We start from the raw sequence: 103,987 nt of genomic DNA, 5'->3' as shown, positions 1-103,987 counted from the left end.
ACAGATTTTAATGAAGAGAAAGGATTTTTTTCTTAAAAAAAAATGATGTCAGAAAGAACATTGAGAGATGAAATTTAATGTACTAACTTCAGACCCAAATAATGCTGACTGACCTCACTTCAAAAATACAATAGTTTTTAAGAAGTATTAGACCCACAGAAATTCTATTCCGTTATCAAAATTAGTGCTGATCTCACCACTATTGAATAAAGGGGCTTCACCTCCATCATTCCTTCCATTGTTTCCTTTGTCTCCAGGCTTGGGGAAAGAGGGAAGCATTCTTCATGCTGTCCCCCATTTTAATCCTCCTGCAGCCTCACTCCTATAAATATTAAACATAAAAAGACTGGAAAATATAAGATGAGGACCAATGCCTGGGGTTTCTTAGCTTTCCTGTCTAAATCAAGTTCTGTAGATACTATTTCTACTATAGAAATATAGACTATTGCTTCTGTAGAAATCTAGTCTGTAATCTGGGGGCGCCTGGGTGGCTCAGTGGGTTAAGCATCTGCCTCTGGCTCAGGTCATGATCCTGGGGTCCTGGGATCGAGCCCCATGTGGGGATCCCTGCTCAGTGGCGAATCTGCTTCTCCCTCTTCCTCTCCCCCTCTCCCTGACTTGTTCTCTCTCTCTCTTGCTCTCAAATAAATAAGTAAAAATCTTTAAAAAAAAATCTAGTCTGTAATTTAGTCTCATTTACAGTTGACCTTTGAACAATGTATGGGTTGGGGCAGACCCCCACACCGTCAAAGATCTGGGTCTTTGACTCCCCAAAAACTTAACTATGAATAGCTTACTGTGCTTACTGTTGGCTCGAAGCCTTACCAACACATAAATAGCTGATTACATACATTTTGCATATGTATTATATACTGTACCCTTACAAGGAAGTAAGCTAGAGAAAAGAAAATGTTATTAAGAAAAACATAAGGAAGGGAAAATAGATTCACAGTACTGTGCTGTATTTATTTTTTAAATCCACCTATAAGGGGACCCATGCATTTCCCACCCGTGTTATGCAAGGGTCAACTGTATATTTTAGCTCAAACGTACATTCTGTGCCTGCGGTAGCTTACTGCTTCCCTGGCTTCAGCTCGGGTCCCACCTCCACCCCCGTAGAGGAAGTTAATTCTGTCTCTGTGATCCCCTTTCCTAGTTGTTGAATGAATGGATTCATTCCTCACACCAATCCTAGGAGAATCCAGACAGCTTATCCCCATTTCACAGATGTGGAAATCGGCTCAAAGATGCTAAGGAAGCTGCCCAAGGTCAGCTAGCTACAAAGTAGTAGGAATTGACCCCAAACTTTGAGACCCCCCCACCTCTCCCATCCATCTCTAACTGAGCCCATCACAGTACTGCTCTTATATGACTGGTCCACATACCACCCAAGAAGAGAGAGCATGGTTCCCCCCTCTAACTGCCCCAATTGGGGATAGGTGCACGTTTGTGAGATGTGTTCATTTAACACTGATCGCACGTTCACTAGCTCATCCACTCTTCATGAGGACCCTGTCAGGAAGCCATTACTATGTTTGTTTTATGGATAAGGAAACAGGCTCAGACTTCCAACCTCCTCCAACCCACAGCTAAGCTACTGAAAGGCAGAGCTCGGTCTCGAACAGAAGACCCCTGGCTCGTGACTTCTCTTTCCCTGAAAATTCATCTTTCCCGTCTCCAAACACACAGGAAAACGGGTGCGGGGATCCACAGAGCAGGCCCAGGACCTGCAGAGACATGTGGCGGAGGGGAGAGGCCGGAACAGGTGGAAAGAATCTCCTCTAAGCAGCAAACAGGAAAACATTTGTATAAATGGAGTCTGGCCTCCAGCCACAAATGTTTGGCTGCCTTCAGATCTCTAGCTCTTTCTTTTTAAATAGGGAAGGCCCAAGGAGGGACACCTGGAGAGACTTCTGATAAAATGCCTCCCTCTTTGCCCAGCTCACCCCTCTCCCAGGGCAGCCCTGTCACCCTGAAAGAATTCTTCCTCAGTAGGTTTGCTCAACTGGCATTAGCACCATAACGTGGAGGTTTGTTTGCTGGTTCCCAACAACATAAAGACAAGCCACCCCCCCTCGATCCCCACTGGGGCCCAGAACAGATGCAGACAACCCCTCGGGAAGCGGAGAGAGCTGCACGCTCATTGAGAAAAGATCACCCCAGCCACTTTGCCAACTTCTTGCCGTGCAGTATTCAGAGGTCTGAAGGTAGAAACCCAAAGCAGAAAGGTTTTGATTTCTGAATCCACTGTGGTGCGTTCTCTCAAGACAAACCAAACTTTCTTCTGCATGCATTCCTGTCATGTTGCCAAGTCACAACTTGTCACACCAAAAGTGTGTGATGTGTGGAACTGACATCACTCCATTAATGAGAAAATCCATCTTTATTCATAAACCCTTCCCCCCCCAAGAAATAAGTTTTGCATTAATCTCATATTGGAAATCGGTTAATAGTCCAGATGATGCTGGGGTGTGTTCCTTGTTTATAAATGAGGTGCATGAACAGTCTCGTACCGCCAGAGTATCATTTAGTGAATGGTGGCTCCGCTCTGCAGATGCGAGAGGCCAAATTGTCGTGGATGTAGATAAAAAATGATCATTTTGGCTAAAACTGCAGCGGGGAAGCAGATGTGATCCACAGAGGAAGTAGATTTCATTCAGTCTCCTTCCTTTATTAAAATGAAGTCTGCTAATTCGTCTTATTTTTAAAAGCCCTCTGAATACAAACTCCCGTGTTCCTCCAAAGGCAAAGGGAAAAGCCAGCATCCTTCCTGCCTTCAAGAAGTTGCCAGTCCCGACGAGTGGTGTTGGATCCACCCGATTTTCTTGTTGCCAATTTTTCTCTGTTAATTGTTGAAAAATTTCCATCCTCTCATCAAAATTAGAGTTGCCCTGGGGAAAGATGGAAAGGAAGAAGTAGTGAGACGAGGCAGAGGAACAGTGGAACAGTGAAAAGCGCAGGAAAGCAAGGGCGGAAGGAGGGGCACAGCACTGAGGCGACAAGAAACGACGGCAGAAAATCACTGTGGCGGTCCCACCAACAAGCAGGCACTGAGTGCTTGCGGTATGACCGCCATGACTGTAGCACAGGACAACCTTGCTTGCCTTGCGCTTCCCTGAGACAGGACTGCAGGGTCGTCTGTGTGTTTGGGAGGAGACCCTAGGAAACGCAGCAGGGAAGTAAGAGAAGTGAGAACTGGAACTGGAGGGGGCATGGTGGGTGTTACTGTGGGCAACTGGAACTCAGGACTGCTTGGGAACCCCTTGGAGCAGCGGAGACTGCACCTGTCGTTGTCACCCATTCACGGGCGAGGGGGGCGGGGCCTGGGTATTGACCCTCCAGCTCTGCAGCTAAAGGCTGCTCCCCGCTGTTGCTAACTCCCCAGCCTATACGACACACAGCAGGCACCGACAAAGTGGGGTCTGGCAGCGGCACAGAGTCCACAGGCAGAGGGATGCCCGAGGTGAGGATCTGGGGCCACGTCCGTGGAAATGGTTAAAGGCTGTGGGGATATGGGTGGGGCACCAAGAGCATCTGCTCCCCAAACATTAACTCATTTCATTTTACAAAAACCTTGTGAAGTGGGAACTATTACATTTCCACTTTTCCCCCAGAGAACACAGCCTAGGAGAGTTAGAAGTGGCATCTGTTGTTTTTACCCTGTTACCATCAGCTCCCTCTTCCAGGAACAGCCCCCTGTTTTCCTTGGAGAAACATTCCCTCCCCCATCTCTGACCTAACTGCCTCATCCAGATACGTGGTTGGGACCCAAGCTGTCCTGTTTAGAACTCTCCCTCAGATTGTCACAGGAGCTGTAGGGCAAGAGATGTGCGCTTTCTGCTGGGAGGGTGAAGCCAGGAAGCTGTAAGCCTGGAGCTCTTCCAGGCCATGTTCCTCCCACGAGAATGAACCCAACTGCTTGAGAACGAAGCCAGCCCCGAGGAAAGCCAGCTTGAAGATCCAGCCCTGACAGGAAGCACCACAGGTTCGCGATGTACATCTTCTGAGCAACTGGATCCAGCCCAACCTGAAGCTAGACACCTCCCCGGACTTTCCAGGTTCATAAGCCAATAAACTCCTCTTGAATTATAAGCCAGTTTGAGCTGAATTCATAGAAGTTAAGCAACCTGGCCAAGGTCACACATCTAATGAGTGTGGAAGTAACACTCAAACCCAGGTAACCCTAATTGTACATGGCGCTATCGCACACGTTCTGAACCATCATGCTCTACAGAGGCAATTAGCACCCACCACAGAGCAGAGCTCGGAGCCACATCCTTCTCATGGCTTGGCCCTCCCTTGGAGCCTCTTTCCTTCCAGACGCAGCTGCCAATTTATTTAAGACGATAAGAGATCAGGGTGCATTTCAGTTTTATTTGCATTGTTTGTCCCATCAAATCATGGAAAGTGCAGCCATGTCATAACGATGGTCACTTGAAGAAAGTCTGGAGTCAAAGTGAAAGAAAGTTTTAAAAGAAAAAGAAACAGGGAATCAAGGCCTTCAGGTTTTTGTTGGTGGTGGGTTTTGTTTCGTTTTGGTTTTTTGCTTTTTTGTTTTGAAAAGCCAATCAGGAGATATTTATGGACAACTGTTTTAGTCAAGACTTAAGCTTGCAAGTGACAAAAACCCCAGTTCCCTGGCTAACGCGGAAGAGAAAGAAAGAGAGAGAGAGAGAGAGAGAGAGAGGAAGTGTGTGTGCTTTGTTGGCTTACCTAACTGAAGAGACCAAGGGTAGGGCTGTCTTCAGGCAATGCCGGATCCATGCAAGTCTCCAACAAATCAGCGGTTTCTTGCTTTCGCTTGTCTTGGCTGACCGCCTTCTCAGTCTCACGCAGCGCCTCCAGCAGCACCTGGCTCACCCTTTCCTCCTTACCAGTAGTTCTAACAGAAAGAGAGTAGACGGAAGCCCCTCTCTCTCAACAGTCCCAGCCAAAACCCTGAGACTGCAGATCACTGGCTCTGACCGGGTCCTGTGCCGTCTTTACACGAGCCACGTGCACCAGTCCGATCGACCAGACTTGAGTCACATGCCCATCCTTGGCTCTTGCTGGAATCACCACTACAAAAGCATGTAGACTGAGACTAGAGAAGATGTGGTTCTTCAGAGGAAAATTGGGGCACAATCTGGTAATCTCCTATTTCTGGAAGAAGAATGATTGGCCGTCAAGCAGGCAAAAAGGGCTGTAATCCACCTTGATGTACATTACAGAGGACCCCTGACCTTTCCCTTGTCTTTAAAGAGTTCACACTCCGTGCAGAGAAAAGTAACACTACACAAACAACAAAGAAGATGTATCAGAATGAACGAAGTTAAGTGCAGGCAACAGAATTCACTTCAATACTTGAAGCAGATAAGTCTGAGGTAACTTACATAATTACTGGCATGGGCCAGAAAATTGGGTTTGGATGCTACAAATAGGAACAAAGCAGCCAGAAAAAGCAGCTGCATGACAGTAGGGAGTGGACACGGGTAACTCCACCACCCACTGCCCTGGAAAAACAAGACTTTGCCACCTTGTTGGCCAGAATATCTGATCTCCTGCTTAGCGGCCACCATACCTTGCTCACTTCTGCCTGTCAGTCCTGAGCAGCTGTGTTTGCTTGGGGGCACCTCAGTCACATCCATGACCTGACCTGCAAAGACAGCTGGGAAATGTAGTTCTCAGCTTCCTGGCCTCGAAGTGCCGAAGGGTTAAGTAGGGAGGTGTCACGGATAGTGAGAGAGTTAATTTACAGGATCGACCATACAGCAGATTACAGGAGTTCAGTGGGAGAGAAGACACTAAAGACTGGACTCAAGATCGGGTCACCCGTCACACTGGTTTATCTGACTTGGTTCTGACATTTACTGAAAGCTTAGAGGCTCTAGATGCCAGAGGGTAAGATGTCCCCAGAAGCCTGGACACAGCCCACCTGGGGCCCCCAGACCTGTAGGGCCATTTGAAGGCTGGATGGCCCATTGTGTTTGTCTGTGGGAGCCAAACAGGAGGAAGTTTGGACCCTGTTTCGGGAAGAATAACCTTGACACCTCCCTCCCCTTCAACACCTACATGCAATGTTTCTTTGAGTTAAACACTTCTCTCCACTTTGACTCTGTCACCCTAGACCAGGCCACTTTCCTCCCTGGTCAGGACTTTAGAGTAGACTCCTGACAGGTCTGTTTGCATCCATTCTCGCCTCCTACCAGCCATCCTTCACCCTGCAAGTGGGATAATCTTTCCAAAGCACAAATCTAATCATGGCTTCCCTTCTGTAGCTTCCATTGCTCCTTGGCTCAAAGCCCAAATCCGTAAAAACAGCCCTCTAAATTCCTCCAAATTTGGCCACCCACACCTGACCCAAGTCTGGCACAGTTTTCTATGATCCTGCGTGGCCTAAAAAGCCACGAGACCCCTCATGACCAACTCCTAACACACACGCCTCCTCTGTATCACAAGTAACTTTCTCCTCTGCCCCTTCTCCCGGGTCTCTCAGCCCACACGCTGACATCCACACGCACCACATTCTTCCATACAAGTATCACTTTGCCCCTATCGTTCCATGTGCCTGGAGTGCCTTTTCTATCCTTACTGCCTGGCAAAGACCTTCTCAAAATCTAGCTTGGGGGTCAGCTTCTTTGGAGAAAGCCCTTTGCCACAGCCCCAGAGGAAACTCCCCGAGTCTCTCTCCTCCCTGTATCTACCATTCCTGCGGTCCATTTCCTACAAGCCGGTCTTATTCACTTTAATTTTCCCCACCTAGCACAGGACCTACTCGATAAAAGTTGACTGAACAAGACAGAATAAACTTTAAAAAAAAAAGCAATCCCCTACACAGAAAGCAGTAATAAAGAAAATGTGTTCTACCACCACCTTGAGACCTCAATTAATGTGCTTTTCTCCTTGCGAATCCTTGCTTCCAAGCAAACAGAACCTGACAGCCTGAATTAAATCATTTATCTTTCTAGTTCCCTGCCTTGGCTCTCACACGCGTGGAAAAGCCCTGATATTTCATAAGAAACTGGCAAAAACAAAAGCTACAGCCCAGCACCTTGACTTTATCGGGTTGTGCAACCCACATATGCACGCAGGAGAAACGTTCATCTCCGATCTTTCTTTTACCTAGGCAGAATTAAACGCCAGATGACTATCTCTGATCATTTTGTTTTCTCACAGAAACCCTAAAGAGGCTGAGTCTCAGTGTCTGTGTGTGCATGTGTCTGTGTGTGCATGTGCGTGTCTGGGCGTGTGTGCGCGTTCACGCACGGCAGCCACGTTCTTCAACTCCATACATGAATTACACAGTACAAACAGCCTTATCAGAGAAGAACACAGCCAGAAATGCACAAGCCTTCTGCGAAATGTTATGTTCCAGTTCCTTCTGATCCACTGTGATGCGTTCTGATTTAGAGTGACCTATGGGTTTTTAACCATGGGCTGGTGAGGAAACAAAAGACTATTTCTGCTCTGCCCTGTATAATTAAATACCTAGATGAAGTTTTCTCCGGTTCTGCTTTCGGAGCCAAACAATGCTTGTTTGCATTCCATCATCATATATAAACACCCACAGGCCAGGATAATTTACCTTTGCTGTTCAGTCGTTAGACCTTTCACTCAGGGCCTTCTGAATGGCATTTAAGCATGTTAGAAAGGCCTCTGGTTAGCAAGCCTACAGTATTTATTTTTCTCTAAATAACAAAAATATCCTAGTTACAGTCCACTGTCTGCAAAGCGGTAACGTGGCTGTAGACATCACCCTACATCAGTTCTACGGATTCTAATCTCTTGTTCTCTTCAAACCTTCATCTCAGAGCTGCTGAGCAATCACTAAGACCGTGGTCTGGATGTGGCTTCTACTGGTTTCCTCCGCTGAGCTCTGGACAGTGAGCTCGAAGCAAGCAGAGAGAAGGCATGCCGGCGAGGCGCAAGATATGCGGGCGGTGGGGACAGCCCCGGGGACACCACACATCACAGCAGTTCGACCAGGATCTCCCCCAAGTGTGACCACGCACACAGACCACCTGGGGATCTCGTCACCATGCAAGCTCTGGGCTGGCTAAGGTGGGGTGGGGCCCGAGAGTCTGCATTTCCTAGCAAGCTCCTGGGTGATGCCGATGTTCTGGGCCCGGGGCCCACAATGCGAGTGATGAGGCTTTGGTCTCAGGCTCCCAGTTAGGTAGGCCCGGCTGAGGGACTGCCTCTTGGGAAGCTGGGCACTCTTGGACAAATTACTTGGCCTCTCTGGGCGCTGGATTCCTTATCTGTGTGAGTGACTGACAACACCTATCAGGCAGGTCTGCTGAGAGGATGAAATTGTGTGATTCGTGAGAGGGGCAGAGTGTAATGCCTGGCGACTTATAAAAGCATCTGGTAAGCGTTACTTATCGTCACCAGGTCCAGAGGCCTCCTGTAGGATGGTGACAGAATTGAAACCAGAGCCCACCTCCCCCACTCCCTGGAAAGGGTACCTTGCCCCTTTTATTATTTCACTATTTTTTGGGTAATAAACGACTTTTCTTGGTGTTATTGTGTTATTACACAAAGTAATACATGTTTGCTTAAAGAAAGGGAGAGAGAGGAAGGGAGGAAGGAAAGAACAAAATAAAATAAGAAAAAGCATTATGTGCCAGAGAGATCACGTGGCATTTTGGTCTATATACCTCCAGTCATGGATACACATTCATCAGAAACAACGGAATGATACTGTACATATTTTCTTATCCTTTATTTTCACTTGACACATCACAGTAACAAGGGGAACAATACAGAAATAAACAAAGATAGTAGCTCTTCTTCATGAAGAGCTGCGGGCCAAGCACCCGGCTCACCCAGTACTTGCCCTGGCTCATTCATTTCCACAGCCTTTGACACCGACTCTCAACTTCTTTTACAGACGAGGACACTGAGGCACAGAGCGTGTAATTTGCCCAAGGTCACAGCCAGTCATGGGGAACTCAAGTTGGAAACCAGGCGGCCCGGAAGCACAGCCTGGGCCTGCACGTTTCACGGGTTCATCCTGACACGCTCTCTGATCGCCTGATGTTTTTCCCACTTACCACATCGTGAACGCCTGTCCGTGCCGGTCCACACTTTTGCACGTCATTTTTGGTGGCTACACAGAATTCCAGTGTCTATTACTACGTCCATTTTACAGATGAGAAAGGCGAGGCTTGGGTGCGCAGTAGACTGGCAGCCAGTAAGGGGAGCAAGCGCACCTGCCTGGGAGCCTGGGTGCAGTCCCCCCGACCGCACTCCCTCAGAAGCCGACACAGAGCACCTGCCACGTGCACGTACGTGCTGGTCCTGGTGGAGAACAGAAGGCCAGCACGATTCTTACTGCAGTCTGGGGCCTGCTGCCTGGCGGGTTGAGCCGTGCAGTAAAATAGGTAAGCAGATGGGTGAACACGATGAGTTGAGATTTCGGTAAGTGCCAGAAAACTAGTCCCAACCTCTGATCTGAAGAATGGAAGCGGCAGTGAGAACTTAGAAGGACTGTTTGAGGAGGTGAGATTGGAGACGATACCACATGCAAGGAGGAGGTGGTCCCACGCTACCCTAGTCGGATTTATCTAAATCTCTTCCCACAGAACAAAACCAAGCCCTAGGGAATGGGACTCAGAAGTATGTCTACAAAGTTCTCCTGCAGAACATGTGAGAGAGGGCACAGGGGTGGGGGGGAAGGTCCAGAGCCAGAGGCTGGAGGGGGCGATCCTGGCTCTGAGACAGAGCTCAGTCACTTGGTCTGCTTGTGACCGACAAAATGGGCTTGTGACACTCCCCTTGGGGCAGGGCCTCTGGGAACAGGAATGGAATAACCGAGCAAGGGACCTGCCCATGGAGACACTCAGCCCCGCAGCTATTGTGGACATGGACACTCAAGTGTCCAGTGGGCCTGGCTGTTGCAAGCTCAAATCCATATATTCCAACATCTATTTTAATCCATGGAGGAATAAGGAGATTCCGGAGACCTCACAAACCACATGGACTCGTGAGCCCATGGGGCACTGCCTCCATTATCAGGATTAAGACCCAGATAATACTCTATACGTCATTTGCTAAGTCTCACCTCCAGGGCAGCCGAGAAAGTTCTGAGTAGTGACTTTCAGCTTCTCATTTACTCTGTTTCCTCTGGTAAACTGAGGGAGAGGCCATCTGGGCCACCCCAACCACCCCTGACTTCTCTCCACTCTCACATGGTGTCACAGTTGAGGGAGAGGCCTTGAGGGGCGGGGCGACAACAAAGAAGCCATCTTTGTTCGTGACCATAAATCCTACTGACAACAGCTCCCACCACGTGGGGGTTACCGGGCTAAATGCTTTATACTCACCACCTAACTTCATCCTCCTACCCTGTTCTCCCCATTTTACAGATGAGAAGATTGAGGACCTAAAAGGTAAGGAGCTTGGCCAAGGCCACACAGCAGTTAGGCAGCTAGACTGCGCCAGGCCCTTTTTCCATCCCCAAGCTCCATCCTTTCCCGCCTCAGGGACCACTCCGCCTTCTGCTTCATCCTGGTTAGCTGCTCCATAGTCTCCAGATCGCAGCGATGTCACTTGCTCAGTGAGATGCCCCCAAATGGGCTCGCCAAGCTCTGTCTTCTCCGTCCTGCCGCCTGTTCCTGCTCCAACAGCACAGTTGTCCATGCGATCACTGGCTTTCTGTCTAAAGTAGGGGTTAAGTGCACAACTCAGGCATGGGGTCCGTGGAGCAAACGCCACCTCTTTTGGGCTGAGTGACTTCAGGCAAGTTCCCCAGCCTCTCTCCACCTGTTTCCTTGTCTGCCACTGGAGGGACATGCTGATGGTGGCGACAATGAAAGAGACCCGCGTTGCTAACATGCTTGGGCCAATGCTCGGCGGGGTGCCCAGGACACCTGCGGGGAGCGGCCCTCACACCGAGCCCCGCACCAGGCCAGGACTGTGCCCAGCACGGCGGCTGGCAGGGCAGGCGCGCCCCAAGCACCCGGAGAGCTGGGCGCGGGTGCTGCTGTGCTCGGCACCCCACCTACCTCACGGTCTGGGGCAGAGCAGCTTGCTCAAGGTCACCCGGCTGGTGCAGAGGCCGAGCTCAGACTGCCCGAATCCTGTGCTCATTACTCCCACGCTTGCCCATTCCTCTGGCCGTGGGGGCCTTCCTTCACATCTGTGGGGCGAACCCCCATGGGCTGGGTGGGAGAGGCGGCACAGGGGTCGCAGAAGCTTAGGAGGAAACATTCGATGGGGGGGGGCGGGGGGCGCATCTTCACACCCTCCCCTCCCCCCACGGGTGGCATGGGGCCTGCGGTCACCTGGCCCCACCATCCTGAGCAGCCAGAAACAAAGCCGGCAGCAGAGGGGCTGAAGGGCGCTCCCGGGAGGGGGCGAGAGGGGCCTGGGTGACCAGACCCCCCTGCTCCGGGCAGCGGGATGTCCCGCGAGGCCGCAGGCTCCCGGGCATGGAATGACGACGGGGTGAGCTCCCATCTCTCAAATGCCCTGGTGTTTTTAACTCGTTCCCTTATTTCCCCCCGGGGACGTGCCTGTGGCCTGGGCCTAATGATTTCCTGTGAAAGCTCAGCCCGGGGTGTTTTCCTGTGTCTTCGGAGGAAGGACTCTTCCAGCCAGACCGGCTCCATTCCCCTCCCTTCACCCTCTCGGACCAGACCGACCCAGCACTTTTTTTCGCTTGAATTTAAGAGCCTTGCAGACACAAAGATCCTTTTAGCTTTTAACATATTTAATAATTTATTATTTATCTGATATTTTTGTAAATGTGTCCCTCAGATCGGGCCTTTGCATCTCCAGTTTCCAATGTGCACCTACCTGACATGGTTTCTGTACCGCCCAGTGAGGCTCGTGAGGCCGGGCTTCCTCTTTTAACACTTCTTTACAGTCCTAATGAACTTCCATGCTTCATTTACTCAAGAAGACAGCTCTCTCCCCCTTCTACATTTTCCTGCTCACAGGCATACAAATCATATGTGTCACTAATACAGTGTTGGTTTTCCCGGCGTTGGTGCTTTTTTAAACATGTTTGCCCTTCAGCTCGCTATTAACCAGTTTCTCCCTACTTTGAAAAACTCGCTCTTTTAAATTTCATCATTCAGTTTTTTCCTCGGGGATTTTACCCTTTATTAAGAAGTCAAAACCAATTTTGGAGCAATCATAGATACCAAATAGCCTCATGCATCTTTTGTATCCTTCACAGCTCCTGGCACAGGCGTGGGCACACAGCAGGGACACACCAAATACGTGTGGCAGCCAAGGTGGCTGAGGAGCAGTCGGGAGCCAGGGAGGCGCACTGGTGAGGCGCTCGGGTGTGAACTCAGACGGAGCGGGCTGGAGTCCGGCTTCTAACCCACAGTAGCTGCGTGGCCTCAAGCATGTTCCTCAAATGCTCTGGGCCTCCATTTCCTAAGCTCTCAAATGGGAAGGAGAGTCGTTCTAGCATCTTCCAAGGCTTCTTGCAAGGAAGAAATAAGTAAAGCGCTTAAGACGGTTCCTGACAGACCAAGCTCCCAGTGAACAGTAACTTTTGTTATCTCCGACTGCCTACTATTTGCAAGACTTTGAATATTAGAGATTCTCTTCGATCAAAGAAACGGGCAAATTCTGCCCCTCCCCTCCCCTCCAAATTCCAAATTCAGAGCCAACACAGGATAAAGGTAGTAGGAAGATCTTGTCCTTGGTTGTCTACACAAGCATATAGCTGTGTGGAAAGGACCCATCCATGTGTCCCAGTGTCACCCTGTCACTTCTGGATGACCCCAAGGACAGCATCTGTAAAATGGGGATGGTACTTGGTTGTTTACTGAGAAAAGAACCCACGATCTCTGTTCTAAAACCTATCATCTTCATTTAAGTAATTTCTTGACTCATTAGTCTAAAACGAATTGCCCACACACCAGTTCAGAACAGTTGCTAACAAGCCAACAGAAGCCATCCGGTCCTCTGTAAGGATGGTGGACTCAGGTGGCAGAGGCAGAAATGCCCACTAGGGGGCGAGTGCGTTCATTCATTGTTCCCTCTGGTGCATCCTTCCCAGAACTGGGGAAGGTGAAAACTAGCGTTCGCGGGGCACCTGTTCTAGCCCCATCTCCCTGCACGCTACTGCTCGTAATCTTTCCACTGCCCCAACTCAAAAAATTGTATTAATTCCGTATTCGACCTGAGACATCTGAGCCTAGCCTGCCCAGAACCACAGAGCTAAGAGGAGAATCTGAAGGAACCCAGTTTTCTCTTACTCTACCAGGCTGGCCCCAGGATCCCAGGAGAGGGCAGCACTAAACTTTGCCTGGAGGAAGGGAAGGTGTGCAGACACCTGAAACGTAGACACTAACAAAATGGTGGCTCAGGTGCACCTTCCCCCAAAAAGGAGCGTAGGTTTGGGCCTACCTTTCCTAAAGTATGTCCCAGGGGAACATAGGTCCTGGGAAATGCCCTCTAAAAAGAGTCTAGAGTCACATAAGACCATGAAATGTGGCGTTCATCTCTCTCTCTAAAATACAAAGTACACATTAATTAAAGGTTCTGAGAAGTCCTGCAGTAAAGAAACGTGCTTGAGTTTATTTAAACCAGTCAGCATCTCCCGAACCTATTTGACATCAGGGTTTTTATATGTTCCCTTTGAGAAACACTGGTTTTGGTAAATCTAGTACATAATGCAAGTGAAAAAATAACACCTTACACACTTGAATAAGGAACTGCCACAGGGGTCTCAGGACAGAGGAAAATGCATCCAAGCAAGATACTTACGGAAAGTCTGAGTTATGAAATGACAGAACCAGAACTACCAAGAAACCCAAAGTCTTTCAGCATTCAGGGTGACCCCCAAATATAATCCAGAAGACAAGATCAAACGGCAACCAAGTTGTTTCACACCACGCGGTACAAAATCCCCATTTTAGGAGTTGGTGCTCAGAGCTAAGATCTTAAGCATGGGATGGAAGTTTATTCAAGAAGTTGCTCTGCTCACCAACACGATCAGAGGTTTTGCTGTGGCTCGACATTTGAATGACTTGCAAAAGTACAGTCCATGCAGTATCATCCACCAGCCAAGGCCTGGGAACATCCTAAGTGTCCATGAACAGACGAAGGGATAAAGAAAAATGTGGTAGACACACACACGCAATGGAATACAATTCAGCACCCCCCCCCCCAAAGAAGGAACTCCTGCCATTTGTGACAACACGGATGGACCCTGAAGGCCTTATGGTGAGCGAAACAGGTCAGTGAGAAAGACCAATAGTGTATGATCTTACTTACATGCGCAATCTAAAAACCAACACCACTCACAGAAAAAGAGATCAGATTTGTGGCCAGCAGAGGTAGGGGGTGAGTGGGTGGCATGGATGAAGGTGCTCACAGAGTATAAACTCCCAGTTCTAAGGGGACACCTGGGTGGCTCAGTCAGCTAAGTGTCTGCCTTTGGCTCAGCTCATGATACCAGGGTCCTGGGATAGAGCCTGCATCGGGCTCCTTGCTCAAGTGGGGAGCCTGCTTCTCTCCCTCTCCTTCTGCATTCTGCTCCCCCTGCTTGTGCTTGTGCTCTCTCTCTCTGTCAAATAAATAAATAAAATCTTAAAAAAAAAAAAAAAAGACAAAACTCCCAGTTATAAGATAAGTAAGGACTGGCGACGTCACGTACTATGTAAGTCGTCCCCGCTACTGTACGGTATGTTTGAAAATTGCTGAGAGAGTAGACCCTAAAAGTTCTCATCACAAGGAAAATAAAAACATCTGTTGTAAGGACATGAGGTGGTGGAGCCAAGTCACAATATACGTGCGTCAAGTCATTATGCTGCACACCTTAAATTTACACAGTGCTGGATGTCAACTGCATCTCAACAAAACTGAAGAACTTAAACAGTACTTAAAGAATTACTCAGTAAAATAAATTCAAGAGAGGAGAGAGCAAGGAAGGCAGACAGACTAACGACACACACGGAGGGGAAAGCATCCAGTCCACAGGGACAGATGGTTAGCGCCACGGCGTCTCTGAATCTGCCTTCTCCAGTTCAGGGAGAGGCCGGCGGAGACAAGGAAGGCAGCAGCTGCGACCCCACTGCGGGAGCAGCTGTGACCCCACCGCGGAGCAGCTGCAGGGCTGCCCCTGCGGAGACCCTTGGTTAGCACAGGAGCCCAGCAGCTTCCGCGGACCTCAGGCCTCTGGATGACACCGAGTGTCAAACAACAGTGACCACTCCTGGCGAGCTGCAGGCCAGGCGCAAATCCTGGGATTCGCCTTTTCATAGGTGTGGCCTGCTTTCCCTCCCCTTGAACCCAAGCTCGCCCTCGTGACGCGCTGGCTCAGCAAAATGCAGCAGTGAGGTCCTGGGGCTTTTGGGGCCGATCACAAGGAAGCGTCACGGCGCGTGTCCCAGTCTCTCGAACACACTCCAGCAGCCCCGCCGCTCCCGTGAGTCCACGCGGCGCTCGGGCTGAGCTCCAGCCAGCAGCCAGCACCACCCTGGCGGCCGCGGGAGCAAGCGTCTGGGACGCGGACCTGCCAGCCCCAGTCGAGCCATCTCAGCCACAGAGGACCAACACGCCGCCCAGCCCAGCCCGCCCTGAAAACCGCACCCTGTGTTCACGGAATGTGGGAAGAGGGTTGTTTTAAGCCACTGCACTTGCGGTCATTTGCTCAAGAGCAGGAGAGAGCCGGCACCTGGCTTTATCGAGCTCCTTTGTGATGGGCACCAAGGCTGGGCTACAGCTCCCTCCCATCGCCTCACGGGGGCCTGCACAAGGTACGTCTTCAATCGCACGAACATGAGAACGAAGGCTTTGGCCTTGGCAAAATTAAGCAGCTCACCCAAAGTGAGAGGAGAAGTCTGTTTCATGTCTCTGATACCTTTAAGGACTAGGAAACCTTTAAGGGGAAGAATCCACCCAATGAGCTAGGGATAAAATAGGCGGGAGAAAAGTCGAGTGGCGAGCTTATGTGGGTGCAAGAGAATGCCCCTCAGGTTCTGCCTAAAATAGAAGACAAGTTGTCAGCTCTGGAGAATTTTCATAAAAATGTGCTCTCCCTCTGGCTGCAGTTACGGCACTGCCATGGGCCTGAACAGGAAAAGAAGGGAGGGGGGCGCCTGCGGGGCTCAGTGGGTTAAGCGGCCAACCCTGGATTTCAGCTCAGGTCATGATCTCAAGGGTCATGGGATCGAGCCCCATGTGGGGCTCTGCGCTCAGCACGGAGTCCACTTGTCCCTCTCCCTCTGCTCCTCCCCCCGCCCCCCACTCACACTCTCCAGCTCTAAAATAGATGCATAAATAAAATCTTCAAAACAAAAAAAGAAAAGGGAGGGAATATTTTCACAATGTTAAGCCTTTTTTTTCCCTTTAAATTAGCAAAGCTGGCACACCGACTGTGCCCTTGACGTTTATCACTGAAGAACACTACCACTCTGGACTTGGCCCCTACGTGTCAGGCCCCGCTTCAAGTGCCCCACCTGACAGGTAAGCACGGGCACGTTGCCTTGTATTTGTAAGTGCTTCCGAGTTTACCAGCTACATCTGCCCACGTGCTCATTTCATCATGACAGCAGGTGCTTTTCCTGGGGAGCAAACGGAGCCAAATTAATCAGTGAATAATTAATATTTATCAGGCAGTACCTATGTGATGGAGAAATATGGCCCTTCCTTGCCGTCTCTTCCCTGCCGGTCTGCTTTTCCCCCTCTGCTCTCTTACTGCACAGTCTGTCCTGGAACGGTCTGTATACATTCCCGGCACGGGCCTGTAGGCTTCTCTCGCACGCCAGCAGCCTCCGTGCAGAGCTCGGGGCAGAAGAGGCTAGTGGCCCTGGTGGGAAGGACAGGTGGACAGATGGACGGATGGATGGACGGACAGACTGTATTTACAGTTAATCACACAGTCCCTGTGACACTCCTGACTACGTGACTGTTGGCCAGGCACTTAACCTTTCCGAAGGGAGATTCTATTACTTCCATAGTTCCTGGGGATTAAATGCGTGTACGCATATTTCTCGTGGTGGCGGACACGTTGTTGACTCTCCAAAGCAGGAGCGACGAAGAGAAGAGGGGGTTTCTGCGAGGATGGAGAGCTAGATGAGGGTGGAGAAGACGGCACAGCCTAAGCACTAAGGAAGACAAAGGGACGCGTTTAAAATATGATCCGGTCCGCCAGGTGCCGAAAGCCTATCTAGGGAGGAACGAGAAAAGACACCACGTCCACCGGGCCTTTCACATCAAGTGTGGGTGTGGGTGCGGACCACGGAAGCAGGCAGAGCAGTAAGGGGAGGTTTCAAGATGGATGGAGACAGGCAGGAGGGGGAGCCGGCGTGGGCAGGATGGGGGCTGGCGGTGGTGCAGGGGGAGGCGGGAGCCCCGTACTCTACAAGGACGGACACGCGCCGAGCAGGAGCTTTGGGGCCGCGTGCTTGGGGAATCCAGCCCTGCGGAGCGCTCCCGGAGGGTTGGGAGACGAGACAGGGAAGGAGAAGTCCTCCTGCCCGCTCTCCACCGGCTGCCCGTGAAGAGCCAAGGGCTGTGCTAAGTCGCTGCATGCGTGATGTCATCCAACGTCCACACCAAACTCACGTGGTGCCAACCACACCATTATCCCCAGTTTACAGATGAGAAAACAGAACCGAGACATCGGGTCACCCAGGATAACACAGCTCGTAAGACCTGAAGTCTGGCCTGGATTTCCGATTTGCCCGACTCCAGAACAGGAGGCTGTCCCACGGCACCGAGCCCATCTTTTGTGCTCTTCTATGAGCGGAGGGTAGAAGTTTCAGAGACACGGGTCTGGGCTCAGCAGAAACCGTTCCCTCAGCCTGACTGCCCACCGCCCACCCCGCCAGATGCAGCCCTCCTCCCCTGGAGCTCTCGGGACAGAGGTGACTGAGGACAGTGCAGGAGGGACCACCTGTCATGTTCCAGGCTGCCCAGCCTCTTTTGAACTTACCCTCGACACAGTTTCATAGAGTTTTGGTGTCATTGGTTTTGTGGTTCTTGCTTATTTTATTATCTCTGAGGAAAAGTCAAGAAAATGGGGTTTGGCCTGAAGAAGGGAGATGAAGCTTGGCAGGTTTATGTAGGGAATAGGCCTAAAGATCCTTAGGCGGTTAATCAAGAAGAAACAGGTTTAAAGGGGAGGATACTCTGATGGGGAAGAACTTGAAAACTCCACCAAGATACTAAAACATGGGGCTGCGTGTGGAGGGCCCCCCTACGGGGAGAGGCAGGAAGGAAACTGCCAGCACGGACTCCCCTGGGAGGCCAGACCCAGTGACCTCCACCACTGTGTGGATAATGTTGGCGCAACGGATAGTATTCCACCGCAGTCTCCTACTCTTCCAGAAAGTTCTACAAGGTTAATTTTGGCTTCAGCCTGACCCAGTGACTTCTACCACTTTTTGGAACATGACAGTGCAATAGGTGGTACTTCACGGTCTCCACTCTTCTAGAAGGCACTACACAGTTTATATTGGCTACAGATAGAATCAACTGTTTGGTCAATGGCTGCAATCCCTGTGGGCTTGACTGCATGCCTCTGTTTCCAAGCACGTCTACTGCCAAAGCGCTAGGCAACCTCCTCCCCACGACGTCTATACTGGGTGGTCTAGAAGCTGTCCTTACTCATGGAGTGGATCAATTATTTCCCAAACGCCACTGCAGAAGTAGCACTGGGGAAGCACATGAAAAGAATCCTGCTGTAATTTATTTGGGGAAACTATTGCTATCATTTTTAAACACTGTTTTTTAATTTTCCCTGTTTTCTTTGAGTTTTATGGTTCAGGACTTACATTTAAGTCTTTGATCCATTTCAATTTTTGTGAGTGGTGTAAGAGAAGGGTCCAGTTTCATTCTTTCTCATGTGGATATCCAGTTTACCCAATGCCATTTACCGAAGAGACTGTCCTTTCCCCATTGTGTGTTCTTGGCACCCTTGTCAAAAATTAGTTGACTGTATTTGTGTGGGTTTATGTCTGGACTCTATTCTGAATACAGAATACAGAAACCACATATTTGATAAGGGGTTGATAAATAAAATACATAAAGAATACATACAACTCAGTAGCCAAAAAAAGCAAATAATCCAATTAAAAAATGGACAAAGGACCTGAATAGACATTTTTCCAAAGAAGACATACTAAAGGCCAATAGGTACAAAAAAGGTGCTTCGTATCACTAAATCATCAGGGAAACGCAAATCAAAGCCACAATAAGAAATCACCTCACACCTGTTAGGATGGCTACTATCTAAAAGACAAGAGATAACAAATGTTGGCAAGGATGTGGAGAAATGGGGACCCTGATACACTGCTGGTGGGAATGTAAAATGGTACAGCCATTATGGAAAACAGAATGGTGGTTCCTCAAAAAATTAAAAATTGAACTGCCATATGACCCAGCAATCCCACTCACAGGTATTATCCGAAGGAAATGAAATCAGAATTTCAAAGCGGCATCGGCACCCCCCTGTGCACCGCAGCTTTGTACACAACAGCCAAGACATGGAAACCACCATGCCCTCCCATGCATGAACGTATAAAGAAGACGTGGTATCGAGACAGATGTACACACACGCACAAATATACACAAAGGAATACTATTCAGCCATAAAAAGGGAAATCCTGCCGTTTGTGACAATATGGATGAATCTGGGGGGCATTATGCTAAGTAAAATAAGGCAGAAAAAGACAAAGTAAGTAGTGTATCGTATCACTTATATGTGGAATCTAAAAAAAAAAATCCTGTTTTATAGAAATACAGAATAAAACGGTGGTTGCCAGGGACTAGTGGGAGGTGGAAATGGGGTGATACAGGTCAAAGGGCACAGATTTTCAGTTCTAAGAAGTAGTTCTCTGGATCTAATGTACATCTTGGTGACTCCAGGTGGCCCAGGGATGTAACGTTTTTCAAGTCCCCCTTTTATTACCCAACCAGTCGGTTCCAATCTTACTGGGAAGGAGTGCTTCTACGTATCAAAAATATTCACTCGGCTTGCTCTACCAGTAGCCAGCATCTACTGAGTGCTCTCCCTGGATCGGGCAGTGTTTTCAGTGCACTAAGTGTTTACTCCATTAATCCTCACAACACAGCTCCCTGCTAGATACCATTCCCACTTGAAAGACAAGGAAAGAGGCACCGTGAGCTCAGTGGCCTGAAGTCTAGATCAGGGTATGAGAGGGCAGGCACCCCTTCTTCTCCACTCTCAGAGGCCACAGGAGGGACATGGGGTGCCACCACCCCTGTCTGGACAGTCAGCAAAGGGCACCTCCCTGGCCACAGGGATTGGCTCAGGGGTGGGTACAGGCCCCAGCGGATGCAGCCCGACACAAGAGCTCCTGGGCAGAACGACTATCTTTACAACTGAGGCAGCAGACATTGAAGTTGGTAATCGCTGGGTCCCCGAGGAGGATGCGAACAAAGCCAACACAGAGGCAAGCAGAGGGGAGGGGCCGAGTCCCAACGCCATTGTCTGAGCCCCTGTACTGAGCCCTCTCTGAAGGCTCTTCCCTAGACTCCTCCACTGCATGAGCCAGTAACTGCCAGTTTCACTGAACGGTAGGAGTTGGGTTTTTTGCCATCGACAACCAAAATGTCTGTCACTGAATTTCTAACCACAATCCTTTTTTTCTGGATACTTTAGTCATTGAACTAGTCTTTGTTGAGAACCTAGTAGGTATCTGGGTCCAAAACTATAGTTTCTGAAGGAGAATAACAAGTCTAAGGCAGTCCCTACCCTCCAGGGAACTTGCGGTCGCATGGGCGTGAGACGCCCACTACGCACCCTGACTCCACCGGGAGGCGACTGTCCGAGCTGTCGCAAGGCAGGGACTATGTGCCAAGTGCGAAGAGGGATATTAGCCGCTGCGGGACGCACGGGCTGGAGTGCTGTGAGGAGGTTAGGACAGGACGAGGTGGGGAACGGCAGGAGCGGCTGCGCAGAAGCCGACACAGTAACCCAGGGAGTGGACCGTTGGTGAGGGTGGAGCTGAGGGTTGACTTCCAGTTGGGGTTTCCCCAAAAGCAGACCCTGAGACAATTCAGTGCGTGTACCGTATTTGGGATGTGAGCCCTGAAAATACCGATAGGAAAATGGGGCGGGGAAGGGAAGGAAGCCAGCGAGAGGGCCATTGTCAAGCTCAATACCACCAGGGCAACTGGAGCTCTGTCCTGGGAGCACCTGGGAGACAGTGTGGAAGAGGACTGAGAGTCATCCCAATGAAGGGGAGAAGAACAGCATTCACCTACAAACCTCCCCACCCAGCGTGACTCAAAGCTGCTTCTGGGGCCACTACCTCTTCGAGCCTGCCCGCAGCTGGGGAGCCAGGCACAAGGGCTGTTCCCACAGGTCTGCGACAGTCACCAGTGCGACCGCCTGCCTTTGCATCAAGCCAGGACAGCCAGGATTTCTCTGTCCCCAATGGTATCATAAAACCTGTCAAGTGGCTCGCTGAAGGCTGGGAAGCTTGGGGCCAGATGGGAACGGGAGAAGGAATGTTCTGAAAAGGGGAACTATTTTCTTCAACTCCAGAGCCCAGGGACTGTTTCAACAGTCACAGGGCAGAGGGAGTGAGTCCAGATGACCTCCCCAGCTCCCTCCCAGCTCTGCCAATCTCCCAAGAGTGATGAAACCAACCTGCTCCCCCTGGGAAGCCCGGGTGAGCCACCGGTCTCACCTTCTGCCCTCCGCCCAGCACAGTGGCCTAAATCCCCACAATTATGGTTTTAAAAAGCTGCTGGTCTTGGACCAGGTGCTTTTGTTTTTCTCATTTGCAATGTAGAATTAATGCCAATTTCTTGCTGGCAACCTGCTGTGAAGCATTCCGTCGTTTAAGCAGAGTGCCCACGTTTTATTGAAAGATTTGAGGAAGAAATCTACAAACTACACTAAGAATATAGGAGAAGCAGGAGTGTCATTTAGGAAGCCTTTAAGTGAGAGCGGTCCTATCACGAACAAGATCTTTCCTTCCTTCACGCAATCAACAAATATTTCATGGAGCCCCTACTTTGTGCCAGGCAAAATGGGTGAAGTCTGGACTCTGCTCTTCTGTGTGTGTGTGTGTATAAATGTACATTTATGGTCAGGTTGTGATCAGTGCTATGGAAAAAAAAAGAGTAAACAGGCGAAAGAGTGATAGGAGAGCGTGTTATCTGAAATAGGTCCCTCTGAGCAGGTGGCATATGAGTAGAGAGAGGCCTAAGAAGGTAAAAGAGGGGAGGAAGGAAGCCATGTGGGTATCTGAGGGAGGACATTTTAGAAAAAGGGAAACAGGGGCACCTGGTGGCTCAATTATTTAAGTGTCTGCCTTCAGCTCAGGTCATGATCCCAGGGTCCCGGGAGGCAGCCCCGTGTCAGGAGTCTGCTTCTCCCTCTCCCTCCGCCACCCCTCCCCCCACTTGTGCTCTCTCTTGCTCTCCTTCCCTCTCAAATAAAGAAAGAAAATATTTAAAAAGCGGCGGGGGCGGGGGGACAGTAGGCATCACCATGTTGGTTTACAGCTTCGGCACGAAACGTGCGACAGGCTGTATTAGTTCCCACTGCTGGTAGAACAAATTACCACAAAGTCAGCGGCACAAAACAAAAAACAAAACACATTTACTCTCTTACCCTTCTTGAGGTCAGAGGTTCAAGATGGGTCTTACAGGCTAAAATCATGGTGCTAACAGACCTGCATTCCTTCTGTAGGCTCTAGAGAACCTGTTTCCTTGCCTCCTCCAGCTTCTAGAAGCCGCCTGCTGCACCAAATGGTGTGCAGTCACACAGCTGTGCAAGTGGCACGAGCCGGGGCCTTGAGAATGACTCCAAATGTCCCACCCTTTCACCCCTGCATCCTAATGTCCCCCCTCCCCCCCAGACTGAAGGGCCCAGATAACTATTTATTTGAAAAGTGCCTTCACTTCCCCAAAGCCCTGAGCCATGAGGCCCAATGGAATTTTTTAAGAAGGGAGAAGCAGACTGGGTACAGCTGGAGGCCTAGTTATGGAGAAACACCTGGGCTGGGGGTGCTTAGGTAGCCTAGCGTTTTCATTCCCCAAGTGCTCACCTTATCCTCATAAAGGCCCCCAACTCATTCCCACTGGCTCATTTAAGAAGTGCCGCCCGGCATAACTAAGCTGAAATGTACAGGCGAGTCAGCACGCGATGACAGGAAAATTAGATCTGAAGGAGGGAACAGGATCGTAGGCCTAGACGTGAGAACTTGGGCTAGGTGCTTCTCAAACCTGGTCAAGTTGGCTTTGCTTCACTGCAAATGGAGACCTTTCCTGCTCCGCCCGATACATATTTCCTAGTCATTTACAAATAAACCACAGTAATAATCTTCTGGGGACCTGATCAGTGGCTAGGGACCATGTTCTTTTAAACACATTACATACTTTCATACTTAATACGTATGTATGAAGTAGATCCTAATAATATCCCCATTTTAGATGGCAAAACGAAAAGGGTAAGTAATTTCCTCAGTGGACCCAGGCTTGAATGCAAGTCTGTCTGACCAACAAGAGCCCGTGATGTTAGGTTAGTGGAAACGGCATGACTGAAACATATCCTTGAAGGATCTTGGATCTATCTTTTTCTTTTTTTTTTTTTTTTTTTTTTTAAAGATTTTTTTTATTTATTTGACAGAGATAGAGACAGCCAGCGAGAGAGGGAACACAAGCAGGGGGAGTGGGAGAGGAAGAAGCAGGCTCATAGCAGAAGAGCCTGATGTGGGGCTCGATCCCAGATCGCCGGGATCACGCCCTGAGCCGAAGGCAGATGCTTAACCGCTGTGCCACCCAGGCGCCCCTGGATCTATCTTTTTCTACTACAAGTTCAAAAGATTTCATTTTATGCTTTAAAAAAAATTTTTTTTAAGTAGGCTTCATGCCTAATGTGGGGCTCAAACTCCCGACTCTGAGATCAAGAGTCACATGCTCTACCAACTGAGCCAGCCAGGCGCCCCTAAAGGATTTCATTTTAAATACAACTCACAACTGCGCCTTTACCATAGCCTTGATTGGTCTCTAGGTCAGACAGCACAACACCAATTAAGACCCCTGTGTGTCTGCGCACCTCAGTCAGGAAGGCTAAGTTACACTGTAAAAACAAACAGTCCCCAAACCTCAGAGACCTCTACAACATACGCTAATTTCTTGTTCATCTCCAGCTGAGGTCACCTGGGAACTTTGCTTTGTGTCACCTTGCTCTGGAAAGTTGCTATGGCCAGGGGAGCGGGAGCACGGGACATGCACGCTATGAACTTAACAGCCTCCACTCCGCTATGCCTCTGGCACTTCTGCTCCATCTCACCAGCTGAAACAAGTCACATGGCCATACCTGACTTCAAGGGTGAAAATCGGCCACAGGCCTGGAACCAAAAATATTTGGAGAACTGCATTTATGACCACCACAGGGATCTTACAGTTTACAAAGCATTTGTCACAATGACTACCCAACGTAATTTTCACAATATCCAAGATAGCAATTAATTAGTTAAATATGGTCATTCAATTATAAGGCACCAACAAAACACTAAAAACAAGACAAAACCAGAGGAATTGCAATATAAACAGTTTGGACAACTCTGCCCACTGTTCTGAGTGGGAGTGCCTTGAGTCTACGGAACGGGAAGCGTCAATCTGCCATTTGCTTATCTCAAGAGTTGCCTGTCTCTTGAAGTGTGTCTTCTATAATGAGTGGGATTCTCTTTTGATTTTTTTTTTTTTGGTAAACGGTCTCTGGATGAAGGCCAATTTTATCAATTCTCAGCTTAAAAACTGTGATCTTCCAATAACAAGGAAAATGGCCATCCCCCGCCCCTGACCTTGAAATAGCCCAGCACGCACCTCGAACATCTCCCCTTCTCGGGGAGATTTAACTTGAACTATGTAACGATTTTAGCTTTACAGACTATCTTTAGAGCCTGACCCCCAGGGAAAGACGAGACTCCACTTTATCCATCTCTGAAAGATGAGGGAATAAACAGAGGTCTGGCCATCAAGTAAGAAGGGCAATGAGGGGCGCCTGGGTGGCTCAGTTGTTAAGCGTCTGCCTTCGGCTCAGGGCGTGATCCTGGCATTATGGGATCGAGCCCCACATCAGGCTCCTCCACTGGAAGCCTGCTTCTTCCTCTCCCACTCCCCCTGCTGTGTTCCCCCTCTCTCCGGCGGTCTCTGTCAAATAAATAAATAAATAAATAAATAAAATAAAATAAAATAAAATAAAATAAAATAAAATCTTAAAAAAAAAAAAAGGACAATGAGCGAAGAAGCAGTGGCTCAGGACCCCCAGCTCCTCAAGGCAAGTCCCTGCAAAGGGACAGCTTAGATGAATCTCAAGAATGGCGTGGCTCTCCTGGTCTGGCCCCTGGGTCAGAATTTCAGCTACCACCTCCACCGTGGAGATAAAAGTATGAGGGGGTAGGCTAAGAATAGTCTCTTATTTTTCTTAGTTAACCCCGCAAAGAAGTGTTTTGATTTCAAAGCCTGACCGCCGGGTGTCAGGCTTCAGGGGGAAAGGAAATAAATAAGAGATGGTTTATCAACCCCACTTAATTATGCCAATATAACTCAAGTGAGATTTGCTCAAGGACAGAAAATCAGCTGGTCCAAGTATGTTAATATGTCAGACAGAGTTTACTAAACTTTCACTCATCTGATTACATCAATTAATATTTATCTTTTCTACATCTGTACAAATAATTCATGAGGCAGCACAATGATGGGACCTCAATCCCTTCTCTTGATTAAAGATTGAGAAGTGGTCAACTCCCATATCTAACAAATTCTAGAGACAGATAACCTGAAAGCTTCCTACAACAACAAAACACCTGGAAATGCAATATATATATATATAAAACAAGGTAATTTTATTTTACTTATTTAAGTAGGCTCCACACCCAGCATGGAGCCCAAAATGGGACTTGAACTCAAGACCTTAGCTGAGCTCAGGAGCTGGACCTGAGATCAAGCGGTGGATGCTCTAATAAGCCCCCCAGGCGCCCCTACCAAGATATTTTAAAATGCACAGGTGGGCATATCAGGAAATAGGGGAAATCCCTGGGGTGGGGATGGGAGGAAGGGACTGAAAATTCAAATGATGGTGTGCCTGGGTATACTCTGACATTTGCCAAACTTGGCAAGATAGGGACAGGAGGGATGGGAGGAAAAGTGGAGTAAAACCAATTTCTACACAAAGCCTGGGCTTTCAAGAGACCATGGCCGAAGTGGCCCAGAGAGATGATGATGATGAAGGTCCGCTTCGCACTGGCTTGGAGTGAGGTGAGGTGGGTTATGGGGAGAACATGGCTGAAAAGGTAAGTTAATGGAGCTTTGGGGTCTGCTCTTCCCCCCCTCCACCTCCATTACGAAAGTTTAAAACCCAGCTCTCACTAGTCCTAGACCTTGGGCAGGTTACATAACCTCACAGGGCTTCATTTTCCTTGGCTGGGCTGTTGTGAAAAATGGATTTAAATTCAATGCACGTTAAGTGCTTAATTAGCACAAGACCTGTACATGAAAGTAGTGTTCAAAACATGGCAGGGCAAATCAAAATGTGTTTGAAATGTGTTTTTCCAGAGATCAACAGATTTTTCCTTAAGAAAGTCAAGAAATGGTATGCATTACCCCAAAATTTAATGAAAAATAAACAAACTTGATCTTTAGTTATAAAGGGTCAAGATTTTACAGCCATTATCAGATCCTAATCACATGATCAGAAAAAAAAAACCGTGAAATTAGCAAAGGTTTAAAACTTACTCCAAAGTTAAATCACTAAAATAATGCACACACACAAGTTTTGATAACTATTATCCACATTCTCTTAATGCCACTGGCACAATTCAATAGCCATTTTTGTTTATTTGGGGAAAGCAGGAAATCAGGTGCAATTAATTAAAAGCCACCCTGTCTGTAAATGCATTTGGGGAGGGGGGGAAGCCGTGACTTGGAATGAACAGACAGAATAACAAATGGAATGACCTTGAAGAGAATTTGGTTATCTCAGGGCCTTGGTTTTCTTTGGAAATGAGGGATTAAAATCAAGGACTTCTGAGGTCCCTTCCAGCACTTTCTTCGATTTTGTGACAGCTACTGCAATTGCAACAGAAACTTACTATCCATTTGGCCCTCCCATACCATAGAAACAAAACACACAGTATCATTTTAAGAGTCAAAGAGTCAAATTCTTGTTTTGAATTTTAAAGTGCTACATGACTGCTAAGGTTAAAACTCCTCTCTTTCAAAAATCGAAAAGGTTGAATCATCAGAGGATAAAACCCATCACCAATGCAAACCAAAGTGGATTTTCAACCTAGTAGAAAATTTGAATTGACAAAGCATGCAAAAATTAGCTCAAATAGCTGCAGCCTTCCTCTATGAGTATCCAGGCAAATGCTTACTGGTTTAAGTGTTTATTGTTTATGCTGCAGGAAGCAATGAGGCTGGAAGCGTGAATGTGATATGCCCAGAAGCTAGAATCTTCATTCAACAGGGAAGGAGTCTTCTTCAAGGAAAAATAACACAACTAAAAATTACAAATTCTTAATCAGAATTGTTTAATTGTTTCCATAGGATTGGGGGGGGGCAGGGAAGGGGTGAAGCATGGGGGTAGGGTAAATCACCAACTGTCAATCATGTGTTTGCAAATTTCCAATTTCTTACAGTCACTGGATTTACATACATTTGTTGGTGATGTTTCTTCAGGTACACAGTGAAAGACATTGTCCAAAATAAATTTTGATATAAAGTGGAACTTAAGAAAGAAAAATCACTTAAGAAGTCAAATCTTATATAATGGAAATACTTTAAACCACAGCATTCATACATTTGACTGTGGATCCCAAATGCTTATCTAAACAGAGGCGACGCAATTAAACTGCCTTCACTCAAAATGGTGTCAGAAGGCAACTACCCTATTTACTAGCCACTGATAAGTTATGACAACACTATTTCATAGCCTGTCACTGCATTGCTTTTAACCCCCCCGGCTCTAGGATTCAGGATTTCCTCAACACTAAGGACTTATCTCAAATATTTTAGTGCCGAACAGTAAAAAAAAAAAAAAAAAAAAAGTCAAGGTGGCGATGCCATATTCAAAAACTAGATAATGACTTGGAAATAAAAGAGGGATAGGGCCCTGGGAAGTGATAAACTGCCACTTATCTGTTTCCCTAAGCTTTCTATTTTTTTAATAAGGAGCGAAACTTTGAACAATAACTTAAAAAGATAAATCTAGCAGGCCTAGAAATTCTGTGGAAAATCCCATGGCCTTCGAAAACTTCTAGCTATTAGTCTTTGTATTGTTCAGATATAACTTAATAATAATAATATGAACATATGATCGATGGTGTTTATATTTGCTAGTGAGTTCAGCAGAAACACCTAATATTCCCTTTCATAAAGTAAATGAATTTTGAAAAAGTAATTCTCTACAACTACCTACATAAAAGCTATCAGTATTAAAAGCTATCAGTATTTTTGGTATTAAGTATATAACAAACTAATTTCCTTACTTATGCCATTTAAGTTTTATTTTTTCCCTTCTTCATGAGACTGAAAAAAATGCTACACAAGAAAATAAATGTTTATGCCCAATTCTTTAAGTCTGAACACCAGCTCTCCTGTCTGCCTAGTGGTGCCCAAACCCTTGTCATCAGACTACAAAAGAAGGCCCAAACGAGGAAGACCTTCCCCCTAGAAACTTAAACTAGATGCTTAGAGAGTGCATGATGCCAAGTTCACCTTGTAGACCAATACTTCGATCATTTATTTGTAATGAAATAATGACTTCAAGAGATTAAAACTCAGTATCTATAAGTACTGTCAGAGATGCTACGCTCTGTCAATACATAAATACAATGTGGATTATCCATAAAAAGCTTGTGATTCCTTTCAATACATTCTTTCTGGATACTTCCCTACCAGCCTCCCCTAAGCATGTAATCAAGGAGGGAAAACATTCAGGTTATCAGATCTGCTTGTCTTGGTCACAGCAGTATCAATGTTTATACAGGGCAATCTCTTTCCAAGTGACCTTAAAAATTCTAGGAGTCAGGGAGTAAGCAAGAAAGATCTCTGAAGGAGGTCACAATAATTATTTCAAGTTCTATGTAAAAGAATGAAGCTTTACTAAGGTCTCACAAAATACCTATTTAAAATCGTATTTTTGACAGCGAGACAGGAAAAGCTGTCAATTATGGGCATCCACTGGACCAGATGTTATATTTTATTTCATTTAGTGAACCTACCCTTTGGGCAAAGTATTATAATCAAGCCACCCCTTACAAATGAGGAAGCAGGTGAGGTAAGTCACAAATCCACAATCTCACTGCCTGAAAAGGGCAGAGATGGGTTTTCAAACCTGACTAGAAAATGAAAAAAAAATAATAATAAAATAAAATCTGATCGTTCTGTTTACAAAAGTTCATTACATCACATTCTTGCCCCATTTCACTGCATACCCTTGGAGCAATCTGGTTTTTAGCCTAATGGGTAAAAAACAGTAGGGAGTTTTAAGTTCTACCACTACCAGTAAGAAGGGAACAATGATATAAAAAACCCAACATACGAAAGCCACAGCAACTAGTTGTATTTTTAAAATACCTGCTGAAAAGTTACTGCATCCGAGGCCCAGGGTTAGTAGGTATGAGAGACACAGAGACATGCGACATAGCCCCAGCTCTTCAGGAACTCACTGCCCAGCAGAGTAAGAACCACCTCAAATACTCAGACTGAAAGTACGGAAGTGGGAAAGATGATCTATCCTCACAATGGCTCCAAGTCATGGGAAAAGCAATTTAGTGTGAATAAAAGGAGGAAATAAACGGAATTCACTTCGGTTTGGAAATATTTCTAATCCCCAAACCAAACAAGTGACTTCTGGATTATGTTGACTTCAGACTTCAGATTATGTTCGCTGAGCCATTCTAAAAACACAACCAAGAAAGGGCTGCACTGCAAATCCACAGTGTGATGAACAAGTAGGTGAAAACAGGTGTCCTCCTCAGACCCTTACAGCACCACCCAAGGAAGGGGAGGAGCAGGGATACAGTAAAGTTCCCTTTCCATTTTCTTACGAACATTCAACCAAAATGGAAAACTAAACCCACCTTGGTCACAAATGTGCCCACTACATATTGTGGAAAATGTTCTAAACTTATTGGTAAGCACCACAATCCCAAGACCATGCAGCCAATCAAGGACTCCAACCAAGCTTTACATATCCCAGCTCCCTGCTGACAGCTCAGGGAAAACACATTTAGTACAGGGGCCCTCAGGTAAAATGAGGAATAGCTAGTTCTGCTGGTATGTGACCACATGACCTTGGAACTCAGTTCTCCTTTAAAAAAAAATTAATTAAAAAAATGGAAATAACACAACATACCACAGAGTTATACAGTTCAGTTCTGATAAAGGACTCTAAAGAGTTCCTATAAACTATTTTAAAAGTTGCTATTGACTGCTTCCTCTTTTCCTCCACATGACTGATCATTTCTACTGCCTTCAGTCTACCTTATTGTTTCCTGGTGAAAACATGACCACAACTATCCAAGAGCCATCAATTCGTGTCAAAGTCCTCTACATTAAAAGATACCCAATATTACATTTCTCCATACTAATAAAACAAAAATGGGGAAATGTGTTCTTACCCATCAAACAAAATACATTGAACCAAAACTGACATGAGGAGGTCCTGATCCTAACACTACTTAAAGAGGACAACTCTAAAGCAGTCGCTATTACTTTTTGTACAAAGTGCTATGTTTCTCTAAGGTAATTAAATGTTCCAGAATTAAGTGCAGACATTTAAAGCTTAAAAAATACCTTCAACATTATCAGTCCAGCCCCCTCTTAAATGTAAAAATGTAAATAATAAAACAAACTATATTAAATTACAAAAAAATTCATTAATATAATTAATTTGGGGAAGTAATGATTACACAAAACAGCCAAATATAAAGCTTTAACAATTTTTAAGTTCTTTTACAAAATAGTCTGTATGTTTTTGTATCAAGGAGAACTGAGACTGTACAACTAAGAGCAAATATACTAAAGCGATGTCATACATACATTATCACAACCCAGAGGTGACATTCCAATCATTTGTTACAATTTACTGCATGGGTTTATCATTCCTTAAAAATTAAAATGTTTCCCTTTTAAAGAATGTTAGCACTGGTAGGTAAAGCCTCCCTGTGAATCAAAGACTAGGTTCTCTGATAAGGCACTAAATAGAGCTAGTGCCATAAAGCTGAAATATTCCCCACCACCTAACCTCAGTGATTCCACTTCTTTATATAATCTAAAATAAAACAACACATACCTCTGTGAGCATTAAAATAAATTCTTATTAAGGATTTTAAAATAAGTCACTCCCTCAAATTGAGAGCATGCCACATTTCACTCTGATCATTTCTCAAATTTGGGTAGACAAAATTTCAATTGCCTAACAATTATATGAAAAACAAATATATAAGCTGAAGCAAAGATACTTCTCAGCAAAGACATCACAACTAGTACTGTGTATACAATGCTCACCAATGCTACTAACCAAACATCACAGAAGCACAAGGCATGAAGAAAATTCACGGATACTAGATGAGTTTATAGGGACAGCTATCAACGACTCTTTTAGTTTTTTTTAAATAAAGATTTATTTGACAGAGAGAAAGAGCACACGCAGCACACACAAACGTAAGGGATAGAGAGAGAAAGAATCCCAAGCAGATGTGGTGCTCAGCGTGAAGCCCGACACAGGGCTCAATCTCACGACCCTGAGATCATGACCTGAGTCGAAACCTAAGAATTGGACGCTTAACCAACTGAGCCACCCAGGCGCCCCTCAATGATTCTTTTAATGACAAGATCTCAGAGACTTGGGGCACCTGGGTGACTCAGCTGTTGGGCATCTGCCTTCAGCTCAGGTCATGATCCCGGGGATCTGGGGTCCTGGGATCAAGCCCCGCATCAGGCTCCCTGCTCAGCGGGAAGCCTGCCTCTCCCTCCCTCTCCCACTCCCCCTGTCAAATAAATAAAATCCTAAAAAAAAAAAAAAAAGATCTTAAAGACGCCACCACTCTTCTCCATGCCTTCGTTAGCCATACTCAAGATGGACAGCCTTCTCCCTGTGTATCACTTCCGGGCTGGAGCCCCCAGGAGAGGAGCCTGAGGAGAAGGAATCCACTGTCAAATTCACACAACACTCCTCTCCCGCATGCCTGAACTGGATCCCTTGGCACCCTCCATAAGAGGCCATTTGAACTGAGGTCCCTTAACTGTCCTAATCTAAGGAAATTTTCTCATTCCCAAGGCTAACACCACCAAGCTTGGCCTCAACTCCAGTCTCTCCCAAGACGTTAGTTGAAATTTTGCCTAAAAACGTGAAGGTAGTTCCTTTCTTTTAAAAATGTCTCCTCTTTCTTGATCTCCATCCTAACGGTGCAACTTCTTGTAAAAAGCAGGCTTCACAAGTTTTTTCCACGTCCAAACCCTTTCACTCAACAACAAAAAACCAAGTTATTTAAATGTGGTTTTCCCAAGTTTATGACTTGGGAGTTCTCCATCGGGTTCCATTTACTACGACCTATTGTAATTACAAATGAAGACTCTAAAAGAAATTGCATCTTTTAAAACAAGAGTAAAAGAAGCCCACATATTAACAACAACAAAAAATCTGAGAAACTTGCCAAATCTAATCGACTCCCAGGGTTACACGCAGCAACACAACTGCTGACAGAGGTGGCTACAGAGAACTGCTTTTGCTAGGTGAGGCTCAGACACCCTCGAAATGAGCGAGTTCCAAGTCCGAGCTAAGGAATTCGGTTAAGCGAAACAGGAAAGCTCCCAACATCTAGCCAGTGTATACCAACAGAAGGAATCAGAAGTCACCGCAGCAACAAGGTCTCGATACACAGGTTTGCGCTGGCAATGCACAGTACCGCCCGACTGCCTACGCAACAGTTTATCTACGGGGCCATTTTGGCCACAGGTCCAGTACCAGCTAGCTACCACCAAAACTGCCCGGGAACACAATTCCTCCCCTACTTTCTCTAACATAAAAAGAAATTATAAAATTCAAATCACTGTTTATTATGTACATACCAAATCTGTCAACTTTACTTTTAAATTCAGTATTGATAAAAACTGCATTTGAAACAATGCGTAGGTTGGTTTCACACTACAAGAATTCTAGAACTATTAGAAAACATGTGCTTGAGATAGTCCTATCCCAATTCTTTAGGAAGCAATTGTTCTTATTTCTGTAATCTTTTCAATGTTATTTAATGAGCGATACAGAGATGCATTTAAGAGCGTGGAGCGAGGTCTCTGAAGATGAACACTGTCCACGGTCTGTGAGGGTCTTTTCCCAGCCCTCAGTCACATCCAAAACTATCACATAATAATTGGACGCCTTAAATTTACGCTAAGATTAACAGGAGCCAAAAGTGCGCTGTGGATGTTTGAAAGGTTCATGTAATCATAAGCGGCGTTAACAGAAGTGGTGTCACGTCTGGTCCCCTGAGAAATACAAGTTCCGCCACACTCTGCCCAGTTGAGAGCACACTACTGACTACAACCCAGAGAATAGCTAGCAGACGTTAATCAGGATGTTCAGGATATCTAGAAACCGTACTGAAGAGAAGGGTCATGGGAAAACAGGCTATTCAGCCTAAATCAGAGGAAAGGAAGAGGACAGTTAAATATCTAAGTAGCATCGTGCAGTAAAACAAACATCCTTATTTAACTAACTTTGCTCTAGAAGCAAGAATTAGAAACAGTCACAGAGAAAGAAATTTTAGCTCAGCATTTCTAGCAGAACTATTAAGATGTCTTTGAAAGTAATGGTTTTCTTTAAAGTATCTGAGCAGAGGGGATGGCCATTAAAATTATTCAGAAGAGAATCTCAAGGTGTTTGTGTTCCCTTATAAACCTGAAATTCTAGGACTAAGTCATATGTTTTTTGCTTTGTGGAATTAGCGGGTTGACTGTAGGGTATATTTTATCCTGTCCTACTCCTCCAAGTTGTGTTCATTTCCTCAACTTGTAGTCAAAAGACCTTCCTTTCTAATGCTACATTCACAACAAAAAGCAGCTCTACTATTCTGAGAGGCGAGACCTCTTCAGAAAAATCTTCAAATAAGATTTTCTGAATATTATGGAAAAAATTTTAAATTTAATTTTCTTATTCGACAGTACCACTGAGGATTGATTTGATAGTTTTAACCACCCATGCAAACAAGGGAAATTGTAACCACTTTTGTATTCTGCTGCCAAACCTATAATGAAGGGGTTAGAGGACACAAATTTTACAAGCCATACCTTTGCCGATAACATCAATGCTTAAGACTCAAAGCTTTGGTCAGATGTGGCGAGCCTTACAAAACTCAACGGTGGGGTGGGTGTGATGACAGGGAAGGAAAGAGCTCAGCTCGCCCTACTGTTTCCATGGCCACTCCCAGTGCACACTCATCACTTACAAGATGGAAAGAATACTTGCTGTTCCTAGAAACTATGCCAAATGCCAAACATCCTTCTTTCCATCAGAGTTCTACAAGTCAAGTCTTTCAGAAAACCTAATGGTCCAATTTTAAAAAGCACGAGGTTAAACAACACATACGGTACACTGAGATCTATTTAAAACTAGATAGATGGTCAGATTATAAAAATATGCAACTGGAAAAAAATGCAACATAATACTTTGGCAAAAGCTGCCTGTTTAGGGGAAACAATCTGACCAAGTGCCTAGACTTTAACATAATCTAAAAAAATTCTAGCAGATAATTTGCCGATACTTAAAGTAGAAAAAATTTTTACTCAATTTAAATGCAACCTAAAATATTATTTCACCATGTAAATCATCCCATGGGAATAACATTAGTCACTTAGAGAAGTGTATTAACTCTTAAGCCACCAGCATCATTAAATAACAGCTACCTGTATACTAAAAAGTATACCTGAAAAATTCTAATTTGCCCAACTCCCTTAAACCACATAAGATATATGCTACAAAACATATTTAAATTCCAACTAAACACACCTATAAATTTTTTAACATTTAAATATTTGTAAGGGGGGCGGAGAAAAAGGGAGTCCAGAAATTAAGAAGTACAGTATTTATTTTTCAAGTGAAAGGAACTGATTTATTACAAGCCCGCTGAAGGGTCACACCAAACACCTCATTTGCTGTTAAAAAAGGGTTTTTAACTTGTCTACTACCTGCTAAAGGAAACAGAAAGTCAAGTTCACATTTTAACAGACTTGGCTAATCACTCTGTACACTACATAAAATACCCAACTCTGAGACTTCGGTAAAACTGACTAAAGATCTACAATATAACATCATTCCCTACCATTTATTTAATATAAACAAAGATTTGTTTCAGAGGGTAAGGTATTTAAGAAGGTTTCTCTAAGTAAAATAAAAAGATCTGCTAAAAATGTGGTAACAAATCAGCCCTATGAAATAAACTAAGATGGAGAGAGAAAGCTATTCTTTCATTATTCTGTCCTTCAAGATCCAATTTTGAATGAAAACTATGTATTTTTATCCCATTAGATCACACCCAGATTAACCTAACAAAGTGCATGCTATCTTCCTAAAAATATTGTTTTAATGACTATTTTATCTAAGGAGTAGTAGCCTTTGTGGAAGATGCTAAATATGTAATCATAGTATACTTACAATTAAAAAAGAAGAAAAGCCCCACATTTGAGAAGAGAAGAAGCCATACTTAGAGAGACTAGAACAAAGATATCAAAGTGCTTTGGCTGAAATTAGTATAAATAGACTTTATTGAAGTCAGTGCCTCTGTACTGAGACAGAAGATTGTGTCTACATAAGCACAAGTTGTAACATTTCACAACTTCTAAAAGGAATGTCAACAATTACAACGATCATGCATACCATGGTCGATAATCACATTTTAGAAGCATTTTCAACCATTTCTAAAGAAATGCTTATAACATTGTTATATATAGAACTACTTTCAATAAACTGCAAAACATTGATCGACTTTTCCAGTATGAGCTACAGTGTCAACACAAAAGGGAGGCATAAATGTTTAATTTATGAAATCAGAATGGAATATTTACTGTAAAGAAAAATTAAAAAGCTTTCAAATAAAGGCCATTATTGAACCAACGTGAAGAGCACAACTTGAACTTTTGAGTTCATTCATCTTTTAAAGCTGTCCTCTGAATAACTTCAGTTCTAAGCACTGAATTCAGTACTGTGAATATTCCTTGGATTGAAGTTTGGCAATGATGCGGTCCAACTGTCTCTTTGCTTCACACTGTGGGAAATTGCTCATGTCATAATATTGAGGGGCAATTTTCACCAACCTGTCCAGAAGGGGGGGAAAAATTACCAAATTAACATTTAATTAAAGACTGGAATTGCTAATAGGATAGGAATTACTCATTAATAATACTGATGAACAAAGGCAAATCTAATGCAAGTCAACATTACAACTGCAAACGCCTAATCCATACAAACACTAGTTTTAGAAGTGCACTACTTTCGTAAGCTATAAATTTTCTGATGTTGGACTTTGCATAACTTAAAAAAACCTCACAAAACCTCAAGACAAATCCTTTTAAAAACCTTTTTTTACATTACTATAAAGATATTAAAATAAGGCTATTGGGGCGCCTGGGTGGCACAGCGGTTAAGCGTCTGCCTTCGGCTCAGGGCGTGATCCCAGCGTTGTGGGATCGAGCCCCACATCAGGCTCCTCCACTATGAGCCTGCTTCTTCCTCTCCCACTCCCCCTGCTGTGTTCCCTCTCTCTATCTCTGTCAAATAAATAAATAAAATCTTCAAAAAAAATAAATAAAATAAATAAAATAAAATAAGGCTATTAATTCTTCAGCCTAGGACACTGTTTTGACCGAGCTCTCCAAGGTGATAGCGACACAGGTTCTAGATGAGAAACATCTCTGTATTCAAATGATTGGATCTTCTCATTTTCGAAGTTTAATAACCATAAATATAGATCTATACCCCAAAGCATTCACTTGACTGAATCTTTTTTAATGTTTAGCCGTACAATTTTTTCTCAACAATTTTTTCTCTATTTATCTTAAATAGATAAAATGGTAATGTCCTACACAAGTGTCAGAAGTCATAAACCTGTGTAGGAACGAAGCCTCACAATATCTAGCAAGTGACATCAACTAAAAAAAGTGCTTTCAGCCCCACCATTCTTGGCTTACGTCTCCTTTCAGAAGTCACAGAATGGATTCTGGCAAACCAACCAACCAACCAACACAAAAAACCAGACACACAAAAGAGGAGGGGTCGTAATTTTGCTTAAAATAGCACAGTCCGTTCCAATAACAATGTGTAAATCAAATGTGCTTAGATACGAGATGTGTAGTTTTTATGTTTGCTTAACTCTTTCTAAAGCATCATATAAACAGCTCAGAGCTGAAGACTGTTTCTAGTACAGTACTATGAAACTTGAGTTGATCAGAACAACAAGAGAATAATAGCTCCAAAGACACTTCTGATGCTCGAAAACTGTAATTTTATGTTTGGCTTCAAATCCTGCCCATGCCCATACCAACAACCCCACTGTCCTCTTAGCAAAGCAAAGATTCTAAGAGATCAACCATACCATCAGGTCGAAGCCCCATACCCAAACACTGGAGCAGATATCCTGAGCTGATGAGAAAGAACATTAAGTTCCAGGATAGGACTAGTGCAACAAAGCCAAATTCCATTCTGAGCAAAAATGCTAAAAAAAACTATTAGAACAAAGGGTGGTGCTTACCATTCTGGCTTGATATCTGTACACGTCCGGATGTAATTCTTTGTCGTAAGAACAAACTCATTATAAAGCACCCATTCAGGCTTGTGGTCAAGGACAGTAGAGGGATGCAACTGAACCACCTGGTTATCTTTCACAGTTAAGTAATGCCCTGTTCGTTCTAAATGTGCCACCTGAAACCAAAATCCAGTAAATTAAAACAATGCCTTTGAAGTGCTAGTTATAAAGCAAAAGTAGTGTAAAGCTACCTATATAATGAGAACAGGCAGGCCTCATCTTCTGCTTTTTATTTGATGGCTACACTTATTTATCACTGCCTGATAAAAGCAGGGATCAGCAAACTCACTGCCTGAATTTGTTAAGGCCTGTCAGCCAAAAATGGTTCATACATCTTTAAAGAATGGGGGGTGGGGGGGAACAAAAGAAGAATACTTGGTGACGAGTGAAAATCACATAATTCAAATTTCAGGGTCCATAAGTAAAGTTCCACTGGAACACAGGGATGCCCATTTGCCCACGGCCACATCTGTACCGCGAAGGCAGACAGATCTAAGCAGTTTCAACAGTGACCTAATGGGCCCACAGAGCCTTATATATACACTATCTGGTCCTTCCTGCCTTCAACTATCTGGAGTAGGTTCTCTACTGCCAGGTGGCAACTGTGTATTAGATGAACTACTAGAACATTCACGATTAAGATGGAAAAACAAAGCAAAAGGTAGTCTACAAAGAAAAGACTATAAGAAAAAGAATGGAGTGGACAAAGGTGCACGTGCTTTTTGCCCCCATTTCTTCTATCTATAATCAAACACATCAAATGGTGGAACTTATCTAATACTGGATTAGCAAACACTGAAACAGATGATGATATGCCTTTTCCAATTCTAGCACTACAGTAATATGAAGAATGTGTGTGAATGAGGGAAATGAGTAATTATTAATAAATAACAGAAAATGAACTCAATTTCCTTCAACAAATAATTACTAAGCACCTACTAGGAGCCAGGTACTACACTGCATGCCCTGTTTCTAACAAAGTTTAATCTTCAGAGAAGTAGAAATCCATAATGTTTGAATATGGCTTTGTCAATCTTTTTTGAACTATGCAAAATTAAGAATATGTCAAAAAGAAGCCACCGTGTACTGGTACACACTAAACAGATATTAAGAATAAAGTGTCTAAAGAATGAATTTTCATACCTAGCTCTATTATTTTCCTAATTCTAATGTGCATGGGATCTTACGTAAGATGCCACAATAAAAATTCTTACTGTTACTATGATTTCAACTACAGACTATGCACCAATCAATTCTTATTTTGATTCTGTGCATTTGGGTCCATTCTATTTATTCAGCTCACCTGGCCTTAAAGGCAGGCCACATCTTGCTTAACAGACACAGCCAAAACAGAGAATGAAAAAACAAGCAGGAGACAGAAGGGATAATTAAAATCAATCTGATTCCAAGTAATGGATTGATCTGTTTTCAATTTTACCACCAGAGAATGAGTGTTTAAACATAATTTGTTTAAAATCCCTTAAAACAAATGTTCACTATGTTTACCTGACAAGCTGTACTTCAGTTAGTACAGTCCCCACCATAACACACTTTAAACGAAACATTTTAAATTATTTTTCATCGTTATCACTTAAAAGACATTTTTGGCTTTTGCAGCCTCCAAGTGTCTCAGTTATAAATATCAATGATCACTCTACAGTTGTCCGAATATTTGATTTTCGGAGCCTTTAGTTTCTACATAAGGAGGAAACTGAACTGTACTTTTGGACCCACTCAGACAACTGCCCTGTTTCGGCAGAGTTTATAATCCTGCATCTCCAGTTATGCAGATTCACACTTTTCGATACATTTATCAAAAGCCAAGAATTGAAATTTACATTGAAGAAATAGCTGTTAATCCTACCCGAAAATGGCCAACACATCATTTGGTATACAAAAGACTCTTTTAATTAAAAAGTAATTCCAAATTGATTTCTACATAACTGGATTACTAACTTCATCATTTAACGAGTTCATCTATTACTCATTAGACACATAAAATTTCTTGAGAATCTGGACGTAACATTTAAAATCAATATTCAGAGGCATTCTTTAACTTGTTTAGGTAGATTCAAAGGGTTGTTACAGGAAAGCAAACAATATGATGTAAACATTTAATTACGCATGCATGTATTATCCACATACCTGCATAAAATACCCAGTAACCAAAGCTTTTCTTATATTAATATAATAGTCCCTGCTTGTAAAGTCAGTACTTCGACGAGGCAAATTAAATCTGTCCATAATCCGTGATAGCTGCTGGCGTACATTATCAGCTGACATCAGGGACCTGTAGTTAATGAAGTTGTCATAACACCACTGAACCGATTCATGATCTACAAAGTTGGAGGGAGGGGAAAAAGAAGGGATATGAATCATCCATAAAGGTATATTATCTAATTAAAAAGGAAAATCATTATTAAGAATAAACTAAGTAATCCAGAAAGGAGAATTACCCACATCAGTGTTACAGAAGAATCACAATGTTATCAACTGTCCTAAAAATCTGTAGTGAAGCTCAAAATCAGAAAGAGCACTAAGGTTTCTGGCTACTGGATTTTCAATAAACTATTTTTAATGAACTGAAGTCAGATTACCCATAAACACCCACCTGGCTGTTTCTAATATAGTCTAACAGACAGGGATGGGTTGAGGGGATTCGATAAAATGCCACGTCTTCCTCATTTTCAAAGAAAGGACAGACTTAGATTAAGATTACCAAATACAATTTATAAGTTGTAAAACTAAACTCAAATGACTACTGCAGTTTTTATTTAACTACTCCTGGGCTAGAGCACCAAACCTAGAGCTAAAAGTTTAAAAGTTTCACTGCAACCCATGTGCCTATTAATGGGGGACAAACGATTTAAAATACAAGTGGTTAAATGCACTCCTTAATCCCCACCACCTTTTTTTTTTTTTAACTCCTCCCTCAACCACCTCCCCTCTGGTAACCATCAGTTTGTCTCTATAGTTAAGAGTCTGTTTCTTGAATTTGTCCCTGTCTTATTTTTTCCCTTTGCATGTTTTGTTTCTTAAATTCCACATGAGTGAAATCATATGGTATTTGTCTTTCTCCAACTTATTTCACTTAGCATTGTACTCTCTAGCTCCGTCCTTCTTGTAGCAAATAGCAAGATTTCATTCTTTTCTATGGCTGAGTAATATTCTGTTATACACACACACACACACACACACACACACACACACACCCTCTTCTTTATCCATTTATCAAGCAATGGACAGCACTTCGGCTGCTTTCATATGTTGGCTATTGTACAATACTACTGCTATAAACACAGGGATGCATGTATCCCTTTGAATAGGGATGAGCACAGGGTGATGTATGAAGTGTTACATTATTATACTGAACATCTGAAACTAATATAACACTTTATGTCAACTGGAATTAAAATAACTGGAATAAAAAATAAAGATCTAGACTATAAACGTAAAAAATAAAATAAAAAAATAAAATACAAGTGATGTAGTTTATATAAGGATGTCTGGAATCCCCACTCATGTTTAATAAACAAGTCTTACTATTATTAATAAACAAAGCTAAACACTTCAAATAATTTCAATGCATGTATTTATTATCAAAGGGTATTTCTCCACTGATGAATCCTTGACAAGCTTCCAACCAATCTACTGTTTGCTCATTTAAGCAAAGAGCTCAAACTGCAGCATAATATAAAATATTATACAGTGACATTTTTATGCCCCGGAAAGTCACAATGGAAAACTTCTTCATTTACTTCACAAGCCTTTTGATAAATAAACCTAAGAGGGTTATCATGAAATGGGGGGGGATCTTAAAATCAGAACTATGTTAATCCTCCCGCAGTTTCTGTAATACACATTCATCTTTGGCACACTTTTTTCTCCTCAGTTCTAGGATTCTACCCATTATAACATACAACATTTTCTTAATTGCTTTTCAAAGGAACAACAAATATATTAACAAATATTTGCCCATTATAAAATGCAGCCACAATTCAGAAAGGGTGGGTGGGTAGGTGAGGTAGTAAAATGGATCTTTAAATTAAAGAATTGATGTGTTCAAGTCCATTAACTAACCCATCTAGAATGAGAAGAAGTATCCATCTGAACTTACTGACATTAAAACAAAGCACCAAATATCTTCCGGAGAGAACACAAAGAGAAGAAAAGTATGCTTTAGAGGCATCCTCGCTTATGCTGGTGCAATGTACGGAGCTGAAAGGCAATGGAAATGTCCACACTGAGACAGTAAGAAAGGGGCCCTTTGAAAAGAGCAGCTGATTTGCAGACTCTGATCTGAAGTATAGGTTTTCTGAGGTTCTAAATTTCAGAATTCATACCCTAAAGAGTAACAAAATGGCAATTTTAAGTTGTCAAGATAAACACTATCTGATAGTATTACTGTATTTTCTAAATTTGTGAGAAATAATTTGATAAATGGGAGAAATAAAATCTAAAAATGGAAATCATTTTCTTAAAATAATGTTAGCCACAAATTTCTTAACCAATACAGTAAAACTACTTTTAAGATCTAAAGTCAAACCATTTCAGAGTGAAATCAGACATACACACAGAGAAATCAATGTGCCGCAAAATAACTTAAATCTAGTTGTTTCTCAAAAGTGTTATTTCAGGGATGCCTGGGTGGCTCAGTCAGTTAAACATCAGATTCTCGATTTTCAGCTCAGGACTTGATCTCAGGGTCCTGCGATGGAGCCCCACGATGGGCTCCAAGCTCACCGGGAAGTATGCTTAAGACTCTCCCTCTCCCTCTGCCTCTACCCCTTCCGCCCTCTGCTCATATGTGTGCACTCTCTCAAATTAACAAATCTTTTTTAAAAAATATTATTTCAACATACGGTAGTATCAAGATGAATTTTAGCTTTTCTATGTAATCAACCATTGACCATTGTCTCTAATGAAATAGTTCCTCTTGACCAGTATCCGAAACATGGTTGCTATTTTGTAAACATACTTAATGTTTCAACTAATAACATAACATAGCATCATTTAAAAATCATTAGTGAAAACATTCCAAATTCAATAAAGAGATTTGAAAAGTCCAAATATTATGTAGAGATCTAGAAGTCTGGTATTATTTTTAAAATAGCTCCCTTTATTTGAAAAGATGACAGGCAGTAATTAATTAAAGGCTAAATCCTTTGACTAATGGGGACACTTCTATCAAATGTTCAGTCATTTTGTTTCCTCTGACCTTATTTATTACAATTATATAGAGTAAAAGGTCTAAAACCACCCAACAGCTTACCATCCCTATGGCAGTAAGAGGCATGCAGGAGACAAGGATCAAGCATCTAGAGAATGGATGCTATCACTCTAACTCATGACACTTCCTCTGCTAGCCCTATTAAGAAGCGGTAGGATAAAGCTTTTATAGATACCTACTGTTCAATATTTTCATAGGAAGCTCCCAACCACCAATATGTATGTAAAGAATAAGCATTACTTAGTAATTTTATCACATGAAATAATAAACTCCTCAAATTTCAAAGACTGAACTTGAATTGTTACATTCATATTTAAAATCCAAATACATAGTTCTGCTATCAAACCTAAACTTTATTCTTCTAAGCAACTTATGAAATCCAAATACACTTGACTGCTGTGCCAGTTATCAGAACTTAAACAAAAGAATACAATCTCCTAATTTAAAAGAACATTAAAATGTCTTGTGAGACCTACATGGTAAAAATCCATGCTGTTCCTTTAGAAATCTTTTAATTTCCACTTAAAACAGTATTTTAGGGGCGCCTGGGTGGCACAGCGGTTAAGCATCTGCCTTCGGCTCAGGGCGTGATCCGGCGTTCCGGGATCGAGCCCCGCATCAGGCTCCTCTGCTATGAGCCTGCTTCTTCCTCTCCCACTCCCCCTTGCTTGTGTTCCCTCTCTCGCTGGCTGTCTCTCTCTCTGTCGAATAAATAAATAAAATCTTTAAAAAAACAACAACAGTATTTTAATGATATCAAAGGATTTTGAGAGTAAGATGGACATGAGTCTGCTCCTTCTCAAGACCTTCCCCTCTGCAGGCAATCTCACAGTCAGTTAACAGGTTATGTGTCTGGCGGTCACACAGCTCCACCACCACGATACAGTTTAGCACACACAGGAATATACTGTATTTCTTGGACTGACCTAACCTATCAGTAATAGTCTTTAACATGATGCATTATCAATACACTGGACACAAGAGGGTAAAATAAACGTTCTGAAGTAAACTGTGCACTGGCCTCATTTTTTATTTTAACCTGGTATTTATCAATTCTTTTCAACCCACGGCAAAGTTCATGTGTAAGACACAGACGTGCAGCACTTTGGCAGCTATGCTCTTTGCTCCACTTACTGGCTCTGCAGCACTTTTGGACTCTGAGATACATAAATTCACCCCCACCCCAAAAGAGATGTGCCAAAATGGACAGACTATTTTAGGAGTGTAAAGAGATTTTTAGGAGATAAACAAAAATGAGTTACAAATAAGACGTGAAAAATTTGAATTTGGGCCCCTGCATTTCCTTGTTCTCAAACAAATGGAAAATGTTTTTCATGTCATTAAATATTCTCTGAAAATATGATTTAAAGCTAGAACAGGGCGCCTGAGTGGCTCAGTTGGTTAAGCGTCTGCCTTTGGCTCAGGTCATGATCCCAGGGGTCCTGGGATCCCTGCGTTGAGCTCCCTGCTTAGCAGGGAGTCCGCTTCTCCCTCTGCCCACCTGCCCCCCCAACTTGTGCTCTATTGCTTTCTCCCAAATAAAATAAAATAAAATAAAATAAAATAAAATAAAATAAAATAAAATAAAATAAAATAAAATAAAACTAGAACAGCATTTCATCATGTGGCTATAGCATAAATCACTGAACCATCTTTACTGGTGGGCATTAAGGTAGTTCCCCCCCACCCTTTCTTTACTATCATATATAATTCTGAAATGAAATTTTTAATTATATCTGTGTCCACAGGATACTGAAAGATAATTTCACAGATTATTTCTGGGTCAAAGGGTATGAACTTCTTAAGGTCTTGGTGATATAAAATCTGCTTTTCATAAAGACCACATCAATTTCTATTTCCACCTCTGGTGTAGGATTGTTTCACTAAACCCACTCCTACAGAGCTAAATACTATTTTTTTTATAACCTTTGCCAGTTTTGTATGTGAGAAAATGGTACCTCTCAATAATAATACTCTTGAACAACAAGTAGAGTTGACTTTCCTCATGTTTATGGACCACTTGTAGCCTGAGAATGGTCATTCACATCTGCAGCCCATTTTTCTATTTTGTTAAGTTGTATATTTATTTAAAGAGCTATTTATTAGTAAAACTATTAAGCAGTGAAGATTCTATAAATGATACGAAAGTATTCACATAAAATGAAAATAAACAGGAAAAGAAAGTATATAAAAATCTGTAGGTTACTGGTAAGTATTATACTAGTATTTTGTTTTTATTGCTCTGTATTTTCCAGCTTTCTATAATTGGTATTTTCTCCCTGATTAAGCGTAAACAACTTTGGAAAGGACAGACAATTTCTATTTTAAATGCTAGTCAGGAGTTTTTTCTAAAGTACCTCTGGGTTTCTAATGTAAAGTTGTCACAGATAATAAATGAAAGTGAGATGAAGAAACATCTTATATGCTGCAAGTGACATTTAGACAAAAGAGTGCCTTCAATCTAATTTACACTTACTTTGTTTAAAAGCGTGGTAGACATTCAGCAGTGTCAGATGATCTCCATCTATGTGGGCAAATCTCATCTTGGCTTCATCTGCGGCTTTCTTGGCCTCCGTGGGGCGAACAAAACACTGTGGGACTAAACAAGGTTGGTATGGGCCCAACACAAACGCCCATATCGATGAGTCACGCATTCACAGATAGAGGAACAAGGCCTAGCTAGGTCAGTTCACAGAGCATAGGGCAGGGCAGGATGGCCTCCAACTGCATCTTGGACTGTTTACTACCTTGATTTGGTACATCAACACCTAACCACATCTGTAAGACAAGAGGGTTTCAAAGCTACAGAGTACCTGATTATTTCAACTAGATCTAAAAGTAGGCATCAAACAGCTATTCTGAAGGCCATCAAGATACTAGAAGTAGAAAGCTCAACTTATTTCAAAAACCAGTGCCGATAGCTCTACCAATAACCAGAATTATGGTGTCAATAGCCTTTAAGCTAAACGGAATTTTTCACAAGGCCATCCACTGAATCTGCTGAATGGCTATGGAAGTTATGAAGCTGTATTTGCCCACTGCAGGGCTAAAAACAACTTTCTAACCAGTCTATTGCCACATTTCTACAGTAATTTTTTCCCTAGTGCTATGGCTATTACCAACTGGTGGGTATCACTATTAGCACCGGTGAGCAGAAGCATACGTAAACATAAAAAATATCATGAAATCTTGGGTTTTGATGATAGCAGTAGTGGTGGAAGGTTAAACCGCCTTTGAATTAAGAAAATTCAAAAAGGCTGGGGATATTCAGCCTAGTTTTCCAGCATTTTAGTAAAAAGAGTAGAAAATGAAGTCCCAAGTTTAAAAAAAAAAAAAACCTGTTATTTGAATCAAAACCTCAATATAAAAAGCAAAATCCAATATTTAAAAAGTTGACAATTAGTCTGAAACAGTCATTATTTCAAGGGTCACCAAAATATGTATTTGTTTAGAGCCTCAAGGTTAATTCACATAAAACTTTAAGTTGTTACAAAGCGTGCACTACATTTTTAAAATACAACTTTCCTTAATTCACTTTAGCAATTCCATAGTCATAAAAGCAGTATGAAAGTAAAAATACTTAACAGCTTGGGACTTTGTCAACACATTTTTAAAGCTCTTAAAACCTTGTCAATATAAAAAAGTATAAATGATCAGTCCAGATAGAAGATAATGGGAATAATCAACAACAAAATCAAATACAGTATCAAATTACTTTCCCACACAGTTTCCCCTTTAAAAAGATACCAAAGAAGCCAAATAGAGACAATGACACATGATCACAATAAATATTAAATGTCTTGCTTAACGTAACTGAAGCAAGGTAATTCATAGAAGTACAGAACCTCTCAAAGATGTGAAAGTCAATGTGAACTAACTCCCAGAATTAACAGTGGGAATAAGAAGCACTCTAGAAGGCCCTTGATTTGCACTATTTATATCAGGACCTGAAAACTTCAAAAACTATTTAAATGAAAAACAAAGCAGTATAAGCTCGGCAAACTTTTTTTGTTCCATGACTTCTTCCTTACCCTTTAGCATTTCCCCCCACAAGTACCATGCTTAATAACCGCTACACATAAATGTCCATTCTCTTGATGTGCTAATAAACCCCTGTGTTGTGCAGAGCTCCTTATTACAAATAAGAGATATAGTTGGAAGATTTCAACTGCGTCACAATGACCAGTTTTTCAAAGAGCTAGTAATCTAGACTCAAACGATGGTAATTATATAGTATGCCTGATAAGAGAAACAGGAAGAATAAAAACTGAGCAGATAACAAATGAATACACAAACAATCTGTTAATTCTTGCCCCACACTTTCTCTGCAAACTAAAATCTTGGGTAAATACCAACTGGGAGCATCTAACAAAAACATGTAAGAAAGGCAGACAACAACCTACCACCACCTCCGCAAGTGAGACTACAATTTTATTAAAATGATTCGATACTGCCCTGCCCATCTGCTCTGAGTCTGATCAGTCATAACTCTGCAAAAAAACATTTTTAGCTAGTTCTTAAACAAAAAATTCACACCATTAAAACATACCATACATCTAAACTAAGCCAAAACTTTATATTTAGAAAATTTTTCAATTTATCCTTTAATTCCAAATAAGATTTTGAATTATTTGAGGCATTAAGTTATAATTAAGACTAATAAACCACTCTGAAACTGAAATCGTTCTCCCCAGTACTGGAACTAGTAGTATGAAGTACTTTGATCATCAGTAAAAACATGAAATGTCTTCTAATTTTAACTGTAAGACTCAATGTACAATTGTTAATCATATTTCTTCTTCTTGGAAAATCTAATTTCCAAGTTATAATCCATTTGTGGATTACACTTTATTGCTACTAAAAACAGTATGATCTGTTCAGCTTAACGCTCCAATTTCCAAAATTAGTAATACTATCTATTTGGTATATTTCTTTTATCAAGTGTTTCCTGCCATTGTAAAAGAACTATCTGATTAGATTTTAAGCCTAAAATTACACATTACTACTTCTATTTATTTGATACTAAGTTTGAAATTCATGTTTAGTTGACTGCCACTAGAATATGTATTTATACATGTAGGAAAAACTCAATTTAAATGATAGTTTGGGTTTGTCCCAGGCTCACTTAATAGTGCCAAGTACTAGAACAAAGTTCTTCTTGTACTTTCAGTAATAAACCGCAAAACGGATGAACCTACCAAAGAACTCAGTTACAATTGTGTTCAGACCTGTTCTTTTCTTATTGCAATTTTTATTCGCACTCAAGAGAGCCAATGTTTTTACTATATTTTGTGCACAATTACTTTACTTTTGTAAATATTATGTCTTTATAAATCTATTTACAAGATATTTAGGAAACAAAATGAGTTCCTCAAAACCATCTATAAAATCGACTATCATACTAAATATTAAAAAACAAAACCAAATGTGAAGTCCACCCAAACTGTGAAGAGCTGGGCTTTTTTTAGTTCCTTTCCCTCTATTACCTGACAACATAGCAGTAATAGATAGGACCTCATTAGAACAGTTGTAGTCACAACTTGCAATAACCATTTTAGCGAGCTGTGGATCTAGAGGAAACTCTGCCATCATGGATCCCAATTCAGTCAGATCTCCGTCATCATTTAAAGCAGCCAGGTAATTCAAAAGTTCTAAGGCTCTCATCAGAGTTTCAGGAGCTGGGGGAAAAGGCAATCTATTAGACAAACTGCTTTAAAAAGCAAAAATGTAATAAAGTACAAACTATCAGAAGCAATCTCATTTTTCATTCTACAGTGGACCAAACTCAAAACTCAAACTGTCATCACATTCAGTTACAGAGATCTAGCAAACAATGAATCACATAAACTTGCAAAATTTTCTTGCACAGTTGTTAAAACTGTCATTTTCCCACATAAATTAAGTAATTGTTAACAACAACAAAAAAATTCGGAAATTTCTCATTCTCCTGCCCAGTCAGTAATTCCCAGAATAATTTAGTTATTCCAAGGAAAGAACAAATTAAAAAGAACTTTCTCAGGTAGTCGTCACTCTTTTAGCATTAATGCTAACATATGAGACTTTTCTTGATGCAGACTAGATGGGAAAAAAAATAAGGGGTGTGTGTGTAATGAATAAGATGCAGAGACAATGAATTTTGTTAAAAAGGTTTGCTAAAATATGCTTTGAGAATTCATACCTGGTGGATCCATAAAGTCAAAATGCACCAAATCATCAATACCAAGTTTCTTCAACTGTAACACAACTGATCCTAAATTAGAACGCAAAATCTCAGGATAGGTGTTATCCTAACAAAAAAACAAAAATGTTTATTCTGTTAAACATGCCTTAATCCTCTTGCTCCAGGAAACAAAACATATCTGTTCTCTGCCTCTTTAGCTATTTACTTTGGCATTACTTCTAAACCACGGATCCACATGAGAAAAATACTGGTGGAATATACCAGAAAGGAAGCAGACACTTTCTGTGAACTATCTTTATAGGGTTCAAAGTGTTACTGCCACTGTTCACTTCAACGTCGAACTGTAACAGAGCGCTGTACTGGTAGATTACACCATAAATCTCACTCAAGGAAAAAAGTAAGGAGCTTATGGTGCCAAAAGGCAAGATGAAGTAAATAAAGCAATTTTCTTCTGGTAACAAATTCAACTTAACCTTCCGAACACAAAGGAAGGATACAGCAAAACCCCTTACCTGCATTTCTGTTTTATAAGCTTTCTCTGTATAAAGTCTGAAGCATTTCCCAGGTCTGGTACGCCCAGCTCGACCAGCCCTCTGTTGAGCTGAAGCTTTACTAATGGCTGTCACCAAAAGAGACTCAACTCTGATTCGAGGATTGTACACCTAATGGAATGAAAATAATGTAAGAATTTTTCCTTCAGTTAACCACAAAACTATAATCTAACAGAAGTACACAAACTCCACAGCTAATCTCAAAATAAACAAAGTAGTACTGAGTAAGGCTGTAAATCACAGAGACAGAAACTGAGAATTGGTCTTCCCGGTGCCTTAACTTTCTTTCAGATATTCTGACTCCATCGTTCTGAAGAATCAAGCTAACATGGACAGGTTCTTATTCTTATCTATTATACACAAAGCTTCTAACACCTTTACTCTTCCTAATTGAAAATAATTTCAGTTCTACCAGTTTTACCTTAATTTCATAGAGTGGACACAGTTTTGAAGGCTTTTGCCTGAAAAGAGCCTGTCAATTTCAATACCCGATGTTCAGAGTGAACATCAAGAAAAATATTCTGAACTTAGTCCAGAAGAAGTCAGTTACACATTGCCAGTTTAAAGAGAAAAAATTTCCATCAGAAACATGAATACTACATGCAACAAATTCTTCCAGTTACAACTACAAAAATGTAACCAAATGTAATCAAAGATGTGTGAATTATACAACATCCCCAGGATTTCTTGGGTAGTTACTTCCTCTGACCAAATTGCTTGGTATTCAGCACTGTTCAACTAGAGGTTAACATTAACACCTTTTCAGATACTCTGCCTGGCACATAACAGAAACTCCAATTTCGTTGGGTAAGTGACCAATCTACAGGAATGACAATCCTATCCCTCTTAATACCACCCCCATACTCCTTAAACGAACACAGAAACCAAAACACTCGCCACTGCTACAGAGAGACAAACAAACAAAAACCAACAACAAAAGAAACACAACCAAATTAACCTTAAAAAAAAAAAAGCCTAGGATTAAACATTATGCATGGGCTTAATATATGAGAGCTAGCTAAAAACAAAAAGGGTTCATATCACCAAAGTCTGAAAACAAAGCACAAGACAACAGAAAAATAATTCTAAAAAGTAAATTGCAGTCATTAAATGAGCAGGCAGTAAGTACTCTTAAGCTAACACCAATTTAATAAAGTATACAACTAAAGTACTAAAGTATGTACCTTTTGTTTTGCAAATCCAGGATCAATCACAAATACCACACCATCTATTGTCAAAGATGTCTCTGCAATGTTAGTTGACACAACTACCTATTAAGAAATAAACAGTATATAAATTATATTATAAATCAAGTAAAATTGAAGTAACAGTAAAAGTAGCCATGAACTTTCACTAATGAATTTCAATTCAGTAAGTAAACTAAAAATAAGGTTTCATCCTCAATGGCCAATGCAACATAAAGAAACTTACATTTAAGATCTTAAGTCAAAATTTCATTTAGTCCATCACAACAAAGTCCTTTTTCAAAGAAAGCTATTACTTCAGGTTTTCACTCAATCACATTATATGTTTTGACTACTTAAATATAAAGATAGCATCAAAAGAAAAATATTGATGAGACAGTATAAGCTTAACTTATAGAATGTCTCCCTGACTGAACACTACTTTGGTTATTATCCAAAGTCCACACAACATGTATATCTTTCAATAATTTCTGGCAATATTTACAAAGGAAACTTTGTATCACCAAAACGCAACATTTTAAACAAAACAGCACAGGAGGGCATGGGGGGAGAAAAATCTTAAATTATAATCCAAGAAGAACTGGCAGATCATCAGAATCGAATGCAGCTGTTTTAGAAAGTGTACAGTCTCAAAGAAGATGTCACAGCATACAAAGCAACTGTTAATCATCTGAACCTTTTACTGCCAGGGAAAAATGTTTACAGCATTTACGTACTAATATGATCGCTGGTTTACGTTAAGTGTACAATGTATCTTAGATCTATTTTAGGAAACTGGCTGGGGTTTGAGAACATGTCACATAATTTTTCTTATTAAACAATAAGAAAATGGGATTCTCATTAGTATTTTTCCCCCAAACATTTGATTTTCAGGAACAGAAAACTGCCATTACATTAAGTGAAAATGCCTGTAATATGCAAGCAGATGACACGGAAGATGAATCAGATACACGGCCTACTCTTACAGCCTATAAAGGAAGATCAGACATGGACAGTGTAAATGACACCAAAGACGCACTCTGAGACTTAGAAAGGGTTTACTTCCACAGCAAAGACCAAGGAAACGTACTGAGAAAACGGCACTTAAGCGAGTTGGCAAGGGTAAGGTGGGATCTCCCACGAGAGAGAAGGGAAGAACACTAGGAGCACAAGGTTCCGCTTAAACTAGGGCATGTAAGCAAAAATGCCCATAGGCACATCTAAGAAATGAAAAGGACTCATACTGCCAAAACTTACTAGACAGCCACTGACAGGGTAATAATTGTAGAGTCCTTCACATGTCTGAAGCCAAAATCCTTCCCTTTTGTACTGGGCAGGTGCAAAGATTGCTGACTAGCAAATGGATAATAAACACAGGTCGTTTGATGTTACTGAAATACATTTTTCAGTACATTTAGACGACACGCACACGGTTCAATAATTAGAACCAGCAAACATAAACAAGGCATATACGGTTGACAGGTGAATTTGAATAAATATCCTGAGTTTAATATTCTTCTACAAAGTCAAGTGTGTTGTGCTGGAAGGAGCAATGCATTTAGGAGGAGGTGGCAGAGTCAGGAAGCAAAGCTAAGTAGCTAAGTTATAGTGGAAAGGTTTTAATACTCCCAAGCTTCAATTTCCTTTTATAATTCCTGAATATTAATCTAGCTAAGACAAAGTTAACAAATAAAATTAGATAATAAATGTAGAAAGTCCTCATAAACCTATTACAGAACCAGCTACAAGCTTGTGATTATGTAAGAGGTCTTATGGTTTTCTGGAACTCTGGGGTGAAACTGTTATAGTTCTGGATATATATTTAGAGCAGTGGAGGAAACAAAAAAATACATTTCACATGTATCTTCTAGAACAGAATACAATTAGTGTGATAAAAATTTCCTGATGTGATCAATTCTTTAGAGTTATTTAAAAACCATTTTTCTTTACAAAATAATTTCACTTGGTGTGCATGTGTCTTTGGGTGTGTGACAAATTATATAATACTTGTAAGGAAGTGTGGATTTGTGATTCCACAAGTGTTTAACAATCACAGGATTATGCCAACCTGCATTACCAAACTCTAAAGCAGAAGTGTTAAAAATGACCTTCGAGAAGTATGACTTTCAAAGCTTTTTTTCCAAAGGCTAAAAGTAAACTGGGAAAAACTGCTTTAAGGTAATAAAAATTTTTCTGAGTACGACTTATTTACCATACTGATTTAACAATTATTGAAGTATCTATGAGAAAAAGGGCAGAGTTCTGAAACCATGGGAGGTAGATTTGGGGACAAAGAAAGGGAAAAACTCACATAACAAATGTCGGACTTTCAGGGTGCTTCTTCTAATGACTCTATTACTAGAGCTGGAGAAGTAATACTAGCTGAGACCAAACAAAACACAAACATATAATGCACAAGAACAAATAAATGAGATGATAAAAGTTATCTAGCTCCTTTGAAACCTTAGTAGTGGACTAATGCAACCCGTAAGCATGTTCTAGATGTTAAATGGCACATGATCTAATTAGGATCTGGTCAGAACACAAAGTGATCCTGAATTTGTCAAGGGACCTAAAGATGACCAATGGGAATATATATATAAGTGGTACAAGCTTTCTAGACTATAACATGGCAGTAAGTGTTCAAAGAGCCTTAAGAAGCGTTCAAACCTCATTGACCAAGCAATTATTTCAGGTAAATAACCCCTAAATATAGAATAAACCCTGTGGAAAAAAGTTTGACATCACTGCCAATTTTACGTGTTTATGTTAAGTGTGTTAAGATTAAACTTTCATCTAGATTTATCCCCTTTCCCCTCAGTGACATGCCTTGCAATGAAATCTACTTTGATTTATTTCAATAATTCCACTTCAAAGTAGCAGAACTGAGAGTACTTGAGTTGCTCTACTTGAATTCTATTTGGACACAATAATGCATTTAGGTCCAACTAGTTTGGACTTTTTAGTCCCCAGGGAACTCTATGGGGGTCGCCAATTCAGTAAGGACATTAACTTCTTTATCTGTCTACGTCCCAGCAGTACCACACTAAGTTATTTTCAGATAGTGGATCATTAAGCCTCTCTTTAAAACTATAGGACCATCTCCACAAGCGCCATTTCTGTTTTATTGAGCAGTGTATGCTTTGAGCCATGTTAATTAGTAAACTGTAAGATAAGCTACAGAAAAATCAGCTATTTGTATGGAGAAAATTAATGAAAACTAAATAAAATCAAAGAACAGTTGCTGGATTTTAATAATACCAAATCTATAAAACAGCAATTATAAGACTTACTCAAAAGATGCACGCAAGTAATTTATTGATGAGTAAACTTTAACGCTTATACAAAAATTTAGCTGCAACTTAAACTCAACTATCTGAATGTCAACATAATCAAAACAAGTAAAATTATCTACCCCTGCAAAAGTACACACATTCTCAACCTTTCTTGATCATTAAAAATTTGTAACAGTTCACCAGTAGTGCTGTGTTAGGAGCCCACATAAAAGGAACTCAGTAACTATTTGTAAAAGGAATGCTAGTTAAGTCCCCAGTGCCCATAAAACTTTACCTTTAATATAGCCTACATTTTAAAACTTTAATACTAAAAGGCTGTTGTTAGTTTTACCACAATCATATTATAAACTCTATTTTGCACAAATTATACAATGAGTAAGATAACAAGGCACTACCTCACAAAAGGTGAGAAATACGGAATCACACTTATTTTGGCAGAATTTTAAAAACTCTTACTAAATATTCTCTTTGTTCCAAACATTTTAACTTTTTTTTTTAAGATTTTATTTATTTATTTATTCGACAGAGAGAGAGACAGCCAGCGAAAGAGGGAACACAAGCAGGGGGAGTGGGAGAGGAAGAAGCAGACTCCCAGCAGAGGAGCCTGATGTGGGGCTCGATCCCAGAATGCCGGGATCACGCCCTGAGCCGAAGGCAGACGCTTAACCGCTGTGCCACCCAGGCACCCCCCAAACATTTTAACTTCTTACACTCTACTCTATGCTACCTAAACTTTAACAAGAAACTGAATCAAATCGTATTTGGTTTTACAGAACTGGAAGCAGACCATAAATCCCTCAACACTCCTTCGTACTTTTAAATCAATTGTGAATATCAAGCAGTGACAGTTGAACACTGATGAATGAAAGCGCCATTCTACTAACTGGCAGAATAATGAATTCATGACAGAAGCAGCAAGCCTTGGCCTCTAGTCCTGTATTTTATAATATAAACAGGATATTATCAAAGCTGTGGCATTTTTTTTTTTAAGACAGTAGGAAAACAGCAATCAACTTCCGGTTCTTCCTGTTCCACTATGTAGCTAGCCTCTTTCCCTCACATAACCTGTGTGCATCTTAATTCCTCCCCTTCCTCCTTCCCTACAGTCCCACCAATCCTTCAGACAGCTCTGTCTAACGCAGCAAGAGCCATGGGTCTGCCAGTCACCCGTTCCTCTTCAGTGCCAGTCGGCACCTGGCCAGAACACGTTTCTGCTCACTCCAGTCCTCAGCTGACACTCCTACCTTCTTCCAGGCAGCTTCCCTGTCTGGCACCAAAACCATGACTGGATGAGTGAACCCTCCTCTGTGAACTAGGCTTCTATAAAAATGATCATTTCTCCTTAAACATGCCAGGCTTCAAAGCTGGTTTTTTTTTTTCCTTTTCACATAATTAGATTGACACCCCAACTCCCTCCCCCTCCTGGGATCATGGGTACGTGGGGAGGTGGGGGGGAGGTGGATGGGGGTGTGTGCACGTCTGTGTGTGTGACAGTGTTCTCAGCCTCTAAGATGAAGGTGACTCATGCCAAGAAAGAACATGATTTCCCAGCAAAAGGTCCTGTAGTTTTAGCTCAATGAAATACCATCAGTGGGTGAAGTAACACTGTGGCCCTTGGTCTGACTCTGAATTGAAAGCCCAGGATGGGATACCAAGGTGAGCCCATGCCCTGTGGACTCCAGTGGTCCCCTCATCATTTGTAGCCATCACCACACATACATCCAACTACTGCTGAGTCACTCTTTTCAGCGAGACAAAATTCTCAACGTCCTTAGGATTTACAAGAACACAAAAAGCAATACAGTTAAATTCTACTTCATGGGCTTAAGCTGTAGTTCCTACAAAATGTATCATGTACTGGACTGGCACCGGACTGAACTTAGATTTCCAGTAAACTAACAATTAACAGAGCAAAGAACTCAGATGTGAAATACATTTCAATAAGTTCGGGTCCATACTTCTCAAAGTAACCTAAAAATGGAATGAAAAGAACTATATGAAAAGATACACAAATATGGCAAATCTTGCTTAACACCAATTTTACTCAGTGGTTAAAAAAAAAAAAATCTTAAAATTAAAACAAATGCAGATATACAAAGCGTACATCATTTTAAGAAAAATTATCTGTCTGCTCCTCTTAATTTTAGAGATGTTTAAGAAAACAGCTACTTTATTTACATACATCCACTGATACAGAATTAAGCCAAGAACTCCACAGAGAAGTACTTTTCAGTCAACAAATCAACTTCAAAATTATATACTAAAGCTATCACTTAAAACTTCAGGTTTTCCCCAAAGTTGAGAATGCACATGAAATAACAGGGAAGAATGTTTTAACATGTTCTACAGATAGCTAGCACTATGACAAAAATAATTGGAAAGTTCAATTTAATGAAGCTATGATCAGACTGTTTTTTTAAAAGTCATATTCACTACTCTAGCTGACCTATGAAAAACTCAGAAGCTGATTTTTCCCCCCTATCAATCTCTTGTTAATTTACATTCCTAGACTGGTGTTCTATATCCTTTCGCTAAGTTCCTTCAATTTGAAAAATGTATTTGGTTCATTTAACTTTTATACAGCCATGTAAAGAAACAATTAGCCCTGATACCTTTAAGTATCTTTGTAATGTGTAATTTTTCAATTATCATGATAAACATTAGCAAAAAGACTGAAATGAAAAGTTGTGAGAATCTGTTAGTCCTGAATATAGAAATAAGAAAGCAGTGAATTCCAAATCTGACTGACAAATCATACCTAAGTACTATTTCAAGTAAGAGCTTTTCCTACATAAATATACTCAAGGAATTTATAGCAGTTACCATGAGGGACTAGTTTATTCTAGATATATTAGTACCCTGTATACACAAAGCTTAATCTTTGATGATAATCTCCCAGAGTGATGACATAAATAATACCCACTGTAAAAAAAATGAAAACTTTAAAACCAGAGATTAACAATCTTTTACAATATTCATACTCAGCTACTATTTAACCTAATAAATGACTAACTCCACTATACTAATGTTTTTCAAACCTTTTCAAATGTAATTTTATTTTCGAAAAACCTACTAGAACCCCCATCTCTCAAAAAAATAAAAGCATAGCTGTTCTGCTCCAAACTGCAACTCAGATTCCCTCCCCATCCCAACAAAGAGCCCAGAAACAGGTTTAGAAAACTCTTGCCCCTTCCTATGCCAGGCAGACATCTATACTAAGAGAATCTACATTCCTGCCCCAAAGAAACCCACGTATTTATGCAAAGAGGCGTGATGAGTGCTGTTATCAGAAATCCCTGCAGTCAATATTTCATACCTATAGACATGACATTTGGTTAGGTCTTTAAGAAAATTCTAGGCAGAAGCCAAGGCACTGAAGGAAAAAGTGCTTCACTTTTGCCAAATGACTTAATGGAGAGAAAGACAACACTAGATCATCTCCTGCATTTCTTGACCCACCCTAACCAACCACCCATTTACTAAGGAGGGGCTCCCTGTGGGGATAGAAAACAGCACGTGCTCTTACTCTAAGGTCAAAAGATAAGCAAAATACAAAATACACTTTTTTCGATTTACTTTTGAAATACAGATTATTTTGTAGTGCACAACGCAGATTACCACCACCCATAATTTAGTCCTTAATGAAGTTTCATATCTCACAGACAGTTCTGTGTTAATGAAACATTACAGAGAATATTTCCATGCTAACCTTTCTTCCAATCGCTCCATTCTGCTTTTTTGGAGGCGGAGGCTCAAAAATGCGTTGTTGCTGCTGAGGAGGAAGTGTAGAGTATAATGGAATGATTTTAATGTCACCAACTTCAGGGCCCAAATCATCAACCTCACGCTTTATTCTCTTACAGGCTTCATCAATTTCCTACAAAATAAAAGGCTGAGCGTAAAAACAAAACAAACACACACTGAAACATTTCAGTATTTATCATAATCCTAGTTCTACGCAGCTTACTTTGAATGTTGTAAATCAAAACTAAGTGAACTTCATTGGGATTTCCAAAACTATCGAAGAAATTTTGATTTCTGTACTCAAATAAATAGACATCTATTGGCATTCCACACTTTTTCTTCCAGTCAAACGTCCTAATTCATTCTCAAAAAATTGTACTAGAATAAAACTTCTCACCCACGAATATTTAACTGCACTCATAACCTTTTAAATTTTCACAATCTAAAAGAAATTGATGTGCTAGATATTTTAAATAAGCCAATTATGCTTTAACATCATGTATCACTAATGTAATTATATGGAAGATTTGCTTCATTGTGCCTAATGAGGACCAACACCTTTACAGTATCAACATAGATATTTAAGAAGTAGGCTAACCCAAATAACTTACAGCACCTTCAAAAATTTCCCGACCACAGAAAATAATTCCAACACATCTGCATTCATCTCCAGGTTTTAAAGAGGACTCACAATAAATACTCAAGAGTGTGGGAGACAGAGAAAGAGAGGTAGGTGGAGGCTCTATGGGAGTAGCAAAGGGACTTAAAAGGGGGGGGGGGCAACAAATTTAAGTTTTACTGAAGCATTAATTCAGTTAAGTTCAGAAGTATGTTAAATGATTTGGCAGCCTGTCCAAGGCACAACCCAATCAGAAGCTATGCTTATCAACAAATTATCTCTTACTCAAAAATCAGAATGATTAATGAAAAACTTATTTGAAAATCAGAACGATTAAAGAAAAAGGGGAAAAAATCTATCAGGTAAATGTAGTCTGTATTTTTATTATATTAAACTAAAATTATTTTCCTTGAAATGATTTTAAATCAAAGTATAATTTTGTTTCCATGTTAAAAAATACTGTCTTTGGATACTTAAAAATTTTTTTCACCCTTTCACAGTTAGTTCTCTTAAAAAACGAATAAGGGTCTTGAAAATTATCATGTAGAAATTACTATTAAGGATTCCATGTTCATAGTTCCCTTTGAGATCTGAAGCTTCTAAAAGAAAATGAAAGAATGCTATTGATGGAAAGGAAAAAAAATAACAAAACATATATTTTTAGGGGAAAAAAAGCTTTTAAATGCTGTATCTAGATTAGAATGCCCCCTGCTGGTATGCAAATACAAAATTAGATCTCTTCCAAATCAAAAAGATTTCAATATAAACTTAGATTTTACTAAAATAAAAAAATAAACACAGAAAAACTGATGCCAATATTCAGAATATTTTTAATTTAGCTAACTTAACCATATATTTGACCAGAAAACAAAAAGTCCAAAGTCACCAAACATCCAGATTTCGTATCGCAGAAAACGAAGTGCCCCAAATGGTACATGTGCAGAATCTAGAATTTTAGCAAGACAGTTCCAACTTTATACTTGGGACTAGCCTTTCCAATCTGTCAAATATGTATACGGCTAAAACAAATTCACTACTGCATGGGATATAAGACATCTCTAAAGATGGGAGGGGAAAAAATCCCACACCACTTGTTTTTTACACAAGCAAGGTTCTAAACACGTAGTTTTAAAACTGCAACAATTTTTTCCCTAAGGTTTACCAAATTTCCAGAGTCAACACTGGAAGTTCAGAAGAGCACGAAGCTCACTGACGTTCAGCAGCATAAAGCAACCTTGTGCTTAGCGCTGCTTGGTTACGAGCAATAGTGACAACTGAGACGGAAGCTCAGGAGTTTTTACGACGTGCAGCTCCAAAAGTATTAATGTATGCGAGTAAATAAATTTGAACTACTAATTTGAGGAAGCTGAACTCACTGCATATGGAAAAGACATTTTACTCAGCAAAATTAAAAATAAAAGAATGTGCCGCTTAAAGAATGGTTTTAACATCTTCATGTGTAACCTCTAACAAACAACTGATACTTCAATTATAATCATTCTTATCTAATTCAGAAGTGTAGCTCCCCTAAGGACTTCTATTAGGCAAAACGTAATTTTTAATCACAAGTCCAGATTTCATGCATTAACATAAAATAACACAAAATATATTCTAGAATTCAAATCTTTCCCAACCTTTCACCAATTAAGACTGATCTCCTACTCCGAAATTAACTCAGATTACTACAGATGCATTATTGTTTATGTAGTCAAAATGGTAAAATGCTCTTAAAAATCATTTTAAAATTTCATGAAAAATTTATGAAAACAAGAATACTGAATTCTGAGAATCTACCATTTAACTGACCATGTATACACAGGTTCACAGACATGAAAAACAGTTAATTTTTAATATTTTATATATCTTTAAGTCAGCTCTACTAAACACAATCAGTGAAACAAAATACATTAATTAGGTACTCTGCTCCTTTCTCCCTAAAAATCTTCAAATTCAAGACTAGTCACCCAAAGGTGATTTAAAAATATAACAGGACACATGCAAACCTAGTTCACAATTACAGTTCATAACTTTACTCGAAAACAGACACTCCAGCACAAATTATAAAAACCATGGGGCTTGCTCCCTTCCTTTCCCCAACTATGGGATTGCTGCAAAAATACCAAGTATAAGAAGTTAAATCATAGAAAAGCCCTTCAGGTCCTCACCATGAGACCATCTGATATTTCTGATAAAATTCTAATATGCTTAGTTATCTGAATATAACGGCTCTTTTTAAACGTCGTTTAAGAAAATATATTATGCAGCACTCTAGATGAAGCAAAAAAAACTAGAGACCAGGCACAAAAGGACAAAATGAATACCTCAACTGCCTAAGACTGCATGAGTGCATAAATACCGTTTATACGCCATCAAAAGAGCATTTGGTACTCTTGCTTACAAAATACATAAAAATTCTTCCATTCAACATGCATAAAAAGGAAGACTAGTATCAACATAGGTTTATCTGTAAAACTGAATTTGCAACACATTTTATCTCCCAAAAGAACAAGTGTGATTCTGTATTGGGGATGATTTTCCACCCAGGGGACATGTGGCAATGTCTGCAGATATTTTCAGTTGTTACAACGTGGGGGAGAGAATGTTATGCATCTAATGGGTAAAGACCAACAATGCCCCAATTCACGGGTTACCCCACAACACAAAAACTGATCAGCCTACCATGTAAATAGTGCTGAGGTTGAAAAACCCTGTTCAACAGCATAGGCACTATACCCAATGGGGGTATGAATCACAGATCACATAAATACTGAAGAAACATAAGGATACAAGAATTACTCAACATTTATAGCTCTTAAAAACAATAGTATTTGCTGGAATATTATATGTTATCAAGCATTCCTGTAGAAATCGAATACACACAAAATAATTCACATTCCAATGGAGGCAGGCAGTCACACAGAAGACCTCTGATTCTGTTATCTGGGAGAACTAGGACAATTCCCCACAACAGTGTTTACAGTTATGTCATTAATGTCCTACAGAATTATACTGGTTTAAACATTCCTCTGGGACAGTGATCTTTACACCTAGGGAAATATAAAAATGGCCCGTAGACCTCACTGAAGATGCAGATTCCTATATTTCACCTCAGATTTCACCTATTTCAGCGAGTCTGGAACAGGGACAAGAACTTGCTTTAACAAACTCTCCTCCCCTCAGCAGAAAGTCCACTGGTCACACTTGAGAAAAAAATGTTCCTGGGGCAGGGGTCAGAGCTTTTACTGTCAAGGGCCAAAACAATTTAGGCTTTGCATCCATGTATCATCTCGGTTGCACATTCTTTCTTCTTACTTACAACTGTTTAAAAATGTAAAAACAATTCTTAACACATGAGCCATACAAAAACTGAAACAGGAGGGTTGGCACATGTCGCTATTTAAATTTAAATTAATTAAAATGTTGTAAAATTAAAACTTAATCCCTCCTCCCACCAGCCACATTTCAAAATACTCAAAAGCTGTAACATTCCTGGTGACTACCATATTGAACAGAACAGACACAGAGCTCGTCCAGCACTGAAGAGAGGTCTAACAGGACAGCACTGCTCTAGAACTCACCCCTCAACCCTGGAAAGCTTCAGCATTACTTAGAAGCTTGTTAGGAATACAGAATCTCCGGTTCCACCAGACCTGCTGAATCAGAATCTGCAAATTTTCTAAGTGATCTGCATGTATGTTAGTTTGAGAAGCACATTCTACAAAATTCATAAAACCTACTGAAACAAAGGACAAGCCAGTAAAAGGCTCTCTGAAACGGTTTTAACCAGACATTTTCCTGAACTTTAGCTTGAGAATTTCACAGCACACCTATAAACCTACTGTGGGAAACAAGTTTAAAAAAGCAGCACCAGCGAATAAAATGTCTATCTTAAAATGAGGTAAATTCTAACTAAGAAACTTCAGTGATTCTTTCGAATCCTCAGTGAACACACGAAAACAGAACGAAAACACAAACATTTGTTTTGATGTTGAATGGGCACCCAAGTCACTCAAGTTCACTCACAAGCTAACTGACTAGGACAATCTGATTTCACAGCAGCTGTGTGGTTCAAATTCTTGCTTCAGCAAAACTGCAAATTACCATACCATTACTTACCACCCAGGTCTCTCCAAAGCTGAGATTGCAATTGCTAAATCTTGAAATTCTAAAAGCACTTAACATTCTTAGGGTAATTAGCAAACACCAACAGTATAAGAGGGTATTCATAGAGTAGAGACAAAGGGGTTGTATATTTTACACATAAATACAATCAAGTTGAATAAAAACCTTAAACTTGGGATAAGAACTACATGGTTAATATATGCCAAGGTCTTAGGTTTAAAAAGCTGCTGTGTAATTTAATATGCTAAAGGTTAATAATGAAGCAAATAATGACTATACCTCTTGACCAGTTAAGAAAAGTAGAAGATCTCCCTCCTCCTCTTCGCACATATGAATTTGAATTACTGTTCGAATGGCTGCTTCAAGATAATCTCTCTCTGGTTCAGGAGTATAAAAGATCTCAACAGGATGTGTACGCCCAGGAATAGTTAAGAGAGGACAGTTATCAAAGTAAATCTGGAATTTCCCTGCATCTAGAGTAGCACTCATAACTATAACCTGGAAAAAAAAAAAAACAGTAAATTATTTGAAGCTGTCTTCAAGGATTCCTACATGGTCTTAAGGAAAAAAGACACGTAATGTTTGCTGTCTATATGTATCAACTATTAAAAAACCTACAAAAATATTTATACAAATAAACTGATTTAAAAAATCAAATGCAGGGGCACCTGGGCAGCACAGTCGGTTAAGCATGACTCTTGATTTCAGCTCAGGTCATCATCTAAGGATTCTGAGATCATGCCCACCCCTCAACTCAGCAAGGAGTCTGCTTGAGGATCTCTCTCTCCCTCTGCCCCTCCCCTTGCTCATATTCCCGCTTTCTCTAAAATAATAAATAAATCTTAAAAAAAATTGAATATAGAAATACTGAGCTACAGTAAAAGGGTTACTGACATTTTAAAAAATTAGAAATAAACCCAATATCCAATAAACAAACTACAATATATCTTCATGAAAATACCTTAAAACCCAAAGTTCATACAATGTTCGTAACAGATTTACATAAACTTTACATAATGTGTCATGGGGCTGATAAGAAACAACACTAATAAACAGCATAATTACTATTATGTTTATTAAGACAGAACATGACAACCTTGCACAAAGGAAAAAACAGGAAATGCGAAAAAGAAAAAAGACAAAAAAAATCAGTGGCACAGATAAATTTTCTCCCTTCTTCCAAATCACTTTTAATAAGCATGACTTCTTTAGAAAAATTCCTGAACAGGGATTTTCTACACTGCGGTAAAAAGCCACAGCCACAAAATGTTGTTCAGGGGCAGGGCTACAAGACAATACAGTCACCCTCTCTCCACGTAAATCACACATTTTAGCACCCATTAAACATTTACTTAAAAAGAAGGCACCCCATAAAACATTCTACTACAGAGTAATTTCTACTTTGACTTTCTTTCCTAAAAGCTTTAACAGCCCACACCTGATTTCATTTAGATGTGAAATTTAAAAACAAAAACCAGAAACAGGCCATAAATACAACGAACAAACTGGTGGTTGCCAGAAGAGGGGGATGGAAGGGTGACCAAAATGAGTGAAGCAGAGTAAGAGTTTCAAACTTCCAGCTATGGAATAAGTAAGTCACGGGAATGACAGGTACAGCATAGGAAATATAGCCAATGGTACTATAATAGTGTTGTATGGTCACAGACGGTTAACTATACTCAAGGTGAGCACAGCATAACGTACAGAGTTGTCTTTACCAATCACTATGCTGTACATCAGAAACTAACATAATGTTGTGTGTCAACCATACTTCAATTAAAATAAGACAAAAACTTCTACAGCTCGTAAGGTTTAATCAATGATGACAGTACTCATTCCTCAAATACATTCTTTTTTTTTTTTTTTTTAAGATTTTATTTATTTATTTGACAGAGAGAGAGCCAGCGAGAGAGGGAACACAAGCAGGAATGGGAGAGGAAGAAGCAGGCTCCCATGGGAAGAGCCTGACATGGGGCTCAATCCCAGAACTCCAGGATCACGCCCTGAGCCGAAGGTAGACGCTTAACGACTGAGCCACCCAGGCGCCCCTCAAATACATTCTTTAAAAGCATAAATTTAATTTATAAGCAAAAACATACTAAGGTAACAATTTTTTAAGACCCGGAATCTTTCTGCCCACTGTACAATCCCTAGAACACATATGCTAACAAGTGAATAATGAGTCTAAGCTCCAATAAATGTGCACACATACACACGGCAAAAAGAGGCACCTGATAAACTCTGGAAGGCAAAAAGTTCAGAAAATTCAGTCCATTTTAGGCCCTTATCAACACAGTAACACTGACAAGGGAAGTAGCAGTATAACAGACAGAAAAAACAAGCAAACTAGGTTAAGTGTACATATTTCTGAGGAGTAGCTTGCTTGTTCTGGGTACAGCTGTTCCTACTACCCAACATGACGAGTTATAATCGGTGCGTTTGTGTTGGGGGAGGACAAAGATTTGAGGTTTCTATATTTGATAAAGGGTAGGGTGAGCAGCAGGATTATAAAACCACCAAAAACACAGGTGGGTGAGAAATGGAAAAGATTTGGCTTAAAAATACATTACTGAAGAGTGAAAATATACCAAAACACACATGAAGACACAGCTACGTACATTAGAAACAAAGAAAAATAACAATGTAGGTACTTACTGGTTCCTTATTTTACAATTGATATTTTATAGCTGATGAGAGTGATTGGCATGTATTCCCTGTTTTTTACTTATACCTTTTTTTTAAATGAAATAAATGAGTAAAAAAAATACTTCACCTTTAAGTCTGATCTCTGTCTTACAACTTCCTTCAGAACACCCATGAGGATATCTGTAGCCAAAGTCCTTTCATGAGCCTCATCAAGAATTATTACACCATAACGCTCTAGGAGGGGATCATTCATTGCTTCACGAAGTAACATCCCATCAGTCATATACCTATATTCACAAAAAACAAGTTGGTCAAGGTTCATTTAGAGCATTTTAAAACTAAACTTCATGACATGCAAAGACATCGGGTAAATCAGAATTAAATATTTCCCAAGACAAAAGTGCTACTGCTTCATAATCAATTACAAAATTAAACATGAAGAAAAATTTCTAAGAGTATCAAACAAGTTATACACTATCAAATCTTGTCAAGTAAGACTGTAATACTGAAATGCATTAAGAAAACAAGATTAAATCTGCTTATGGAATGTAAGGATCACATGGTTTCATACAAAGCCAAAGCAAAATGCATCACTTAACTGAGTTTCTTAAAAACAAAATTTAAAACATAAATGTTCAACCTACAAAACTAAAAAGCCACTTGAAGTTGTTTTATAACATCACTAAAATATTACCACATGCAAATGTACATTTCTTTAAAGTCTTAGTAATTCCCCACTTAAGCTAACAACAGGCTTCCTCGGTTCAAAAGGGCTGAAACACCACAAAGTCTATCATCTCTGTTTCCCCCAGTCCCATCCAATCCAATGACATGATGGCAAAGAAGGACAAAAAGGAATACATTCATGGAATAAGGGGTGGCATTAGCACTACAGAAATACTGATAAATATATATGAAAGAGAAAAGGCAAAGGACATCCACTAAATCAATGAACCAGAGAGGGAAACAAGGTTTAGAGATGGCTCAAGACAGAAGAGCTAACCCAGCACTCAGACGAAGGGTGGTCTGCAAATGGTGTTATGGGCCAGCCATCTCCTATCCATTCTATTCTGGCTGCTACTGTCACTAACACAAAACAACTATCCCTAGTTTGGCACACGGACAAAACAAAGCCCGCCAGCATAGGCTAAAGTCACAGTTCATTCAATTCATGGTTCTATTCACAAATTTAAAAGCAGTATAGAAGTGTGAAGGCATCATTTCTAACTTCACTATTTTGGGTCTTTATTTTTCATAAGTTAGTCTAACCTAATCTTTCATGGACCAACTTGGTATTTTTAGCCAATGCGATTTGCTAGAGCAGTTAAAGTTGACCAAACTGACAATGTACAGCAGAAGTGAATCCTCCTTATTTCACTTGAACTTAATTCTAAATTTAGTGCGACTTTTGGCAAACAAACCCATCCTTACTCTATATATTTTAGGCTTATTTCTTCTTTGGCCGTATTTTTTAAAGTAAACTACATTTCTGCAGTTGACACAGAATTACCTGAAGATTATTTTATATTAAGACCATGAAAGAAGAAACAGTGCCAATTAAACTATGACTCAATGGCTTAACGACAGTGCAGCACAGCGCATGAATCAGCTACACTATAGCCTCTATCTGCTTTGAAATATCTCTGATCTATCTGAGGACATTTAGTTCTTTCTCCCGACTTCAGCTGTTAATTACTGACATGAGATAGGCAAACCTTTTGCACAATATCTCAGTAGCAAAAATAATAAAGTTTCATCTACTTGAGAGTAACTTCCTCAGATTCCACAAAGCTCGTCTATTCTTTCATAGGGAGAAAAAATATATATAAACTGGTCACTCTCCAAACAATAAGTATTTGCTTAAATACTATCTAATTTACACCATGTTGCTCAGTATCCAAGCTTACTCATTTAACACGGAATCCCAGTGTAATCTTTTTGAAGACATTTTAATTAGCAAATAAACCCAGAACACATAAGTTCCAACAATAGCACATCACTTATTTGAAGAGAATATGTACAGCCAGATCAAGTTCAAGCGTTCACAGGCAATAACCACCACCAAACTGCTATCAGTTTATAAGACCCTCAGATTGTAAAAATGGACCTCAATCTCACATATTAAAAATGTGAAAAAGTCACAGAACTGATAAAAGTATCAGGCTTTGAGAACTCCCTGAAACTCGTTTAAAAAAAAGTCACCTTCTTTATTTTGATCTTTTTCCTCCTTATACTCCTCAAGCTTCACACAACCACCAATAGTGTAGAGGCATTTAAAAGCACACCTAGGGGCGCCTGGGTGGCACGTGATCCCGGCATTCTGGGATCGAGCCCCACATCAGGCTCCTCCACTATGAGCCTGCTTCTTCCTCTCCCACTCCCCCTGCCTGTGTTCCCTCTCTTACTGGCTGTCTCTATCTCTGTCGAATAAATAAATTAAATCTTTTAAAAAAATAAAATAAAAAAAATAAAAGCACAGCTAACCCAAATACTTATTCTTTTATATTTTTCTGAGGGGGAAATGTTGCAAATGGCAGAACACTGATATTGTAGGTTAATGAACTAGTATTTGCCTTGTTTTATTAGAAAGCATGTATAATGTATGTACTAAGTTAAATGGTCAACTAAACCCTCTAACTTCCAGAATCCAGAGATAGACTCCTAACAGCTGTTTCAATATTTGATCATCATACAATAATCCAATTCTGTGAGTTGCTACTGTTAACCTGTCCTGCATCACAGGAATGTAGGAAGCTGGCTGTTTGTACAATAGAGAGCTTCGGGAAAAATTACATTTGTAGGGGTGCCTGAGTGGCTCAGTCAGTTAAGCGTCCGACTCTTGGTTTCAGCTCGGGTGGTGATCTCAGGGTCGTGAGATGGAGCCCCGAGTTGAGTTGGGCTCTGCACTCAGCAGGGAGTCTGCTTAAGACTCTCTTCCCTGCTCCCCCCACCCCCAACAGGCTTGCATGCATGCACTCTCTCTCTAAAATAAATATTTTGATTAAAGTTGAAAGGTCTCTTAAAAGTACAATCAAAATTGCTGCTTTTCCAGTGTAGAAAATTTACTATCAGTAGGTAACTTTCCCAGGGTCTCAAAACCAGTTAAATAGCTTAAGTATCAGTGTTGTGATCCCCAATCCTGGGGATCCCCTTGTATACTAACACAATCTTCTTAAAGTCTGAGAAAAATGTCCATATAAATACAATAGTAAAAAGTTGCCTGGTGTGGCGGTGCGGGTTGGAAACATACAGAAGACGACTAGTTTGTACGCTCATTTGTGATCTACTGAGAAGAGGTAATACTGAAACAAATAAAAGTACTACTCTTCTTTCTTTGTCCTCTGAAATGACTGCAGGGGATGCTCTTAGCCCAACTTTTTTTGCCCTGATTTAACTGACCCCCAGCCCCTAGGTGGCCTTTTATTTTTAAAGATTTATTTATTTATTTGAGACAGAGAGAGAGAGATCACACGCACACACGCAAATCGGAGGGACAGAGGGAGAGAGAATCTCAAGCAGACTCCACACTAAACGTGGAGCCGGAGCGGGGCTTGATCTCACAACCCTGAGATCATTACCTGAGCCAAAACCAAGAGTTGGAGGCTCAACCGACTGAGTCAACCAGGGGCCCCAGGTGGCCTTTTAAATCAGGAAACAGAGCTAGACCTCCCAAGTACATCTAGATCTTCTACATAAAGAGAGATTTTTTAAAAACTCAACCACCCAGTACCAGATGCAAGTCACATTAAGTGTCCCCCCAAAGCAGAAATGTCCTTTTCCTCCTCCCTGTCTTACTTTAACACTTGAGTAATGCTCATCTTTAAGTGTGTACCAAAACTGAACAGATTTCTGCCATCCAACATCTTTCTCATTGAGTCACCTCAAAATTCTAATTTTGTCTCTACTGGTATATCTTAACATCTGAAAAACATAAGTTTTTTTATTGGAAAACTACAGTTTGTTAGGCCTTGAGAGTTTCGGGACAATTCTTTGCTGTGTGTCACCACAATCACGGACTCTTTATGGCATGCTTTCATTACTAGACTTCAGGGAGTCTGCTGTTGTTTTATTTATACACAATAAATTTTTCTATGTGTGCTGTATGTCTGAAGTTTTTAAGTTCTAAATAAAAAGTGTGCCAGTATGAACACAGGCTGTTGATTTTAGAAACACTGGACTTTCCTTAAAAAGTACACTAAGAGGCTCGAAGTATAGACATATTCACTGGCAAAAAAAATAGGGCATGAGGCTCTAATTAAGACCCAAGTTCAACAGGTCAGATGTCAAAATAATGAAGACCAATCAACTGACCTGGCCTATTTCAAGAACAGAGGGGAGGTTGGGAGCAAGACCATACACCTATCCTCCCCAGGTTTCCCTCCCTCTCTGGGTCTGTCCTTCCACCTAGACTTCTCCTCCAGCCTGTTGTCACTGATGTTTACCTATGCTATAGAGAGGAAAACAGAAGAGGGTCCTACACGTTGCCTAATTAAGCCACTACCAGATTTACTGGCAACTTTGGCATAGTATTTGAGGTCATTTTCTTTCCTTATATTTAGAGTGACTTGATTCTGATTCTGTTCTTTTATATGGAACAGCACTTTATCTGTGTTTTAACAGAACTGTTCCCCTGTATCCTTTACGGTTTTTCCTTATTTTTGTTTCTTTTTAAATTATGGAGTTTTTTGTGTGTGAAATTAAGGTCTTTATTAACCCTGAGGGGGAAAAAAAGCCACCTGATGACTTGCTATACTGCTAGATATATGAAGCCCTCTGTTTTTTTTTTTTTTTTTTTTTTTAAAGGGTAATCAAACAGAGCACAGAAAAAGGCAGAACCAGGTACTGGTGATCCTATAAGAGCCATAGCCATTTTCCTTTTAAGTTTTACTACCTTCTACATACTAATGGAATATTTAACCAGACTAAGGCATCAGTCACAAAAATAGGGTATCACAATAATAAATCTGTGATCGCCTAATTTTGAAGTTTCAACAATAGACTAATAATCGAAAACTGCACAGGAGAGTCAAACTCTACATTTGACTGAACTTCTTATTATCCAGTGTTCCATTCTGAAACAAAGACTTGCTTAAAAAGTCATCTGTATTACCCATGAACTGGTTAGAAATACAAAATTTGGGTCTTACCCCTGACCTACTTAATCAGAAATTTCAAAGATGAGGCATAGTGATCTGTTCTAACAAGCTTTCATGTGATTCTGATGCTTTCTGAAGTATGAGAAACACTAGTCTAAAGTTAAACAAGAGGCAGATTAAACAGATGCCTAAAGCAGCAAAAGATCCCTGAACAGTAAGTCAGAAACAGTTCGTATTTTCAACCATGACTATTTAATTAATAAAATAAAATAAAATAAAATTCAGTATGCTGAGTAGTATGAACTTAGCTTGGGTATTTTTTTGCAATGGGCACATGCAAATGGCATAGTATAACTACAAGCCAACTGCCAACCCTGATTCTAGCCAATATCACCAATTCCAATGTGAACAAAGTATGAGAAAACATTACAGACTGCAAAGGTATTGTTTAGTTTTGTGTATACATATATTTATAATTTTTTGAAAAATTTCTTAAGTTGTCTGGTTCAAAGAAAAAATCATAAGGAAAAAAGATGCACAAAAAGGTGAAAGTTTCCCAAAATGTACACCAGAAATTTTTTTTTCTTTTAAGATTTTATTTATTTATTCGACAGAGATAGAGACAGACAGCGAGAGAGGGAACACAAGCAGGGGGAGTGGGAGAGGAAGAAGCAGGCTCATAGCAGAAGAGCCTGATGTGGGACTCGATCCCGGATTGCCGGGATCACGCCCTGAGCCGAAGGCAGACACTTAACCGCTGTGCCACCCAGGCGCCCCACACCAGAAATTTTTAATAAACTCTGTTATCAGATTATTCATAACTTTAATGAATGTCAGTAAGTAATGCTCAAGTTTTCAGTAACGAAAAACTATGTTTATGTGGGGAAAAAATCCCCAATTACTTAGTGTTATGTTCTCCAGTGTAGGAATGTGTTAAGAGAGAGACAGAGCATGAACCTTCCTAAATCCCTACCTCAAACCTTGTAACTCTCTAAAAAAAAAAATTCCAGATTGATCGAAGATGTGGAAAACAAAAACAAAACACTAGAACACGTGGATTCAAATAATTGTTCAATACACTAAATACATCTTCTTCAATTAATTCATTAACTAAAAACACCTGTATAAAATTCAAGTTTCTACAAGGCATGAAGTGTGATAAAGCAAAGACATGGCAAAGTGAGCAAAAATTGGAACTTAAATCCAGAATGCTAATTCTGTTAAAAGCTCCTACAATCAATACAAAAAAGGCCAACTAACTATAGAAAGACGAACAAACACCAAGTTTCATTAATCCTATAACACTGCACATTTTTTCAAATTTACCTTCTCTGTGATTGGGATGCATTTTAAAATAGTACCTTACAAATGACTGTCAAGCAGGTAGCAATACTTCTGGAAAGATGAGAAAAGCACTAGTCTGAGACCCAAAAAGAAACAAAACTGGCTCATAAATACATGTAAAGATGCTCGATTTCATACAAAAGAAATGCAAATTAAAACCATAATAATATTCCATTTTTCACTTATGAAACTGACAAAAAAAAAAAATAGTTCCACAATACAGTGTTAGCAAGGATACAGAAACAGACAGTCATTTGCTCTTTCCTTACTGGTCAGAGTAGGTAAATCTCTCTGAAAGGCAATCTGGCAATCTAATAAAATTCAAACATACTCTGTAACCCAACCAATTTCATTTGTAGGGAATTTATTTCAGATATATATATGCGTGCATGTGTGAAAAAATGTGTGTACAAGGTTTTGTTAGGAGGGTACTAAGGGCAGCCAGTGTTGTTTTTTTTTTTAAAGATTTTATTTATTTATGTATTTGATAGAGAGACAGCCAGCGAGAGAGGGAACACAAGCAGGGGGAGTGGGAGAGGAAGAAGCAGGCTCATAGCGGAGGAGCCTGACGTGGGGCTCGATCCCAGGGACCTGGGATCACGCCCTGAGCCGAAGGCAGACGCTTAACAACTGCGCCACCCAGGCGCCCCAGCAGCCAGTGTTTTTAACAGAAAAAAAACTGCAAATCTGAGTGCCCCCCAATAGAATAAAACAAACTATACAGTCATTAAAAAGAATAAGGCAACTTTATATTTACTGTTCTAGAATATAAGTGGAATCAGCAACCATCTCTTTTTTTTTTTTTTTTAAGATTTTACTTATTTATTTGACAGAGAAACAGCGAGAGAGGGAACACAAGCAGGGGCAGAGGGAGAGAGAGAAGCAGGCTTCCTGCTGAGCAGGGAGCAGGATGCGGGGTTCAATCCCAGGCCCTTGGGATCGTGACCTGAGCCGAAGGCAGACATTTAACGACTGAGCCACCCAGGCGCCCCAGCAACCATGTCTTCAGCCAACCCTGCTATAACAGTAAAGAAGTTAATCTGCTCTGAAAATCCTAGTTATGCAGTGCTCTTGCAATACTGTTAGGACTTGGTTACCTTTCAAAGTATGGGCTTTATTCTGGCGTAACTGCACATGCAGCTAAATCAAAACTGCATTTCTAACGAATCCAAAACTTGACTCAGCATGACCCAAAGAAATTCTTGGTAACTGCTTCGAAGTTATCTATTATAAATGACTGGCATTGTATAATCTGAGTAATTAGATTTATTGCTTCCCAAATGACCTAGGAACACTTTACAAATACTTACACATAAAAGAAGTACATGGAGATGAGGAGTAACACCACATACAGTGGTTAAGAATATGTCTGTTGCAAGACAAACCTAGGTTCAAGCCCCTGCCTCCTCCTTCGCATCTGATCTTGAACAAGATCGACTTCTCTAATACACCATTTGTAAAATGAGAATATGGTGGCTTTTGTTTAAACAAAAGAATGTATTTAGAGCACCTAGTATACCAATTGTTGGGCACTTGTCAAATACTCAATATAGAACTCAACACTATGCTCTTAACTAACCTTTACCTAATAAGTCCTTGGGATAACCTTGCCCTCTGTAAAACATACTGTGGTAGAGCCACATTTCTGTCCCTACCAGTTGTGTCAACATAATTATATTTGACATGAAATAAGCTCTTAGCATAGAAAAAAGAATTGTATATATATTTCCTACTACATGCTTTAGAAAAGCTCGAGAAAGATAAGTCACACACATACTATCAAATGTGTGACTTAACTATAAAAAAGTGAAAGGGGTCTGGAATTCCAGAATTTCGAAAAATTAGATTCTCTTGAATTCCAGGAAAGTAACACATGTGTATTCTGCAAACGTGTGAAGTTTAAATACCACATAAGATCTAGACATTTTAGCTGCCTAATTGAACTCCAAAGGGCCCATATTCGAAGACATGGTGTTGATCCCACATTTAAAAACTGATGAATGAATGTACAGGTTTTAAATTACAATTTAAAAAAAGTTTAAGGTTTGTATAAATTTTTACTATTTACCACTAAAACTGTTAGATTAACCCACTACAATCCAATCAAGTCATATGAGTGCCTCTATTAAAGAAAAACTACACATATTAAAATGCCCGCACAAACAGTATTTAGTATTCTTTAAGTTACAGCAGATCAAGACTTCTAAAATAGACCATAACCAAAAAATATATGTTTATTCACCCCCCCACCACCATATAACCTATTTTTGTTTAAAGCCCCTATCAGTAGATGGGGCGCCTGGCTGGCTCAGTAGGTAGAGCATGCAACTCTTGATCTCAGGATTGTAAGTTTGAGCCCCATGTTGGGGCTTACTTAAAAATAAAATTAAAAAAAATAATAAAAGCAGCCCCTATTGGAATACTTTTTGAACGACAATAGTAAAAAAAAACAGAAGAATGACAAAGCTAAAACAGCTTGCACTTACCAGGAACTGTATTAGGAGAAAAGAACTATATATAGTATAGTGACTTTATAAAATACAGCTCTTTTCACTACTATTATAGATACAGTGAAACCTGAACACCCACATCCTACCCATCTTGCACAATGCCAACATTATGAAATGGTCAATTACCAACTTTTAAACATGCTGACAGGGAATGCTATTATACTTATTCAGTAGCTACCGACAGTCATCAAATTACCTTCCTCCAACAATTTCTTCCAGTATTAGCTATTTCTATATGCCATAGGTACAAAAATAAAGAACTGATCATCTAAGTACACATAAGTCAGTTTAAAATGGAGTTATTTACCTCTTTTAGGTGATCTGGCTATTTTGGGAATCATTACTAACTTAGTCTTCAGGGTCCACAATGCTAGCACTCTATTTCTCAGTTTATATAGTTCTACGAAGTAATGTCAAAAAAAACTTCACAAACCTGATCCATGTGAACACAGCAGTTAAAAAAAACAAGATTTGGTTGTTCAATACTAAGATCTCCTGAAGGACAGCTTATGTATAATCCCCTAGCACAGTCCAAGTTTAGATTACTGCAGAACTTCAACATCTATTTATATACCCAGTCAAGAGAAGAGTAAACTACTTCCTTCTTTGGGTATGAACAGGTCACTTCACTTGCTGCAGTAAATTGATTCAATTTGTTAAATGATACCCTATTTCCCGAGAATAATAATTATGTTCTTGCCTTATGATTCAAAACAATTTATATTATCATTTTCCATACTCAACATGTAACACCACAGAACTACAAGCAGAGGTACTTCATTATGCATATTCCTTTCAAAGATATTTATCTTTGCAAGGCTCAACTTTTGATAGCCACTCTAATAAAAAGCAAATATAAGGCAAATATTAGTGTAGAACAGTAAATAAAGGTGGCAGTGTCCAATCCAACTCCAAAGTTTAAGAAATGACATCACACTAGTAGATAATGGTGGTTTAAAAATGAAATAAAATTTTTCTTCCAACGTATGTGTGGTATTTGTTTAAAGGGCTACAAAGGGGGCACCTGGGTGGCTCAGTCATTAAGTGTCTGCCTTCGGCTCAGGTCACGATCCCAGGACCCTGGGATCGACCACTGCATTGGGCTCCCTGCTCAGCAGGAAGCCTGCTTCCCTCTCCCACTCCCCCTGCTTGTGTTCTCTCTTTCGCTGTTCTCCGTCAGATAAATAATAAAAAATCTTTAAAAATAATAATAAAGTGCTACTAAGCTGTTAGGACATAAATACTAAGTTTTTAGGATCGAACCAATAAATAAATGGAATTCTGAGTCATTTCTTCAGGCCTAGGATTCCATGAAAAATTACTGAGACATTAAGCATGACATTGTGAACCAAGGTAGCCTAGGAACTTCTATTCTACTTAAAACCTAGCTCACTGAGTTAATCTATCTAAGTCCCTCCACCCTCTCAGCTCAGATGAAATACCTTCTCCTCTGTGAAATCATCTATGTAATTCATGTGATTGAATCAAAATATGTTCTTAATTGCTTCACAGCTTAAGTCCCCAAACAAGCCAGAGAAGAACTAGTAACACTAACAGCTACTTTGTGTACTTAATGTTCCCTTCATTTGTAAAGGGGTAAGCAAACATTTATATAGGGTCAAGTTCAACTTGATATATTCAAACAACACTAATCTTACTACAATCACAACCACCTATCCATAGTATTGGTTACAAAGAACTACTAGATGTGAATAGTCACATGGAAAGGTACCACACAGTACTTTGAGTAATTTGGAATCTACAATGTTTCAATGCATTTCTAATACCAAAAAATGGACAAAAAGAAAGCAAACAGAAAACAGTAAACCCTACTTATAACCTGTATAGACAGCCTCATAGTTCTGAGATCAGCGAAGTATACAGCTTTATTTGGGCAAACAGCTAAAATACATGTGGTATGTTTCAGTTAGCTATATAATCAAGCAAAAGAAATGCCTACAAAATTAACAGAAGGCAACTAAATTACTTTTTCAAAATACACTGCCCATTCCTCAAGTTTTCACAAGTTTTGAAGGAAATGCCTGTCATCCTCACAACAGAATTTACGGAAAGCTAGTATGAACGCATAGGTTTAATATTTTTAAGACGTTAAGCAAAATAAACAAAGAGCCTTCTATAACTAAACCCTTGCAAGTCCTTAAGCATAAACACAAGGATCTAACGTAATAATATATACATACCTTTAGGAAATCAAGTTAGCTTTTATGAATGAACAAAAACCAAAGAATTCTAACTCTAAGGCGACGAACATTTTTCAGTCTGACAGGAAATGCTTCAGTGGTACAAAACCACATTTATTCTTTATTACCACCCCTTTCTAAAGATTAAGTAAAACTACCTTTATCTAACCCCAGTGCTATACCTGAATTAGAATAAAGCCTACTATACAACAGATGTTCAATAAATTAGTTTATAATTAATGTCTATATAATTAATGGTCTTTAAAGTACCAGGCCTATTTCCACAGCTTACCTCTAGCCCGAAAAGAATATTTGGATTCGTTCATTCATTTCACAGTGACAAGTAATGTCCAAGTTTTAATTCAAGTTAAAACCCCCAAATTGTAATTCAAGTGCTGCATTAAAAGGAACTTTATTAAGTTGTTTTTATGTCTCTTTTTAATTAACTGGGTTAACTGGTTAATAAAATCCAATAATTTCTCAAACTGGATATCTACCACCACTATCAGCAGCCGCAAAAGTAGAAATGTTGACTTAGCACTTGCTGGGCCATAGGAATTACTCCAAGGGCTGTACACAAATTAACATATTTTATCTCAGAACAACCATATGAGGTAGTTATTATCAGCTCTATCTTCTGAAAAAGCAATAAGCACAGGGAGGTTAATTAACATTGCCAAGATCACAGCTAATAAGTGCCAAAGCTGGGACACAACTCCGGGCCCTGTAATCTTAGTCTGTAGTCAATGTACTTCCTTTTGATTCTCTTCTCAACTCATCTTTTTAACAAGGTTGCCTTCTTGGAAACCCACTGCGGAATCTCTAAGTAGTCCTCATGCAGTTGGTGCTTCTAACTCAGGCCCCAAAGTATCTGCTACAGGAACCTGCTACAGCAATGCCTGCTAAACCCTCCCCAGTGTCAACCTTAAAGGTCCTATACCAGCAGGGTTTGTACTGGAATCTCACATTTATTAAATATTTTTAGATTTTCTTTCATCTTTTTGTCAAGATTGCTTTTTAAAGATTAAAAAATGTAGAAAGTTTCTGATTCAGGTTATGTAGAACAGCACTTCTTTGGCTGGTTAGTTCAAAACTTTTCTCCCTCAAGCTTTACAAGGGATTTATCACACCCTGAGACCCCAAGTTCTGTTCATTTCTCCTTATCACTTGATTATAGATTTAAACTATGTCCTGTCCTTAGCTTTTCTTGATTTTTCCAGCAGCCTGTCCTAAAGCTATATATACGATAAACAACTCAGGATGGTGCAGGTCTTACAAAACAAACAATGGTCCTTGAAGAAAGGAGCTACAATCCCTTCTGCTTCATAAACATTACCCCAGATTAATTCCTTAGCCTGTAACAGTTCCCAAAATTGAAATAAATCTGACACCCAAAAGCAGAACATTCAGAATAGAAGGCAAATTATAAATTATATACACCAAATCACCCTATCATCATACCCTCTCCACCAAGAAATCAGGGAAAATGTCTTTTCATAAAAAGCTACCGGTTTTTCACATTTATGTTGAAGATTCACCCACAGTCTACAGTATAGTGACAAATTTCACACTCCTCTGTTGCCTTTTCCATCTCCGGGTTTTGGTTTTTTTTTTTTTGAAGTTCCATGCAGAAGGCAAATACACAGATATAGACACAAACCGTTTCCCAAAGAGTTTACACTCCAACTAGGCAAGAGAAAGAAACCAATCTTTAATTATCCATACTGTCCATAACCAGTCCTGTATCATCTCAAGTGATCAGCCATGGAAATGCTGACTTACACAAATCATTTGGATACTTTATTTTTATTATTATTATTTTTAAAGATTTTTTTATTATTTATTTGACAGAGACAGCGAGAGAGGGAACACAAGCAGGGGGAGTGGGAGAGAGAGAAGCAGGCTTCCTGCTGAGCAGGGAGCCCGATGCGGGGCTCGATCCCAGGACCCTGGATCATGACCTGAGCTGAAGGCAGAGGCTTAACGACTGAGCCACTCAGGCGCCCCAATCATTTGGATACTTTAAATACACAAACTGCACTGTCTTCTAAAAAGTACTTTTCCTCCCCCTTCAGAAAAAAAGTTTTTAAAAATGCTGTTCCATGGGCGCCTGGGTGGCTCAGTCAGTTAAGTGTCCGCTTTCAGCTCAGGTCACGATCCCAGGGTCCTGGACTCCAGCCCTGCCATCCGGCTCCCTGCTCAGCGGAGAGTCTGCTTCTCCCTCTCCCCGCTCATGTGACCGCGCTCTCTCTCTCTCAAATAAATAAATAAAATCTTTAAGAAGAAAAAAAAATGCTGTTCCATCTGCCAAGAAAGCTCTGCTCCCCGTACCCCAATCCCTACCCTGGAGAACCATTCCTTTCAACTCAGGCCTTTATTCCATCTTCTCTTTTCCAGCCTAAACTGAATTTTCAAATCATGCCTTCATTCAAACACCAGTATTCTCCTTCAGAAGCCTAATCACAATGTGAAATTTTATTTATTTTATGGGGACAAGAACCAGATCTACTTTTTAGTACTTCAGCTAGCTAGCACTGTCCAACACACAGAAGGCACTCAATTAACTATACGACTAACTAAACATTACTTATGTAAATTACTGGGTTCCCTCAATATCCAAATATCTCAGAATTTGCAGATTGGGGGACAGGGTACAAAAAGGAAATAACTAAATTAGGTACAAAATTACCAACTTCAGATATTATGTCTGCCTGAAGGTTCAAGACTATCAAACTGTTTTATTCCATAAAAAAATTATCAGCTCCCTCAAAATAAATGAACAGATTTCTTAAAATTTGTCACAACTCCAAAGTGCTTCTTAAAATCCACTGCAACAGTGTATCACCTCTTCTTCCTTAAAGTGAATTAAGATATTTTTCACTAACTAGTCACAAAGTTGGCAACATCTTCCACTCACTGGTGTGCTCTTCTTTAGCTATTGCACTTGTTTTTTGATGTGTTTTTTTTTTTTTCGTAATTTCCAAGCCAAAACAGCAAAAGGAACATTAAGCATACTGCAAAAGGAATACTTCAAAAAAGTGGTGGGAGCGGGCAAAAATCACAACAAATGAAATATAAAAACGATTTACAGCTGTGGCGGCTTGGAAACTAAGTTGTCTACTGGGACTAGACAGGTTTTCTGGGTTTTTTTTTTTTTCAAAGATTTTGTTTATTTTACTTATTTGACAGAGAGGCAGTGAGAGAGGGAACACAAGCAGGGGGAGTGGGAGAGGGAGAAGCAGGCTTCCCACTGAGCAGGGAACCCCAATGCGGGGCTCGATCCGAGAATGCTGGGATCATGACCTGAGCCGAAGGCAGACGCTTAATCACTAAGCCACCCAGGAGCCCCTGGACAGGTTTTTAAAGGTAGACTAACAGAGTGCACTAACTTATACTAGATCCAATTCTCTGAAAATAGCACAATATTAGATCTAGAATCTAGACTTTATGGATATGTGTTCCAAACACCAGAAAAAGTATCTTTGGATTCTAAATGTAAATAGAGATGATTTAAGGATACACTAATTTAAAGTACCCTCAAACAAATTTAATTAGTAAAAAAGTATTTGTTTACTGTCAACAATGAAATCAGGAAGAGTATGGTTGAATTCTGAGTCCCTCAGGCAGAATCTCCAGAAGTCAGTCCTCTTTACCATTCTTTATGATAAAAATTAGAAGCCTTTTTTTCTGGCTAAATAATGGATTCTTACGCATTTTTATATCCACACCTGACCCTTGAACACCACAGATATGACTGCACAGATCCACTTATTCAGAGATTTTTTTCACTAAATACAGTACAGGACTATAAAATATTTTCTTATGATTTTTCCCTTGCCTTACCTTAAGAATATGGTAGATAATACATACATGACATACAAAATATGTGTTAACTGTTACTGGTGAACTGAATAGCAGGCTATTAGTAGGTAACCTGTGGGGAAGTCAAAAGTTAGACACAGATTTGTCGGGGGGAGGGGAGGTTTGCTCCTACCCCCTATGTGGCTCAAAGGTCAACTATGTATGAGAATAATAAAGGAGGAGACTGATAGCTGTCTTAGGTATTCACTCTTCTACAAATAACTATGTAACTGATCCTCCTTAAGCTAAGGTTCTAGCTGATTTTAACATCTGGGGTTCTCAAGAAATGAGCTGATAGATGACTATACAAAATACATCTAGGGATTCATACAACACTCCATCTGGTGCAGCATTCCTACTATCAAAACTATCACTCTGGGGCGCCTGGGTGGCACAGCAGTTAAGCGTCTGCCTTCGGCTCAGGGCGTGATGCCGGTGTTATGGGATCGAGCCCCACATCAGGCTCCTCCACTATGAGCCTGCTTCTTCCTCTCCCACTCCCCCTGCTTGTGTTCCCTCTCTCCCTGGCTGTCTCTATCTCTGTCAAATAAATAAATAAAATCTTTAAAAAAAAAAAAAAAACTATCACTCGTTCCACATTATTAAATAGGATTTAGTATCACTTAAAGACAGTATTAGGTTAGCTTCTAGTTCTTCAGATTCTAGAAGATATTCCAGTAAGCTTGCCCTGTCCAGAATTAAGTGGGCTTTTTTGTTTAAAGTTTAGTTATAGCCTCTGGGAACCATTTCATAAGAAAACATCACAATGCAAAAAACACGTTCATTTTGATCTATCAAATCTATTTATATGTTACTTGTCATTCCCTATTAACTACACCAAATCTTTCACAAGCATACATCTTTTGAAAGCCTACCACTTCCTAACACACGGACACACACACACATACACACACACACACTCTGACCCAGTATTACGTAACTTTCCTCTCCCAATTTCCAAATTCCGTTTTTCCTGTTCAACTGTAGCTTGCCAAGAAACATTTAATACTTAGTGAATCAAATGTCAAAATAACTATTTCTTCTAAAGATGAGTAAAATCTGCCCTTTATTGTCCTCAAGTCCTTGACATCATCTGCATTTTAAATTAATACGAAATCTTAAGTTATGATTTTATGTAATTCTTTCATCATGATTATCACTAAACTAAAAAGACGTACTCAATGAAACTTAAGATATAAGCCAAAAACATGCCTTAAAGTCAAAGACAAGCTGACTTAAATAATTGTCCAGCTGCTATTAAAGATACTGAATTCTTTAACCTGAAGTTCTAATACTTATCAAAGAAACTAGAAAAAATTGACATGAAACTTGAAGAATGATTGGATGTTTTATTGAGGTTTTTAAACTTATGAACATCACAGCTATATAAAAAACTGTATCTTTTACCTATGTACACTGAAATATTTAAAGATCAAAGTATATAATGTCTAACATTTGTTTCAAATTATATGGGACAGGGAAAGGTTTGGATATGGATGAAACAAGATGGGCCATGGTTGAAGATGCATGATAAACACATGGGAGTTCATTATACTACTGTACTTCTGCATACGTTTGAAAATTCCTATATTATTTTTCCCATAAGACTGTATATATATTTCTGCCATTAATGACTCATTTCATTGCCCATGTAACATTTTGTTCCAAAATTGTCTTTTAAAAATCTCAGGGAGATTACATCATGACAAAGAAATCATTTTTTAAAAATGATTTAAATGTCACATATATACAGAATAAACAGAAGCAACAAAAGGGGAAGATCTTCAAAAGAATTACCATCAGGCAATATGTCTCACAACTTACGCAGAATATAAGTGTAAGATGAAAAACAATTAGGACAGATAAAATATTAGGAAGAAGCTCAACACGGTAGTCAATTGTGCACCACAGTTATAAATGAAACAGTAAAGGACTTTGAGGAGACTCCAAGAGTGTACTACACAACAGAAGAGTCCTCCTTTTAGCTCCTAACATATGTACAATAATAACTATAATTAACATTAAAAGCCCTATCTCCCAAATAATTCCTATCCCATCCCACACATCATTCTTTCTAAAAATAACTATCTTTTACTAAGATGTATCACTTTTCTATCACATTTAAATGATATAACATTTCACCTACGATACAGCACCAAATAACTAAAACCTGACCTTTGAAGCTCATTGTTTACTGAAACAGCTATATATATTACTACCAAGAAAGAGAATCCATCTTAAAAAGTCAGTGAATAAGTCTAAGAAGGTCTTCTCTGGACTACTCTAAATTTGGATGATTTGCGACTCCCCTAGCAAAGCCCTCTATCTAGTGGCAGAAAACTAAAAATAGAGAAACAAAGTATGCATTTTTAAAGATAGTACTTACTTAAGAATGGTTTTTGCACTACTGCAGTCTTCAAATCGAATGGAGTAACCAACTTCCTGGCCCAACATTACATCCATTTCATCAGCAACCCTCTGAGCCACACTCATTGCAGCCACTCTCCTGGGCTGGGTACAGGCAACTCCTCTCTTGGGTCCTGGTAATGATCGCATGTACTCCACACACCACTGTGGAATCTATCAAATAATTTCACATTTAAATTAATTCTACTCTGCCTGCATATCAGGTATATTTAACATGTAGTATTTTATTGCATTCCAATAATTTAAAACAAAAATCAATTAGGCACACCAAAGTATTAAGACTAAACACTCACAGCCTGAGCTCTCCAACCCAAGGAGGGGTCACACACTCACATGACGTACTGTGTACTCCTCAGCAATCTAGGGCCACTGAGCTGTGCTGAACATTCTCTACAGTGTCAGCTGTTCATCATTAAACATTTCTCTATACACTGGAAAAAACCCAACTTACGAAAAATTCTACTTTATAACAAATGTGAGTTTCCACAAATTTTCTCAGAAATTATTAAATTCTTATACAATTTGAATTACAAAATGCAGGTGAAAATAGAAATCACAACCCCTTGTGGTTATAGAGCTATGCCTTTTAAGTCAATTCAAATTTGGTTGGTAAGCTAGCAGAATCTAACCCATATTCCTTGGCCTTCAGGAGAGGTATGCACAAAAGAACACCTTAGGTGCCATCTTAAAAGTCGATTTCAGTAATTGTCAATCTCAAATTCAATGGCACCTAGAGAAGCAAGAAAAAACACCAACAAGCACAAGTTGGTTGGCTGCCATGACGACAGCGCATTGCCTCCTTGTTCCATTACCAATAGAAGCTAACAGAACCTCTAATTTCATGACTCTTCACTCACTTACCTGGATAACAACCATGGGAAAAATCTAAGTAATCACTACATTAAATGGGAATCCACTCACTACATTAAAGTCATGATGGCTCTCCATCAAAGCATCCGAAAGCCTGTCAAACTCAAACGCTAGAGAAAATGCCGGGGCGGGGAGTTCCAGTACAGAATTTGTACAAAGGCACTTGAAGAATACTGGTCGCAGTATCATTACTACATTTTAGTTAGGTTACTTCTGCAATTTGGGGATAACTGTTTTCACGTACGAATATCTAAAAGGGGAGGGGGTGACTATGTCCCTTCTCTAAGAACGTAACAATGCTTATCTTTAAAGGATTTAAAAGGAACAGAAATAAATACCACCCTAAAAGAGAAGGGTCTCTCTAGGTCTGTAAACCCCCAAACCAAAGTTTAAGTGGTTTTCCAGCCAAGTTTTATATATTTATCTTCATTTCAGCAAGCCTCTTACAAAGGTAAAATGTACTTTATAAGACCAAACAAAATGAAATTCAAAGAAACATTTACCATTCAGTTAAAACTATTTAAAACTATTTTGGAATTCTCAAGGCAAGAATGTTCAAAGTTTTTAAACTCACTCCAGAGAAATGGATAACTTACTCCCACTTTAAAAGCAAGATATAAATATTTTTGGCTAATTCAGCAGTTTCTGAACTTTTGATCTCAGGACTTCTTTATGCTCTTAAAATAACCAAGGATGCCAAATAACTAATAGACTTACTATATGAAGAAATTAAAACTAAAAACCTTTTAGAATATTAGTTCCTAACAATAAAAACCCATTCTATGCTAACACAAATATTTTCTACGAAAAATAATTACATCTTCCAAACAAAAAGAAAAAAAGAAAAATTAGCAGGAAGAGTACACTGTTTTGCATTTCTGCGTATCTCTAATGTCTAATCTGTTGGATTCTCTTGTCGTCTTCAATTTTGAATGTGTTGCACTATTTTTGTCTTGTTGGACGTATACAAAGAAAATCCCAGGACCTCTGAAAAAGTTTCAGGAACGTTCAATGGTTTCCAGACAGTATCTGGAAAACGGCGCAGTCAATGCATCTATCCACATTTCTAAGAACAGCATTAAGAAGGGAAGCAGGAACTGAAATATGCAGTGTACTGGCCTGTTCAAGCCAAGGATCATTCCTTCCTTTCAGCTTCTTCTCTTCCTCCATTTGAGGCTACGTCCCAAAAAACTGATCCTCAGCCCTCTAATCTTATTTTACACATTATCCTGACTGGTCTCATTTATTCTCCTGACTTCTACTAATTTTACCTATGATACATTGACAATCCTAACTATGTTTCCCATTCTAACCTGGTGGTCATTTCCACTTGAGGTATGAATATTTTATTGATATTCCAAACTCAACAAGTTCAAAACCAAAACCACTTCACACCTTCCTCCAATACGTATTAATCCTCCCATGTCTCACCAGTAGTATTAACATCCTAACTCCAGTCTACTGTTTATTCTCCATTCTACTACTTTATATGGAGTCAAATTTTTGTTATAACTTCCTACATAGTCTGTCGTCAACGTTCTCATTAGACAGAGAACATTTCTGTAACAATCCCTATCAAAAAGCTCTGGTGGCTCCCCAATCTACAGCATAATACGAGGCTCAGCCTACTGTTCCAGTCTCACCTGCCCCATCTCCCTCTTCATACACACCCCATATGCTGCCCAGGGCATACAAAGCTTTCTCTTCTCTGAACTTGTGCCTCCGTTCACCCTGAACTGGATTTAGTTTCTTATATATGGATATAGTATGAACATACCAAGTTGCAATGTAAAATAATGACTTTTACTGTGAGTCTCAGTCAAAAGTTAGAGTCAATACTTTAGATTTTGTTTGGAGGGTCTCATTTTCTGACAGGCACAAAAAGATAACCAAAAATGGCTTACTCTTAATCGTTTTCAGTCAAAAATTTTAACAGGAGCATGCCAAAAAAACATTTGGGTGAAATTCACTACTTAAGCTGCTCCGTTTCCTTTTGAACTCCCCAAATGCCCTGCAATCCTAAGTACACAAAAACAAACAAAAAAACCACAATATTCATCCAAATAATCACAAACCTCTCGTTTTGAACTGACCTGACCTTCTACATTAACTGCTGCTAAAGAAACTCATCTCTGAAATAAGGTTAGCCATGTAAGACCACAGAAGAGCAGAATGAAATAAATATAACTTTGGCTATAAAACAAAGAGACAAAGCTTTAAATACTGAGCTCACCTAAATCTACTACCTAACCACAGACAACCCACTAAACCTTTAAGATTCTTAGGAATCTAAGGCTCATTTTGATCATCTGTAAAATGGTGATTAACAACTTCTTGTAGTGTTCTTGAAACAAATACATACAAAGGACATAGTGCTTAGCTTTATCCAACTGCTAATCAGATAGATAAATACTATGCAAAGCAGATAAGCCAGTTGAAACAATTCTTTAAAATACTAAATCTTTAAAATAAGTTTAAAGCTACATCTTTTCACACATTATTTAAATTTCCGTAAGGTGATAAAAATAAACCTATCAGTTTCAGTTCCTAACATCAACACTAAGTTTTCTTTCACTTATAAAGAAAAACCATATTCACTGAGTCTTTAAGTTTTCAAGTTTTCTATTCTGGTTGCCATTATAGCCTTCAAAATGTCTCCATGATATACCCAAATTGATAGGTTTGTGGCATATGTAACTTACAAAAAAAAAGTAACTTGCATATGCAGTATGCTCAATTATAAACATGTATCACAGGTACTAAACATGCAAAACAAGCCAGGAAGAAATACAATACAATAATAATGATTTCTACATGTAAGAGGAGTTATTAAATTCATTTAGACACTTCTTGGACTTTCCAGATTTTCTGGAAAATCTATGGCTAGGGACTACTACTTTTGTAATCTCTTAGAAATTCTGAACTGGTAGTCAGGCTCAAGGATACGAAAATATGGTAACACCTCACTCATAGCAGGAAATGCAAATTAAAAATTACACTGAAACACCATTTTTCACATATCAGATTTGTAAAAATTCAAATTCTGTAGTATACTCTATTGGATCTACTTGCTCATGAAAAACAACCATCAGAAGCAGCCTAGAGGTCTATAACATGGGCCCAGTAAACAATGCCTCATCCATTCTTGAAAAATATCCTAGATATATTACAAGACACTAGTACTTACTGCTATGTGTCTGGGGGGGGTGTGTAACTAAATGGATGTGGAGGTCATGGGTAAAGAGACTTTATTCAGCTCTTCCATTTAAAAAAAAAAAAAGGATAATATTCACATGGTTCAAAACAATTACAAAACAAACACACAAGAGTAACAAAAACAAAACTGCCCCAATGGTTCAAATCTCTACACTCAAGCAATGGAAAACAAAACTTGTACCTCCAAATTTATACCATCCCAGAGTCAAAGTGGTCAGAAAGCATCATTCTGCCATACTTAACGTTAACAAAACAGACTAGGAAAAGAGGCACTCCCTACAAGGTTCCCACTCTGTGTGTCACTAAAAAGTGCTAAACATCAAAGTAGCTATTCTTCAGGATGTTCTACCAGATAGAAAATGTGAAGGACTACCAGGATCAAATAAGCAACATTTAGTAAACATGAACATTAATACAGTATGTACCACGGTATACAATAATAACTCACCTGTGTTGTTTTACCAGACCCAGTCTCACCAACCAGTACAAAGGACTGATGTCTAACCAGAATATCTGTAAACCTATCCTTGTATTCCCAAACAGGGAGCTGAAGTCGTTTCTTTAGAATATCATAGTATCGAGGAGTATGGGGTAGGTTGGTAAATGGATTAATGCACTGTGGAAGTGATGTGTGTCCTGCATGTCCGGTGTGTGTTGAATGAGCAGAATGTGTCGAATGTGTTGAATGTGCAGAGTGGGTTGAGTGAGCTGAATGGGAAGCTTTTAAAGGTGGTAATCCAGCACTGATAAGCATAGCATTAGTCGAAGCTCGCAATTCCTTCTCCTTTTCTTTCTCCCTCTCCCGCTCTCTATCTCCTCTATCACGTTCTCGGTCTCGATCTTTAGACCGATCTTCACGATCCCGGTCACGATCTCGATCCTTCCTAAAAATAAAAATTTAGAATTCAGATTCTGAATTTTATGCAAAATGTTCTTGGCAGTGTTATAGTCACAAAGAACAGAAATGTCCAACAACCAAATGAATAAACCAATGTAAAACTCAACAACGAAAAAGACCTTATTATGAAGAATTCTCCATGCCTCACCCATAAACATCTTTCCCTCTTTGATGAGACCTCAAATTCTGTTAAGGGACAGTCTCTTTCCACACCTTTAATCACCAGCCGAGGTAACACAAGTCTGAGAACTCGGACTTGATTAAGTAAAATCCCTTCCTACTTATCAGAAGTTAAAGACTGAGGGCAAGGTGGGGAAAAGGTAGGAGTAAATAAAGCAAAAAAAGGATGGCATCACAATTTTCCCCAGATTCTCCTTCAAGTTACTGGAAGAGGTATGTTCAAAATTCAAAACTGCTTCTGGACACAAAGACAATTCTATTTCACTAACAGTAGTACAAATATGAGTTAAAAGACTGTAGGTGAGTTTGCTTTCAAATTACACTTTACAGCACTTCCCCAATTTTAACAAGCATATATTTGTCCTATAGAAAAACTAAATTAAAACACTTTCATTCTTCTGTTTTCATATGCATAATATCCTTAAGAGCAACTGCAAAACTTTGTAAACCTATATATACTTTGGACATCCATCAAGTGAAATGTAATCATTAAAAACAAGCTCCACTGAACAACCGTAAGTTGTTTTAAAATGTTAAAATCATGCAATGGCCACTATATTAAATCTAGGTCAACCTGAAGTATTCAATTCTAGTATCTACTTCCAGTTACCAGACATGATTTCTAATACATTAATAATTTTTAAATAATCTCTGCTTATTTATTCTACTAATCCAATTTACTTCAGGTCACATCCCACAGCAAACCTGCCACAAGGTATTTGGACCCAGACTTGAAATAGTAAGGCAACATACAGCTGTAAGACAAACCACTAAACACGTCATTATTCCTTATCCATAAGACACAAAAGACATACAAATTTCCCAGGCACCAATTATCAGTAGCTGAGTAGGAACGACCATTCATTCTCTATAATAGCACATCAGCAGGACAACACAAAACCCTTGACAGAATACAGCTACAACTCTAGAGCCAACAGGAGTTAGGATGGTTCCCCAATCACAGGAATGGTAAGCAGACCAACTGTATTTTATTCTGTCCTTCCTAAAATATAATTGTATTCCATAGGAATTTCAAGAAAAGCTTTATTATGTATATAAACACACACACACCTTTCATATACATCCTTTCTTATAGTCGTACCTACATACTTTTCATTTAAATATAAAATACATATATGAAAAGTGATCCTCCTTTCTCCCAGCCCATGGTTCACCTTCTACAGAATCACAGGACATACAAGCTAGGATTGAAGCCTTTCATCCCACGTGCACAAAGAGAAAGGAAGTCAAAGGGAAAAAAAACCCCAAAGGATAACCTAATAAACATACAAAATCAAGTCTGAGAACTCACAGCTTTCTGACTTATCTCTGAAATATGCCGTCAACCATCCTTTCTTTGCTTATCTCATTCTGTCTCTGGTCTAAGGTGCTCATTAATTATTTATATTGCCCAAACGTGAATGAAAAAGTTTCTAACAGGGTACACAGAAGTGTGCCCAGCAAAGTGAAAAGCACTGTAGCCATGAATGGTTCAAAGACCAGGTATCTTTAAAGGTCACCAGACATAAAAGAACGCTTAAAGAACACCTGGTCTAAATGCAAAGGATTCATGTTTCTAGTACTCTAGGAGTGAGGGGGGACAGACGACCATTACATGACCATCAAGAGACAATAGGACAAAAACAGAAGTTTAATGAACTTCTACACTCCTAGCACCAGGCACTTAACATATGAACCTAACCTTTCCAGAGTTATAAAATACGGAGGATGGAGAGTGATCATCAAAGTAAATCTAACACTTTGCTTTGTAGTATCTATACAAGGATGTTTTTCAAGGGCCTACTTCACCAGAAACTTCATTACCAAAAATAACTACAGCACAGGGAGCATAAAATACATTCTAGGGACAGAAAGATTTAACTGCTGACTGAGAAACGGGGATAAAGAGAGTAAAAAAGGAGCACCGAGATCATAGCTGTATAACCACTGGCAAGATGTAAGCCTCAATTTACTACCTGCAAGGACAAAGGTATTAATAAAATAGGCTGAGATTAAAATAAAGCAACAGGAAGGATGCAGAAAGCAAATCCCAACATCCTTAAATATTGCCTATGATTCAAACTATCTACTTTCAATGGCAGAGGGAGGATTAAAAAAAACAACTAAGGTGGGCACTCTCAAACCCATTACTTCATAAGTAACATGTATACTACTGTGTATATTTTTTTCTTTTTCTTTTTTAGGTTATTTATTTATTTAAGAGAAACAGACAGACAGACAGACAGGGACAAGCAGACTCTGGCTGTGCACAGAGCCCAACTCGTGACTGGATCCCACAACCCCAATGTCATCACCTGAGCCAAAATCAAGAGTTGGGGGCTTAACCCACTGAACCACCCGGGCACCCCGCCTGTTTTCTTTTTTTAAACAGGTACTTTCATTATACAGGAGTTTTATTATTAAAAAGATTTACTCATTGAGATATGATGCTTAAAAACTGAGTAAAAAGCAGTGCTTTATTGATCACACAGCCACAATTCTGTCAGGTAGACACAATTATGACACAGTTGTTAAGCACGTTTCTTAACTGTCTCAGCTCAATCCTGGCTCAGCACTTAAGCTAACTCTATGACCACAGTTACTTCTTTCCTCGTCTATAAAATGTGGCTATTCATAGGTCTTGTGCAGTATTTCAAGAATTAAATGAGTTAATATATATAATGTGCTTAAAGTTGTGCCTGGAACAGTGTAAATGCCTGATAAATACTGCTTATCACTGAAGATTTTTTTTTCTTTAATTTACAATACCATGATAAAATTCTACATGGAATAACAGGCACTACAGTACTGCTAATGAAGATGTAAAAACTGGTTATCAGAATCAGAATATTTTAAATATGCATTGCCTTTTATCTAGCAATATCACTTCAGGAACTTCTCCTAACAATATAAGTGTGCAAATATGTACACATAAGGATGTTCTCCATCCCTTTCACTTGTAAAACAATAAAGATTGGGAAACTACCTAAACACCAAAGAACAGAAAACTGGGTAGGTTAAGTTATGATACCTGTTAATGAGTGGAATATTATACAGCCAATGAAAAGGATAATGCATATCTATTCTAGCTTATGACACATTTCTTAGTAAATAAAAATCAAAGCACAAAACAACCCATACTGAAACGTCTCATTGATATTAAATATTATAGTTTGTATTTGTGAATAAACATGCAAAGACTTTTCAAAAACAATGTTCATCAAATGCTTAAAGATGAGGATGAAGATTTCAGGGAAATTTTTGCTTTTATTTCTTTATGTATGGATATTTCTTGTATTTCCTGGGGCAAGTGACTTATCTCACCTGTATCACAGGACTGTAGTGAAAATGTGGTTATACACACATAACACCCAGAATAGTTTTGGGAGCACAGTATGTACTCTACATATGCTGTATTTGTTTCACTTTTCCACAATTAAGGAGAAAAGCTCTTACTCGGAAGTACTCTCCAAAACAAACATCAAAAATGGAAAGTGTCCCTATGTTCGCAGTTTTTTCCATACTTCAGTTGTCCTTTTGTTAAAATAATTTTATAAAGCAAATTTTGTGGGATGATGAAAAAATAAGGTCAGTATGTGACAGAAACCTTTTAACTGCTCTACCTGACCTCCAAATAAAAATACAGCAAGAATAAGTAACGCCATACACAGTTTGGGAACCTGAATCTCAATGAAATCTCCCACCAAATTACCTTCTTTCTCAGTACTGGGGAATGGGCCAGCCATACTCAGCAATGGAGTTCACAGGACTGACAAGCTTCTCTCCCTTAGATAAAACCACTTGTTAATAACTATCAGGGTTTTAAAAAACAAAACAAAACAAAAAACACACCAACTTCAAGATTGCATAGCAGTCAACAAAAGTGACTTTCAAAATTATCAAATGGGGGGGGGTGGACCCCAAGCACTATTAACAATTGTAACCCACTGCTAAAGAATTAGTTGTATGAGAAGTGATACAGGAATGTGTATACAAACTTCTCTCCAGAATTATCTCAGAATTTGGGCTTTATTCCAAACATGAACTTTCCTTTACCAACAGGTAGATATCATATAATATCCAGGAGACTCATAATGTCACCATCATAGACCTAAAAAAAAATCCACATTTTTACTAGGGCTATCTGTTTTGCAAGAGAAAGGGAGCAACCCCATACATATACCATGGGGCCACTAACCCCGAAGCATTTAATGGTGCACATACATACAAACATGAATAAATGAATTCTTTGCATCCTAGTGTCATTTGTTCAATTTGAACTCTTGTGAGAGACCTCAGTTTTATCTTAGCCAGATGACACGCCAATTTATTTTCACCTCACAGGAACCAAGAACCAAATGCTCCCTACTTCACCAACCCATTACAAACGTCACTAAAATAGGCTGCACTGACTTAACTACAGCCATATTCTGTGCTGTAATAGAAAAAAGCAAGAGGCTAAGAGTGAGAATGAAAAGATCGAGGTTCTAGATCCAGCCGTAAACTGTGTAAGGTTGCACAAGCCACCTTAACAACTCTGCATCTCCATTTGTCATGCCTTGAGTGGAGCTGATTATACTCTTCAAAGTAACTTCCAGCTCTAAGGAGTCTTTAACCAAAAGTGCTAAAGTTTTGCTGGGGGGAGGGGAGTAAGGAAGATCCTAAAGAGAGAAAACTAATATCCTAAAAAGATAGAAAACTAATGCCTAACATTGTAAACTAAAAATTTTACAAGATTTAAATTTTACATATTCTGCTTTCCACATTCAATATATGGGAAGGTATCAAAAAGTACACCCTACCCGGGCTTATACTCCACAGACACAGACACTTAACAGATACCTGGAAACCAACAGAAATGAACTTTGGGCCAACAAAAATTCACAGAACTTATATAGATAACTTGACACAGCGATTCCATACATTCTTTATACACACACACAATAATAAAATTATGAATAGTATTTGGATATGCATACTTCTGCTTTCTAGCCTGAATTACCCAAATCAATCTCTGAGCTTCAGGAATGAAAACACACAGTGGACAAGAAATTATTTTGATGAAATTGCTAAAGCCAACTGTTAAATTCCTCTCTGTAGCTTTCAGGAAATGCTTAGAGAAAGCAATCTGAAACACCACGAGTCAACTCCCAAACAACCTCCCCACCGGCTACATTTTGCCATAAATATTAAAAATATTTTTGAAAAGTGTCTGCGTGTTTCCAAAGCTACTAATGAAGGAGGGGGGATATAAAACAAGAACTTCTGGGGGATGGGGGGATGCCTTCTGATTCCTATTCCAGGACTGCCCAATAACCACTGTTTTAGCCAAAGCAGGAAATAAAGGAGATGGCGGGAGCGTAGGCAGAGAGCGGAAGTTTGCTTAGTATCTACTTTGAAGTGTTTGAATGGACTGAGGCACAAGCTCTCCCGCCAAACTACAAATGCAGCGGCTCCAAACTACCAGCCCTCCAACCCATCAGGTATACTCCACGTTTTCTTTTCTCCCGGCAGGCCCTCTACTCTCCCTTCCCCCGAGAACTCGTCTGCACGCCTCACTCAACTCCCGCCACCCCCATTCCAACCTACACAAGAATCCACGCGCTTTCCTCACTTTCTGCCCTCCGCCTTTCTCCTTGCGGGGCACCCAGGCGACCCCCAAGGCCCTCTCCGCGGTCGCTCTGCCTAAGAAGTACCTGGTGCCCTTGGAAGCGGATACTCCCGCCGCGCCCTCCCCCACTTTCTCCCCCGGCTCCAGACCTCACCCGGGAACCCAGGCCACGAGGTCCGCAGCTCCCTCCCGCCTGCTCCCCTCGAAGTGACTCCGGCTTGGCTCGGCTCGGGGAGGAGGCGCCCTCGTGGCCACGCAGGCCTCTCCACCCTCCCGACTGGGCCGGGCGGCGGCCGCGCCACACATCTCCCCGCGCCCTTGCCCAGCCGAACGCCGGGAGTGGCGCCGCTTTCCCCGACCCACCGCTAGTGAGCAAAGCCCAGAGGAAAACAAAGGGTCGGGCTCCAGGGCCGATGTGGCTAGGCCGATCCTGGCCCACTCTCCTCCGGGACCCCAACAAAGCCCGAGCCGCTGCCTCGCGCCCCCGGCCTGGCTTACCCATCGGTCCCCGCACGCTTCTTGCCGGAGGGGTAATCCTCCCCCAAGTCCAACCGGTGCCGCTTGGACATCTTCGGACACTGCGAGCGGGCGGTTATGAAAGAAGAAGAAAAAAAGAAGCTGGCGGCTGTATCGGTACAGTCGAGGGCAGCTACTTAACTCTGGAGGACCCCCACCCCTCCCGCTACAACAGCCTACACCGTGCGGCCGGAACCAGGAGCTAAAATGGCGGCGGCGACGAGGGCTGGGCCTGCGCGCGCGCTTCCGCAACGTGCTGTGCGTGCCGTGCGGGCATGCGTGCGTCGTGCGCGCGCACGCATCGGAGGCGGGAACTCCAGCCCCGCCTGCCCGCCACCTCGTTGGCCCGCCCCCCTTCCGCCTCGCGGCCCTCTTCCGTCTTCCGTGTTCTCTGTGCCTGCTGTGTGGCTGCCCAGAGGGGTAAACCCCCTTTGGCCTTCCTGCCCCTCTGATTTAGGAAATTGAGAGAGAAGAAAGTCTAGTCCCGGCTAAGAAAGTCTATCCGTCTCTATTATCCTGGCTTTAGGGGAATCTGACACCATGAGAGGTTGAGAAACTAAGATCATACAACTAGCTAATAAGGGGCGGAGTCAGAATTGGAACCCAATATTTTGTGACTCCAAATCTTGAACTTGCAGCCACGGACCAGACCCTTTCAATTATGTTAAGGAAACTGAGATGAGACGATATCAAGACTTGCCATTATCCATTTTGCCCCTTTTTTTTACCTATCAGGGATAATATGCATTCAACCTGTAGATGTTTTTTTTACTGGAACAAGAGAAAATTGTCAGTACGGGCATAATTTGCTTTTTTTTTTTCCTTCTGTGTGCCTGTTATATGATTCCATGGTATTAACCCTACTTCTGTCCTCAGTTTTACAGTAACACTGCAAGGCAGGTGTTATTCTACAAATGTGGACCCTAAGGCTGAGGAAGGTAGTCATGATAGCTGTCCCTAAAGCCATAGCGAATTGTCGGGGTGAAATGACTCTTAGGACTTTTGTGGATCTCTGCCCCCAGGGCATATCAGTTTCCCAGCTTGAGGGCTACTATTAAGTACTTTAAGATTTTGGAGAAATAATGAGGGAAAAGGTTAGAATTGTACCTTCGGAAGCACCTCACCCAGGGACGCCTGGGTGGCTCAGTCGGTTAATTGTCTGCCTTCAGCTCAGGTCATGATCTCAGGGTCCTGGGATCAAGCCCCACATTGGGCTCCCTGCTCAGTGAGGAGTCGGCTTCTTCCTCTCCCTCTCCCCCTCCCCCTGCTCATGCTCTCTCTCTCTCTCTCTCAAATAAAATAAATAAAATCTTTAAAAGAAAAAGAACTGTCTCACCCTAAGAGGCACCAGCCTGTCGTAAATGTGCAAGGAGATTTGGTAAAGAAGGAACTGAAATCAAGATGATGCTTCTGCCTTGGTCCTAGGATATATCTAAAGAAAACTAAACTGTAATCGTGTTGTAATCTGAAAGAAGAAAAAGCCATACTTAACCAAAAGAGAGTGGCCTTTCTGGAATCTATAATAAGGAGAACAAAGGGCCAAAATCTGCCAGGATGTTCACAGTGCTGGGGAAGAAGGGCAGAGTTCTGTGCCTAGATGATCCACCCTAGATTTTCAGAGAGAACTGTCCATAGAATAGAGAAGAGCCACCAACCAGGTCCCTACAGCTTCCTGGAAATGCCAGAGAATATTTCCTTTCCATATAGATATTTCTGACCTATTATTTGTCTATGGCATGAATTTATTCGCTTAGAGGGAATGTCTTATGCAACTAACCAGCTTCAGGTGTCCAGCCAGAGATGTCTTCCAACCTAAATTAATAATCATGATAATAGCAAACACATATAAAGAACTTACTGGGTACCAGACACTGTTTCTTTTATATCTTAACCTACCTGACCCTTACAACAACTTTCAGCTAGGTGCTATGAGTTAGACTCCTCACATATGAGGAAACTGATGTACAAACAGGGCAAGTACTGTGGTTGAGATGACCGTTCTGGGATTCCCAGATAGTCTTTGTGCTTAAGTGCCATGCTGTACTGCTGCTGCTGATAAATAGGTATTCTTTTTCCACATTGTTCTCCTGGGGCTTGGTTATTGAGGATAAGTTCCACCAGGCTGGCAAACTCAACGTGGACTGATAAACTGAAGTTTGTCCATTGTGCAAAGGGAGGACTCATTTACGGAGCTCTCCATGGACAAGTTAGGATTTGGAAGGTTTTGAACCCAGCCTGATTACAGAGCCACGCTATTAACCACTACACTTTATCACTATTATCTATACTAATTACTTCATTTACATATTCGCTCAGTGAGTATTTATTAAACCTACATGTCAAGCATTGAGTTTAGTTCTGGGGATACAGGAGAGAACAAAATAGCCATAGTTCCTGCCTTCATAACATTTATCAGAGGAAGAGAGGCGTTAAACAGCTAAATACAAAAAAAGCTATGTTGTTTGTTACAGCTCTGATAAGTGCTAAAAGGGCCAGACCCTTTTAGTAAATGGCAAAAACAGTCCTATTACTTGGCAAATTCCAAGGGTTTACACATTACCTTTCAGGAACCAGAAACAGTATTGTATAACAGTGTCACAGCCCATTTTTTTTCCACTCTGTTTGATCCTACTGTCCTTTCTCCCCTTCCACTGGTGTTGATCCTGAGTGCACTCCTTCATAAACTTCCTGAACACTCATCTTTGCTTCAGTTTACTTTTCATGGAACCCAACTTAAAAGATTTGGTGCCAGGAATGGTCCAAGAAAGCAGACACTCTGATTGCATTTTGGGGTTGGCCATTGGTCACCGGGCCGCAATGAATCAGTAGTGATGGGTAGAACATAGCGACCACAAGAAAGCAGGGCAACTGTTACAAGTTTCTCCTGTGGTGTAACGGGAAAAGAGCATGTGGTGGACAGTGAAAGAACATGCATTGCTGTCAAAGTACGGGGGAAATAGTACCTGTAAGCACATAGGAAGGCACGGCTACTGCCAAATAGACTTGATGCTGGGAAGTGGTAACAATGATGAGAGTGGTAGATCTGCAATTCAAAGTGAAGTGTGAAAGCCAGAAGACCTTCTGGGAGCATATGAAGAGGTTCTCATCTCCTGCGGTGGGAAGACAGAGAAAACTGAGGACCAGTCCCAGGACTTAAACATAACAGTACAAAAGCCAAGTGGAAACTTGCAAAGACTAAACCCTCCACTTAGGCAGGGGTGATATATCAAGGTCAAGGCCCTAGCTGGGAAAGAGCGGAACTGAGTCATATGAGATGGGGACATTTAGGTTCATATACCTGAACGATCTTGAATCCCTAAATTCCCTTCAACCTGCTGAGCCTGCCCAAATGCCCCACTCCTCCCTATTAAAAGCTAGTGCTCCTTGCTTGTGAATTAATGAGAGGCCTCCTATCTGTGGGATTATAACTCACTTCTCTCAGGATACACTTACACTCCCCTTGCTGATTACTTGGCAATAATTAAAGTGAAGCCACAACATACGATATTCCAGGGACATCACAGGGCCAATAATACTGGAAAGTGACCCTACCCCAAAGAAGCTGTAGGACCTAGCTCCCAGGTACCGGCAGGAGGCAGGACAGTATACATGGCAACCACTACATTTAAGTGTAATTGATATGTTAAGAGAGGAGATAAGATGGAATCATATAAAATACTCAATGAAAACCAGAGAAGGCAGACCAAAGAAGAGGTGAAAAAAGAAATAAAGAAAAACTACAATAAATAGAAAAGAGTTACAAAATCAACCTAGGGAAACAAGAAAAATGACTTTAAAAAATGGGCAAAGGTTTTGAACAGACATTTTTCCAAAGAAGATACACAGATGACCTATAAGCACATGTAAAGATGCTCAATATCACTAATTGTTAGGGAAATGTGAATTAAAACCGCAATGAGGAGCCACTTTTATAGCCATTAGGATGGCTATTATAATAAACAAAATAAAACAAGCGTTGGCAAGGATGTAGAGAAATTGGAACCCTGGTACATTGTTGTTGGGAATGGAATAGCCACTATGGAGAACAACATGGTGACTCCTCAAAAAATTAAACATAGAATTACCATAGGATTCAGCAATTCCACTTCTGGGTATGTACCCAAAAGAACAGAAAGCAGGACTTGAATGGACATTTGCATACTCATGTTCATAGCAACATTATTCACAATAGCCAAAAGGTGGAAACAACTCAAATGTCCACTAATGGAAAAATGGATAAAGAAAATGTGGTGTATACATACAATGGATTATTATTTAACTTTAATAAGAAATGAAGACCTGACACGTGTACAACATAGATGAACCTTGAAGGCATTATGCTTAGTGAAATAAGCCAGACACAAAGAGACATGTATTGTAACATTCCATGCATATGAGGTACCGCTAGTGGTCAAATTCATAAAGACAGGAAGAAGAATGGTGGTTGCCAAGGGCTGGGGAAAGGTAGAAATGGGGATTTCTTGTTTAATGGGTACAGGGTTTCCATTTGAAACATGAAAAAGTTCTAGAAACGAACTTTTAGAAATGAACATCAATGTGAATATACTTAATACCACTGAATTATATACTTACAAATGGTTAAAATGATAACGCTAATGTTGTATATATTTTACCACATTAAAAAGAAACGAGAGAAAGAAGTTAAAAAATGGTTGCCTCCCTTAAAGACCTAAAAGATGGATGGGTGGTAGTCCCTGTCATATCTCCATTTAATTTACTGGTCAGGACTCTGCAAAATCCAGACAGATTCTGGAGAATGGCAATTGACTATCACAAACCTAACTAAATAGCATCCCCAATTGTAGCTGCTATGTCAGGTGTGTCATCTTTGCCAGAGCAGATTAGCATGGACTCAGGTATTCGGTATGTGGCAATGATCTGGCAAATTGCCTCTTTTTCTATCCCTATAAAAAAAGAAGAAGAAGAAGAATCAGAAACAATTCACATTCCTTTGGAGCATGTGACAGTATCCATTTATAGATTTGCCCCAGTGCTATGTTAAAACTCTGCTCTGGCCTCTGTCATAACATAGTCTAAAGAGACATGAACCAGCTGGACCTCCCACAGAATATCACAGTGGTCTGGGAAACTGACGACATCATACTAGCTAGACCAAATAAACAGTGGCTAGGAGATTGGAGGACTTGGTAATTCACATGCACTCTTGACGGGGACAAACCTTAACAGATTCAGGAGCAGGGGGCCTGGGTGGCTCATTTGGCTAAGCATCTGGCTCAGGTAATGATCTCAGGGTCATGATCTCAGCACCATGAGATCAAGCCCTGTGTGAGGCTCTGTGCTAGGCATGGAGCCTGCTTAAGACTCTCCCTCTCCCTCTGTCCCTCCCCACCCCCCTCTCTCTCTCCCTCTCTGGAAAAAAAAAAGAGAGAGAGAGAGAGAGAAAGAGATTCAGGAGCCTTCCACATAAGTAATTTTTTAGAGTCTAGTGATCTTGGCTGTGTGGAGACATCTCCTCCTTGCCGACACTCACAAAGCGGCCCAGTGCCTGCTAGGTAGGTCTCTTCAAGTTCTGGAAGCAATATATTCCCAAAAGTACTGCTCCAACTCACATACCATGACACAGATGGATGCCTTTTTTCAGGGGCTCCGTAGTAGGAAAGGACTGCCACAGGTCCAGGCTGGAGGGCACACAGCTGGCCTCTTGGACCACACAGCCCCGCAGATCCTACAGTATTAAGGGTGTCAATGGTGGAAAAAGATGACATGTGGATTTTCCGTAACCCCGACTGGAGAATCACAATGTGGATCCATAGGTTCTAAATCAAAGCCATATCGACTGCAACAGAGAATTACACACCTTTCAAACAACAGCTTTTGGAGTACTACCAGGCCCTGATTGAGAAAGTACCTCATCATTGACATCAAGTGACCAGGACGCTAGAACTGCCCCTCATGTGCTAGGTTCTATCACATTCTCTAAGCCATAACTGGGATGGGCCCAGATGGAAGAGGCACCTCTAGGACTAGACATCAATAAAACTAGAGAGCACAAGCGAGCTGTGTAAACACAGGTAGTAGGCACGTAGCTCAATCAACCACCACTGTTAGACGCCACCTCTCCCTCAGCTCTAATGCTGAGCTGCGGCCAGTTTGTACCAGCTCATGAGAGCTCATTGTCAAATTTTCAGGAATGCTGCCATCCTGTTGACATCACACGGATAGTTTGAAACTGACCACAGTAGAAGTGTTTACATCATGAAAATGAGCAAATGTTACAAATCAGATTTTTTTTCTCCTTTTCAGAAAGCTGGCTGTTAAATATTTACCAGTATACTCTCTGCTCATCTCACATCTCAATGATCAGTTGATGTAAGACGGAAAAGCCTGAGATGGCTTCACAAATGGCCCCACGGGGGCTGCACTGCTGCCTCATTCAGCATGATCTTGAAAGATTCACCACTTTGTGTGGAAACAGAAGTGGCCTGAAATGAGAACATACAGGGGTTCATGGGCAATGCTGAATAACTTGGCTATCTGGCCAGGGGTCTGGAAGCAGAAAGCTTGGAAGATTGGGGGACAAGGAGGATTAGGTTAAAACCATGCAGATGAACATATGGAAGTGGGCACAGAGTGTGACGATCTTTATTTCATAGGCTAATGTCCATCAAAGGACATTCATCATAGAAAAGGCACTAACAAACCACATATCATCCAATGATAGACAGGTCGCTGTCATCAGCCACTCCAGTGCTTGCTTGATGGGCACATGAATGGAGTTGTCATGGTAACAGGGATGGAAGTTATATGTGGATGCAATAGCATGGGTCCCACTTAACAAGGCTGATCTAGCTACTACCATCACTGAATATCCAACCCTTTCACAACAGAAACCAATGCTGAATGTCCAGTGTGATACAATCCCTCCAAGAGAGCAACTACATTGGATACCATCACCCCTGGAAGCGGTAGCCATTCATTTTGACAAGAATAGACACATATTCTAGGTATGGATTTCCTTTTTCTATCCAAGATCCTCAACCAGAACCATAATCCAAGCATATGGAATGTTTCATCCTCTATTATGAGATTCCACATACCATGGTGTCAAAGGGACCTACTTAACATTAAAGGAAGTGCTGGAACAGACGTATGACCAGGAGATACACTGTTCATATCACATACTGCAATACCCAGAAGTAACTAGCATGATACAAGAACAGGCTCAGAGACAACATCTTAATGAAGATGGCATGCCATCCTCCATAATGCAATGCACATGCTAAGTAAATGACTTTCATAGGGTGCGTTTCCCCAATAGGTAGAATACATAGGTTTGGGTATCAGAAGGTGAGAGAAGATCATCCCCACCTTCCCTCACTTCTAATGGTCCATTTTGGGAATTTGTACTTCCCATTCCTGAAGCTCTAGATTCAATAGTTAAGAGTCCTAGAAGGAAATACCTCCACCATGGCTGTCAACTGTGCTCTTGAAGCTCTTCATGCCAAGGGATCACCATCCTGGCAAAGGTAATTGGCCTTGGTCACCAGGAGGAGATTAATGCTGCTATTACACAATAAATAGTATGTCTTCCTCCCAGGTGATCCATTTGAGTACCTCTTGGTAATCTCATTTCTAATTTTGATAATAAATATACAACTGTAATAGTTACAGCCTGAGAATGGTATAGTGACCAGGGACTCAGACCCTAAAGATTTGAAGATATGGAGTTTTTGTTTGTTTTCTTTGTTTGTTTCTTTGTTTGTTTAAGATTCTTTTATTTATTTATTTGAGAGAGACAGAGATAGAGAGGGAGAAGCAGACTTTCCACTGAGCAGAGAGCCCAATGTGGGGCTCAATCCCAGGACCCTGAGATCATTACCTGAACCGAAGGCAGATGCCTAACTGACTGAGCCACCCAGGTGCCCCTGAAGTTCTGGGTTTTATTACTAGGAAAGCCATCAGGAACACCAAAGAATAGAACACCTGAGAATGAGGCTGAGCTAGATGGCCAGTAGAGGAAGGAGGTGATGAGTGTTCATTGCAGTCCTGAGAACTCTTGCAGTGCTGGTGTCTGCACACCTCTTACCCAGGGTAGCCTATGTCTAATGACTGATTATTATGGGAATATAAATCTTGGTCCTGCCACTGTGATCTGGACCTAATTGGAAGAGCTATCCTAGCTTTGAAGTCCCCATTGGGACTGATTTTGGCCTTTTGAGGAACTATCACAGCTACACTTTTCTCTCTATCCAATACTACTTTCTTCCCTTCCTTTCCACTGGTGCTGAGCCCTGGAGCACTCCCTCATAAACTTCCTGTGTGCTAATCTCAATATCAGAATCTGCTTCCCAAGAAGCCTAATTTAAGATCTTGGAGTTGGCTTCCTTATTTTCAATATGAACAACCTCCAAACACATTCTAGATGACTTGTCAGAAAGTTTGAAAGTCTCACATATACATTAACTCATCCAGTTAGCAAATATTTACTTAGCACCAACTATATGTCAAGAACTGTTCTGGATGCTAAGGCTGAACAAAATAGAAAGGATTCCTGCCCTTGCAGCACTTATATTCCAGGGGAGAGTAACAAACAAAAAGCAAGGAATTCATAGGATAATTTCAGATATTGATGAGTACTGCAAAGAAAATAATACAGGATAGTATGACAGAGAATGACTGGAAGTGCTAGAAGTGGGAGGGATTCTACTGAGAAGGCAGTAGGAAAGTCTTCTCTTAGAAATTGCATTAGGCAAGACAAGGGCTCCTTGGCATGAGGAGCTTCGAGAGCACAGTTGACGGCCGTGGTGGAGGTATTTCGTTTTAGGACTCTTAACTATTGAATCCAGAGCTTCAGGAATGGGAAGTACAAATTCCCAAAATGGACCATTAGAAGTGAAGGAATGTGGGGATCTCCTTCTCCCACCTTCTGATTCCCAGACCTATGTATTCTACTTATTAGGGAAACGCACCCTATAAAAGTCATTTATTTAGAATGTGCATTGCATTATGGAGCCTTTTTAAGGACTGGAAAATAGTATTCCAGGCAGATAAAAGAGCGAGCGTAAGGAAGGAAGTTAGTGTGAGTGTGGTAACAATAGGAAAAGACCAGCAGGGATGGAGGTAGTGAACAAGGTGGAGTGGGCCAAGCTGAGGTCATTAAGGTTGGCAGGGGGCAGATTGTGTAGGACCCATGGGTCATTGTAAGGAGTTTGGATCTACTCTAATCTTAATGGAAATCCATTGCAGAATTTTAAACAAGGGAGCAGCATTTCTGTTTTACTTTTTAATAAGTCTCTTTTTAATAAGGCTACCATTGGAGAATCAACTATTGGGAGGAAAGGCAAAAAATGGGAGCAGGAAGATTAGTACAGAAGCTACTGAGGTAGCCCAGATGAGAAGTGATAGTGACTCAATCGGAATGATGGCAATAAGCAGGTGTGATAGAATTGGATCTGAGATCTAGTTTTGAGGCAGAGACAACAGGACATGCTAATGGATTGTCTCAAAAGAAGGTTGGGAAAGGAGAAAGAATAGAGAAGAATATTGGATGTCTGATCAATTGGGTGTATGGTGGAACTATTTATTAAGGTGGGGAGGATTGTGATGGGTGGGTTGGAAGGGATGAATTAAGAGTTCTATTTCGGTCATGCTAATTTGAGATGCTTGTCAGACATCCAAGTGGAGATATCAATGAGACAACTAAACCTACAACTAAAGCTCAGGGCTGGGGATGTAAATCTAGGCGTCATCAACATAGAGATATTATTTAAAAACACGGAACTGGGGTGCCTGGGTGGCTCAGTCGGTTAAGCATCTGGCTCAGGTCATGATCCCAGGGTCCTGGGATCAAGCCCTGCACCGGGGACTCTGCTCAGCAAAGAGCCTGCTTGTCCCTCTCCTTTTGCCCCTCCCCCCACTGCATGTGCTCTCTTTCTCCCTCTCAAAATAAATTGATGAAAT

The 103,987-nt window shown here is 40.6% G+C and overlaps 1 protein-coding gene across 1 annotated transcript; it reads right to left on the bottom strand.

Moving 5' to 3' along the window:
• Nucleotides 1–35,683: 35,683 nt before the first annotated feature.
• DHX15 (DEAH-box helicase 15) lies at nucleotides 35,684–94,261 on the bottom strand. The gene is made up of 14 exons (XM_045771480.2): nucleotides 94,028–94,261; nucleotides 87,289–87,724; nucleotides 82,714–82,907; nucleotides 65,443–65,602; nucleotides 62,949–63,167; nucleotides 57,894–58,061; nucleotides 50,889–50,975; nucleotides 49,666–49,815; nucleotides 49,151–49,259; nucleotides 48,459–48,650; nucleotides 45,449–45,571; nucleotides 39,888–40,078; nucleotides 37,689–37,858; nucleotides 35,684–36,255 (listed from the first exon to the last, which is right to left on the bottom strand). Exons 1-14 carry the CDS (start codon nucleotides 94,096–94,098, stop codon nucleotides 36,138–36,140), a joined length of 2,388 nt encoding a protein of 795 aa, XP_045627436.1. The 5' UTR covers nucleotides 94,099–94,261; the 3' UTR covers nucleotides 35,684–36,137.
• Between the last annotated feature and the right edge of the window lie 9,726 nt (nucleotides 94,262–103,987).

The sequence above is a fragment of the Ursus americanus genome, chromosome 8 (assembly GCF_024610735.1).
Source record: "Ursus americanus isolate L20-20 chromosome 8, mUrsAme1.1.p, whole genome shotgun sequence".
Lineage (NCBI taxonomy): Eukaryota > Metazoa > Chordata > Mammalia > Carnivora > Ursidae > Ursus > Ursus americanus.
This window is presented reverse-complemented; position numbering and strand designations above follow the sequence as displayed.

What these genes read in the sequence shown, in the direction of transcription:
- DHX15 (XM_045771480.2), bottom strand. Translation starts at nt 94,098, where the DNA reads ATGTCCAAGCGGCACCGGTTGGACTTGGGGGAGGATTACCCCTCCGGC. An exon ending in TTTTCTTAACTGGTCAAGAG is followed by an intron (nt 58,062 to 62,948) that starts GTATAGTCATTA and finishes TTTATTTTGTAG; the next exon opens with GAAATTGATGAAGCCTGTAA. An exon ending in CTGGATTTGCAAAACAAAAG is followed by an intron (nt 49,816 to 50,888) that starts GTACATACTTTA and finishes TCATTCCATTAG; the next exon opens with GTGTACAATCCTCGAATCAG.